Source organism: Pempheris klunzingeri, chromosome 3 (assembly GCF_042242105.1).
Source record: "Pempheris klunzingeri isolate RE-2024b chromosome 3, fPemKlu1.hap1, whole genome shotgun sequence".
Lineage (NCBI taxonomy): Eukaryota > Metazoa > Chordata > Actinopteri > Acropomatiformes > Pempheridae > Pempheris > Pempheris klunzingeri.
This window is the reverse complement of record NC_092014.1, coordinates 5,962,545-6,106,723: the sequence shown is the minus strand read 5'-3', so window position 1 is coordinate 6,106,723 and position 144,179 is coordinate 5,962,545. Positions and strand designations below refer to the sequence as shown.

The 144,179-nt window shown below is 40.3% G+C and overlaps 1 protein-coding gene across 3 annotated transcripts; it reads left to right on the top strand.

Annotated features, from left to right (window-relative positions):
- The first annotated feature begins 75,645 nt into the window (after positions 1–75,645).
- On the top strand, positions 75,646–130,392 carry mad1l1 (mitotic arrest deficient 1 like 1). Of its 3 annotated transcripts, none has more exons than XM_070828419.1 (18): positions 75,646–75,734; positions 76,401–76,555; positions 76,644–76,784; positions 77,087–77,266; positions 77,363–77,487; positions 77,610–77,691; positions 77,795–77,925; positions 79,116–79,230; positions 79,350–79,411; positions 83,144–83,230; positions 84,019–84,163; positions 87,843–87,983; positions 88,468–88,524; positions 89,670–89,761; positions 89,988–90,078; positions 104,755–104,986; positions 109,274–109,467; positions 128,452–130,392. In XM_070828419.1, exons 2-18 carry the CDS (start codon positions 76,412–76,414, stop codon positions 128,599–128,601), a joined length of 2,169 nt encoding a protein of 722 aa, XP_070684520.1. In that variant the 5' UTR covers positions 75,646–75,734; positions 76,401–76,411; the 3' UTR covers positions 128,602–130,392. The 3 variants fall into 3 exon arrangements, with proteins under 3 accessions (XP_070684520.1, XP_070684523.1, XP_070684521.1); XM_070828422.1 differs by having other exon boundaries at positions 76,340–76,555; XM_070828420.1 differs by having other exon boundaries at positions 75,652–75,734; positions 76,307–76,555.
- Positions 130,393–144,179: the final 13,787 nt, after the last annotated feature.

Below are 144,179 nucleotides of genomic sequence, written 5' to 3'. Positions count from 1 at the left end.
TGGTAGGAATTATATCATAACAGCTACTGAGCTGAGTGAGCAAACTGCATGAACCAATTACCATATGAAAAAGGCCAGTAAGTGAACTTTGAGTTTGCAAGAATTTCTTAAAAATGTTATCAGTATCTCCCATGTATGCATCTATGCATGCGAATGTACTGCGACATACCTAAGAATGAGATATACAATCATCATGACATACCGATTGCTTCACATCCTGTGGCTTAATACCATGAAGATAAGCAAATGTTACCAGGAAACTGATGGTAAAGTTTATTAGGAAACACGGCTTATTAGCACATGTTCCGTTTTGTATCACAAGACACTAAAATGTTAAAGCTTCTTGATGCTCATCACTTCCCAATATGACCTCAAGGAAACAGATTCATAAAGATGAAATGGCCTTGTATTTGTGCAATATATAGGAAAATCAAGTGTTTGGTGTCAGTCTCACAGTGTGATCATTAATTGATTCCTTCAGGAAACACAAAATACATAGATGTAAATCAGTTAAGTGCCTTCCCATACAGACTATGGAAATGTTGGTGCCTAAGGCTGTGCCGCTAGCACGACTAAACATGAGAAGTTACAGCTTATATGTAACGGGAGTGTTTAGGACCCAAATGCAACACATGGTACAGCAGGAGCAGAGCTCGGTGAAGCAGCAGGTTTGGAACCAGGTGGGTGCTGGGCGAGACAGACGAATTGGGAGGGAGCAGGCAGAGGATCAGGGGAGCCACGAGCAGACAGGATCCAGGAAGGGCAGAGACAAAACTCATGATCGGAGACAGAAGGCTGAGGTGATCACTGGGACAGAGACAGGCTGGGTTGGCAACAGGTGAGCAGTCCAGGAACGAGTGCAGAGTCTGGGGAGCAGTGAAGGCTTAAATACTGGTCTAATGAGTGATGAGGAGCAGGTGAGTGGATCAGGTGGTGGGAGTTGGCTGATTGGTGGGAGTGGCTGGCAGGTGAGTGGAAAACTACTGAGAGGAAGGTTAACATGAAGACTGACTGTGACACAGCTGTTTAGGACAAAACTCTTCAATTAAGATCCGCTGGCCTCGGTGTCACCAGTAGAGGTAATTCAGCATTTCAGAAACACAATGAGCACCTATGATTTTTAATGCTCTCACAAAACACATCATCATAAATAATTTCAAAATGTTACATCACAACATGTATTTTGCTTTTGCTAACTGTGGTTCTTACACTTCTACTTTATCATAACCAGTATAAAGAGAGGTAAATGTAGGATGTTAAGGTTTTGCTTCTGTGCTTCTTATCACAGAGGCAGATTTCCTGCTTTGCACGGCATGCAGAGGAAACGGTGCTGTTAACTTAAAGAAACAGACACATGTTGAGAGAATCAGCAGGCTAAGAGCGAAGCCAGGCCTCTCATTATTTCTCCCTTCTGTCTGTCCTCTGCTGTCTGTCTTTGTCATTCATTTCTCTTCAAAGATAAGAGCGGCTTACTGTCTTCACTTTCATCCTACTGGAGATCATGTAGAGCACAACAGCTGAACTGCGCACGTACTTACACACACGTCCGGCTCTCTGTGATGGCTTTAATTTCCTCTCAAACCATATCAGTGCAGCCACAGTGTGAGATGAGGCTGCGCTAGTGTGTGTGAGTGTGTATCAGGAGAATGTTGTGGTTGTTGAAAACATGTGGATTGAAGAATCTCTATTTATAGTCTTGTCTGAAGCTGTGTGTATTGCTTTCCTCTCCTTTTGTCTGTGTTAGGAGCAACATGACGGTTGTGTTTGGCTCTGTGTGTGTGATATGTGCAACAGTAACATACAAGGACAGTCGAACTGCATACTGTCCCTCCCTCTCTTTCATCTGAAGAAATCCCCCTGGTTTTTCCGTAGCTTAATCCCTCTCTCTTTGATTTCTGCTTTTCAGACCTCTCTCTTCTCTCCCCTGCTCTCTTTGTTTTCCCTCCCTTGCTTTTTCCCCCCGTCTTGTTACGTTTTGTCGTCAATGTGTTGCAGGATTCGGAGTGCAAGGTCACAGTTTTCCAAGCCTCGAGTTGGGACTTTTCCCCCGCTTCCTCTCACTCTCTGAGCTGCATGAACAGACAGGGAAAGAAAAAAAAAAAAACATCAACTGCACATTCTTTAGTTTTCAAATTCCCTTTCATCTCCACGTTTAAAATAATCGAAGATCAACTGCTGCTTTAATGTGGTTATTCCTGCAAGAGAAGAAACCGTAGAGCTGTGTGATTGCAAGCGGGAAGGAGAACAAACAGCGAGGATGTTTTCTTCCTTTCTTCTTGCCAGAGCGAGGGATCGCTCTCAGACCACATCTAGAGGAGAGGAGGATGTAGTGGCGAAGGGGTGGAGGGGGTAGCAAATGATCAGGCTTCTGGGGAGAGGGGGAGTTAGATATGTCACAGGTTACAGTCTGGGACACAGCTTTGTGGCTATCGTGGCGTCAGTCACTATTTCAGAGGATTCTGGTGCACAATGTGATACTGATTAAAGCTTTACTCTCAAGATCAGCAAACAATTCATCTGATTGTGTATTTGTGCATGTGTGTGTGTTTTAAAGGAATCCTTAACTGAAAATCTGTCTTTTTAGTCGGCTTGAAAGGTGGCTTTGTAGCTTGTTTGCTTTGTGGAGGACAGAAGCTGTAGTCAGCCTGGATTCACAGCAACTACAAATGAAGAGGAGAAAAACTTCTCAAAACCTCTATAGAAACGTCTCTCTGCTCATGATCTATAGGTTCAATACGCAGAGCTGAATTATCAATCAAGTAAAGCTGGCAACTGCCTTGGAGCCCCTGTTCTTCTATCTTCACAATAAGGATCCAACAGCAAATGTCTCTCCCTGGGGTCACATAACAGGTCAGACTCCTTTCAGGCCTCCATCCAAATCCACTCGCCCACAACACAGGAACGCACACTGCCAGACTACTACAAATCCACAACAGTGATGGCTGCTGCACAGTGTTGCCAGGTGGGAAATGTAGAATTATCGTATTTTGGGGTAAATTATCGTTCCCCCGTCATAACCAAAATAACAAGCTTACTGTTGCGCGATAGTCAAATATAGTCGTTCTATATGTGTTTAAAAGCGTCCTCATCCACTGCTGTGTGCTCCAACTTAGTTGTGTTACACTAATGTGTCCCCCATAAACAAATGACAGGTGAGAACTAATGAGCTAAATCATGAGGCCACCCACCGTTAGGGAACTGACACAGCAGGTTAACTTTTTTGAGCCCATCATGCTCGTTATTCCGAGACCAACATCACTTGTATCCAGGTCCTCGTATCTCACGCTAAACCAATTACGATTGGTTGGAAATGTCACATGATAAGAGACGCCTTCAGAGTTCACAAAAACTGTATGGCAGATTTGAGCAAGGCTGATTGGAACCACACATTCACGGAAACTGTCAAATTATTGTACTATTGGCCTTTTTTTGGATTATTGATCGTACATCGTACAGAGGGCAAAATTATCGTACAAATACGATAATTATCGTACACCTGGCAACACTGCTGCTGCAGCTCGTGCTCCATAGCCGGGTCTCTCATTTGTTCTGTACACAAGCGCTGACTGACAGCTTTTCAGTCCAACACATAAACAACTCTGTTAAACTGCACAATCAAAATACGTAGCATTACCATTAACTCATAGTTGCTGGTCACTTGGCTCAGAGGCCGAGCTTTGGGATGACGGTTTAGCTCACTAAATGACACGAATCACGGCCCTCTCACATTCTTTGGCTCGGTGAGCGTGTGCTTCGTGCTCGGTAACTACGGCTCAAGTTTTTGCAAGACTTTCTTTGCAATTTATTGTGTGACTTATTCGCTAGCTTTAGCACTATTCTGCCAAGCCTTATGGAAGGAAAGTAGGTGAGTAGACAGGAAGTTAAACTGTCCAGTTGTTTCATCAGCCTGTGACAGCCACAAACACCTGATTGTTTTTCTTCTGTTTTTTGTTAATTAATTTGATTTACTAATTGTTGTTGGGTTCTTATGAGAATTTCAATAAATATAGCAAAAACAGTCTAAAGTTAATTGCATTTCTTGTCATTAATTGGTCCATGTCAGTTCCAAATTGCTTTGCCATTGAGTTGCCAAATACGCTGGTTTCAAATGAACCTCTGTGCTACATCAAGGTAATTGTGTGACGAGGAAGAGAAGCATTTAAACATATTTTTGATAAACAATGATGGTTTGGGGCTTAATTAGATAGACTTCTCTGTTCTTGGTCAGTATATTATCTGCAGGAGCGGTTTACAAAGTTTCTTTTGAACATTTTTCTTTTCATTATGCTTTTTTTTTTTTTGCGATGGCTGTTGGTCATCATGAGAATTAATTGTAGCTGCAGAGCTAAAAACTTTTCCAAGCCAGCCTTCAGCTTAAAGTATCAGCCTAATTAAAGGATGGATTCTTGTTGGAGATTTGCTTTACAATGTGAATGTTTTATTGATTATGGAAAAGCCTACATAGCTTTTGTGTACTGTGTGTGTATGTGTGAGAGGGAGAGATAGAGAGACAGATTGAGAGAATAAGATTAACATGGCCTCAAGGACAGCCAATGAGAAACAGAGATCTTTTACAGAGAACAATCTGGATGGAGCCATTTTTTCATTATTTCATTCCTGTATTTTTTATCCATCCTGCTTTTTTTTCTTGAATCTTTCCATCCACTCACTTTTGTTCAGTGCATTCATTATCTCACCCTGTGTCTGTGCTGCACCACCTCTCTGATTCTGTGCCATGGTACTTTCCACTGTGAACCACTGAACAGAGGGGGGATGCAGACTGTGTGATCATGCCAAACGTTCCCTGCTCACTGTTGTGTTTTACATCATTCGCCTGTTTTCATACTCTAATGCAATTAAAACCACATTAGCAGTGAAACATGTTTGTGTTTTTAATCTATCTGAGACCTTCAGTTTCTTCTCTGGAATAAATAAACCCACAGACAAGAGAAATTTCCTTTCACTGAACTGGATGTTTCTAGCGTGTGTGGGGGTGTCTGTGCATGCTGTGTGTGTGTGTGTGTGTGTGTGTGTGTGTGTGTGTGTGTGTGTGTGTGTGTGTGTGTGTGTGTGTGTGTGTGTGTGTGTGTGCAGCTACAACAAGAGGTCTTGTCATCTTAACTGGGATTGTACAGTCATGTGTTTCTCATTAAAATACTTCCCTCCGTTTTGGATAAAAGGACTGATACTGCAGTCAATATGTTAATGAAAAGTAGTGCTGTGTGTGTGTGTGTGCGTGTGTGTGTGTGTGTGTGTGTGTGTGGTCTTTGTATTATCTTACTGTTGGTTTAGGTCCTAATGAAGACTGTCTAATATTTCAGCTCAGCTGGAATAATGAACTGTGTCAATAATGCTTAAGCCTGACGTAGTGTTATGTGGTGAAGCTAATGCTGATGATGATGATGATGATGATGATGATAACAACAAAATGCTGAGAGAGTTTCCAGGCTAAAAAAAAGCGAGTCATAATCATATGATTAATCTAAAACAGGAATAAATCTTCATGGATGACCTAGCAGCTACTTACGCAAAGCTGATTAACTTGGACCATGTGAGTCCATTAAATGATATCGCAACTGCACATACCACCCAGTGTGTGTGTGTTTCTGTGTGTGTGTGTGTGTGTGTGTGTGTGTGTGTGTGTGTGAGTGTGTTTCTGTGTGTGTGGGGGGGTTAAAGGCACCTCCCAGGAGCAGTTGGAGACAGTGTATGATCCTCAGGCAATTGAAGCACAGAATCTCTGATCACAAGATTTCACAACAGCTACTTTAATGAGTCTGTTTTGTACATTGTGTATGTTACATAGTGTGTGTCTGTGAGTGTGTGTCTGTGTGTGTCTGTTTGAGGAGACAGGCTGATGATGAGAAAGATTGGCAGATGTGATTTTAACAGGTTTGCAGATGTGTTAAAAAGTCCGTTCAACTTTGATTGATAAAGGCAGAGTGTGAGATCTGACGATAGACTGGGATGAGGAGAGAGGAGCTGCTTTAAGGCAGAATTAGGTCTCTTATCAGGAACAGTGAGTGTGTTTACATGCATGATACTGTCCTTATGATGGGATATTTTTAAGCATCCATGTTATGTTCAGTTCATATAAACATCATGTCATGGTTTCAAAGGCCTGGATAAGCCCTTAACCCAGATCTAAGCCTTCAATTATTGATTTTTTTGGCCACTCAGAGGCAGTGAAAAACAAGCTGTCAACACAACATATAACCTTCATATGACAAACATGTTAGGAAACACTTGCCTACTGATACCCTCAGCCGATACAAAGCAACGTTAGCATTCATCTGGGGTCATGCTTCTGGCCAACTGGTGAATGTAAATCCAGTATTCACTCTCCTTTTTAACTCTGTTTTAACTGTTTTGGTCTCCACCCACTCAAGGGAACTATCTGGCTCTTCAGCTGTTAAAGACCAGCAGGTCGCTAATTGTGTGACCGCCTGCAGGTTGGCGATGGGCAGGTCGTCTGCATTGGGCGTTTTAGAGCTTTTTCACAGAAACGGAACATAATGAACATAAACAGCAAAGCTGTGAGCCACATAGCTAAATAATAAGCCGGAAAGCCGAGGGGAGCTGCAGATTTGTCTGATAACATCATCGCTACAAGTGACCCCTTTCATATTGTCACATTGTTTTCACATTGATCTGTTTGCTTGACTGACATGTGTGTTGAGTCGATATAGAGCAACTCAATCCACTCTCAGTAAACTGGGCTTCTCTCGCATCAGTACGCAAAATCCAAGTTTCTTGGGTGATGGCAGAAACATTACATCTGCACTATGTTTGGTGTCTTATCAAGCAGGTTTATACCTCTAAAGGTGTGTGTGTGTGTGTGAATGTGCATATGAGACACTTAGGATCATGAACAGTGTGTGTGATCTAATAAAACAAGCTATTGTGAGAGACTCGGGACCCATGAAAATGGAATCAGTGACTGGGAAATGAAGTCGAGGAGTTGTAAAAGATGACAGGACTGTTATGAAAATAAGTTTGATTTATTCAGGGGTGCAGTAATAGTTAGTTAGACTGATGCCTGTGCAATACAACACACGACTCCAGAGAGAGTCAAATACGATTCTGTTTTCTCTCATCACCTTTTTCACTTCCTGCTATCACCTCTCCCACGGTCGTACCACAGGCTGCAGTGAACTCCCACTGCATATCAACTATGCGTTATCACTCACATCAAAGGCAGCAAAATGATGAAGCCTAGTGTGTGTTGTGCGTTTGACAGTGAGGGTGAGGGACACAAGCAGGGCTGGAGAAGACAAATAGTGTAGGGAAGAACAGGGGGGAAACTAACCGCTGTTTCATTTGGGCCCGAGCCAAATGACATCTAATCAGTCTGGATTAATATCACCACACACACATGTGTATAGACAGACAAACTCTATCACACACACAAACACACACACTCACAGGGGGGAAAGGGTGAAGGGAAAATAACAAATGAACGAAAGGAAATCAGATGGATATGCAGGCGAGAGGTTCATGTGTGTGTGGAGGGGAACACAAACACTTTCCCAGGACTCAGATAGATAGATGGATAGATACTGTTGGTCCAAATGAAGTGTCTGTCTAGTGGTGTTTTAGTGGTGAGTGTGAGTGTGCAGAGCGACATTTAAGCTACACTCAAAGTCAGCACTCAGAGGCAATACCAGCTTCATGATATCCATAAAAAAAAAAAGAAAATTATATTACACATTACAGCAGAAATCTTTTTTCTTTGGCATTTTTACACTGTTTCATAACATAAAGACTATAAATCTACTATGTGGTTGAACTTAAGTCATCTGTTTTCAATTCAACTCTTTAATTTTATGCTTCAGCACTTTGGCTTTTTCCTTCTCAAAACAGCTTTACAACATAAAAAATACACCTGTTTACCACAACTTGGTGTTGTCTGTTAATATAATATCAGTGAGTAAAAACGCATTAAAGCTGGAATAGAACTGGAAACCTTCAGGTTACGGTTGCTGTTTTATCTCCTGAGCCAGACACTCAGACTCGCCGCTCCATCAGAAACGTGGCCACGGTAACAGTGCTAACGGTGTTAACAGGAGTTAGTGGCTTACTCACCGGGGTGACCTGTCGTGACCCGGAGGGTGGGCACCATGCTCCTCCATCACTGTTACAAGCAATAACTGCAGAAGGAGCGGCACCGCTTGCCAGCTCACGCCTGGCCGTGGTTGTACGCTGTGCAGAGCAGCAGTGGTCTGAATAACTTCTGTTTCTCCTGCACATCTCTACGATGTATAATGTTGGACAGCCAATCACCAGCATTGATAGATATTCATACAAGCATGCTGCATACTTATTGGCTCACAGATGCTTGTGAGATTTCCTCCTTAGGAATCAAAATTTGCTTCCAAATGACAAGGCATTTTTTCATCTCCCTCTAGTATCAAAGCAATCAGGTCGGTGCCATTAAATTATTGAAGTTCTGTACCCAGTGCTCTGCATAACTCACCCAAAAACATGTAACTGACCTGACATCTCCAGAGAGAGTTTATTTGTACATAAGATGTGTGATCATAGCAGCTTTGACTGTGTGAACTAATGACCATTTAGCTGCAGTTTGAGTGTATTAGATATGATATCTATCCCTTTAACAGCCATTTCCCTTTAAATAGCTTCATGATTGGTAAAATCATCTTATTCCACACTGTGACAGCGTTACATTTATATTCTATATTAGCTTCTTCGAACCATACATTAAGTCTACGTGATATTAACATTGAGTGGAATATTTATACCGAAGACATAATGTTTTTATGGCTGTTCCATCAAATGTAGATATTTTGTGCATGATGTTATGGACATTTTCACAAATTTCAGACTCACACATTGGCATCTTTGAAAGCTTTGACATCTCCCTGAGAATTAGAAAGTTCTTTGAGTTTGAACAATGTTTTGCTGCACACATGACCCGCCAGCTGGTAAGTGGTTTAAGAGGTTAAACTTGTTTTCATCACCTCCAACTAAAAACTTCGACCTTGTTGACTTTACCTCGGCCAGCCGCTGCCCCCTCAGTGTTCTCCCTGCAACCCTTGAAATATAATGGCTGATCTGTTTTCCCTCCCTTGGTGATTCACCCTTAACCCCTGCTTTCCTGGTCCCTGAAATCCATACCATCTGCCCTGACCTCATTCAACACATACACCCATTTTCACACACACACGTTCAGCAACTAAAACCCCATCCTCAGGCTCTGTGAAATCTAGCCAACCAGCTCTGAGCCATGACAAATGCAGAGGAGCCTCTGGTCTGTGTGTGGAGCCTTGGCATGGTCACGGTGTCACGGTCATCATCTGAAACTGGAAAGTGAATACGCTGAACTGATGTGAAGTTGAAACAGGTAAAAGCCCCATGTAAATGCGTATCGTCTCTGTTTATCTGACTGATTGAAACAAAGTCTTTTTAAAGTAAGTTTTTCTATCACTTCAGATGGGAGTGAGCCTTAAATGCTTTGATGTAACTGAATGTTGAACTGAGTGAGAGGACGAGACGATGATTGGGGGGGGTGTAAAGGGAAAATTAAGCAGAAGATCAGGTTTTGTTTGCCTCCACAGAGTGATAAATGTACAGCTGTTATTCCATCTTAAACATATGTATCTGTCCGAAGTGCCTGCTGGCCCCCAGTGTGTGAGAAATGAATTTTACTTGCTAAAAGAGACTTTCTATTTTACAACACATGACACTTAAAGCAACTGGTGACCTCCCTGTGAGTGTGTTTGTATGTTGTAAATATGGCTGCATGGGAATGTGGGTTCGTATTCATCTATAGTAAGTCATGCTATAAAAATGTATGTAAAAATATGACAAAAACTCCCCCCACAAATCAACCAGCTCAGTATGTAAAAACACAGACAACAAATGAAACAAAACTATGCATCTGCAAATAGACAATAATTCAAGCTCATAGCAGCTGGAGCCTCAAGTCAAATCCTCCTGACATCTCTGTTCTGCCAAGAAGCCTAAAAAATAATCAGTTATATTGCATAATTATTCAATGCTGAGATTTATCACAGTGAGACACTGTGACAGACACTGAGACAGATTTATTACTGACAGACTCAGCCAGTCAGTAATAAATCTTATCACTTACATTATGATTAAATGAGCTTTAGGGTAAGATTCAATGTTAAAGTTTATACTTGGTCTGGTGAAAATTTTGATTAAAAAAAGTTAATTTAGTTTAGTGAATGTTTTAGGTTCTTCAGTTGAGGTCTCAAAATTCTTCAGCATCGAAAGAAGGCGCAGCCTCGCTGATGAGAGTGGACGATGAGTCAGAGCGGCAGACTTGAGACTTGGACGTGTCGCACTTGAAGGTGCCCTGTGGACGAAACAGGTGATGCAATACACATTCCTGCTAATAGTTTCACTTTATTCCACTTACCTAAAGAGCTAAGAAATTAAGCAATGTGCCAACAAATGCAGAGGAGAAGAAGACTGCCAACGAGTGAACACAGATGTAAATGCCTCATGCTTCCTCGCCTCCTCTCTCCTGCTGTAACCTGGAAATCGTTTTCCCTCCTCCATCATGGAGGATCTTCCAACAACCCAGGTGCATCCTTCGGCTCCACCATCCTCACTTCCTTGCTGGGAGGAGCTAAGATGCAAGAAAAGAGAGCGGGTGAGGGAGGAGACATGTTAGCACAATGGACTTTCAAACAAGATTGACTTTGCAGATATAATAGAATATGTCCATTTAGCATGTTTGCTAGATCTCAAGGATCCACACTTGAGGTATAATTTGAAATTTTTCTTAAGGACTTGGAACTTGAGAGCAGCGATATTCAGTATCACTACTAATATTTTTTTAGTGTCTACAAATCACAAAAAAGACCAAATCAACACAACACAAGTACTGTCTGTGTAGCCAGAACTAGTTCCTAACAATTGCAGTATTTACTCCTCTTTCACTAAAGTTAGCTCAAAAACTACAGTGCTAAGTTGTTTTAGGTAATTATTTAGTCATTTTAAAATGATATGACATTGAAATGGTATCATCTTTGGTAGGAGTGAATGAGCTTGAGGCTGACGGGGTGGAGGGATATTGAAATACTGGCGCACCTTTTATTAGGCCAATGCACCGTCTCCACTGAGTCCTCACATCACCCTGATGCAGCCGCCCGATATGAGGAAGAAAATTAATGCAATGTCCTTACAAGCATAGCCAAATGTGACTAAGTTTGGTTCGTATGAGGTGTGTGAGTGATAATGACGCTTCAAATATGGCAACGCATTAATCTGTCCGGATGAAAGGAGCTGACACCTTTCATGCGATAGTGACAGCCACAAAGTCTTATCTTATCAACGAGGCACCAACAGGCCTGCGGCAGAGATGTGGTGCATCGGTCTGACACCTGCAAATCTCCACTCAGACACTGCCAATTACATCCTCGTTATGGACTGATCTGTCAACACACTGATTACCACATAGAACACACACACACACACTAGACGGCACTTCATTGTCCCGCTTTTTATTTCAAGTTTATCTAACACACAAGCTTATATCAACCATTTATCTATATGTTCCATTTATATTGATCTGTATACCACTGTTTTAGTAGTTCACAATAGTAGAAACACAGTACAGAACAATTTTACCGCCTCCATGAAGTGATGCTACATGGATTCTTGTGAATATCAAATGTTTGCGTCAGTTCATCTTTTGCTTTCTTACAGAGACTTGTAGCTGTTGTGGAAAAATTTCAAAGGTCTTTAGAATTGAGAAGAGCTACGAGTACTTTGTGCTGTGCAGGGATGTAGTGATGTTTTCATGGTGTAAAATAATCAACACAGCAGTTGAAATGTCTGAAAGGAATAGTTTTTTTGTGGAAAAAATGCTCTTGCTTTTTCGCTGATAGTTATATGCGAAGATCAATATCATTCTAATGTCTTTTATGGTGGACAGTTAACTTAGCTTAGCATAAAGTCTAGAAACAGGGAACAGCCATCCTGACCAAAACATCAGTGGGGTTTTTGCAGGGCTTCACGAGCTGGATTTTCATGTTGTTTTTTGAAAACAGTCTAACCAACTCAAGAGTGATAATAATAATCTTCTCATCTAAGTATTGGCAAGAAAACAAGTAAACACATGATAATTCTCCAGTATTTGCTCAGTATGTGTCAAATAGTCAAAATATTGCTAAATACGTGGCTTCTATGTCCCTACATATCATGCTATCAGACTACTTGAAGCTCTGAAGTCTGGTAACTGTTTTCAGTCCAGTTAAAAACTGCTACTACAGTGTTGTGGGTAAAAAAGAAACTGAGGGTTATTTACGGTGAAATTCTAAGTGAAACATTAAGTGTCCTCTTATGCACGTGGGAGTGACTGTGTGTGTGTGTGCGTAATCTAGAAAGACGAAATAAAATCAAGGATAAGTGATACCAAAATAAGACAGAGCAGTGTCTGTTGTCACCAATGAGTAATTATAGTGTGAGAAGAACTGCTCTTTCTCTCTCTCACACACACAAACGCACACACGCACAAAATCAGCTGCCCTCATAGTGCAACACTTTCCACTGACACTGATAAGCAAACAACCCTTGGGACACACAGAATCATTTTTAGAACTGCTTTAGTATTCTGTGAACGTTTGCATGTTTGATTGATTATTTGTGGGTTTGCACATTTACGCGTTTTCAGGCTTGTGTGAATAATAAACCCTAAAATTCTTCATAGTAAGAAAGCAAAGTTTCTCCCTTAAACCTCCTTGTCTAAGACCTAGAGCCCTCCAAATGTTGCCATCTATGGGTTTAATTTCCCTCAAACATGACATTAAGAGTCAGTGGAAACCAATCAAAGGATGACTTTGAGCTTCAAACCAGATCTAGGCAAACCTCTGGTCAGATTAAACTAATCCATGCTGACCCTGAGACCATATCTGGAGTTTGTTCCAGGCACTTTACAGTCCTGCAGACAAAAGCTGCTCTAATCCTCTGAAATACTTTGAGTGTTTTTATTTGAGGTGGCCCTACATGGTTTTCCCAGTTGACTTCTCCAAGCTGGAGGACAAGACAAGCTCAATTTATCGACCTCCTGTACAAAACAAGCGGTGTTATTTCAACAATTTTTCTGTTGAATTGACCAAAATTCATCTGACTGACTCAATTGATCAGAAGTAGTGAAGCTCTCACTTTTTAAAGGACAACTCCAGAATGAATAAATTGAGCCCTATTTATACGGATTTGGGGTTTGAAATGACTGGTAGGTACAAAAACTTTTGGTTGGAATTGGTCAAATAGATTGTCTCTGTTGGCAGCTGAGAACAGACAGTTAACAGGCTGTAATGGCTGCAATGTGATCCTTCAGGGCAATTACGCCTGATCTGAAAGAGCTAGTTTTTGCCGCTAACAGGCTAAGTTTGTTATTTGAAGTGTCTGACGACATTACAGAAAGGATCCCTATAAAAATAGAGCAGTAAGATCCTTTTGTTTATCTAGAAACTGCGTTTGTATCGCTCCATTCAAACCCGCCAGACTCCATTCACAGAACATGACAGTGGCTGCTCTACTCTTGTCTTGATCGGTTGGTTTGTGTGTGTTCACAAGTATTGTTGGATCTGAACTGACTCTAACATCAAGTCACACAATAACACAAACAAACTCACTTATTGAGACAGCAGCAAATGCCATGTAAAATGACTATTTTTCTCAAGGGAATCTGGTGGCTTTGTACTGATTGATATAGCTGCAGTTTCTGGTTAAATGAAAAGGATCTTATGGGTCTTTCTCTGAAAGGATCCTTTCAGTAATGTTGTCAGACACTTTGAATAACAATTTGAGTCTGTCAGTGGCAAAAACAAGCACTTTCAGGTACAATTGTACCAAAAGATTTCATTGCAACCATCACACTCTGTTCTCCAACAGCTCTCTGGTGCTGGCAGAGGAGATCTATTGGATCAATTCCAAAAAATAGGGTCCGCGTTTAAAAATACTCTCGTTATCTTTTGAGTCAAGTGTCAGCTAATCTGTTGGCCATTACATGATGTAATTGTGGCCTTAAGTGGCCGCTCGCTACAGAAAGTGACACAGTATAATTTATTTTGTGCAGTCTTTCAAAATACATGGTGCTGGAAGTTCAGTAACATAATGACAGCTAGAGTTCTTGGTTTGCTAATAATTTAAGATAATTTAAAGGATTATATTAGCACTATTAACTCCTGTCTCATAAGTCACTGCAAAATATGCTACATGTCTTTTGTAAAGCAATTAATCCTCCAGTAGAGGAGGGTTATGTTAAAGTGGATGATGCACACAGCTAATTGCATGCCCCATTTTGGACTGGCTTTTCTCTTCCTTCAAAGGTCAGCACTGTCTAGACATGCTGCAGCTTGTTAAGGTTCTCCAACTTTTTACCGTGAACGGTCCAATTAATTTTATATATCTCTATCTGAATTTTGGCTGTTGAATGCATGTTAGCCGGGGCCCTGTAGGCCTCCGTGTGCTTCAAACAAAGATTACCTAACAGTGTCTGTAACCTCTTCATTGAAATCGAAGTGGCTACTAATTTTTAACTTTATGAATAAGCCTATCCAACAATCATGCTCTCGTCATGCAGCATTTGGCCAGGTGTGCAGGTTCTGAGCTTCTCATTCTTCATCAACGCTTCATTTGATTCCCATGATTTGTGTGATTTATCTCACTTCTCTCAATGACAGCAACCTTTTCACCCTCCAAGGAACGTGTCCGTTGAGAACATCTATAAACACTTGGCTGGATGGATGGCAAGTCATGCCCATTTGAAGCATACTTTAGTGTTGGATTTTATCGCCTCTAACATAATTCAGAATTGAGTCTATACTTCTACCACCTGCCGCTGTATTAATGAGCTGACACAATGACTGCCTATGTGCATATAACGTCAAACCAGACAGCAACAGAAACAACAGATGATTTAGATGTTCTCTTTGCTGGGCTGGTAGTGTGATGCATCAGCCAAAAACATGAAATGCACATATACAGTACCATAGTTTTCATATTGTATTGTATTGGTGTATGAACTCATGTCTTTCTGCAGCAAGTGTTTTTTATGCTGATTTACTTGCAGACAAATCAAACTTAATACAACTCTTGTATTTATTTCTATAACTTGTTGTTCCACTAATTCATGTAAAAAAAAAAAAAAAAAAAAAAAATGTTGGTGTGTTTTGGAGTTTGCGCCACATGCTGCACATGTGGCAGAACTTTCCTCCTCACTAGATGGTGCTGTAGCTTCTTTCTGTGGCATGTCTCATTCATGTACACAAATCCTCAAGGGCATGTTTAGTTGTTTTTAGTTTCCAGACTTATGGTGCAAATATACACAATCATGCACAGACAAATTAGTGTATGGAAGAGCATTTGTCGATCCATCATTATTACTCTGAAAATCCAGTGGAAAGATAGGCGATGGTTCACACAGGATGGGAGGGGGGAGGGATGCAGCTGATGTGATTTACTCATCACGCAGCTCATACATCTTTCCCATGAAATGGACAGGGACTCATCGATGTGTCAATGTGTAACAGAAACTCTCAAGTGAAAAAAATCATCTTGTGGTGCCACAGGGAATTACACTGGCACAGTTAGTCTATTCTGCCTCCTCTTCCACAGAGGATGTGCATGCATGCACATCTATCTCCCCCCCCGCATCCCCTCCTTCCCTCCATCCTGCCTCGATCCTTTCTCTTGTAACTACGCCCCCTGGCTGTTTGTGTCAGCGTTCTTCCAGAAACTGCCTGGTGAAGGGTGGAAAAACCTATAGCCTGTGGCAAACAGATAAAAGAGGCCTGTGCTTCTCTTATGACGTCGTAGGTAACTTGTCTTATGTGTTGTGGAGCAGGGTGAGCTTTAGAGTGCAGAGATGACTAAGAGCAGAGGACGAGGCTCCGTGTATTTCCATACCACCCTCATTATTGCACAGCAAGTGTCAGCATAGAGTGAAAAAGGACAGCAATGTGCACGGAGGGATCACCTCGCTTAATGATGTGAGATTGCTGGTTAAGTCCAATTTACAGTAGCTGTGGTTCAATTTTTAGAAACTGCAAATTTATGTATTTATACATTATATTCACTCTAACACCAAGTCAAGATGTAGAACCCATTTTGCTTGAAAACGTGTTTATATCCCACCAGTGTTACCTTATGTATATTACAGAGATTTTTTCTGAAGGAAGTGTGCACATACAGCAGATTCAGCCCCTTCCCACCTCCTCTGTCCCTCTCTTGCCCTCCTGCAGTAACTGGTAGTGGATTTAATGTATTTCTTATACATTTAAATTCAAACTGAGGAATCTTCATGAACATCTCTAATTATAATCAATTTCACACAGGCTAAATTTTATTTCTGCTTTTTGTACAGTGAGTTAATCCTCAGTGAGACCACTCTGGCTAAATATATGGTGTTTAAAGCTGCAGTTGGTGATATTGTTTCATTCTAACTTTGGTTGAAATAACTAATTTAGATTCATTCAGATTCATTGCATGTCATTAATTATATCTAATTGAAGGTTTCCTTTGAAAAAAGTGTGTGTCTTCGAGCGCTCGTTCCCTTGTACAATTTTCTTTTATAAAACAGGACCAATCAGGGCTAATCAGCACATAATTGGCCAATCACAGTGACTCCGTAGAAACAAGGGCCTCTGTGGCTTACCTGCTGCCATGCAGTATTGTTAGTGACCTTCAATGATCAAAATAAGTTATTTCATCAAAATTATGATGAAATGATATTGCAGACTGCTGCAACAATTTTTTGTCATACACTTACTCATGATGAGCTTAGTGTTGATTTTTAGTCATGAAAGTATAAACATGTGAAGTTAAAATGAAATGGCTTAACTGTCCCACTTTACCTGTATTCACTATATGACAGAAACACAGTACGTGTCGAAATTGAAATGGTACATGGATAACAATACAACAATAAGATAAACCTAAGAAATGCAGTGGGTGTAACAAAAGACAGAAATCGCTCGGTGTTTGGAAAGCAGTGGGTGACACAATGATGAGGAGAACAAAAAAACGATGGCAGACACTGAGTCCACTGGGACTCACTGACATCACAGATCTGGAATCAGATTTGTTTCGAGACCCAGCCTAAATCTATACGCACACAGGATGACTGATCACCAAAACTTTGTCCAACAAACAGACTGGCTGTGGCTTACTTTGCATATGATGAACCGAGGTGCAGGAGTAGACATTTCCCATTAGAAAGCAGTGAAAACATCCTGCAAGACACGTCTGCATCCTGCAGGTGTTGTCAGTGATGGTTCTTCTCGTACCTTCTAACTACTACTGAAACCAGTGTGAATGAGCTCAACAAGTTAAAGCTCCTGCAGGTCAGAGTTCACAATTGTTCAGCTCTGAGTTGGAAATCACATTCAACTTGTCTATGCATTTGCACTGTATCTACCTAATATTGTCATTCTGTTCATTTCATTATTGCTATATTTATCTACTCTGTGTATATATAACATCTAAGATGCATGAATGACATCCATCTTCAGCTTTTTCTGTGGTTTCTTCCTCGATTTTCCTGTCAAATATTTTTGGGAGCTTTTTTTTTTTTAACCTGAATCGAGCATCAAAGTGTTCACACACAAACTGCATAAGGGTCAGCATTAGTTAGGTTAGGTGTATTATTTTAGTACGCTGTGAGACATTGAAATATGAGCCAGGAAGTCCAGTTTAAGTAACAGACCTTGAATGTGAAGGCCAGACAATGGTTTTTAATGCTGTCACACAACATTTTACAACTCTGTGAAGTTATCATGATGGCAATTATTTTACCCTCTATTGCAGCAATTACAAGGTAAACAGCAGAAAAATGGCATTGATGTTGCATAGTAATCTACCAGGAATGTGCGCTTGCATTTATTTGTATTTACCAGCTGGACTGCCCTCATTCAAATGAATGATTTTATATGCAGAGCTGCTGCTGGTCTGAATGAGGATTTTCGAGGGTGTTGTTGCTGTGCTGACTCTAAAGCTCTTTGAGGCAAATTTGTAATTTGTGATTTTGACCTAAAACTAAAATTGACTTGACTTGGCAACCACATTTTCACCCGCAGTAGTATCCAAATCACTTAATCTGCATGACTTTGAACTGTGGGAGGAAATTGGAGAACCAGAGGGAAGGCACAAACTACGCCCCAAAGAACAGGAACTTTAAACTTTAATCAGAAATTATTATTTGCATTATTGGCCCAGAGGAACATGAAGAGAAACCAAAAGTTTGGATCGACCAAGTCCCAATATAAATGAAAAAGTTGCCAAAAAGTTCGTGCCACTCAGGTGTGCAGTGGAGGTCGGCCAGTTCTGCCAGAGAGGAGCTCTTCGACCCATGTGCTGTGGGCCAAATCCAGTCAATTTAATTCACACAATACAAAATCACATACTTGTCGCATTCATGCAGAGCCCTGAACTTTTCCACCTTACAATCAGTGAGCAATTATTGGAATCAAAGGGGGCACCGTGCATTCATTTCAAGGGGATAACATAGACTCAGAAAGACCCCATGGATCCCTCTGAGACCACAGTTATTGTTACAATCTTGTTAAAAATGAAAGTTATTGATTCCGTCAGTCAATCATGATATTTTTACGTTACGCTGTGCTAACAGACTTAAAACTGCAGCATGAGGCAGCCTGGCTCACAGTCACTTGCAGTGCAGAAATTCCACATCACTGTTCCCTGCTCAATATCTGCTTTTCCTCAAGTGACATCACTGCTGTGCTTCACTTGATATTTCCCGTTGACTTGCATCACAAACTTCAGACCGCATCCCATTTCTGTGGCTTGAAATGATCTCAAATATGACCGCAAGTGGTGATAGTTAGAGGAAGGCGATAGTGGACTATAAATCATGGGGAGAGGAGGATGTGAAAAGTTGCTTGGGGAGATGAGTTTTATAGCTACAGATACATAGTGAGCGACTCTGGTGGAGCGAGCGGGATGAAGGCCAAATCGAGGGATGACTAGGTTACAACTTGCAACAGTGAAGACACAACGAAGCGTGCATGTCTGGCATACGGCTATGCTGAACTATGGACCTGATGAATGAGAATCATTTCGTAGCCTAGTATGCACTGCCGCAGGGTTTTGAATCTGATATGAGCAGCTCTGCCTTCTCATGTTTGCTGTTTTTTCTGTTCTTGTAGCGCTGAGTGCACAAACTGTCAGTTCAGTACTCCTTCATATCAATTACAGGGAAAACATGGTTTAAATATGAATATTTCTAAACTCTAGCCCAATTAGAGCAAGCAAAATGTAATCCAAGAGTCACAGGGTCTCAGACTCGCTCCCAGAAACACACACCCAAGCAGATGGGGGCAAGAACAAAGGTGACTTAAGAAAAAATGAAATATTTATGACACAAAGCAGAAGGTTGGAATTGCCCCGGGCTCACTGAGGTGCTTCATTTCAAAAGCATCCGTCTTCTCTGTAACACACACGCACACACTCGTGTACATGTGGACATACTTGGACTAACACCTCCAACAGTCAACGGAGAAGATGACTGACAAGGTGTCTCTGCAGGAAATTGGATTCAGGATGAGGACGGGTCACTTTGCTTGTTCATAACGTAGAAAATGAGACTAAAATTACACATACTAATAACAGGGGATGGAAGTGTGAAACATCAACTACAAAATGCAAAACCTAGCAAAATATACCATATAGCCTGCACTGATATTATTCTATAAATATTATATGATTTATATGTACTTGAAGTGTTGCACAAGGCCATTTGCACACCATTAGTGGCAGAATCTCTGAGCTGGAGTGAGCCATGTTTTTCACATGAAGGAAGCTAAGATGCCGAGACTTGTGGCAGGAATATCTTGCATGTTGCATACTTCTCAGATTTCAGTCTCAGCGATGACCTTTCAATAAACAACCAATGAGGCTGCAGCCATCTGTGACGAATCAGAAATGGCTTGTGATAATGCCCAAACCATTTGATCGTTCCTAAGCAGCTTCAATCTGGTTTGGCGTTTTTTAGGTCTGTAGAATAATTGAAGAATTGTAAAGTAAACTAAATTAGCAGTCAGACAGGAGTAAATAGCACAGGGAACATAGATAGTATAGGGAACATCTTGATGTTAATAACAACCACAGAGCCTACCTACCTCAACGGCTGTCTGGGAAAATGAGATAAACGAGTAAATGAAGAAAATGTAAGAAAAAACCACGTTATGCCTTTATCTTTGTTGACACTGTAGAGATGTTCAGTACATGTTCAAACCAAACGATAAACTGAAATAACTTTACTGAATCACCATTCTGTCACTGACAGAATCCACTTGACGCTGTCGCCGGCTCAGCTGTGATTGTTCAAGGCGCATCAAAACGCCATGAATGCCACAGAAGCAGACAACTCGGTCACAAATAATAGACTGCTGAGCTATTAACCTTGGGCGCTGTGCTTGGATACTCAAAGTGTTACCTGACTTGTAATTCTCGGCATGGGTGATGGACGGTCCTCTGGCTTTGCAACATTTATCAGTACGTCCCCTCTCTAAATCTGACCTCTAACTTTATAAATTCGATTTGATGCCTGCTCCATGGAGCTCCTTCTTTTGTGTTAAACCAAAACATACAATTCACTGCTTGCACGCTCTTTGCTAGATGTGTTTGTGACCTGATGTGATCTGTTTTTCAAACTTCTTGGCTCTTTCCTGCCACCTGCCACTCTCTGGTGATGTAAACCTGTACTACACTTTGCCTCTGCACTTTGCTCTGTGCGCCACAGTGTATGCTGATTATATCACTGATCATGTGTAGGCAGCAAAACTTTCATAAAAATAGTAAAAAGCGATTATAATAATAACAATGATGATAATGATAACAACAACAATAATGGTGCTGTGGTTAGTACTTTTGTTGCGTGTTCTCCCTGTGGTTCTCTCTGGGTGCTCCGGCTTCCTCCCACAGTCCAAACACATGCAGGTTAGGTTAATTGGTGACTCTAAATTGCCCGTAGGTGTGACTGTGAGCAGGAACGATTGTTTGTCTCTGTATGACGGCCCTGTGATTGGCTGGCGACCAGTCCAGTGTGTACCCTGCCTCTCACCCACTGTCAGCTGGTATTGGCTCCAGCACCCCCCCGACCCTTTCAGATAAGCAACTTAGACAATAATAGTAATAATACTTATTATTCAAAGGTATATTTCATGGCACCCAAGGTCACCTCATATCATAAAAGAACAGTGATAAAAGCACCAGTGATATGCATCAGTGCAGTGTGACATGCAATAAGCAGCAGGGCATAACTCAGCAATGAGTTAAAACATACATTATATATAAAGTAAGAAGCATTAGATGCAGTTTCAGTGAGTAGACAAATGTGATAAGATGAGTTTGAAGAGCACTTTTGAATTCTGTTATGGAGTCCGGCATGTGAAAAGAAATACAAAGACCCTTATATGAGACCTCGGGGAACAATGCGGTCAGACAAAAGTAATCTAGATCACAAGTTCATTATTGTCCTCAACAACAGTTTTGATTGTGGTTTATTTATTCATCCTGTCACGCAAATACAAGTACCAAGTCCACATGGACCTGTTTGGTTTCTGTCTCAGGCTCTACAGGCTTTTAAATCGTTAAATAATGTGCAATAAAACATAAAATGGGCTTCATCTTGAAACTCACCTAAATCAACCATCACTGACCATTCAAGTTTCTACATTTAACGCTAATGTTTGTATTCACTGTAGTGTTAAGAGTGTTGGAGAAGTCAGGGAAGGTGAGAAACAGATAGGTGTTCAGAGGCGGCTATGAAAGGTCATTATGAGGCAGGCAGAAAAGGGAAATATACTGTGCACGGAGAGAGAAAGAGAGAGAAAGGGGGGGGGGGGGGGGGCATGTGCACTTAATATGTGTGTGGATGTGGAAGGAGGGGGGTGAGTAATGCTTTGGGAAATTGACTGCACACATGCACGCATCCTGATGGCTGAGATGGTTCGTTAAATGCTTCCAGAGATTCAATTAATAGCAGAAATGAGTTCATTCGGCGTACATGTGCATATACATATGTTGTGTGTGTGTGTGTGTGTGTGTGTGTAGAACATGATTCATGTCCCTTCAGCAGGGATCCCAGCATTACCAGAGAGAGAGAGAGAAGTTCTAAAGATTTATTATAATCACTTCCTGCCGCCAAAGGAAGAACGACATGAAATATGATGTCAAAAAGAGAAAATAAGAAAACAACAGAGAGAGAGAGAGAGAGAGAGAGAGAGAGAGAGTCTACTGAGCTCAGGTTGTGCCACTGGTTCAGGTCAAGCTTTGTTTCAGGGACATATCAACCTGTCACAGCTGCAGAGACCAAGAACAAGACAAACCCGTTTTCATAATTACAATACAGCGACGCTCAGCCTCTGTCTGAGGGCAGAGTTGCAAAGTGATGACATGTTATCTTTTATTTTCTTCCATTGTTTATCTCAGTGTTTCTCAAACCAGGTCCTGGGGACCGACTGCCCTGCAGGTTTTAGATGTTTCCTTCTTCCAGCACACCTGATTCAAATGAATGGGTCATTATCAGGCTTCTGCAGAGCTTAATGGCGACCCATTCATTTGAGAATGATGTGTTGGAAGAGGGAAACATCTAAGGCCCTGTCCACAAATATATAGATACTTTTGAAACCCTCTGCGTTTTGGCATCCTGAGCACATGAAAACAGTGAAATACGGAGTTGTGGCTCACTGGAAATGGATCTTTCAAAACTCTGTTTTGCCTGTATTCATACAGGTGAAACAGAGCTTTTGGGAAATGTTGACCTCAACATGCACATGGCAATTGTTGTTTATATGTATTGAACATGCACCCAAGATGGCAGGCTACCTGTTTGTTTATGTGTGTTTGGTACTGCTAAGTCTAATAGCACGCTTACAAGGCAACGCTGCTTATCTTAGCTACTGGAATACTGCATGAATCCTAGTTGACATTTTCGTGGCACTTGTTGACTTTGTATTCAAGTGTAATCCTCAACAGCAACTCCACTAAACATAAGAATCAGCTTTGTGTTTGGTGCTCTCGCTCCAGAGGACGCTCAATATGCATGCCCACAATGTTCTTCTATGGTATTTAACATACCATCGCCACCTACTGGTCTGGTGTGCTTCAGTGGGTGTTTTACACTGTTTTTGCATTGTCTTGTGGATAGAGAGATATTCTAAAACACTGCTGTTGTGGACAGGATTTTTGTTTTGCAGACAGAGGAGGGTTATAGAAATATCCCTGTACGTCTGGACATGACTTAAAACATGCAGGGCATTTGGTCCCCTGGACCAGCGCTGAGTATCTCTGAAGTATTTTAAGGCTTGTCCTCTGTTTTACTTTTTCACACTCTTTTGGTACATTTGGTTCTTATGTTCAAGTTGCTGACTTTGTTGTACTGACTTTCAATACAAATTTTCAAAATGAACAGTGGCCATAAAAAAAAAACCTACACATAATCCACTTTTTCACATATTCACCAAGAAAACTCACTGATTCACACCAACAAGGGTTTGCTTTAGCTTCCCTTTCTTCTTCCCTTCTTAGGAAACACTCACACAGCACAAGGACATCCAAAAATTAATTTGGTGCAATCAGTGGATTCACTGTCAGGGCCAAAGAAAACAGTCGATAGTACAAATATGACTTTTCATCAAATTGTGTGAGCTTTTTGTCCCAATATTGACTAAGCTGCAGTAATATGGTTGACTAATTGTCCACAATGTGGGAAATTGTATACACCCTCACAGGTTGGTTAAAACACACCTTAATGAATCACAATACAATAAAATAGATAATTTAAAATACACAATACAGACAACAATAACAAACATGGTTCCAGTGTTCATGATTTGCTGGGCTTACAACATCTGCATCTTATATGTACGTCCCAATTATTTCTGCTCTTTCCCAATAATTTGGCCATGTTTGTAATTCTTGTAAAACCATGTACACATATTAAGAGTTGAAACACTTTCAACAAGAAAACAGTCTCTAGAATGTTATTACTTTTATCGTATGAATCCAATTTCCTAATCAGATACAAGTGCGACATTCATTAAAAAAAAAAAAGATGTCTTCTGTGTTGGCTGTAAAACTTCAACCTAATTATTTAAACGCCTCTACTGCTTTTACAAGCTGATCATTAATCAAAACAGGTGGGAAAAAATGACAGGCATTGTGGTGACTCATGAATGACTCATGAATCTGTGTGGCCCTTTTATTGTCCATATTTCATACATAATCTTCTGCCGATTGATGTCTTTGACAGGAGCACACGTCTGCATGCTCTTATCATTGTATGTCCCTCAATGGACACTGCTGCCTCTGGCTTCAGCCATGTTTCTGTTAGACAGATGAGATTACTCAGTTTGAAGTCTGTTCTGTGGGTCAGCCTTGCTTTTAACCCATCAATTTTATTGTTGGGAGATGGCACATTTGACAGTGTGATGGCAGGGAGAAGAGCTGCGTCTTCTCAATCTCTCGCGCACAACTCCCTTTTGAGCCTCTTTATTTTTGTCATTATACTCCTCCATTTATGTCTCAATATCTGTATACAGTTTCTGGTGTCTGATGTCTACATGCCGAGACTCTACTCATCAAAAGCAGCAGCAGTGTGATGTCAATCCCATCCAAGCGTTGTGAAGTTCCATACTACAGTAGTTCATCATCTGGAAATGCTGTTTGCTTACTAAGATTTAGTTTAGAAATGTTCAGTTAAGGTTTGGGCGGAGTAGTCGTGAAGGTCCTCAGGATATAAAAGTATAGAGATGTGCATGTAAAGAACAGCTACTAAATGGACCTTGGTTGTTTTGTTAACTGCTGTTCCCTTGACCAAGAATGAACTTTGAGGATAAATCTTAAAAATCTAAAAAAAAGAAGTCCTTAAAGTGATCAGGAAAAACAAATTCCTGACAAGTGGGCAAACTCCATCAGCTGATGAAGCCCATGCAATATGACAGAAGGTCTCAGAACAGCTAGTGAATGGATCTCGGAGTAAGATTGGTTTGTAGAATGTGCATGTGTACGTAACAGCATGCTGCAGACACGATTTTGAGGAAAAAAAAGGAAATGAGCTGCTGTTTTAATAAGTGTTTCGATTATTTTTAAATGTTGACCCCATCTGCCCGGATTTTGTTGTGTTGCCTCAGAGTGATGGTGTGCAGTGGAGGGTTCACTGTGTATGTTGCATCAAACAGTAAGAGTTCAGAGATCTCCGTGTGATACGTTTCCTCCGAGACATCATGTCAATAACTCAGTGTTTGTGTCTGAGGAAGCTTTCTGCCAACATGTTTGCTATCTGCAGATGAAAATAAATCTATAATCTTTTGTCCTAAATCAATAAAGCAGTCTTTAGTCTGCGCTGTGTGAAAGTGGTTTACACCAGATTATAAATTCACCGGAGTGAAGGACTTAATGAATAAACCAACACAAGGAAGAAACGTTTGTTTACTCACTTCCTTATCAACTCCAACAGGTTATGTATTTCCAAACACCTGACACACTGAATTTCTATTTTGCATGTTAGTGCGCACGGATATTTACAACCTTCAACACAACTTCAACTCTTGTGTTCGTCGGTACACAAACGCACACTTGAAATTCAACCTTTGCCGTCACTTTTGCTCTCTGATGGTAGAAAATTCTTAAATAAAAAAATAGACTGTCAAGCTGGCCAGAGTCTGACCAACTCATGCCAGTTTCTGTCTGTGAATATATTTTTAAGTAACACACACACACGCACACACACACACGCACACGCACACGCACACGCACACGCACACGCACACACACACACACACACGCACACACGCACACGCACACAGACATAGAGTTAGTTTTTTTGAAGTGACCCCAGGAGAAAGTAAAGCTCCACTCAGAATGAAAATGTTCCATTTAGAGGACAATACCAGCATTTTATTTTGATTATCTTACCTCATTTTTGTTTCAATAAATCCGTGAGCCGCATGAGTAAATCTCTTAAAAACCCATTAAACACCATGTTGTAACAGCACACTTGCTGTTCGGGTGAAAGTCATTGACTGAAGCAATCAAGACAGCTCGGTTTTAACGCTTCTTTATTCTCAGGGATGGATTATTCGTTCAGACTGATGAGGAGTTCTATCAGCAGGATTTTAACTTTCAAACCGACAGGACATTTATCTGTGTTACAATTACTGTTAAGAACTCCTTCAAGGCACTGTACACAGCAGACACAGCCTGATATGGTTCACAACACATTATACTGTGCTCCTATGAACATATTACATGGTTGTGGCTCAGGTCTGTGCTCTTCTCTTTTCTGACCATATCAGCTTCACAGTATTGTGCTACCTATCTGGAGGCACACAGACAACATTGTGTCAGGCCACTTCTATGCTACAGTTGTCTAGTGTTGCTGTGGTGATATCAACATGTGAAATTTGACGCCATCAAGCATGAATCTGTTTGAAATGAGTTCCTAAACTGTGCAGCTAAAATCACTGGTTACCTCCTACCGTCTCTCTCTTCAGTTTAGAAAGGTTGGCTTCACTGACTCTCTCTCTTCTCACCATTAGACCTGTAAAAGACCATCTATCTATCTATCTATCTATCTATCTATCTATCTATCTATCTATCTATCTATCTATCTATCTATCTATCTATCTATCTATCTATCTATCTATCTATCTATCTATCTATCTATCTATCTATCTATCTATCTATCTATCTATCTATCTATCTATCCTGTTGGATGGGAGGCGAAACGTCAAGTGCCTTCAACAAGTCCAGTTGACTCTTGCTCACCTCCTCAGGACTAACTATGACCTGGATGACTCTTCACAGATATACGGTATGTTTTGTTTTCACCTCATCTGTTTCTCTTTAAATATTTATTTATTTGTAAATGTGTTGAACTCTTGAAACTTACAGTATACGATGGTGTTATCATTATGCAGTGTTTTATCAACTTGTTACTGAATGTCAAATCGTTCATTCTTATGGCGTTTGACAGTAACAGGTTATTTTTTCTATTCCAAGGATTCTATGAAATATATTTGTGTAAGGAGAACACGCTTGGTAAATGACTCATGTTAATACAATTCAATTGAAAAGCAGAGAAATCCTTTTTTAAAACCAAGGCTTACTCAGAGCATCACTGAGCACAGTGAAGATAATGGTACATTCAAAAATCTGTGGGAAAGCAGTGAATGAACACGCATTCGATGTTGTGTGACTATTTGCTTCAAAGATGGATTTTCAGAGTGACTCAAATTTTTCTTCAGCAGTGCCACTGACAACCGCTCCGTGAGGACAGTGTTTATTTAAAGAATGATTAACTGCTCAGTGTAATTTCTCATTTTTATGAGCAACACTATCACTTACTGACCTGAGAGCAGAAATCTCAAAAGACATAATAAGTATGTCTAGATTAGAGGTAATAAAGATAATCATTAAAAAATCTGTTATTATAATTGGGTGAAAAAAACTATTAAAACCTCTATTTGTAGAATGACTTTATAGATGAAATCACCCTTTTCTACATAGTGACTTTAAGAATAGGTTTATTACAACTAGAATGATGTTATATATAAAATGAGTAACAAAAACAAGCCCATGCTGCCTTGCTCGTGTTGGGATTTGACTGTGAATAGTTCTGTGTGAAGGCGTGTCTCATGACAAACCATAAGTGAAGTCACAGGTGTGTGTGAGGAGGCGGGTGAATGCTGCTGCCCTTTTGTTTTGCTGCCCTTTTCAGACTGAAGCACAAAGACGGAGTTTCTAACAAGGTGCTGTTGACACTCCGCACCAGAGGAGCTACAAATGGTCCAAAATGGCATTCACTCTGTAGCACTTTACTATTACGTGAAGTGTATTAAATCCTGCCATACTTTTCTCGTCTGCGACATACATTAATCAGCAATTCAAGGTCACAGGAATGTTTTCACCCTTTTAATTCAAGTACACACTCCTGCTTGTATATTTGCTTTTATATATATTATCCACAGCTTGTTTAAATTGGAGAACGCTCCACAGAGAGGCCTCAGAACAGTTTGAACCCACAGCACTGAATTGAACTCACACTAATTTTGTGCGTCACTAACTGTATGTTTGCTGTGCATCGTTTTTAAATGGCTGATTTGATATTTTAGCCCGAGCGGAGGCGGAAAGAAGACATTATTCTTGAAGTCTTTGAGTAACTTGACATCGTGTATGCTTCAGGAAAATCAAAGCGGAGGTGAGAAGGCGGACAGACGGGGGGATGGTGTGAGATCTGCAGAGATACGACCACTTTTCTATGCAGTAGAGCGACGACGCTGCTGAAATTAAAGTCAATGACATGATGTGCATTGTCGTCATAACGCATGATATCAAATTGCAATACTTAAAAACTGCAATACATTTTGAAATGACACCCATAGAATTGAGCTTGGAGATAAATGCCGTATTTACACCATTTCTCATCTTATAATATCAGAATAAATTCTCATCAAAGTGAATTTAAAAAGTATTCAGGGAGGAGAAATCTGGAAGCCCCTGAAAAAGCTGAGTATTGACTCTTACCGGCAGCTTCTAACTTGATCCTGTGGATAAATGTGGATGCTAAAAATAGTATTTAAACCATGTGGGGGAAAAAAACCCTGAAACAAAAGGGTTTAATTACATAGTGTTGTACAGGCCTGTCTGTGCTGGATACAGACCTGAGATTCACCAGGGGAGTATGGGGAAGAAAAACATGAATGATTCAGTCTTTAAAATGAAACTAAATAATAAATACCTTCAGCTGACTCATAACTTCAACACCAACTTTCACGCCAGCAGTCAATATTGTCGGGTGGGTGTTTCTTTTTTTTTATTTATAGTGGGAAATGTGGGAGCTAAACTCATTGCTTTCTTACACTGAATGTGAAGAAAACTTTTATATATATTTTACTTTATATATATATATTTTTTAAATCTAATATTTCCATCTAATTTTAAACCTACGGCTGTAATTTTTTAGGAGATTGTCTCGTATATCACTCGATATAACAAAGGTGGTTAAAAATACTATTAGGTTGCATTTAAAGTTTAATTTACCATCGACGTTGCTCAGGCAGCCAAAATAAATGTGCTGCTTGGTTTGGCCCACATTAAAAAGGTGAGAACTGGTTGTTTTGCCATCAGCCATGAACTCATTGTTTATAAATGGACAATGGACACACCCTGTCAAGCTGAACCAAAATAGATTAGCCCACTGCGGAGAGCATGACAGCAGGTATGCATAAATTGAAGCTCAAGTGATTTGATCTGAGCTCTGTATGACAGGGAATTATTAATTCACTGATACTTGGCTGAGGCCCACTGAATCAGGTTCATGACATTTTAGTTTAACCTTCAAAGTAAATTCGGTGAAAAGGCATTTTTTCTCTATATGATACAGTCTCACATTTAGCAGGTGGAAAGCTTTTGTTCTGAGGTCTGTGCGGTTGGTGCCGCAGTTGTCAGCGAGATCTGTGAGCTCGCTGCTTATCAATATTAACAGAACGATGGTGCGTTAGGATCAATACTGGTGCCCTGTTCAATTGTTGCAGCTCATGAGATTCATTTCAATACATTTTCAACAGTTACAGTAAAAGCACTGAACTGGCTTCACAGTCTGACTTGGTAGCTGCACAGTAACAGGTTATAAGAACGACTAATTTTTGATGATGATATATGATGAAGATTCGTGTGGTTTTCTATGAACATAATTAATGTTGTGTTTTTTTACCTTCCATTGTTATTATTGTGTTTTTTTTGTGTATAACTCAAATTATATAAAAAACACACAGTACATCTGAACAAAGTGTGCGGACATGTTGTATGAATTTTGTATGAAAACTGTAAGGGTCCAGTCACATCCAGTGTCCAATGAATATTCACTTCATCTCCCATTCACTTTTATTGAAGCGTGATAGAGGAATTCAAACGTGCAATTCCTCTTACGGTGCGATTTCTATCCAACTCCTGCAGATCTTCAGGTGAGAGTTAACCTTTGATCTCTTCTGACTGAGCGGCTGTGCTCACTCAGCCAATAGAAACGCTGCTGCATGGTGATTGGAAATGGAAAAGGTGTCATTCTAATATGTGTCCTATTGATTCTTCATACATTATCACACTACCAGACTATAAACTGTAGTGTCACTCATACATGACACATTTGTCACTCATATGGTCAAGGTGGGGCAGATTTAATTTTGATAGATTTCATCTATTAAACAAATGCATGATATTTTATAAGATGATCATATGTTTGGTATGTAAAATCATAACTAACTAACTAACTAACTAACTAACTAACTAACTAACTAACTAACAGCATCAAGTGACTGAAGTAGAGTGAAAAGTGCAATATTTCCCCCCGGCAATGCAGGGCTGGATGAACTGTGGCATCATTTCACAATTTTAACAATCACAAACTCTCAAAATACCAACGTTTGTGTCACTTAAGGCTGCTCAAACAGAAAAATGACAAGCAGCTTTTGTTGTTACTAAAGGTCGTTCACAACAGGGGGGAAAAAAATGCAAGACATCAATCAAAAAATGCTTTCATAATGGCTTGTGAACCTTCGTCTGTGCCCTGGAGGAGCAGAATTAGATAATGCTTGCGTTTGTAGTGGCAACTTGGTCAAAGTTAATGTAACTTGCGGCTATATTTATGTGTCTTACAGTTTCCTTACTTTGTAATGTTATGGTTATTGCTTTTTCTTTTACAGTTTGTTCCCCAGTAATTGAACAACAATATGTGGTATGTCCCGCAGGGTGGAACCTGATTGGCACAAACATTTAATTATGGCTTTGTTGTTCTCTTAAGGGCTACCCGAGTGCTTTAAACGATGTTGAGTCTGTTCTGAGCTCCTACAATTAATGACAACAAGACAGGCGAACATAAATAAATGGCCTTGCTGTGCATTGGCAATGATCTCCATTGACTTTCTGTCGTGTTTCTCGACAGTCTAGGTCTTCAGTTGCATTTCATCTGCCCTTTGAGGGCGTTTCACTCAGTAACATTAAGTAACATTAAACAGTGGTAACATTAATGTCGAGAAGCGCCATGGCATTGAATGTTTATTGGACAATAAACTAAAGAGCCACTCGCTCTGGCGAAAATCAAATGAAAGTCATTATAGAGCACGTTGGTAGCAGAGGACAAGGTAGCTGCTATATCTACTGCTTCAATAGCAGGCAAGTCTTTCAGTTCGATTGGAAAACCGTTCCTCTTCATAACATAAGAACAGAGATAAAGTCAAACATGTGCAGTTTTCTGTTCATAGCTTTCTCTTGTAACGTCTAAACTGGCACCAAATAGTGTTTCCTCTATCTCGTCCACTCGGCTTTTCATTTTCTGCATCGCTATCAGTCCGGCCATGCTGAAATGATGTAGAGAGAGTAAGAAAAAAAAGCACACATTCAAGGTAAGTACTGGCAGAATATCACTGTCGATACTTAACATGAAAATGTGCGTTCTCTGGTTTTCATGTCGTCTCAAGGTAAATACTGTTAGTTAGTTAGTTGGCTCTGCCATATCTGTCTTTCCTGCACTGCTTTCCATAAGTTCATTTATCATTAAATCATTTGCTTTTGAGAGGAGTGTGTTTACAGAAGCCAGAAAAAGATCAGCTTAATATGAATTTAATAATTTATATGTTTGGTTGATCTTATCCCGGATAGTCGCTGCTGTGAAGTCAATGGGCTGTTTGGCTCTCAGTATCAATCAGAGGAGAGAGTATCGAGGATTTGTGCGCCAAGAAAAGAGGCACCCATGAATTTTTATCTGGGCAGTGACGGAAACATTAAGTGAGGGAGAAGCCTACAGAGTGCACTGACGGTCACTTTTTGATTGAGCCAATGGCTTAAGAGGTGCTATAGGCGCGGTTAAGTACATGTGCGTCCCCCCCCCCCCTCTCTCTCTATCTGTGTGTGTGTGTGTGTGTGTGTGTCGGGCAGCAGCTGCTCCCTCCCTGACTTTGCTCCTCTCTCTCTCTTTCTCTCCCTCCCTCCCTCCCTCCCTCCTCCTCAGTCCTGCAGAGGCGCACGGGCTCGGTGCTCCCGCCGGCAGGAGCGCAGACATGTGAGGAGCCTGTTAGTGTCAAGGAAAAGCTGACAGAAACACAAAGAGCACAAATCCCTCCGTAGCTTTCACACTCAAACACGGATTATTTACCGGCTGAAAGCGATTCAGGAGCAACTTTACCACTGTCGTCATTTTTAATTTATTTATTTTTTGGTGGCTTTTTAAAAAATTTTTTGATTCCTTGTTTGGTGCAGATCTCCAGGCAGCACCTGGCTGCCTCTTCAACATCTCCTGGCTGTCAGCATCAGAGATGGTCCGCACACGGTCAGTACATAATAACTAACATGTAGCCGGATTTCCTTTTCTCTAAGGGTGAGATCTTTAAGCCACTCATCTTTACCTTTTACTCACTCAGGGTTCAGATAGACACAATATTTTGTAGGATGTGATGGATGGAAATCTTTAAGTTTCTATATTGCAGCGTTTGACCCCTGCCTTCCTGTTTTAATGGCAGTAATTTGATTATTGCAAATGATCCTCTTTGTTTAGAAGTACAAAAAAAAATATAATATATACATCTGCAAGATTAGAATCATGTGTCCAGACTGACATCTTGCTATCTGTTCTTGAAGGAATCATTGATAATTAACATCAAAGCTACACAACAAACATATATTTCTACCTTCTTAAAATTATAGTTAATATCCAACAATCTTCTGGACAGAAACCCTCCTCACTTTATTCTTTGCTGAATGTTTCTACGACATAACTGGGAGAAGCTGTGATCCAACCATGAGATGTTAAAAGCTTTTCAGTGTTTTTTCTATTCAGGAATGTGTTATTTGCTGTTGTTTGGTCTGTGACAGAGCTATTAATACAGCGCAGGTAGAAGCAGCAACTGATATCTGTGATGTTTCTCTAAACAGATCTGATTGCATCTCTTTGACGGGATAAAGGTGTGAGGAGGAGGGAGGTCTGCATGAGGTTTGCCTTCCTTGAAGGTGAGAAAGTCTATTAACAGTTGGTGACGGATTATCAGCTTCAGACACCAACTCCTTGGGGGAAATGATCATACATGTTACATAAGGACTGCACTGGGACCCGTGCTGAATAGTATCATGACGCCAGCTGACTCATAGGATGTGGCATGAGATGGGAGACCATGATTTACAATTGTCTCCAAAGATTTTTATCCCCACAGAGCACAAGGAGCTGCCGATTGCAAGACTGGAATTTTGGAACCTGATGTGACATTTTTGGTAAGGATTTCCTGCCTTTTTGGATGCTGATTTTGGTGTTTTGCTTTGTCTCTGCTGAGCATGTGAATGGATTTTAATGAGGACCAAGGGAAGAAGGTACAGTAAGCCTCACAGTCGAGAGATTTTCATACTTTTCTGCTGTGGTTTTGCTCCCGCTGGGAAAACATCATGGATCTGTCCCAGGACCAGCTGCCGGACTGGAGCTCAATCCAGCCCAGCTTCTCTCCACTGCTGCAATACGAAGACTCTCAAGAGCGACTAAACCACTCCTACAGCTTCCACAGCTCTATAATGCTGCCCTCCACCCTCAGCTCACCCACTACCTCCCTCCAGCAACCTCTGCCCTCTCTGCTGCCCTCTTCCCTCCTCTCCTCCCCTTTATTCCCCACCATTTTGACCTCAACCTTTCAGCAACCACCCACCTATGTCTACCAACCCTCTTCCTCCCCCTTTCCCTCGTCCTTATCCACCTTTTCCTCTAATGACATGGCAGACCTGGAGAGCATGCTGCTCTGGACTTTCCACGAGCCCAGCACAATCGCTCTGACCATCATGTACTGTCTGTCTTTCATTCTGGGATTTGTCGGGAATTTAATGTCCCTGCGCGTCCTCACCAACAGGCGGAGCCGACGGCTAGCTGGTGTCAGCGCCACACGCAGTCTCTTGGTGAACCTGGCGGTGTGTGACCTGGCTGTGGTGTGTGTGTGCATGCCAATCACCCTGGGAAACCAGATCTACAAAGCATGGGTCTACGGTGACCTCCTGTGTCGAGCCGTGCCCTTCACACAGGCTGTTTCAGTGTCAGCCAGTGTGTTAACGCTGACTGTGATCAGTGTGAATCGTTACTACAGTGTCAGATCACCACTGCGAGCTCGCTCCATGTTTACCCGCCGTCGAATCTTGGCGACCGTCGCCGTGGTGTGGACAGTGTCTTCAATCATATGCGCTCCAATTGCAGTGATGAACCGACGACGGGAGGTCAGCTTTGGGACATTTGCCATCTTGGTTTGTCAGGAGGAGTGGCCTCAGCACCGCCTTAAACAGGGGTAGGTACTGTGACAGACTGCAGGATGAACCAGGGTTGTGTGATCTGGTGTATGATCTGCGCAGGTCAGCTGCTCTTTAATTCATTTTCAGATTTCTTACAAACCAAGATCCAGCCTGAGGGTCCTGACATACCAAGCTGACAGATGGGCGAGGGTTAAGTTTTATGGCCATCCATCATCAGTAGTTTTTTGGATTGGATTGTGGATTTCACCTCTTGTATGTGTTCTCTCCCTCTCTGATTGTCTTAAAAACAGTTCTTGCAGCTTTTTGCAAAGCATATTTGCAATTGATATTTTGAGGATATATAAGACTTTTTACCAGTATTCCAGAGCAGCATGAAGATGTAGACCTTCTTTCTGTGATGTTTTTTTTGGATCACGAACGGGTGCATAACTTACATGCAGGTCAGCTGCCTGGTTGTCTGCACTCTTTGCAGCTTGTTTGTGAGAAACGTGAGGTGAAACACAACATGGAATCTCTTGTCGTTTGCCTGTATTCGTTCTTGAAGTTTGGTTTGGTGCATCAGAGGCCTTTAGGTTATTATACAGGGATGTACTGACCATTTAAACCTGTGAGGTTCTTAAATGCTGAGCTTGGATTATTAAATTCAACACTATTTTGTACTAACTGTAAAACACAGATTTAGAGACAGACTTTGTTCCTTTTTTATCCCACGCAGAAACCATGATGAATCACAAGTTGTCAGGACATTCAGAATCACTTCTATTGTGTACCCTTTACTATCTTTTTTTGGCTGATATGCCATTGTGGCTTCATCGTCTGTTCAGTCACTTTCCAACAGTGTACAGCAAAGTGTTAGGAATTGTGTTGATTATCCAGAGATACCTGAATTCTCTTGGGAGTTCTGATACAGTGCTGCTGGTTACAGTGCTGTCACATTGATCCTTGTATCTTGTTGATGAAAACAGGAGCAAACTAAGGATCCTATTGTGCTCCTGATACTGTAACTATTCTTAGGCTGCAATCCAAACCTTAAAGAAAACAGAGCATGTTGGAATAAAAATGCCCTTCACTTACCATTTCTAAATGGCAGAATACAGCAAGCATCTCAAGCAACATAAAATGTCACTTAGTTAGTTCACAAATACAGGTGGACATAATGAATATATTTTAATTTAGAATATTATAGATTGAAGCTTTTAGTAATTAATATAGTTTCAGAAGGGAATTAAATCAGAATCTCATTTTTAATTGCTTCGCTTCTCTTCTACAGCTACAATGTGCTGCTGTTCGTGATGCTCTACTGCCTGCCAGTGACTTTTAACCTCACCATAGGCTTCCTAACCGGCAGGCGGCTTTGGGGAGGGAAGAAATCCACTTTCGCTGAACTCGATCCCCGCAGCCAAGCTCTGCACATCTCGCGCCTGAAGACACGTCAGAAGATCGCCAAGATGGTGGTGTGTCTGGTGCTGCTGTTCGCAGTGTCCTGGCTTCCACTCTACTTGGCTGACTTTTGGATCGACTGCGAGCAAAGGCCACCATCTTGGCTCTTACAGGCACGAGCATTTGCCCAGTGGCTGGGCCTGACAAACTCCAGCCTAAACCCCATCTGTTACTGTTTCATAGGGGATCTGTACCGCTCAGCAAAGGTGATACGGACACGATACTACCAGAAAGTCGCAGCTCTCTTCGGCTCTTCGTCGTTCTCCAGCTCAGCTGCGGTGGCATCTCCTGTTGCAGTGATTACAGACACCAAAGCGACTGCTGCTGAGCGCCACCATATTGCTGCTTCTGCTCTGGCAGCATCTGCATCCATTGTCACAATCCCCAGGCTGTTGAGCTTGGCAAGAGGCCAGGGACTGGGGCAGAAGGTCGGAGACAGTTCAGACAGCCGAGCAGGATCCGACCACAGTATCTCAGACTGGTGTCGGTCCAGTCCCAGTGTGTGTGACAGCTCCCTGTTCCCCTGCCAGCTCCACACGCTCCAGCAGGCCATACAAAGAGCAGAATTCCTGCCCACAAGAAGACACTCTGTGAATGAGAAAGCTGGACCATTACCTTTAAGAATCGAGTCTGTGGAAATAGACATGCTGCCTTTGAGGAGGCATTCAGGGGACAGAATATATGGTCTGTCAGCTGATAAGAGAGATATCATTACCATGGGCAGAGACAGGCTCTGTTACACCGGACAGCACAGAGGCAAATCACCACAAACCTACTGTCTGGTAGGAGACAGGGAGGACGAAACAACCGATACGACCAGCCTGTGAAAGTCGTACATTATCTGATATATGAGCAGGGCGCAGTTTTGTCTTTTTTGTCACATACACGCCTGATTCACAGTTTGCAGTTGAAAATGTGAGTTAATCCCTTGCAAAAGCCATTGTTTGTCTTGAGGCTAAACTGACCTGGTCTTCACTTTCCTTCTTTCTCTGGGTAGTATTCTCTTTGTACCACTGAAAACACGGGGGATCCAGGACCGATGTTTGCACTGATGAGATCGGGAGTTTTTGAAGGCAGGTGGAGGGAGCAGTGATAGATTGAACCCTACAGGGGAAGAGTCGGAGTGTTATTTAGCCTCGGGCTAGAAAGCCAGTTATCAGTAAGAATGATGGATTGCAGCGGTGCCCCATCACATGAAAGTGATTCAGCTGCAAGTCACAGTCGTGTCTAACATCTGCTTTAGACAATAACCCAGCAGGACGTAACTTGCTTTGATTTTCCTCTTTCTCTCTTATTGCTTTGCTGATGGTTTCAGTTGTGTTTGTTGCTCACAGAAAAGGTCAAACCCTGTGTGATGGTGCAATGTAGGAATGTACAGTGTCACACACAGATACAGTACGTGTAAAGAGTTTGTCACAGGTCTTTACAGGGTAACGCCGCCATCATTGTTTGCAGTCTGTGAAAAATAGCCGCAGTCGGTCGAGTGTGCAGTCATAGGGGTCATTTGCAGGGAATATGAGACATCGGCCTATTGTATGTGAAGCAGAAAATCAAAAACTCAGAATGTGTTGAATGGTTTTGTTTTTGCACACAAGTCTTGCTATGAAGTATGAAATAACATTTCAGGTTCATCTGATTTTTTTGAAAGCTAGACCAGACCATCTGAAATAAGATCAAAACAAAGAGGGTTTCTTCATTCAGAGGAAATTCAAAAGTTCAGTTCACCCAAAAAACAAAAAAACATGAATGCATTTCCTTCCACAGAACTCACCTGCAAAGCCGATTCATTTGACCATCTTTAATCCTGCATTTTTTACATCCGTGTTTACTTGTTAGCAGTATTCTTAATCCCTGCATTTACCCGCCCCAATTCTGTGTATTTAGGTGCATCGCAGCCTCTTTTAGATCAGCCAAATCCTGTGAAACCATCTCCAGGAATGTGTGCGCTGTCGCCCACATTCTCATGGGAGTGCATGAGACATAAACAAAACGGGGACCCGTTCTTAAAAAACGTTGCTCCACAGTGCTGCTAGTGGTCAAAAACTCTACAGGGTACCTTTAAAGAGTTGTTATGTATGCAAGTCAGCTGCCATAATTTCATCCACAGTCGTCAACATTTTTCTGGCTCTGAAATAGGAGGATGACATTCCCATTCTTCATCTCTTGTCAAAGCCCCGACTGGTTTTTCTAAGCAGGGAAACAACTGTCAGTGAGCGCATCAACAAACTCACTTGAACTGCTAAAAAGATCAGAGATCCATGACATGGATATCAATGTCTATGCTACTCTGGATAATGCCCTGTCAACAGTTCGGAGAGGTGTGGGGGCTGCAGATATCTCCAATGAAACCAAAACTGCATGTCTAGATAATAGGTCAGAGAAAAGGCTGTTTGTGACTTATTTGTGTAGTATTTGGTCCAACCAGAGACACTGCCTGTTATACCAGCACATGCCTTGTTGAGTAAAGGACTGAAACAGGGTACCGAAATAGCTTTAAAGGTTAAAGAAATAAAACACACACACATAATCACACTCTGACACATACGCAGATGCATGCACACGGACAACAAAATGTAATCTACCCTCAGGCTGCTTCTAGTTGTGTCCAAGACAGAGGTGGTGAATAGCATGAACTGCTGTGACATCACGCTGCTAATCACACCCTTGTCCTAGCAGCAAAAGTGAAGTGGTGCAACACTCAAGGCATCACATTGTGTTGAATCTGTCCTATTTGTGTCATTGGATAAGGTTGCTTTGTACCTTAGAAAAACTAAATGCCATTAAGCTGTGATTGTGTCATTCATCTCTCTCTCTCTCTTTACTTTCATCTACCTCTCTCTCTCTTTCTCAGTTTTGCGCTGTGTTAATGGAGGACGTGTACTAAATAATGTGCATTTGGTGTTTCATTAAAAAAAAGCAAAGATTTTGTCTGTGGTCACCTGTAGCTGCGACTGAAACGTCACAGGATTTGCATGCATTTTTATAGAACCTGCTGTTCTTCAAGAACTTCAGCTCAAGGATTTTACAAGTTGTCTTTAACTAATAGGGACAAAATAAATGATGGGTGGCCTGAAATAGACAGATAAAAGGTTTTCAGATCCTTTGTCCAAGCTTCTCTTGTCCCCTCAAGCTTGATTAAATCTTAATAGGATCTGAATTTAGTTATGAGTAGCTCTCATTCCTTTATCAAATGAGTCACAAAGAAGTTGAAGAGCGACTCAAAGAACCAAAGTCTCATCAAACATTGCTCCACCACAAATTGGATTAGTGATTGCAGAACAAGTTGTGCATGCTAATTTTACTTGTTCACCATGAAGATTAGTTAGCTAACAGATTTCAGAAAATGAACTAGTGAAGGGTTTGGTTATGTTCAGGCTTCTATGCAGGCAATGTGGTCACGTTTTTTCAGCTGCTACTATTCTATTAAGTTTCAGGTAAGGTTTTTTTAACAGGTGCTACACAAAATATTTGATTCTGATTCTTTTTAAAAAAGTAATTTAGTCATCTATATATGTTGTTAAATAAACAGTGAATGCTTCATTGTTCATTATCCCAGTAAAACATGTTTTTTTTTTTTCACAGGAAACATGTAATGCAACTCAACACCAAGAGTGCAACAGAGCAGTAATGGTCACACCAAACAAAGTCATTATCAACATAAAGACAGGTTACAAAAGTAAAGGAAATGGATAAATGTACCAAATACCATACAGCTGTGTTGCATGAAACAGTAAAGATGTTGTGGAGATTAAATATAAAGGTGGACAATGTGTCCTCCCACTGTACAAAAATGACGGGGAAATATCTCAGATACGGGTGCCGCCATCTTTCCATTGTCATTTGGAGCCAAACGTCTGCACAGTAATGAATGGGGTTTTGGTTTTACCTTTGGGAAGCTGTCATGTTGTCCATCTTTATGTACAGTCTATAGTTGTGGATACGTACAAAAAGTCTGTGTATGCCCAGTTAAGCTTGGTTTTGTCTCAATGCGGTTGGAGGAAAAGATTGAAGTGACTCAGGAAGGAGATTTATAATTAAGGCACAGATGGCAGGGGCTTCAGTCACAAAGAAAAAAGTCCCATCGTCAGCTGAGTCATCAGCTACCATAATCTTAGGAAGAGAGTGAGTACATGTGTGTCCCCCAGATTAAACAATAACATACAATCACATCCGAAATCCAGAATGATACAAAAGTGAATAATGCAGATAATCATTTTGACACAGTCATGTTCAGACACAGAAACGTTAGGGCGAGGGAACGTCATGCTTTGAGTTAACATGAGTGCTTGTGCTTCTGTCCCCGTAATCTTAATTGCACATTTGTCTTATTATCCATAAAATGTATTTCCAATACTATAGGACAAAACACTCAATGAAATTTCAGGATGCCAGGTGTTTGTCATATAATGTACCAAAGCGACCTAAATTTACTGCAGACAGACTGTCATCTAGCTCTTGAAGCACTCACAGGGATGTTGTGAGCGCACACACACACACACACACACACACACGCACACACACACTCTGACAAACACACAAAGTCATTCCACAATTTCTGATATCCCCAGGACTCATGATGAGGCACTTCAACTCATGATTGCGTTAATTTCTTCAAACATCCAGCCATTTTGATTCCCTCAGATCTTTTCAGCACGTCCTCTCATCACTCTGTGTTCTTCTTCTTTGTGCTCCCTCTCTCTCCTTTTTGCTTCTCTCCTCTCTGCTTCCTCTTCCTTTCCTGGTCCTTTCCATTGTGGTCATCTCCGTTCTCCTTGCGTCATTGCTGTACCTGTGTCAGAAACTTGTTCTAACAATAGCCTGTTTTTCTTTCTCTTCCTCTTCCTTCATTACCATCTTCATATTTCCTTTTTTTTGGCATCAGGACAAGGGCCATTTAACACAAGCGAGCATACCCAAAGGGTGCAGTGCACACTAACGGCAGCGAATCAAATCTGCTGTCAAATAATAAAACAACTCTGCCTACTAGAAATTCCGTTTATATACAACTAATTTGCAACAAGAAATACATTTTGAGGGAAATGTCAAGCTGACTGAAATAACATTTTCTATTAACAGAATAAGGAAATGTTAATTGAAATGTGGAAAGTCACAAATATGTTAAAATAAAATGTTCACTGACGTTTGTTTTCCTCCCAACTACACAATCACAATACACTGTCCGTTTGCAGTGGCTACAGCATTGTCCAGCATTTTAATGGTTATGTTTAGGCAACGGTAGCACTTGGTAAAGGTTAGGGAAAGATCATGGTCTGTTTTAACACAGGAAAAAAATCAGCAGTGACTTGACATGTAAGATTTTTCAAACCTACCCACAGACACGTGTCCGGATGAACCTTGGATTCTGCTGTCCTGCACTTTGCATGTCTGTCGTCCACCCCGGCCGCCTGCCTGTGAGTCCAGCTTGGTACGTTGTGTTTCATTCACTCAAACAAACATTGTTTCTGAACATAATTTAGGCAGCGATTGCGCTTCCCCCTCAAAAACGAATTTGCTCGCTAATGAGTTGTATATAAATATAATTTCTAGGAGACAGGGTGGAGTAATATACACGATGCCTCATGAGGCCTCTTTTGCAAAGGCAAAAACACCACTCATATTTTAATGAGGTTGATTACAGAAGGGAAATGGATTTTTGTACAGAAACTATATTCTGCTGTTGATATAATGTCAAATTGCTTTTACTGAAAAGATTAAACATTGATAACAGACTGAAATGATGTCTCACTACAGCATCTCACATCTTTCTTTAAATATATATATTTTTAAATTCAAAGCAAAAGTTTTATTTGAACCAAACTTTACCAAAGTCTACTCCTGCTCATTTTAGCAACACAACTGTACCAGAGGGATATTCTCCACACATAAGCTATGTAACTCATTTTACCAAGCCTGAACCTGCCGTCCTGCAATCTGTAATACAGGCCCACTCGCTGTTCGCCCTGATTACACTTTTGAGCCCTGATCACCACATACCACATAGGAAAACATTCACATGAAAGCTGATTCAGTTCATTTCAAAGACATTAGCTTTGTTTTATAAACTGGTGCAGTTTGAAACAAGTTTATTAGTTTGGTAGGTTAGAGTCTAAGGAAGACACAGGTATTACTATTAATGGTTCTGTTCTGTTCAAATGTTCCAGTAGGGAAGTAGTGAGCAGCATGTATGTTACATGTTACCAAGACACTAAAACTGAAGCAGCTAAATGGAATTCAGCTATCACAAATTGTATTATTTAGTTATCCTACTGTGATGTGAGAAAATGTGTCAAATGGCCTATTGGATGGTCGCATGTGGGTGTGACCTGTTAACAGCAACTGATGTGATATTGAAAGGGTGAGTTGTCTGATTAGTTTTTTTCAATTTTGGAGTGATTTGTAAGTTTGCAAGCCAGTCAGATAAAAGTTGAGCCATATTTTAGAATTGACAGATGCTATTTGCACAAGGATGTCTGCAATCAACAAAACTGTTGGCACCTGGTGTTTAATGTACTGTGCCTTTTATATTTGTGTTCGACTTATTATTTTAACCCCAACCATGATCTTTTCCTAAACCTTACCATGTAGGTTTGGTGCCTAAACCTAACCAAACTGCGACTCAGAATTGATAATAATAAAAGAATTATATAAGTTAACTTAATGTATTTAGGACTGGGTGTAAATAGCTGAAAAGTGGCCGTCTGGCTATTTGCACCCAGGGACAAATAAACGCACTGTTTAAAAGCTTCCAAAGTAATCTATTATTGCGCATTCAAACTATAGGCTGCCGAGCCCACACTATGATGATACATTGCAACATCACCACTCATGCACTTACTGTCCTGGAAAAAATCCTGCACCATTACAGTATCTGCTTGTAGGACCTGCAGGTTGCCTCTCCTAAAGCAGACTACTTGTTTCCAAAATATTCACGCTCTAGATTTTGCTGTAGTGCACTCAAATTGCACTCATTTTCTCTCCACTTAGTGTTTTGTTTCATGTTTCAGGCTTCTATTAACCAGGGGAGAGAGATGGGGAATGTGGCACATCAAATTGGGGGTGTTGCGGCTCATGGTGTTGCCAGCAGGGCATCACTCTCCACTCATTGTTGATGGTTTAAAGGAAATTATAGTTTCTTCTTCAATTCCTCTGCTTAAGCATTCACTTAAAGTGAAATTTGCACGGTCCCTAGAGCTCCAAATGACATTTTCAAATAGCTTTTTTAGTCTTACCAACAGTATGAAACACAAGTTTAGCTGCTGATTATTTTTCTGTCAATCAACTCATTGGTGGTGTTATTTTTTTCAGTTCTGTAGTGTATTAGTTTCAAAATATCGACATTTTCTAAGAAAGCCAGATTTGTAAAAATAAGACCAACAGCACAAGTGACTGTTCCCGTCAAACATATCACGTATATCTCAACAGTAATCTGTTCTCAGTGTCCCTGTGCAGTTACTTACGGACTACTGTCAATCATTTGTTTGGTTTCGGTGTCCCTGTTGGTTTAAGTTGTTTGCACTCTTACATCTAGCCAAATGCTGCTGTGATATTGATTTACTCCATCAGATAAAAGCAAAACCAAAACAGCAAAAGCAGATATTGAGTGAAGCAGCGGAGGCACCACATTTAAAGAGCAGTTCTACAAACCATGATTTGCTCACAAGCTGATAGACCTGGCAGGATGGGGCAAAATGTCTCAGGGGGTCTGAGCAGAGCAGATGCTGGAAAAACTTTATATTTTCTCAAAATGAAAGAATCCCATTCTGTCTTCACTCAATCATCTCCAGGAACCAGATCAGTCACGACTGGGACCCAAGAGATCTGACCAGAGGAACAGGAGGGCATTGTTCTACGAAATGTAATTTAGTGGAATAAACACACAACATTATCCTGCTAAATTTAGGATGCAAACATAAGTCTGGCACACTTTAATTATTTATTTTGTCTGAAACCATTTTATTTGCCTAATTCTTGAATCTGTGTCAATTCTGAAATCCCTTTTCTGTGTTTGTGTGTGTTTGTGCAGAGTGAGGGAAGCCAAATGTGTTTAACCATATTGATATCACTTTTTCATTACTGAAGAATGGGCTATAATTACACGGGACTATTATCACAGTAATTATAAACAACTGAAATATGGAAAACATTCTGTCAGCTTTGGATGGATGTCAGCTGTGCTGCCAGTTCTTAAAATGCTGGAATCTGTTGCAGCTTGAGATAATGGCTTCAGTTGGCAGCTTTGCATGTAATCTGTCATCCTAAAAAAAACAAACATTGAATTTAAAGCAATGGTAAACTCAGGATCTTGAATTTATAGAAATATTCACCATCACAATACGAATATTATTTGCCAAATTTAAAAAGTTTTAGAGCTAATTACCTGCAGTGGTATTAAACCTAATACACTTGGCTGAGAGATGCTATGTTTACACGGATTCTTACAGACAGTGTACAGCAATTGAATATCATTTTAGTGCAGAAGAGCAGGATGGTAAAATCAGATGAGGCCAGCAGAGAATACTGGAAATGATAAGAGCAGACATCATTTCTGTCCACAGTTAAAATATCTTCTATCTTCTATCTTCTTCTACTATCTTGATCACAGTCAAAAGTAGCTCCCACACACGAGGAGAAAAGAAAATGCAGTAGTGAATGATATACTGTATAATGCTATATCATATTTTAACAATGCAATGCGTACAATTATTTTATTCAATATGTTTTACTCTAGTTTTTGTAAATAGTACGACATCACCATATCATCATGCGTGTTTTGTTTTGCCGTCCTGTCATTCTGTTGGACTGTTTGGGTGTTTTTCCCGTCTGCCTGGATGCATTTGAATGCAGCACGAGATACAAATTCAGTTGAACTTCTTAACTGTTATGAAGTCAGTGGTCGGCACCTCAAGGTCAGCAGCAGCTGATACTAATCCAGTGACAAACCACCTCAGCGAATCCCTCTTCTGTGTAACTAGCTGATAAACATGACAAATGAGGATCCATCTACATTAAGCTCACAGCCATGCTTGCGGCCCTGTGAGGCTGTCCTGAGGCACAGCGGTGAGTTATTGTTCATCTTATTTTAGCATGTTAGCATGGTAACATTTGCTGATATGGTATAGCAGTATAGAGAATGGGAAAGTATTGCAGGTATTTAGTCATAAACCTAGGTATTGGAAATATTTCATGGCAAGTCGCACAGTAGTTGTTTCCAAATCCAAATGTCAGACCCATGGTGGCGCTATAAGAAATGTCAGGTGTTCACAAAAGCTATTAGGATTCATCCTCTTGGCACCATGAATATCTGTATCTGTTGACATGGCAATCTGCCCAACAGTTGTTTCATGTTTCAGTCTGTAGCAAAATGGTAGACAGCAAACTACAGATCGCCATCCCTGGAGCCACCCAGCCAGCACAGCTAAAACGCCATCAGCCCTCCATGACCATGTTTTATAAAATTCCTCCTCTGATAGTTGTGCAATCCAGACTTTGTATTTCTAGTTCAGTTGTTTTACTTTTAATCCCTGAGGAAACAGGGTGACAAGAAAACCATTTGAGAGCCGCTACCAAATGTCCTGGATGGATGTGTCTTCGGCTAAATGAAGTTTATTGTCCCATCTAAACATTTTATGGGTTGGTCTGGCTTTAGAGCCAGGAGGGAAGCTTTTCTAATTCTCCTTTAAGAGAAGAGAGTGATCCACAAGCTGCTTTAAGTTTGCTGAGTCTTAAACTTTTCTGCTCTTGTTTTGCAAACACGCTGTAACTGAGGAATTAACTAGAGCTGTATACGTTTTACAAACACATGCACTCACTCACCTCTTCATCCTCTTCTTCTACGTAATAATATGATGACGTGTATATATATATATATATATATATGAATGTATGACTGGATATGTGTCATCTTGACTACAATATTTTGGTTTGAGAAAAATTGTGGTTTTGCTTAAATACTGGAAAACTAAACGCATTTATCACATGTTGACTTTTTCAATATTTCACCAAGATGACGATCATGTCCCCACATTAATACAAGAAATGAAATACATTTTCATTTATTCACTCATGAATACTTTTCTTATTATGTTAATAACATATTTACTGTTGCAAGCTAGTAATACATAAATATATATTTTCAGGAGACACTGTTGCTCTGCATACATCAGTCTGCTTATTTCTCACTTCCACTGAACAGACAAATTCACCACTGCACTATTAATTGCACCATCGCTCTGCTCAGTCTCTCCTGATTAGTAATGATTACCTGTGTCAGACCTATGAAATTACATTCTGTTTGAGTTAGAAGTGCTGGGAAATTTCATTAGGCTGTAGGCAGATCTCCCCTCTTGCAGAATTTTGTGCTACTTCTCACACCAAACAGGTCCAGGGTGGTTTGAACCTCCCCAAGCAACCAACGCACTGACTGACTGGCACTGCTTTGCTTACGTCCCACACTCTGGAGGCCCAGAAAATACACTTTGAAGGCGCAGTCTGTAGGATTTAGAAGCATCTGCAGGGAAGGTTGCAGATTACAACCAGCTGGACATCCCTCAGCTCACCCCTCCTCTCCCAACCATGTAGGCCCAGCTACAGGGATTCATGCTCCCTTGATTTTTCTTGTGCTAAATTATAAATATGATTCTTCTTTAGTTGGAATTTTTGTTCTTAAAGTTCTCGCAACACAATCATCACACCTTAAAATTTGTCATCGTCTTCCTACTGGTGCTTCAGAAAAATTTAAATGTAAAAATGCGAAAGGCCTTTCTTGTCCACTCTGGGCTACTGTAGAAACATTGAGGTGCAATGTGGCGAAGAGGACCCACTGCACAACACTTAGTTTCAGATGATTTTCCAGTACTGAAAACATTATTATGATAATAATATTTAATTTCTTTCAGTGGATCCCCCTATATCCTACACACACACACACACACACACACGTCTATTTTTTCTTCTTCTACTGTTCAAATGACTAGATGGAGACTGGTCCTCTGAAGTGAAAGCTGTGATAGTTGAAGTTGACCTTGAGCTTTAAAGACACACAAAACACTTTGTAGATTTCTTCTTTGCACTGTAGTTGTCATCTCTGTTTAACACGCACACACACACACACACACACACACACACACACACACACACACACATACACTCACTCGCAGTTTGGTGTTTTGTCACAGGCACGCACTCACACATATTTTACCTCAGATGTTATGCAAATCTGCATTCTCACATTCTCTTTTTCAATTTTCATTAATTTCATGTCTCCCTTCGTCTCCCACACACTGGTCAGTCTCCATTCACTTCATCCAAGGCCGATCTCTGAATCAGTCCGTAACAGAGCCAACAGTCACTTTAAGCCTTTATTCACTATTCTCTCTAATTTATAGTCTGAATAAACATACACGAGCCCTGAGTGGACTTGAGAGCGTACTAAACAAGCGTGTACAAGGAGGACATAAGTGCCCTTAACACTGCCAATGTGTGCATTGGGACACACACACACACACACACACACACACACACACATACACAGACAAATGAACCTTAGAATTAAGTTCTGCAGGGCACTGAGAGTGTTATTCTGAGAGTAGCAGATAAGCTTTTCTTATTTTCCCAAATGCAACAACCAAGATGGAAACTGTGCATTTGTCAATGTGTGTGTGTGTGTGTGAGAGTGTGTGTGCGTGTGTGTGTGTGTGTGTGTGTGAGTGAGTGCGCGCGTGCTTGTGTATGTGTGTATCAGCATATGTTTGTACTTTTATCTGGAGGTACTGTAAGTGATAAAAATCTGTATTTCTTTTTTGAAACATTCCACAGTTTTCCCCTGTTGATGGACTCACTGTTGCCTGAAGTGAAGGGCATTGCTTCCCAGATGGTGGAGGCTCTGTGAGTACGCTGGTATGTGTCGCCTCCATCACCGATTTCCAATACTAAATATCTAAATCAAGTGAAGGAGAAACCACACGATACTCTGACTTGGCGCCAAAAGAAAGAGACAACCTGGTGAAATTAGGAGATGCAGTCAATCCCCATAATACAGTAATGGAGACTAATGAGCTCCAGAAATAGCTGTTTTCTGTTTTTCAGCTAAAGAAAAAAACGAGTGAAGCATATTTTCCTGCAGCAGTAATTCAGTAACACTGGCTTTATTGGAAAAATCCTCCAAAATGTGATGGTGGTTTAAATTAGCACATTTTAAGCTCCAGGAGATTTTGTGATTTGGAAATGTGGAGATTCAAAAAATAAGTGTACTTATATTGTCCCTTTATTGGAGTCACACATGCAACACATTAATAAATGTGATATGATGATAATATGATAAAGCACCAACACCACACGTTAAACAACAATGAATCCTGACCACGTCCTTAAAAGTGTTTGACCAGAGCTGATATGAAATGAGGAAAAGATCAAAATTAAGGCACAGTTAGAAATTAAGTCCTTCATTTTTCAGCTCATCATCAAATATTTTGCAGTCTTGTGAATGTCTCCTGAAGTTTATTGGTTTGTGATCTGTAAGAACTGTTTGTACTAAAAAGTACTTGCTTTGAACATTGCAGAGGGTTTAGTGAAGTCTGCAGCAGTGCTGTTGTTTCTATACAGAATGACTCTCTGGGGCTCAAGTCGTGTTTCCGAGGGAGTCAGCTCAAAGAGCAGGTAGAGAAACAATGTTTCACTGCCCTCTCTGGCAGAAAGTTTAAAGTCTGTTCCATCTCTGTTGGATGTGGTCATAAGTGTGCTTTGTTACACCTGTAAGCACGTCACAAGGTCATGAAGTGCACCTGTACATCACTGCAGCAAGGTGAGAAGTTAAACTAGTGGAAGTAGAAAATATTAGTTTGGTCAAGTGATTTTCATTGTGTTTCATTTTGTGACTTTTTTTTTTTTTAGGAATTTTTCGTTAACGATTCCCTAATTTTTAACTAATTTTAGAGCTTTTTTTTAAGGTCCCGCCATGATACCTTTTTTTCATTTTATGAGACACTGTATAGGGGATAATAAAAGAAGAGTACTTCAATTCACCATGTATTGTTGCACTTTAATATATTTTGATTAGAAGTATTTTTTTATCGGGTATATTATATTGGGTCAAATATAGCTTACTGTTCTAGGGTTAAGCAGCTATAATGCGTCAAATGGCAATATGAGAATGTGAAATCAGCAGCTGCCCTTGGCTCAGCGGAGATGCATAGTGAGTTTCAGCTCATTGTTTAGCTGGCTGCCCACTCCGTCTCTCTGTTGTCATAGCATCATTTTCAGCAGCAGACAGCTGTTTTCAGTGAAAAAGGACTTAAGAACCCCACTTTACACTACTTTGTTCAGCACCAAACAGCAGACAGACAGACTCAGTTATCAGCTGGTGAACACAGTGGAGTATTTGGCAGCTAGAACCACAACAACAGAGGGAATAGAAAGTGCGCATATGACTAGAGGTGGCCAGAAACAATACTCTGAATAAATTGTACTGTTATTCCATAACTTCTGTTTGTGTAAACAGGAAACTGTTTGTTCGCTATATCATTTTAGGAGGTGATGATGTGTCAGTGTTGTGTTCACAACTGTTCCTCCCATGTGATTAAAAAAAAAAAAACTTGCGACAACATCAACAACATGATGATATAGTGAACATGCAGAACCCCCATGTGGCCTTTAAAGCTGTTACTCTGAGTATAATGGACATTATTGTCCAATGCTGTTCTCAGCAATACTTCAGTCACCATAACGACGTTAACATATCACTGAGTTTAGTGTATAAGCAGTCAAGACATTTGACAGACACACGTTGCATCATTGGTTCAAGTTTACTACAAAGACTGAACACACACACACACACACACACACACACACACACACACTGGTAATTTGAAAGCTTACACAGTGATTAAACATGAATCTCTGAGTGACCATTAAAGCGTGCATTTGTTTGTCGGCGTGCATGTGTCTGTGTTCAGCGTCCTGTGCAGTGCTGCTGTTTGAACTCATCACTGACTCACAGAATGATGAGACTACTTCACCAGTGTGTGACAGTCTGTCTTTCTGTATGTGAGCGTTAGTCACAGAGAAGGAGTGAAAAACACGCTGTCACATTTTAGGAAATCCCTAATCATGTCCTCACAAGTCACCAAAACAAATGTGTGTGAATGTGCATAATGTCTGTTGCCATTCTCTTTATACTCCACACAATACAATTTTATATCATTTATCGTTTCTTAAATGCAAACGATTAAATGGACAGCTATTTTTATTTGTGTTGTGGACTATATACTATGGAGGTTTAATGATTCCAGAAAAGGTTATTGTCTGTATGTGATCTCAGATCTCTGTGCACAACCAGTGTAAGGATGTTATACTTCTGCCATGGGAAAAGCAACTCTACATTGCCATGAGCGCTGAAAGTGAGAGTAAATGTGTTTATCTACATGCGTGCTCGCCCTGCGATCCGGTGGTGACAGGTCTCGCCTGTTGCCCAGTGTATTCTGGAATTAGCCCAAGCCCCCTGTGAGTCTGAACAGCACAAGCAGTTTAAAAGATGGATGAATGGATGTAAAAGGATGGAATAAGGGGTTTGGATGGCTCTGAAGTCGCTATTTACATTGTCACTTGTCAAAAAACTAGTGTGCAAGTGTCTGCAATTATAGAACAAAGTTTCTGTTTTGTTAAATCACTGTGCCCTTGCTTACATACGGAAGACCTAAATTATCATGAAAATGCAGTAATTGCATGCAGTGAATAATACTCTCCTGAAGAAGTATCTGCACTTACAGAGAATAGACATTTATTTTTCAGCCTTTTGTCCTCTTTGAAAAAGCCAAAGTGGCCATTTCTGGGAAAGCACAGCTTGCATCCCACTGTTTACAGACATCCTTCACACTTTATGTAATATTTTTCAGTCTCTGCTGGTAGAAGACGATCAGCATGAACAGAAACTAAAACTGCCCAAAATCTAGCTGTAAGAGGAAGTTGGCAGCGGCCTCTATGAGCAGCTCTTTATTCCTTTGGACTGTAGCTGTAGTCGGCTTCTGAAAATTGCGAGGAGATCCTTGAAAAGGTGGCTTAGAATAATTTTGGCCCCAGTTCAGAGCTCCCAGCCCTGCTTGGCTCCAGCAATGACCTATCAGAGAGTTATCCATCCTAACAACACACTGCTGTTCAAAAAAGCGATGACAGCTTCCTGTTTCTCTCTCTCCCTCTTCAGTCCAGCACTCCTGCTCCTTGAGGCTGCCTTCAAGCCAAAAAAAGCACTATTAAAATCACACAATACAGCTGCAACAGCCTGTGCAGGTGTGGGTGTGTTGCTATTAAGGGTGAGAAAATGAAATACAAACTAGGAGGTCCAGTTTGAAGGGTTATCAGATGCTGATGCTCATAACAATTTGTATTACTTTGTGTCCGGATATTACAAATCTGGAGAATTATTGTGGCAGCAATAACTTGGTCCTTCATCATGACGGTTGCAAGGAAAACAACATAAGAAATGCAGAGCCGAAATCTTAGCGAAATGTGTTGAAATTTGTTTTTTTGAATTTGTTTGCCGTTTTGCCAGACAAACTGTGTTGCCGGAGCCTTCTATGTCAGCACTCCTGCCAAAACAGTGGGTTTTGTTGGCTGTATTTTTTGAAGCAGTGCAAATATTTGTTTGAACACAGCCTTAATTCCTGTCTTAATTCTTCCTCTTGTTTCACTCCACACTGGCAATGCAAAAGCCTGGAAAGGAGAGCTGGCAAAGCAGCCAGCTTAGCCAACAGATGTCTCTTGATGGACGCAGGCAGGTTGTTCGGGTGGCCAGTATATCAGCACTTACTCCCAGTGTAGCTTATCCATTGTGTATTCACGAACTACACTCCTATTTGTGGAAGATTCAGACTCTCATTTTACCCCGAGTTCAATGTTCCTGGATCTCAAAGACATTTTATTCCCCTCATAATGCTTCCTGTGCCAGTTACATTTTCATTCATCACATCCCGTCTTGCAATTTAACTTGATATTGTAAAAAATCCTTCATTATAAAAGTGTTATTAGCTTCTTATTACAAGCTCACAAAACTGCACAATGATCCTCTCATTCATTCTGCTCTGTGTTACTGCCACTGGGCATGTACAGTGCTTGTGTGTGCATATCTGAAGGTGTAAACACCCTTATTGTGAGAGATATTGGACAATATCTCCACATTAATGAACTCAACACAGTAAAAAAAAAACCTTAATACACACAGATCACTATCAACAGGATGTTGTCGATATTGTGTAGTTTTGTCTGAGCTCTTTTCTGTGTTTTTTCCCCTCAAGCTAAACCTCTCTTCATGCAGGTTATAAAGAAGACATGGTGATGGAGTGATGAACTCAGCAGAGTATATTGAAGTAAACACAGGCATTGAATAACAAACACAGTTGTATCAAAAAAAGAATACCACCGCCTTCTGAGCATAGAAAGATAGATACTATTTATCCCAGAGGGAGACATTTGCAAAGATGTGTTTGTATTTTGATTTTCTTTGGAACTTTTAAAAACAAACAACATCTTTTCTTGGAAATAGAAAAGCTGAAATCATATGCAATAAGATGCACATTTTCTTTATTTAATACACTCAGGGATTCTTCTGCTACATCCTTAGATGGTCTGGTATGACCAGTAACTTATGGTGGCTAATGTGACCTCAGGCTTCAGGCAACACACAACATATGCAAGGAATATGGAAAATGTACAAACCAAATGCCAGCATTCCCATGACAATGGACAATGCCAAGAATTTTTGTGAATACAGTTTTCACCAACCATTTTATGTTTAGCCCAAGCAGTTAACCTGGCAGCAAAGCGAGGGATATATGTTGAAAAGATGTCCCTGCTTTTAGGCAGAGTGATAAAGTAGTCACTTTTTTCCTTCATAGCACTACTGCTGCAGCAGTGTTACCAGTAAAAACAAGAAATGTTCCAGCTTCCCCCACGCAAGCTAATTCAGGGTGTCCCCACTGGGTGGAACTGCAGCCACGACATGCATGAGTGCTACCTTGAACAGCAGGCTGCTGTTGTCTCTGCACATACAGACAGGAGTGTTAAGAGGAACATTAAGTACATTTTTACTCTGTGTGATGAGGATATATTAATAGCTGAGAATGGATATCAGACTTTCAAACCACTGAAAACAGTAACAGCTCTGTAGAGCACTGAACCGCTGCCAACAGTTCCAATGATAATTGGAACTGAAACACACAATCCTGGCACCCACAAAACAGAGTGACTCAGATTCAGCAGAAAGATGTGAAGTCTGCCATTTCCTCTGACATCAATGATAGAAACCCCGACTCTGACTCAACACTCCCTCACTTTCTTCATGTGAGCACTTCACTTGACCCACATTTTAAATCTCTGCCCTTTCTGGATGAGACCACTCTTGGCAAAATCTTTAACACCCTGACTGAGAATATTCAGGACTACCACCCCCTACGGATATTTGTTAAATAGTTTCCATCTAAACAGAATCAATTTCAAAAACTGTTTAATCAGTACGGTCTAGTTTCAAAACCCTGATACCTGTAAAGCCAGTTTTTATTTTAATTGAATTCCAGCGCTTAACTATAGCTAAACAGATGATAAAAGCCTAAACCATCAGAGATGTACATCACACTGTTTTTGGTAGTTTTATTAATTTCTTGATTTGTATATTTGTTAGATATTTTAACTGTAATAATATCTAATGGTAGCATTATATTGCAGCTGTTTTGTAGACCTGACCTTGTTAGATCCAGGTCTCACAGGATGAGTCAGAAATGTCATCCAGCAGTGGTGATCCTGCAGCCAAAAGAGCACCAATCACTGAACTGTTTCAAGCAGAAAAGACGTCATCACCCCAACCTTGGTCTCAAGGGATGGAAGAGGAGGTGCAGCGGTACAAGGCAGTGCGGGGCTTCCCTGTGGAGTCAAATCCGGTTAAATGGTAGAAGGACAATGGGAGCCAATTTCCCCACTTAGCTGAGTTGGCTAAACGCTGTCCTGGAGTCCCTCCAATATCTGTCCCTGGTGAGAAGGTTTCATATACTGCAGGAGATTGTTACAGCACAGAGAGAGAGCCTCTCACCTAAAAATGAAGACATGGTTATGCTCTTGAAGAGGAACTTAATTGAAGCATTTCAGGATGCCCGGACAGATCCGCAGAAAATCGCCAAAGACGGATCAAACATCAGAAAGATCCTTTCCCAGGTGGACAGCAAAAGAGGACAGAAGGTTTAATGAGGATGAGAACTTGTGGCCAAATGCAGAGGACAGGGATCACGGCCACTGCTATACTTGTATATCCATTTGTTAGTGAAGAAGGTGTGTTTTTTTTTCTTGCATTACTGGAATGACTTCACGATTTCTTTTGTATACTTTGGATCATTTACTGCAAAAAGTGTCTGATTAATCTCAGATCTCTGTGATTTACTGTGAGGACACAGTCAGTGCAAGAAGTGACCTTAATACGACAGGTTGAACGTTTCTGAAATATAGATACGGATACAGATGTCAGATTAACTTCTGTACTGAACTGCTGAAACAAGCTGAGTTTTAAGAAAGTGAACCACACATAAATGAGGCTTAGCAATTGCAAAAACTCTAAGTCTTTCTGCTAAGCTAAACTAATTGATTCCTGGTTCCAGTTCCGCACTTATGGTGACAACATGAGAGTGATATTAATCCTCTCATCTAACTCACGGCAGGAAAAAGAATACGCACATTTCCCCAAATGTCGCCTCTGTCAAACTAGTGGTTAGTGTTGTTTAAGTTAATCAGTTAATCGTAAGCATACATTCACATCTATATAAGGTCAATGAGGAAGCATCAAAGTAAAAAACACCGAGCTGTGGTTGGACTGGGAGTCACACCTTTTTGTGAATTTGCTCGAACCTTCTTTAAGTGTTACATGAAGTTTTAATTAAAGGGCCTTGTGCCAGTTTGCCTTGTTACACAGAGCTTCAAAGCTCCTGGTAGCTCCACAGCATAGGCCAGATAAGACAGACTAGTGTTAGAGACGGCCACTTGTAAACCCTAGAAATCAGAAGTACATGGTGAATATCTTGGAGCACTGATCCAGCAGGATGTGCAACAAAAGTGAGATAAAAAGGCCTTTTCAATTGTGGAATCTAAGGGAAGTCTCACAGAAAGGAATGAGATCATAGTTTTTAAGGTGAAAATAACCAAGCCTCCTTTACATTTTTAGTTAATAGCATTGAGCTAATTTCACACTTCAGTGGGCTGCTGCATTAATCGCCCCATGTGTTTGCTGTTGTTATAAGAGAAATTGAGATTTCTTATAATCCTGTATTAGAATATTTAGCATCCTTTGAAGTCAGAGGAGTACACAATAATTAGTATGAGAAGGAAGGACAATAGAAACAGTTGGTAATAAGCAGATCACATCTTCTGGTAAAATTGAAAACCAATTTAGACAATGACCATTTGAACAGGAATTTTCTAAGAGGTTGGTTTGCAGTGAATTGGCTTTCATTCAAACCAATCTTCTAAAGCGTTTCCTCATTGGCAACATGCTCGTAGCTTTGTCATCTCTTAATTCTTTATTTAGAAATAAACATTTGTGTTATTTGTCAATGATAAAATAATATTGCAAAAGATCACTCACTCATAAAATAGTGAGTCTAATAAACACTGTTGAGATATCTAGTGGCTAATAAATCATTAATTTATAATCAAAATGTTTATGTACAACATTAACACAACATATGACATACGGTCATCTTAAAAACTTGATATGGATAACGTGTAGCAAACAGTTAGTTATTAAAACATCTAGCATGAAGCAACATTAGCATTAATTTTGAGGCATGTTTCTGACCCTCTAATGAATGTAAATGCATATATATATATATATACATATATAATGCAATATTCACTCTTCTTTTAGCTCTTTTTTTGTTCTCCACCAACTCCTGAGGGAAATATTATGTCTCGTCGTGTTTGTTAAGTTGTGTTCACTTGCGTTCAGTCTCGTCTCTCACTTCCTGTTTTATTGTGAAAATTAAACTCTCCTCTCGTTTCAGGTTAGTGACTTCCTGCCCTTGTGTGTCTCCCACCTTTGTGATTGTCCACCCCGCCCTGATTGTTTCCCATTACCTTGTGTATAAATTGGCTGCGTCTCCCTGTGTCCCGTGCCAGATCGTCTTGTCCCGTCATACGTTCATGTGCCGCTTGTATCTTGCCAAGCCATCAGAAAACCTTTGTATCAAGTCATTGGAAAGTATTTTGTCATTGTCTTTGTTGTCCGTGAGTATTGTTTGCCTGACAGCCGAATTAAACGTGTTCATCTGTCTGAGTGAGTCTGGTGTCCTGCTTTTGGGTCCAGTGCATATTTGTGATAGTGGCCAGATTGTGCTATCACAAATATGCACTGGACCAGGAAGAACCCAAAAGCAGGACACCAGACTCACTCAGACAGATGAACACGTTTAATTCGGCTGTCAGGCAAACAATACTTATGGACAACAATGACAAAATACTTTCCAATGACTCGATACAAAGGTTTTCTGATGGCTTGGCAAGATCCAAGCGGCACATGAACGTATGACGGGACAAGACACAGCCAATTTATACACAAGGTAATGGGGAACAATCAGGGCGGGGTGGACAATCACAAAGGTGGGAGACACACAAGGACAGGAAGTCACTAACCTGAAACGAGAGGAGAGTTTAATTTTCACAATAAAACAGGAAGTGAGAGACGAGACTAAACGCAAGTGAACACAGACAACTTAACAAACACGACGAGACATAACAAATATGTGACTCTTGGTGCTAAATTCTCCATCATGTTCACAAGTAGCACGCAGTTGGTTTATCAAAGTGATTCTTTTGCCCATTTCCTTTTGAAACAGACTTGAAAAGTAGTTTTGTTATTACTACAGACCCCTTTCACATCATTCACAGTCATTTGATTTACAAAAGCTGATAAGGGCAACTTTAATTTTTACAGTTCAGTTTAAAGAAGTCTGATAATTCTACCTATTAAACAAACAAACAAAGACAATAATCGGAGGGCAGTTCATACACTGAATGTGTTTTTTTATGGCTGGTCACTTTTCCCAAAAAAAGAAATAGGCATAAATGTTGGTCATTTAAGGAGTTATAGAGGTAACCTTTACGTAACACCATGAGGATTATGAAGACTATAAAGATCACTGGGTTTCAGCTGCCTGCTGATATGGCTTTTCTGTCTGTTTCCATCTAAATTAAGCAAGCCCACTCTGCCTCAACATTTCACCAGCCGAGACACATCTGCCTTACCAGGCTTGAGACTGCTGTGACCACTTACTGTCGGGGAAATAACACTGTGTTCCTCGCTGCAGGCTTGCTCTAGTGGCTGAATTCATAAATCCCCAAATTTACCACTGGAAACTGTCATCAGCATGCCATTTCTGTCCACAGCTGTACCTGGGAAATCAGATTTGTTTCATGGACTTGTGAAGGCCTGACTTTATGTGGTTCATTATACAAGATTGTAGAGCTGTAAGTCAGCATCATGTTCAATAACTTCTGGCTGGTAGTTTGGTGAAAAGTGACATATGGGCAAGTTCTCACATTCTGACTGAATTTTAAGCCGTTTCCCAAACCTACATGTCAATTCTAACCAGGGTTTGTGTATGTATACCTTCCACGCTGGAAAAATGGCAAAATTAATTATAGTCCAACATCGATTCACTCTATTACCTCTTCATGCAGTGCTCGAGGGAAACAGAGAAGCTTAACTTTCTTAATGTTGTCTGCATTGACATGGAACTCCACAGGCATCAAAAACATGTAGCAGCCAGTCACAGTTGTTGAAGTACCCATGTCTCCAGTCTGTTGGCTATAATTACTGTAATTAAAGTCTGCATTCATTTCTCCCTGGCCTATACAAAATTGCTATTGAACAGACTATGTGATTGTTCTGTGTTTAATTTGAAGGTTAAATTGCTCTGGTCTGTTTTGCTCAAGCTATAGCAAGCTGAATGGCTGAGAGAACACACGATACAGAAAGTTGTTTGGCACAAATGTCACAAAAAGTCCATGCAGCCAGTCTCCTCTGAGGCCTTGCACACTGGGAGCAATCACACAGTGATAGGGAAGGCTGAAGAGACGTGCTGATGTTCTTTAGGACCTTGAGCTCTGGGGAAAGTGATGGAGTCAAGTCAAGACTAGCAGGAGGTGGAAGGACAAATGGAACAGCTGACTCTCTGTAAAAGGGACTCTGAACCCTTCTATAACAAGGACTGTCTCTATTAACTGTGAGTGGAGCAGACCTTATTCCTCAAAAACCCCCGGTGCAGCCCTCATTTCCTTATCCAGCCTGTCCCTCATAAGCTTCTAAAGCTCCAAAACTCCAGACCTCTGGAGTTCATTTATTCATTTATTTTTAGTGATTTGATGAAATGCAAATATGTTAGCCATTTTGCACCATACAGTATTAACTAATGCGAGTCCTGTATTATTTTTTCATCTTTAAATCCTATAAATAAATCCTGTTTTGTAGATGACTGCACAAATTGTTTGGCCAATTTTGGCAGCAGAAACAAAACTACTGACATTATTCTCACTTTTTCAGTTGATATAATACAGATGGTAGCAGCCAGTGGTTTATTTACCTGTCCAGCAAAAATGGAGCGACATTACCATTCATTTGGAGGTACAAGATGATTGGTGTCTAATATTAACTCCCCTGTTTGCTCAGTTTTGGTTTCCATCATCGTCTGAGGCCAAATACCCCATTACTGTCTACTCTTTGGCCATTTTCAACTGAAAACAACTGACTGGGTGTGAAAACAATGCTGGTGAGAGTAGTGCATGGGCCAAAACAGTAAATTTGCCAAAACAAAAATAAGTATCTCTGAGGGCAACTATTGAGTCTGGGGATGCTTCACTGCAGCCTGAGTCATCCGTGAAATATCTTCTGTTAAACTCTTCAAGGCCGCTGTCTAGCAGACCTGTTTACTTCGATTTCATGAAGTTCTGAGAGAGACCCTACATTTCTGCACTTCGGTTTATACCCTAACTTTAACAAATGTAAACACATGCAAGTCAGCTGATTTGTTTTACCTTCACTCTGAGTTTTCTATTTAAGTCTCTCGAGTGTAACTACAATGCACGATTGCCTTGCTGACTGTGCATTGACTTGTTCATCTACAGCCCCATTTTACAGCACAGCTAGAGTAAAGACAACAAAAAGCATATGTTTATACAGTAGCTGAAACAACACTAGTCACTGCTGGTATGTCCATACTGTAGCAGTGACTGAGACAAGGACCTGTTGTTATTTTTGCGAGTTATGTCACTGACTGACTAAGATGATTCTGCAATTAAACAGAACACAGAACACAGCTTGAAATAAGGGCATGAAACAAATGTTTACACTGTGGTTATCCTACTATGGAGCCATTGTTGAAACTGTCTTTTGAATAGGGGTGAATGTGATAAAAGGCACCAGGGAATGATTAGGACAACTGCATGGTTTCTGCCTTTCTGTCTCTCAAAATGGATTTCCTGGTGTAACCAGACATGCTCAGTGCTGTCCATGACCTTTCAGTCTGCCAGCGAAATGCATCATACGGCATAATCATATATATAGTGTATCTCCATGTTGCTTTCACACCCACATTATTGTCTGTGAGCCAAGAAAGCATAAAGTAACACACAAGAACTACCCTGTACATGCACAAATGCATAGTACATATACACAGTAGGAGGGGGACATGGTAATATCCTGTATTTAACCATTACATTGTAAAGTAAAGCATTGTGTAATCACAGCTGCTATGATCAATATTTTTATGTTACCTACTGGATCAGATATCAGGTTTCTCATAGTGAACCAACATAAAATCATCATTCAAGCCTTCAGCTCCCCTCAGCTTAGCAGAACTTTTAGTGGCTTTCAGCTTGTTTTGGTTTTGGTTTGACCTGCAACGTCAGGGTCACTGTCACCACTCTCCTCAAACTAGTCTCCAGCCCCCCAAAATAAGTTCTGATCTGTGCAGTACATGCAATGTTTCTCTGCCTCCAAGTGGCCTAAAAGTCAATTAATGCTGAATATTAAGATTTAATGGAAATGATTGGTCATGTGATAAATGTCTTAGCCATTAGTTAACGATGAACCAATTATTTAGTATGATTTACAACGGGTGCATGATATACCTGCTGTTTTATAGCATTTTACTGTTGGAGCTGTTTAAAATGGAACTGATTTTCTAAACTGTGGGGCAGTTAAGCAGTATAGTAGCAATATATACCTCATGATGTCATCATATGTTTTGTACCTAAAATCTTTATTTGTAAAGTAACTAGTAACTATAGCTGCCTATTTTTCTTTGAAATGTAGTGGACTCGAAGTTTATACTGGCATGAAATTGAAATTCTTAAAGTTACCTCAGCACCTTAGTTTTGTGGGAATGTACTTTGTTTGCTTACAACAGTGCACAAACACATGGACAACGGCAGACACACAAACACAAACATCCAGCAGAACAAATCTAGAATACACATTACGGCAAAGGTTATTCACTTTGTAGAAAAGTTTGTGCAAAGTTATGCTCAACTCATACAGTGCATCGCATACATCTATGTTGCAGGTTTCCATACTATTGAAGTAAGTTAAGATTTAAGTTCAACATAATACAAAAATACTGTAAATTAGATTACTACATGCAGACACTGAAAAAGCAAACCTCCTAACTGGCAGCATGTATTTTCTCCACCTTGATGACCTCTAAAAAAGGCTGGTGCCAGGTGGCTCACGCTCCCTATCACCTCAGCAGTGGAATTCTTTTCTTCCAGGAGGTGGAAAGTTTATGACCACCAGCTACATGATTCGATGTCCCTTGAGGACACGATTAACGCTGGTTGCCTGGGCAGAAGATTGCCAGGGATGGATCCAGCATACAAAGATCCTTTTGCAGGTGTGTTACTAATGATATGAGGTGCGAGCTGGAGAAGACAGTATATTTATCACATTACTAGAAATACTTTTCTACATTTCTGATTCTGTTCTGTGACATACAGTGCTGTGAAAAAGTATTTGCCCCCTTACAGATTTCTTCTGTTTTTGCTTTTTTGTCACACTTACATGTTTCAGATCATCAAACCAATTTTGCTTTGGATCATTGTCCTGCTGCATAACCCAAGTGCGCTTGAGCTTAAGGTCACGAACTGATGGCCGGACATTCTCCTTCAGGATTTTCTGGTAGAGAGCAGAATTCATGGTTCCATCATTTACGGCAAGTCCTGAAGCAGCAAAGCAGCCCCAGACCATCACACTACCACCACCATGTTTGACTGTCGGTATGATGTTCTTTCTCCGAAATGCTGTGTTAGTTTTACGCCAGATGAAACGGGATGCACACTTTCCAAAAAGTTCCACTCTTGTCTCGTCAGTCCACAGAATATTTTCCCAAAAGTGTGGGGGATCATCAAGATGTTTTTTAGCAAGTGTGAGATGTGCCTTTGTGTTCTTTTTGGACAGCAGTGGTTTTCACCCTGGAACTCTCCCATGGAGGCCATTTTTGCCCAGTCTCTTTCTTATTGTTGAATCATGGACACTGACCTTAACTGAGGCAAGTGAGGCCTGCAGTGCTTTAGATGTTGTTCGGGGTTCTTTTGTGACCTCCTGCATGAGTCGTCGATGCACTCTTGGAGTAATTTTGGTCGGCCGGCCACCCCTGGGAAGGTTCACCACTGCTCCATGTTTTCTCCATTCGGGGATAATGGCTCTCACTGTTGTTCGCTGGAGTCCCAAAGCCTTAGAAATGGCTTTGTAACCCTTTCCAGACTGATAGATGTCAATGACTTTGTTTCTTGTCTGTTCTTGAATTGCTTTAGATCGGGGCATGATGTGTTGCATTTTGAGATCTTTTAGCCTACTTCATGTTGTCTATTCTACAGCTCTGGCAGTAATCAGGCCTGGGTGTGGCAAGTGAAATTGAACTCAGCTTTCAAAAATGTGGTTAATCACAGTTAATTCATGATTTAACAAGGAGGGGGCAATTACTTTTTCACAGAGGGCCAGGTTGGTTTGGATAGCTTTTTTCCCTTAATAAATGAAATCATCATTCAAAAACTGCTTTTTGTGTTTACTCAGGTCATCTATGTCTGATATTAAAATTTGTTTGATGATCTGAAACATGTAAGTGTGACAATAAAGCAAAAACAGAAGAAATCTGTAAGGGGGCAAATACTTTTTCACAGCACTGTATACTGTGGGTGGGACAGCCATGCAATAAAGACGTGAGCAGACAAATGCTGCCAAGAAGCGCACCAGTGATCTGTATGAAGTGTTTTGATTATATTAGTGGATCTTGGATGTGAGAGTAACTGTTATGCTGAGCTGCATGTCAATAAAGAGAACTGTCTAAACTGGACTCAGTATGGCGAAACGTGTATCGCCAATTCTAACAGAAAGTTTAATACATTTTCACCTCATCTATCAACAGCTCCCTTTGAGTATTTATTTTTTGAAGTACAGAGGGGTGGCTCCTGACAGGACCATTAGATGACAGATTTCAAAAGCGGGCTGCCAGAAATAATCAGTGAGGAAATGATGAGCTGAACCTTTTGGCTAAAGAGAACAGAAGCGGGATGTGGGATCATGTGTGTATCAGTGCACGTTTGATAACGAGAGAGAATAATCGAAACGGAAAGAACATTAATGATGAAAAAAGGGGGGAAAAGAGAACTGTCACAACATTTTGTGGGAGACATTTGCATTAGATAAAATCCACATTTAGACAGGGAACTCGTGAAACTCGCTCTCGTTCACTCACACACACACTCACTCACACGCCTCTGTTAATGTTAGAGGCTTTTTATGTGAGATAGGTCAATCTATCAGACAGGGCTTCTTATATTTCTCTGATTTATTTCTCTCTTTTCTCTTTTTCATACTCAAAGACATGGTGGAGTATTTAAAGCTATGAAACCAGCAAACTGACTGCTGTTTTGTACTTGAAGTCTTTTTAACATAGGCCGAAAATATAGCAATATCATAAAAATATCAGCTGTAAATATAGAAGAAAATAAATCAGTTAATTGCTTTCTAGATTAGTCTGTGAATTGTGTCCTATAATATCAAATAGTGACAATTTTGCACTATTTATAGGCTTCAGCACCTCCTACAATCTATTAAATATGCATTATGACTGAAATTGACATTATAAGCGCCTAATTAGAAAACAGTGAAGCAAAAAGCACTCTAGATTGTACCTTGATGAATAACCACAGGTTACCGGCTCCCACAATGTATAGTCACACTGAGATTCTTTGATAGGCATTAATTAATTCTCAACAGGCATGTCTGCTCTGTGTGGGTTCATGGTGCTGGAGATGGAGTGAGAAGGTGAAAATGCACCTAAGCGGATGAACAAACAAATCAGTGTTAGACATGAAACACAACGAAATGCTAAAACATTAATAAATCCTTTTGTTTTTTAACATCTTACAAGCTTTTAGTGTCATGATTCAGAAGGCTCAAAATTCAGCCAAAATAGGAAACATTGTACTTATTTATTTAATGGAGATCAATATCAGGAAATGTAGTTCATAGCATGCAATGTTACATTTAAAAAAAAGGCTAAATAATTTATCACATACTATTGGGCATATATTTTTTTCTTTTTGATGAAAAATTAGGGAAATTTAAGTTATTACATTTCACCAAATGTTGTGTATATCTGTACCAAATTTTAGGGCAATTCATTTAATAATTGTTGAGACATTTAACTCCACCCTCGCGGTGAAGCTAGAGAAAAACAGGGGATCACCAAGTCTTGAATGCTTGTGTACATTTTCTGGAAATCCATCTTTTAGATTTCAAGATATTTCACAGGATCACCAAACACTTTGACCCTGGTGTGAGGTGATGACTAAAATCAGTAGGATTCTTCCTGTGGAGACCTTAAATGTACATTCAAAACTTCACGGCAATCTGTTCAATATTTGTTGAGTGCACAGTGCACAGACTGACTATGCCATCCCAACAGTCATGCTGCCAGCAACCCACTGAAACTCTGAGCTGACCCATATTTGATTTCGCAAAAAAGATTAATTTAAGAGCACACGCTTATGTCATGCTTGAAAGTCTGACCCATATTTCACAAAATGATTACGAGCCCTCAGATAATGCAGAACTATCACCACTTATCATTGCTTCCAGTCTCTCTCTTCTCTCTGACAAGGAAGGTAATGAGAAAAGTTGGAAATTATTATCAGTTCATCGAGAGAGAAAAAGGAGGAGGAGGATACAAAAAGGACATATTTCATTCATGGACGTTTCAGATAACCCACGACTGGTTCTCTCAGCTTGGTGTGTGTGAATGAATCTAAAGAGAACCAGTCATCCACTAAAGCTCTCAACACTCCTCTGTGTTGGCGTGGGCTGATGATAAATGAACCCATTGTGTGTTTTTGTGCTGTGTGTATGAGTGTGGGTATGCCGTGGGTGTATACTGTGTATAAGTGCTCTTGTGAGGCTCCGTACAGACTGTGGCAACAAAGTTCCTCAGAGGGGCTATAAAGGATCTGTCTATCAGCACTGTAAAATGACTAAAAGCAATAAAAGACAAAGTGCAGACACCTTTGTAGAGTTTACTTTGTGGCTTTTTAAAGCTGCAATAATCAGTGTTGTTAGATTAACAATAGGTCAGATCCCCATGTAATGTAAAAGGTGTCTATGGGGCGCAGAATGTAAAATTTGGTAATGATTTTCTAGCTGATATATTTTGAATATCAAGCTAATTTTCCATTACATTTGAGACATTTTGAGACAGTTATATGTAATTGTTAACAATATGATTCCATGTATAAAGTAACGTTAAATGTTACATTTAAATGTTAAATCTAGATTAAATCTAAATGTGTTGGGTGAATTTTTAACTTCAGTGGCCCAGAGGTGTTACTCATAGCGAATTATAATCCAAGTCTGCACGTTCCCTCAGCACTGTGGTGCATTTTAGCATCTTTCTGCTCATTGTTTTGGTTTTACTGCCCACAACTTTATTGTTTTGGTCCAGTCTGTATCCAGCAGCACTGCAGTGGGCACCTGTTTTGAAGCTCTAATAATCCACTGTACACTAAGCACCAAATGGCAGACAGATTAAATTAGCGACTAGCCGGTGAACTGCTCTAATACGATATATGTAACAATGATTTTCTTGTGACCCCATCACTTCACCCCATATCTTTTGCTCTGATTGGTCCCCACCCCTCAAAACCAGGAAGCCCTTTTCCTCCAGCCCTCACTCTCAGACGTGTCTTCACAGGTGATGCAAAAAGTGGAATAATAGTTTTTTTTACTTGTTTAGCCATATGTTACATGGCTCACAATTCATGGATCGATTAATTTGCCTAGTACCCTGCCTTCTGACATGTAAGTCAGCACAGAAAACTGATCAATATATTAAAGGCAACAATATCGATGTAATCTGGAAAACAATCATGACAGTAATTTCTGTATTTGATGTATCCTTCGATTTTCTATTCGTTATATATATTTTTTCTTTCCCGGATGAAAACATCCATCCACATATTGATTCATTTCAAACAGCTGCTGGACCCCTGTGCTTTAATGTCTTTTCAGCTCCAGATGTTCTATGCACCATCATTATTCTTTCATTAAGGCCTTTTCATTACCATTGTGAGGTGTGTAACCACCGCAGCTGTCTCTGCTGCATACAAGCAAAGCTGCGCTCACTCTTGTGAAGTCTCAACAGAAAGACAACTGTTGTGCTGAAGGTCTTCATCATGGATGAAGGAGGAGTGGGAAAGAGAAAATCAATAAAGCACAAGTGTTGATTGATGAACTGACGGCCCAACATACAAGAAGCCTCATTTCTATTAGAAGCTGGCCCCTCCCACGTTAAACCACTCCTCTTCTCTGTGTCTCTGTGAGACACTGAGACATGTCAACCTCTATTTGACTTCCAACTAATCCAGCCAAAGTTATCAGATCTGCAAAGGTCATGGAGGAAAGAGTCATTTTCTCCGTAGTGGCACACTGATCACAGAGCACAGCAGAGGCAATTTTTGATTCTTCCCTGATTACGAAGGATAGTCCTTGAAAGTCTGTGTTTTAAGAGCAGTAACATCAGTATTCAGGGAAGAGCTGCATGCTGCAAGACAGAAAAAGTCTAAATTGGAGGAAGAAAAGATGCACATGATGCTGTATCAGTACATACCGTGGCAAAATTGCTCATCAGATGCCTCACATGGTCTTACTGACTGCGAGGATTGGACTGAAATTTTTGTTTTGCCTGCATGTCTGGCAATAATCACCATAGATGAATGTTGCATATCATACTGAAGGCTCCTCAGAAGCAGCCTCTCAAATTGCTGCTAGCTCCACTGTTGTAAATAAGCCAGGGTTAAATTAGGCCAACTATTCAAATGGCTAAAACATATTTCCTTCATTGCTGCTGACAACATAAATTAGGTGATTTAGGTGATCACTTGGTTTCCCTATCTTCTGTCGATGGGTTTCCTTAAAAGCTACTGAGGAAGATTTATTTCATTTTCCTTATAGATTTCATTTAGTCTTTTCTGTTTCCTGATTAACATCAGGCCTTTCTGTGTGACATTAAGCTCTGTGCTGACAAACTACTTTACCTCAATTAATTGATCTCTGTGTGTAAACCCCTTGAACTACTCTTCCAGCAAGATAGCCTTGACTCACTGACTGATTGAATCAGTCTGTATTACTAAATAACCAGTTCTATTCACCTTTTGTTGTTATTCAGATGTCTTGATTGGTCCAGCCCATGATCTGTTGTTTTAGCCTACCTTTGTTGTAGTGGTAAAAAACCTTGCTCTAAATCAAATCATAAAGGTGACAGCTGTGAACTCTCTCTCCACCGTGCGGTGAAATACTCCTCATAATCAGCTGTATTCTTCTGAACTTAAGTAAAGATCCCTTTGCTCAATCTGGAAGCTGAGGGAAATTTTCTTTGCTAAAAGTTTCCAGCCTACCTGGCAGATCAGCGACCTCAATCACTTGTCAGTCAGACGGCACAGGTGTGATAGGTGTGAGTGATAGGTGGATGACAAGCTAGGGAGAAAAACAGGCCAGAAATGGACTGGTTTAATAATAGAATGCAAATAGCTCTGATATTCTGTTAAACATATTGAAATCTCTCAGTGTTGTTGGGACAATCGTGGTTTGAGCAGAATATCAGAGCAACTCAAATGACACCATGGCTAAATGATACCGCCTAGTTTGACCTTTTCCGAGCTATAAGATTAGCTAATGAAAAGGAAGTCTCATAGGAACACAGCTTCACTTATTTGTAGTTTATTCACTCTTTTTACTCATTAAAATCAGTTGTCGCATAATAGTATTTCCTTTAAAATTCCAATTTCCCTGTAGAAAGCAAAGAGGAGGAAGCACACAGACCTCTTTCACAAGGGTATGTCAGACATCACTACTGATTTAGCTTAGCTAAGCTCGTACTGAAGCCATTTGTATCTTTTGTAATGTACTCCCCTGTTAATCCAACCCTTGATAAAAAAAAAAGTACTGAATTCCCAATCTAGCTCAAGTTTATTGTTCCATGGATCTTCGTTAATCTGTTGTCAGATTTGTCATCATCGCGTAATGCCATCGTTGCTTTCACTTGATATTAAGACTTCCATTTTCCTTTGTCAATTCTTCTCATTTTCTGGAAATGCAGAGCTGAGCAGAACAGGACAGGTGATGGGGAACGCGCAGGAAGAGGGAGCAGCAAGTGAGAACGTACCTGACTACTGGAATAGAGATCAATGTGAATATTTTTCCAAGACATACCTATTTTGTGTGGTCAAAAATAAAAAATTGGGGGTGCCCCAGTTGCGAGAATCAGTTCCTATCACAGTGGGCCCTTTGCTGCATGTCATCCTCTGTCTCCCCCACCTGCCTTTCCTGTCTACCTCTACTGTCAAAAAAAAAAGCCCCAAAATAATCCAAATAAATAAATAAATAAATTGGGATGCAAATCATGCAGGGAAACAGGGTCACTTTGGGCGATGAGAACAGTGAAACTGAGACGCATATTCTCCGGTGAATGGCAGAGTTGTAGCTTAGGTGCGTGCTGCAACAACCAGAGGCAAATTAAGTCTTTGAGACAGAAAGTAAATAAACACAGTGGTGGCACATAATCACAAATTAGCCGAGGACATACTGAAAAGCCATGTTGAAAAGGCTCCAGGATCGATGAGCTGTACTATATTGCAAAAACGAACAAGCCTTAGAGCTCCAAAATGATAAATGGATTAAATGTTCTTCACTTAAATGTTACATGATTGTAGATTTTATACTGAAAGAGATGAGGCAAGCATTATTTGCAAGTATCAGAGTGACCCGGCCAAAGCTCACTGTAATTGTGGATGAAAGCACCTCATTAAGCAAAAAGTCCTGTCTTGCTGTGTTCTCTTGGTTGTCAGCTCATAGCTAAGAGCTGCTGACCTTATTTTAAAAGCTTCTTGAACTACAGAATGCAAGCGTAAATGGAATCACTGGTGAACTTCTGAACTGTCTGCTGAAACATGGCCACGATGCTTTTCTTGAACAATGTGTGATGGGATTCTGCTCAGATGGAGCCTCCGTAAAATTAGGCAAAAATTGGAGTGCACTCAAAACTCAGAAGTAAGTTCTCAGGCCTCATTGGCTGGTATTGTCTGGCCCATCTGTTGGAGTGGTCTGTATCAGACGCAGTCAAGCACTTTTATATGTTATACAGTCAGTCACCAAAGAACTTACGAGATGTTGATGCTGTAAGCTCTTAAATAGGTGTGTGTTTACGAAGGATTGATCCAGTCTTAGGGAAAAGGTGGGTGGCTTCCGGATCAGTAAACGTTATTGTGTTTGGGCGAGGTTTGCTGCACTCTCCAGTCACCTCATGGCTCTAAGTAAAGATGAACCCAGATTCAAGTGAAAGATGTATGCATCAGGGACTAACAGCAAATTTGAGATAAATTGCTTTGGTTAAAAACTTTGTGCTGATGATGGATGCATTTGAGGAGCTTAAAGCTCTGTCTGAGACTGTGTAGTCCAGAGTCGTTATGCAGTCTGAGTCAGTCAATCTGATAAAAGAGCAGCTAGATGTTTTCAATACCACGAGCAGGAACCCAGACACTAATCCATTCTATAGAACCGCATGCGAAGCTGCGCAGCAAGGTGCTTTTAAAAAACCAGCAGATAGTCGGCAGAGGCTAATAGATCCTACAAAGTTCAATGAAACACTAGTACATTAGATAAGAGCAGATGGCCAAGCATTCTATTATAACGTATAGAGAAAATGTATTGAGAGAGCTATGCAATCTTTTGAAAATAGGATTCCCTCCTGAACCTTGCAGTGGAAACCATTACTGTGAACAGTGCAGAGTGTGAGAGAGGTCTCTCAGAAATGAATGCATTTGTGACACTGTTGCACCCACAAGAGAAAATAGAAAATGAATTTGCTCTAATGTTCAATAAAATGGTTGGACCTCCTCTTATCTCCTGGAACGCCACAGAATATGTCAGGAAGCATTGTACTACCTCGTAGCCTTTCTGGGATCTGATGAACTAACTGGTCTTTCTGATATTACAGTAAGATGCTGTGCACAATTTTTTTTTAGAAAGACCTGGAATTTGATTGTGTTCTCTTTAATGGAATTGACTGTAATGTTTGCCGACTGTCTCCACTGTGTGTATTGATGTGGAGTTAAAATTATTCTCTAGCTCTTCTATTTAGTTGGGGCAATGTGTCCTTGGTGTGCCCACATGCAGTTGCTTCTCTGTCATCAATTCACTTTCTTTCTTTAGTGTGAGGAAATGGTGATAGAAATTGATAGAAGTCTTGAAAAATGTTGGAAATTTGAAAGGACTTTGGCAGCCTGTGTATGCAACAGTGTCAAATGTAAATTCCAGTTTATGTAACCATTAACTAGACTATTCATTACACACATTACAGTATATTATTACTCTCTCCTTTAGTGGCAAGGTATGGTATTTGATACAGCTACACAGCAGAGAACACTTACAGAAAGATTTCATTGTCATCAGCTGTAGTTTTGCTCACTGCCAGGAGATCTAGAATTACTTTGATAAACTTTTTAGTGTTCTGAGCAGAGAGTTGTCTCACCTTGTTTGATTTTATTTGGTTTGTCACATAATATCAGATGTGAAATCCTGTAGATAAGCATTGATGTATCTTTGCATTTGATACCACTACCCTCATCATCACTGTTTGAACAAACATACCACCAGATTGATTCTGCAGTAAATGCACAGACCTCTCCCACCAGGAGACAAAAAAGCATTTTTTGGAAAATGTAAAGGTATTTTATAGTCAACAAACAGCCATCTGTAAGTACGGCCTGAAATTGAGTTCCCTGACATGCATGTATATACATATAGAAAGCTCGACATCCAGGAAACTGTGTTATACCAAACAAAGCCTTAAGCCATGTGGATGTGTGGTGTTTTAAAGCAGGATTTATCAGTCTGATTACATTCAAAAACATTCCAAATCAAGAGGACTTTGGGTTGTCAGTGGACAGGCTCATAACAGCATTTTGATTTCATTAAATCAGAAATTTGTGTGTGCATCGTTCTACAGCCCCTTAGAAAGCATTACCTCATAACGCTTCCCTTCAGCCTTCGGCATTCAGTAAAGACTTCTTCCTGAGGCCTTTCTTCTAAATCTGTCTCAACACTTGATTACACAACAACTCTTTATTTATCATTGTCGCACTTCTTTTTTTAATTGTTTTTTTTTTTTGCCAGTGCACAATGGCAGATGCTGACTGTTGCCTGTTCACCACTGCGAGGGAGCCTTAGCTTACACTACATGCTTAAAGCTAAAGTGTGCTCTCCATAAATAGTAGTGAAAACTATCGTTTGAAGCCTGAGGAGATTGTGCTTGAGTTCTTGCTTTCTTGATTGATTACTTCTCCACCATGTTGCCTGAAATTAGCTTTTCTCTAACCCCCACAACGCTATAGTTCCGGGGGTGTCCTAGCTGAATGATTATGCTGCATACCATATGACCACAGTGTCCCCTGTTTGATCCCAGTCGAGGCTCGTTGCTGCATGTCATAACACTTGCATGAAGTGGCTAAGCCTGCACGCTCTGCATGTACCTTGACTGTGTTTGAAATTGTTTTTATAGATGGCCCTACTGATGACTCAATACAGTTTAGTCACATGAAAATCACTTTACATCAGGGCCAGAACATAGCAGATCATGCTCCCTGCAGAGCTTTATTGATGATATCCATGTTTGTCTTCAGTTTTTGGCAACAATTCCTCTTTCTGTTTTTACTTGAGGTGAAGCAACAGCAACAATTTACTCCATGCTGATATGACACACTGAGGTGACCGTAGTGTCTGCTGATATTGGATTCTGGCTTGTCACTATGACTTTGTTGTATATTTAATTGGTTTTATCGTTTAAATGGAGGGTATTATGGGAGATAAAACAAAACAAAACAAACTAAATATGGCATTTACACATGGTATGTCAAACTTATGAGCTAGACACAGAGGTGGTTTCTGATTATTGTTATAAATATGTAACCCAAACCTATTTCAGGGGACAGGAACATTTAACTCAAGAGACCATATGACTTTGTTGAAACGGAACATATTTTGGCTAAAAAAAAAGTCACTAACATGCTTCATAGACACTACTTATACAAATTCCACATTTAATTATTTTCCTGTGGAATAGGCAGGGAAACAGAGTTATAGCTATACATAAAACATAAGAATAAGTGAGGTGGACCACATTACCACACAATAAACACCCGCAAACCTTAAAGAATTTTGTTGCCCCAGGGTTATTCATGGTGCTATCATCTATATTGAATTTGGAGATATTGGCATTCGTGTCAGCCTCCAATATGAGTGGAACTGCAGTATCAGCATACTACATTCGAGACACACATCACTACATATGGAATGAATTCTTGTATGCTGCTTATCTGACTGCTGGTTGCAGCTCCACATCATGCTCTCAGTATGTGCTTTCTTAACGCCATTTCTTTTTTGGAGACCCATGTATCTCTTTTACCTCTTCTGCCCTCTCCTACCCCTCCTGTCTCTTCACTCCATGTTTTAGGTATCACAATCATGCTCCTACCTTCTCCTCCTGTGTGTGTGTATGTTTTTTTTATTGTCATTTTCCTTCAATTCACCAGACTCACCTACAGCAACGCCTTGATGCGCCTTCTTTTTATGTGTCAATCAAGCCACCCCAGGGATAAAACGCATCTGTGCAATTGGTCGTATTCCAGCTGATGGGTCACATAAGCGGAGACACAACTGCACACACCAACACAAATGCATAGTCTTATTTTTCACAACACAGTGAGTGACTCCCATCGGAATGCCGTTGCAAAGATTATCGATCAAACGCATCAAACGTGAGTGACAGAAGTTCATGGAAAATTTAATGTAGAGCAGACATGAAAAAACACAAATACGTGTATTACATATACATTATTAACATAAACACTAATAGTTTTGTGATGTTTTCTGCTCTGATGTTGTTGCTGCAGGGCTGCCCTGCAGACTGCAGAGATGTTGCGGACTTTGGAGAACCCTTGGGCAAAGACTTCAGAAAATCATGTGAAAAGACACATCTCCTCCCCATCTTCACTGCTTCAGAGACCGCCCTTATTTTATTAATTAGCAGGAGTGATTTATTTTTAATTTCCCCTCTGATTATGGTTTCTTAATGCATCATCGTGTGCCTATGCGTCCGTCTTGCTGTGTGTGTGTGTGTGTGTGTGTGCATGAGCCACACGTCACCCATAAACTAATATTGTTAAAGTATTCCCTGGGGCTGGAGAGCACAGGAAGCCTGAATCAGCTATTGACTCTGTCCTCCTTCGTTAGAAGAGTATAAAATCACTACTTTATTGATTCTTCTCTTTAACCTTTGCTTCACTTGATCTCTAACATTGTTTTCTGTCCCTCTCTCAGCTTTTTCTAACATTTCCTTCTCTTTGTCGCTTATTTCTTTCATTGTTTTTTCCCCCCTCCCTTCCTTCCACTGTATGGACCCATCATGACTGCAAACTTCCATTTCTCAGTCCTCACTTTCTGTTTCCTAATAAATATCCTTTCTACGTCCTATTTGTCCCCCTTATAGATTCACAGTTGCAATAGTTACTGAGGCAACGCATTGTGTCTGGGTGACCTTGAAGTGACCTCTCTCTCTGACTACTCTGAGTGAAACATGATTTGACTGACTTCATTTCTATTTCGGGTCCTCACACAGCAGTTCCTGTGAAGGATATTTTCTGCATCACAAAGACGTCTTTACTCAAATATTAAGAGTCATTTTAATAAATGCGAAGCTTCGCAATTTACAACTGTGAGGCACGGATATGAGCGTAGTCTGGCAATAAAAAAACTATTCAAACTCACTGAAGCAATGACAAAAATTGGTAAAACGAGTAATAGTCTGTAGTAATTATGCATTAAGTGAGTTTAATAGCTTTACTACACTGCCTCAGATAACTGGTGATGCTAAAAGCCTTTTGATTGCTATTTGAATCACATGATTTTCAGGTCTTAATATCTTGCAGTGAACTGACAAGATGTAAAAGTCAGCATTGTTGTCATCAAGACAATTTCACAATAGACAGTATGGATCTTTCTAGATGTCAGCTGCCTAACACTTTGTAATTTATATAAAACTGTAGTATTCATGTTAGTGGTGATGTTTACATGTTGTGGGTGGAAAAGCCACAGAATGTCAGATGGCTTTTGTGAGCTGCTTTCACATTTTTCACAACAGATGGTAATGAAGGGCACATCTGCAGGCACTTCTGCTGATTTACTTCTTATGGTGTGTGTGTGTGTGTGTGTACATGTGTGTGAATGTGCTCTTTTTTTTTTTCTTTTGCGTATTTGAGTTATCTCACAGAGATCAGTGCATTCAAGCCAGGCTCACGAACGGTGAGGGCAGGTGGAGACGGTGAGAAGGGCGACAGATTACCCGAGAGAGAGAGAGAGAGAGAGAGAGAGAGGGAGGGACTGAGTCAGAATGTGACAGAAAAGGGAAGACAGTAAAAAAAAAGTGTTATTGGCCAGTAAGCGAGGGAGATACAGCGTCGAAGAAAAGGAGCCAAGAGAGGCGGGAGGGGCAAGGGGTGTGAGGACAGACGACAGCGGACTGAAACAGGCTGAGTACTCTTGGGGGTGAGAGGATGAGAAAGAAAGAGACAGTGACAAAGAGAACTGGAGCCCTTGTGTCACTCTGAAGAGGACACGTCTTCTGTCTGACCTTTTCATATGAGTTCACACCCCTCCACCCTCTCCCTCTTGGATCTCACCCACTCTTTAAAAAAAAATGTCTTCTGAGGCTCCCCCTAGCTTTTATTTTACAGTTCCAGCTCTTTTCTCACATAAATATTGGTGAGCAAGGGCAATGGCTTTGACCTCTTGAGCTGCTGCTCTCCACTGGGAACTTGATGTGGCAATTTAATAATTAAAGCTTACTCTGTGTGTGTGAAAGTGTTGCCCATCCCTGCATCTACCCCTCCCCTGGATGTCTTTTGAACTACATTTGAATTATTTCAGACTTTCTGAGCCTTTTCTCTGTTGTTTACATAAATTCCAGTTTCGTCTCACATCAGAAGACATGAATGTATGCCAGGTGTAAGGAATACTCTGGTGATTGCCTCAGACCATGGCACTTGTCACAGAAGTAGAGTTGGCTCTTGGGCGCTAAGCTGTGGCTGTCAAAAGCTGAGGACAAACTTCCCCGTGGGAATCAATGAAGTATTTATGTCGAAGCAACGGGATGCATAAGAATTAGAGCCATTGTTATCACAGCGTTTGGGAACATTGGCTGTTTATAGCTAAATCAAGGTCAGCCCAAGAACATCATTCGTGGTAGTGTATGGTAGGCAGTTAAACACTGAGTTTAATCCTGACCTGTGGCCCCAATGATCTTCTAACATGTTAACAACCAGCTCGCTTGCTTTCCATCTTTAAAACTGTGAGCGCCACACCTGGGCCCAGACGCCTTATGCCTGTGCCAAATGAATACCAAAACTGCCAGAACAGTCTGTGGATACTATTTGTATTTTATTACTGGAGAGTCAATCACAGTTTGGTGTAGATCGGTTCGCTGTGAGAGGGAGGCTGAGAGAGCGGCTGTGGGCTGTGGCTCACAGGTAGAATGGGTCGTCCCTCAATCGGAAGGTCAGTGGTTTGATCCCCGACTCCTATGAATCAGCATGTCGAAGTGTCCTTGGGCAAGACATTGAACCCCAACTTGCTTCAGTGTGTGAATGTGTGAGAAAGAATTGTCTCCTCCAACTTAGATTCCTCCTGTATGAATGATGTGGGAATGAGCGAATGAGGATGTAACGTAAAAGCGCTTTGAGTAGTCGACATGACAAGAAAGGCGCTATTCAAATAGAGACCATTTACCATTTACCGCTTCCCTCATCATATAGTGTAAAATGCAGAAATATTAATATGGCAGTGCTGCTCTCTGTGGGACAAACTGTGAAACTACATAGTTTGGTGTTAATAAACTCACTTCTGTATTTGTGTGTTCTGTTTTTATTTTCTTAATTTTATCGGGATTACATGAAAAGCTGAGAGCTGTGATGATGATGATGATGATGATGATGATAATGTTATAGGTGATCTTCATTGCTTTAGTGAACTGCCAGTCATCACAATAGTTGTTTATTACTAATAAAAACAGCCCGAACAGTTCCTCATCTAAGATCCGAGGTCTAAAAACTTTACAGACTTCTATCTGGATGAATTCTACTCATCCACTAGTGGAGAAACATCTAATCAGTGGAGTAAAACAACGGAACAGTGCTGCTGTTTAGGATGAACATGTGCAAGGGAAGTCTCGCGTTACTTTAAGACCTCGCGATAATTTGCGTTTCTCATTCGAGCTAAACTGGAGGGATTCGTGAGTGCGCTGTGTGTGTGTGCAGCTAACACGCTAGCAGAGCAAAGATAACTTATCTACAACTAACCAGCTCCTCTTCACAAACAAATTAGCTCTGAGGTGAGGATATGTGCTTCCAAGCGAGGCTGTAACAACACGAGAGCTAGCTGATCATTTTAAGATAGCTAGCTTGCTAGCACAGTCTGAGTAGCTGTAGAAACTAAACCTAGTCAGTGTTCACAGTTCCACTTTGAGTTGAATTGGGAGGCTTGCTTAGTTTGTAATGACACAGGAGCGAAAACAACCGTTTAAACAGCTAACTAAATACATAGACGGTGCCAGAGTAATTTTACAGAACGCCAATGAAACTAAATATTAGCTTTTATTTTTAACTGCGAGGTTAACTTGAAAAACTTCTTTTGTTGTGTCCGTTAGTGAGCAAGGAAGCTAATGTCAGTTACATATTGCTAGCTATGTTTTACCCAACATAAAGTACTAACTTTGCCTTTGTCGTTTCTAACGTTGAGCCTGTGAATCGAACCTGAGACAAGTAACCAAGTTATAGAGTGTTAACATAATGCTGTAACGTTATATCTATCTATCTATCTATCTATCTATCTATCTATCTATCTATCTATCTATGTATCTATCTATCTATGTATCTATCTATCTATGTATCTATCTATCATTAGCCACTGAATGTTGTGTTGTCTCTAATGCTGCAGAATAACTGTGCTGGCTTTTCCTCCTTATCCTGAACCCTCTGTTTGCACCTTGCAACACCAGTGACCCCGAAAATGGATTTAGAAGATGACACCACTGTGTTAACAACATTGAAGTCCTTCAATTCCTTCATCAGCTGCACTGAACCTCCGCAGCGGCTGTCAGAGCACTCAGCAGGGAGTGGAAACCTGCAGAGTCAGTACAAACGCAGCATGGAGGTATACAAAAAAAAAAAAGCATCCGAGCTGTTAAGAGGCAGTATTAACATGCAACCTCTGCTCTGACTGACTTGTCTTTCCTTTTTAGTTGTTGGATGCAGCAGAGAGGGTTCACTCTAAGAATCGCTACCTTCAGTTGGACCAGGAGAAGAAGCAGATGGAGTTAAGCCACAAGCGAGCTCGATTTGAACTAGAGAAGGCTGCTTCTGACAGTGCACGAGACTTGGAGGTACAGATCTCACATCTGTACACATGCAAATGAGTTTATGGTGATTGTAATATCCATGGATCACATCATGCAAGGTTACATTGTTGAAATATAACTGTTTTACAGCACACGTTGATAACACCTATGTTGTTACATTAAGAGCTGTACTGCTTTTCTTTCTTTACCATAACCGTGGTGATGAGTTCTAATATTAGGTGACTGCACTAACTTTTTTCCCCTCACCACTCTCTCACTCCTGGAAACTCACATGAACCATTAAGCGTCAGAAAAGACACCCTCTTTCTCAACCTTTTATGTTAAAGCATGAAGTTGACCGGAACCAGGATCTTTTGGGACGAATAAAAAAGTTGGAGGATAGAGAGACTGAGTCCGCTAAGAACCTGTCAGAGCAGGTGGAGGCAAATCGTGCTCTCCGTAAGAACCTGGATGGACTGAACAAGAAACTGGAGGAGCGAGATACTAGACTGAACACTGCTGACCAGGTACACACTCGCGGCCAATGTGCTTACATTCACTGCATTTGTAGTCTGGTCATGTCTCTTATCTTATGTTGGCTTACTTCTCTAATCTGTTCCCAGACCATTAGTTCTTTGAAGGATGAGATCAGAGAGCTAAAGCAGAAGATTCAAAACCAAGACTCGACAATTTCTACTCAAACCCTGGAGAACCAAGAACTGCAGGAACAGTTAGATTTACAACGCAGGTACAGATACAGAGACAGAGACTACTGTTTACCAGGCTGTGTTTCATACTAATGAACTGTGAGCTGTACTGCAGAAGATAAACGCTGACCACACACTTCTATCTAATTGGTATTATAATCAGGAAGTATCAGGAAGTCTCTCAGCTTTGCCAAAGTCTCCAAGCTGCCCAGTCCTCCTGCTCAGAGCACATTATCAAGATTAAGGTATGTCACCCACAGTAGACATTACTTTTGGCCACTCTGTGCGCTGAATACATATATACTGCTCATATTTTTTTGGCTGATTTCTCTCTCTATGTTTTGGCAGGAGCTGGAGAGGCGTCTTGCCCTCCAAGAACAAGACATCGCCATTGTGAAGACTGTTAAGTCAGAGGTGGCCAAGGTGCCAGACTTGGAAAAGGAGTTGAAGCGCCTCAGAGATGATAATGCCTTTCTCAGGTAAATTACATTTTACATTTTCTAATGGCTTCTGAAATGTTTCACTTTTAAATGGAATAGATAGGCTGTCATTTTTTTTAACTGTGAACACATAGTGCTTTAAGTTTTTGCTTCAAACTTGACATTTCAGAGTGACTTTGGGTCATTATACCACAGGAGATGCAGGATTTACGTCAGCTGCCTCTGCTTATATTGTTTTTGGGTCCTCCAAATCAGAAAAATGTGTTTTTAGATTACTACTGTGTATTCTACATCATCTAGATGCTATCAGGCCACATTATGCATACATAATAGTGGCCATAGTGAAAAGACGAGGAGGGAAGGTGGGAGAAAAGTAGTTCCCCTTGAGGAAGAGAAATTTTCATTTCAACTTAAAAACTCAATGCTTAGTCATGTCAACCCTTTGCCAGTTTGACATTGTTTTTATTAGGCAAACAACTGTGGAAAAGAAACAATGGGAAGAGTTACATCATGTTGGCAAGTTTTGTGTCTGACAACATCTGTCATCATTGATGACATCTATTGGCCATCCTCTGCAGTGCTAAGAGCTTGTAGTTTGCAGCTGAAATAGTGGTGTGAAAACATTGAACACTCATTTCTTCTGTGCTTTGTTATTATGGTCGATTTGATCAGACACCACACGTAAGCTATTAGAATCCTTAACCTGCTAATTCATATGTATCTTTTTTATATACGTGGATCATAGAGCTGCAAAGATGAATTGATTATTTTTCAGTTAAATTAATCGCCAGCTATTTTGATGACTGATGAATCATTTTGATTCATTTTTCAGGAAAATATCCAAATTAGCTTCTCAAATGTGAATATTTTCTGGGTTTTTGCTCCTCTATGATGGTAAACTGAATATCTTCGGGTTGTGGACAAAACAAGACATTTGAGGACATCACCTTGGGCTTTTGAAAACAGTGTTCAACATTTTACACCATTTTCTGACATTTTATGGACCAAACAACTAATCGATTAATTGAGAAAATGATCAACAGACCGATAATGAAAATAATGGTTAGTCGCAGCCATAGTGCAAAGATATACTTACTGTGATGCTGCTACATGAGAAATGTGAATGTAGTCGGCAATCAAAAATATGCCATTGTAGGCACTAAGTCCAAGGCCTTGAAGTTATTTTTGTGTGTTTTTTGGTCTTTATCTGTTCACTCTGCTTTGTCCAGGGAGAGCAGAGAGAATTGCAGCCTGTTGAAAGAGGAGGTGGAGGGGCTGAGGAAGAAGTTGGAGAGGACGGAGAAAACAAAAGAGGAGCTGGTCAATATGGAACTGGAGAAGGAGGTAAACACTGTGTATCTGTATGATTTGTATTCTGTCTTTCATTCTCTAGCATAATGATATTCACATTCTCATTCACATAGATGGACAAACATGTGACCAATTGTTTCTTGAATCCTCAGAGGTTGGCCGAGAAGCTCCAGGCTTGGGAAAACCTGGGACAGTCTACTGGACTCAACATAAGGTCAGACGCTGTGTCAAAGTGTGCCTGTGTGTGACTATGAGGGTAAAAACAGAGGTAGCCAAGTGTTTGTTTTCAAAAGTTTTGTCATTACATGCGAAATATGACTGAGTACCACTAGGTGGAGCTGTGGTCACGCCAAATAAATGTGCCTCATCACTGCAGATTGGTCCCACCAGCATGTATAGGTGTGTGTGTTGGTTTTATACCTGTTTGTGTGTGTGTGTGTGTGTGCTGAGTGTCTCAATACATCCAGTCAAAACTGGTAATGAGAGGATGATTGCATGCTTCCCTCTGAGCAGTGAAGCAGGTCTGACAGATTAAAAACACTGCAGCCTTGTCCATTGCATGCATGCGTGCATACACACGTGTGCATGCATGTACACCACACATTTTCTCGATGATTAACTCTGACTGTGATGTAAAGAGTGTTAAATGGAACATATCCACACAACATATCCGGTTTGTCTTATAGTGTGTGTGTAAAATATGTGTTACACCTTCCTACAGGGCAAGAAGAAAAAGGTAGAAATAGTGTAAAACAGTGAAATGGAATGAAATCAATCCTCATGTAAGATTTCATTTTAGTCTTATGTAACGTGTTATGGGACCTGATATCGTTACATTTACAGGTATTAAGACCTTGGAGGATCACAGGAATGTAACAACAACCTTGGTGTAACATACACATACACAATTCGGATGGGCTGTCCATCATATTTTTTTTATTTTTTCTAATTTAAGACTAAGCTGTCACCATGGATAGTTGAAAATTGAACCCTCCTCAAATTTCAGGTGCTCAGACTGCAATGCCATTGTCTGTCTGAGTTATATCACATTGGCTGAGTGTTGTTGCTGGGAAAAAAAAAACAAACCACAAAAAAACCCCTGCGTTGCACATACGGCCTCTAAAGGGCAGCCATATGTGTGAGGCTCATACTGATCAAAAGTAAAGGTTAATGCAGCTTGCAAATCAACAGTTAGGATCTCCTTCAAGCTGTTTTTACTGTTTACTAAATGGCCAAGTTAATTGTCAGTATGTTGTTTTCCCGACACAGTCCTGTGATGTGGTGCAAATGGGAAGCAAGAGTGTTTCGTTCAGCAGTCTGTTCACCTTTATTTCAGTCAGTACAATGCAGAGTGAAAATCAGCCCAGTACTGACCGGTTTTGTACATTAGTAGTGTATCATGAGTGCCTTATAGGCTGTTAGGCGGTCATTATTCCATAATATGTATGTTTTTTTTTTTTCAGGTATGTAAATTTTATATTTACGGTGTAGAATGATAATTTGTGCCATTATATTTTTTGTAGTTAAAAATTATCAACACGTTTCAATAGAAAAGCAAATGATTATGCAGAGACAGACTGATAATATCACAGTGCCATCAGTAATGTAACAGTGTCTGAATTAATGTTGACAGCAAAACAATGCTTCTTCTCAGAGCTCATGTTTTGGCTGCTTTTTATTCTGTCATTGAATGTGAAATATCCCATAAAAGGCTGTGGTGTTTCGGCACATTAGCTGGTATTTGTATCAATTATTTTGACAATTCTGCCGGTCTGATAGTCATTTCTCATAAATGAAAGATAGTAGTACTTTTTACATTGTTTTGCTTTAGTTAGACGTTGTTACTCTCTCTGTCACTAGACATTTTATGGAGGTCATTAGTGTGGTGAAAAGAATATGTTCTGGAGCAGTTGTTAATGAGGAGTGAACACACTGGTGCTGTAGTTGAGTTGTCGGTTTCTTCCAACCCAGAATTTGGATTCTTACCAGATATTGGTGCTAATTTCCCAGATGAAAATAACTTTTGGACAAAAGTTAACCCACCCCAACAACGATCAGTGTGACTGCCTGGTGAAGTAGACAAGGCTCAGAGCTGCAGCTTGAATTTGCCAGCAGTTGGCTGGTTGCTTGTGCTTATTTCCTTTCCTTCTGTTACACAGTCTGATAACATTGTGCTTCCTAATGTGTGTACCCATGTGGCTGACAATTGAAAATAAGATTGACAGAAAGGGAATGAAAATATTTTCTTAAAATTAGGCTGTTATAGTGAACAATATTATTGGAAGAAGGAATGAAAATATATGGCAAGTTTTCTGGGAATTGCTTTTCTTTTCAGTAATGTTTTTTTACTGAAACAGTGAATTGCGAAATTTGGTGTGTGTTTCAAGAAGAAAGAAGTCAGTCAGAAATACAGTTTGTAGTGTTTGTTTGCGTGTACTATATGTGTGTGTTGATCCTGTTCACTACAATAATGCATTCTGTCTTCTGTTTTTGTATCTCCTAACCTGCTCCCAAGGCCCCCCAAGTTAAAAAGTTTGGTCTTACATTATACAGAAACTACTGCATTTTGGTCTTAGAGTTTACACAATTTGTTCTACTACCATCATAAAATGCTGCCAGTCGAACTTTCTGTCTGAGCTCTATATGTTGCTACATAAACAGTAAAAGCAGTAAGAATATCAATTACCAGCAATTTTGATAATCAGTTACAGTTCAAGCAAAATGCCAAACAATGATTCATTCCAATCTTTTAAATGTGTGACTGTTAAATGAATATCTTGGGTTTTACACTGCCCACTGCCTTTTCCCCAATAAAGATGATGCCAGTGTCATCTGAACGGATTGTAGAGCAGCGGGTGCATAAATCGTTTAGCTAACCTAAAGATAAACTCTGGTGTTAATCACTTTCCTCTTCTCATTTAAGTGTGTGTTAAAAAGTGGAGTCACATTAGACTTGCACTGCCCTGACAGTGCACTTAGTCATAGATACCTTGTAGTAATTCACAACATCTCGCCCTATAATATCCAACCAACTTGTTATTTGCAACATCAACAGAGATGGTTTGCTGAGGACCTGCAACCTTCCAAAAAAGGAAAAAAATGCAGGAGCGGATGTCGAAGTGGTGATACATTCATGCCACCCGAACTTTCACCTGAAATGCGTTGGCTCTCCAGCCTGGATGTTCAGCTCGGCCAATGAGCCTTTTCCTTCAACATGTCTAATTTGCCACATGACTCAGGATTGCTATATTACAACAACAGCACATGGGCCTTTTTTTGTTATGGAAGGAAAGCAACATTACCCGGACCCTCCTATGGGTTAGAAGTTTCAAGTCTTCTGCCTTTATGACCACACCTAATCTCACGATGCTGAGCTGCACTAGAGGACGCTGCATCACTTTTCAGGTGTAATTCAAGCTGCTGGGGAGCAGCAGAAGTGAGACTGTGAGTTAAGCTCCCTTAATGTATGCCCATTTCAGAAGAGATAAAGAGATAATGGCATTCATTTTTGGGCAGATCTATAGTTACACACAGGATTTAGAGTTTTGGTGGTCATGTGGTGCATCTCTGTTAGAGTAGGTGACCTTCTGCATTGTTGCCTTTCCATTGTATGTTTTAAGTGTGTGTGTGTGTGTGTGTGTTATGTTATCTGTCAATCTCTCCCACGGAGTGAGTTTGTTTTGTAGAACTGTGACCAGTATTTAGCCCACTATCCTCCTCTCATCTCTCCCTCTGCTGCTCATGTCATTTTATTTCCCAGCTCCCCACTGGCCGACTAACAAAAGAGTATGGAAAAGCCGTCGTTTTCATCTATTCTGTCCTTTTTGCTCTCTCAGTCATATTGATTTTTCATTGTATGTGAGCGTGAGGACGTGTGCGTGTGTGTGTGTGTGTGTGTGTGTGTATGCATGTGTATGCTAACTGCTCTATGTCTGTCTGTCTGTAGGAAACCAGAGGATCTGTCCAGGGAGGTGATTCAGATCCAGCAGAGAGAAATTGCTCTGAAAGAGCAGAACTACACACTCAACAGCCGGTAACACACACTCCTTCACACATACACAAAATCCCTCTCTCTGCCTTCAGACCTTTTTCTCTCATTCTGTCTGCCTGCATGCTTCTCTCCCCCCCATGTATCTATTAGAGCGTATCTTTGAGAAGTCCTTAATTGTCACAAAGTTAATTAAACTGGTCCTGATTCTGATAGCACTCCTGACAGTAACCACTGGTGTGTGAGTGAGTGTGTGTGTGTGTCTGTCTGTGTGTGTCTGTGTGTAAGAGATTGCGATTGAGAGAGAGGGAATTCACTAATTAAACTTGTCCTGTTTAGGCAGAGGTGATGTCTGTAGGGAGGGCTATGCGCATGCTCTGGTATACTCGCGCTGCAGCTCAGTCCAGCTAAGAAAGCTTTCATTAGCTAACAAGCATCTCTCCTCTGCTGAGCATATTGGGCTCATTATGAAATATTAGAAACAGCAGAATGGGAAAGGGGGGGGTTGGTGTTGGAGGGGATGGTGAAGGGAGCGTGTGGTCTAATTATTGTCTTCTGGTATAATTATTGTCCTATTGATCGGACTTGGCACAAATCCTCCTACAAGTATTTTCTGGACAGTTGTCAAGGGATTATTTGATGTCAGTCAGGTAAATTAGGGAATATTATTCTAAATTGACTATGAGGTTTTTGTTTTTTTTCTCCGATTGTCCGAACATTCAGCACTAATCAACCTTTATCCCTCTTTCTCTGCCCTCTCCTCTCCTCTGTTATTAACCAATCACACACACACACTTTTGCTTTCCACCTATTCATTTATCCTGGTCTGTCAGTGTGAGGAGTGTGGAGCGTTCACAGTCTGAGCTCCGTGCAGAGCTGTCCCAGCAGCGCAGCAGGACTCTGGAAGAGCAGAAGAAGAGGGAGACACAGGACGCTCTTGTCCGTCGACTACAGAAGAGAGTACTGTTACTGACCAAGGTACCCCGACATTCAGTGACATACACAAAAACAAACCCATAAATACAGACAAGCCCTCCTGGCACTCTTTCCACCATCACCCAAGTCCAGAGTTTTACTTAAGACAACAAAGTAGACACTTGAATCTCGAAGCCAGCGCAGAATACCTAATCACCCTTTACCCTTCTCTCCCTCTGATTGGTTGATGAGTGTCATATGACTCCCCAGTCTGCCCGGCTTGCTTCCCCCAGGTTTGCAGTTCCTGACTAGACCTCCCTGTGATATTGATTTCTCAGTGTGTGTAATTCCCTAGGTCAACATGCTCAGTCTCTTAGTACACAAATCACACACACACACTCTCACCCACTGCTATAACTAAGCAGGGCTACGGGCAAGCTGAAAATATGGCTTGGCCCAGGAGTGTTTTTGGCAGAGAATGCATTCAACCATTTGCACTTTACCAAGCATTCAGAGTGTGTGAATAATTGTTGTTTATCATCCAGTCGCACCCATCATAAAAACATCCATTGCAGATGTTGCTGATCACTGGGCTTTTAAAAACTTTAACCCTTTTTATTTATTCAGAGATGGTTTGCTGAACATTTCGCTTCTAACCAACCGTATCTACAACTGTCCAAGTCTATTTAGTCTTTTATTCATCTTTTTTTAATACATTTTGTATAATCCTAGAAACACTGTAATATGCCAGTGTAGCAGTTATAGCAGGACTGCAACCAATCCTTATCTTTATTATTTAGTATTATGATTTAAGGCACGTATTAGAACGCTATTATTATTTTCATTCTGACTATAACTAATTACCTGAGTTTCAAAACAGAGACATTTTTAACACAGTGCAACAACAAAAAATGTAATTAATTCGATTGATCACACAGTCCAGCGAAATAAAACGGAGGAAAGCAGCATATCCTTAATTTAAAAAAAGCTAAAACTAAGGAAGCGTGGCTTTTTTCTTTTTTTGTTGTTGTTGGGAAATCACTCAAACTATCAATCAGTTGCCAAAATTGTTGCCCATTAACTTTGTAACAATCAACTATTCGATTAATCAACTAATTGTTTGGGCTTTAAGATATACACATCTCCAGTTCCAGTTTCCACCTGTGGAAATGACTGTAGGCAAACACTGGCTCACAAATAAATGATGATTAAGTGTCTTGCTCAGCTGTGCCTTGACAGCAGTGGAGGGGAGAACAAGATTCACCCCTGAAACTCATGTCTCCTTTATGTTACTGTTGGCCTGCTCAGATGTTTTGGTTCTCGTATGCTTTTGTGGGACAGACTCTCTGACCCATCAGAGGCGCAGTCACATCTTCGCACACTAGATAAAACACTTGACATAAAAGCAATTTTTGAAAAATAGATGATGAAAACAGTAATGATGGGTTTTATCACTCTGTCCTCCTGCTCCCAGATTGTTTGTCCATTTTTTAAAATGAGAATTTTTATCAGAGAAGCACTGACTGATTTTTGATTTAGATTGAGTGAATTTCATTGCACGTTAATAGACAGTAAATAGCCCAAGGGCCTTCTGGTTAGGATTGGCAGCAAACACTACACACATACACACTGACCTCTAAATGGGTTTTGTATTTACTTCTGTTCGGTCTTTCTTCTGTTGAGCTTCCCCTTCTCTCCTTTCCAAGTTCCTCACAGGATCTATTAGGCAACTGTGTAACATTGCATGACAAATGACGCTGCTTCAGTGCCAAAACAAATAAAGTTGAATTAAGGATAATTTCACATATAGTGTCTTTAAATGAACCAGAATCAGTCATCTTTAAATGGATTATGTTGGTCTGATCTGGCTAATCACAGGCTGAATCTGATTAGGGTTAATCATGGTTTGTTTTCAGATACTAGCTGCTAAACTAATCTGACAGAGCAATTGCAGCCCATTATTCAGAGATTTTTTTTTTCTAAATTCAGGAATTACAAGGTGCCTTTTGAGCCACTCTAAAAAGACTGCACTACCGAGTAATCAACATATATTGCATGCAGTTATCTGAAGTGGTATACCCTGGTATTTAATACCTGACTTGCATACACTTCCCTAAATGAACCCTGTTAATAATAGATTATTAAGCTGTCAATGACCCTCAAAATTCAAGAATGGTCCTAAACAGTCCGCCTGTTTGAGATTTTTATTAAATGCCTAATTGCTACAAAATTACGTCTGCCTAGCTTCATAATGCAGAGTGGACCAGCACGGTGAAGGGAGGGGAGGAGACACATTATGTAAACAGTCTTGACTGACAGTGAATTTGCATTAATAAGCAGGCTGTTTGCCAGTTTTTAAACAGACTAGATTGTTCACTCAACATGTTGCTTGGCAACCAATCCAGATTTACGATGTAACGCGTGAATTAAGTCTAGTAATCAGTCATTACTGTCGCAAGCTAAAATGTTCAGTATCAATGAAAACGTTCATCTATCAGGTAAAACCTTCAAAGTTGTTATGGATTTTGCAGTTTTCAAATGATTGTTTATTACTGAAAGGTATTTTCTAGTGTCGCAAATACTTAACTAGTGGCTGACTTTTCTGCTTTGTGAAATATTCTAAACACTTACTTTTTTTATTCACTTGTAGCAGTTTAGGTAACATCTTTGCACAACTGAACATACATTGAAAAGCAGCAATACAATAACTTTGTACTGACGTGAAAGTTTTTCGGACGTGTAACATTGACAGTGATTTAGATGAGATATTCAAAGCTAAGTGGTTGAAGTGGACCATTGGTCCAATCATAACACTTTCTTAATGATTTTGAGGCAGTGTGAGGGCTCTCATCTCCATCAGTCAGCTACCATTTACTTTCATCTTGCCCCATCACCCTCACTCTTACACACTCTCTTTAGTTGGCAGTCTTTAATTTCTACTACTCCTGTAGATGTATCACTTCTTTCCATAACAAGACATTCATGTTTTTGTGTGTGAGAACGGACATACACACTCAAACATCAAGCATTCAGACGCACACTGACAGAGACTGGTGAGCTATTTGGAGACGGCGCGTCAGTCTGAGTGACACTTGAGAAGACGTTGACTTGAAGAGGTTTTTATCCTCTCTTCTCTAAGAGAAGCAACTGCTTGGTGTGTTGATTCACTGGACAGAGAACAGTGTTGAGGTCACGTCTTTCATTCCAGTATTATAGAGGAGAAAAAAATTCATTTGAATTTTTAAATTATCTCATCACATTTCAGATAAGAGAGATGAAGCAGCATAATATTATATGCTTCATTTGCAAAGACATTTCTCTGTCATAACTCTCTGATTTAATTTTTTGATTTATTCTTTATCCTTTGTCTACAAAGACATTTCTCTTTGATTTGATTATTACATGAGGAGAAATGCAGATGAGCATGACCATAACCCTAAGCTTCTCTTGTCATAGCTCAGATGAGAAAGGCTCAGCTACCTCATACTTTGTTCCTCATTTACAAAGGCATTTGCCTGTCGTATTATCACACCAAACAGTCATACAAGAGTAACATGGACAAATCAGAAAAAAATCACAGAGCTTTGATAATCTTACTTTATTCACTCTCATGCACACAGATGTTACAAAATTCTATACTATCGGATATGTAATGTCATGACTTTCTTACATGGACATTTGAACTAAACAGCAGGATGTTTTATTTTGTAATGTTGTGTTTATGTATATGTGTGTATTACAGGAGCGTGATGGGATGCGTGCCATACTAGAGTCTTATGACAGCGAGCTGGCGCCTACCGAGTACTCTCCTCAACTCTGCAAACGGCTCAGAGAGGCAGAGGGCGTACTGCAGAGGACGCAGAGCCACAATGTAGAGATGGAGGTGTGTGTGCCCGTGTGTGTGTGTGCACACACACAGATTCAACTCTTGCATTTATAGTATCCTACTTGAGCTTCCATGGAGTGAAGTTTATTGTTTTCAAAATGAATTTGAATGTAAAGTACTTGCTTTCACTCATCCTAGCTGCCAGCCAGTTTAGTATGCATGGTGTTGAGTGACGCGTTGCTCATAGCTGAAGGCGCTGTAAATGCTTGCTGCTCAGCTGCTCCTTTTCTACACACTGAATGCTCTTGCTTAGTGGACAAATCGACAGATCTCAATTGAAAACGGATAAAAATGCACTTTTGGTACACAGGACATTGTGAGCAACGCTGAAATGCAATGGAGAAGGCCCAGTGAATGAACTGCTCCTGCCTCTGTTTCTGTCAGTGCTGTGTATTAGTAGGATGAGGACATGGAGTCATTTTTTAGTTTTCGTATTTTGTATCTAACTTTTTTTCCCCTTTGTTCTGTCATTTTGTTTCAGGCCCAGCTGACTAAAGCACAGGAAGAGACGGGAACTCTGAAACTGCAGCTACAAGCAGTAAGTAGACATGTACACACACACTCCCACACACATTATTTTTACTGTTTTTATCTGTGGCAAACAGGCAAACCACATTCACATTTTTTTGACCCTAATTAACTTCTGTTCATATGTCACTAGTAACAAAAACCAACCACTAAGAAGGATACTTCTTAAAGCTTTAGATATCTTAATTACTGCTTAATGGTTAGTCAAATGATCACAAGCATTTTGACCTCAGCCATTAGCACTTAAGCTGTCTCAGGTACCTTTTTAGTCACGACTGTTATCCTGGCAGATGTACGCTGACTTTCTGTGAGTCAAAGATGCTTTAATGCCTCTGTGACTAACATGCTGACTAAAATCATTTTTTTCCCAGAGTGCTGAACATTGAAGTTGGTCTTGTAGGCACAGTCTTATTTAGCAGCTGGACTGGTATTTATGGTACAAGTACAGATACAGTCTAATCTGTGAATTTTGCCAGATTAAATGGGCTTGTTCACCTGTTAAGTTTTTGCTATATGTATTTTTCTGAATTGAGAGTTGTGGAAATTACAGACAAGTTAGAGAAAAGCAGATTTCTTTAAGATATGGTATCAAACCTGGATAAAGTAGTAAGCTGGCAGGTGTGACCTAAGACTCTCTAACGCACCTGTGCATCTCTGTCTTTGTGTCTTCACTTGTTCTCTGATCTCACTTCTTTTCATCGCTCCTTGTTGCCGAGGAGACATCAACATAGCCATGGCAATGAGTATCGACGCGTGAAATCCACCTGTCTGGTATAGCAGTAATTACTTATCCATCGTGGGAAGACAGAGGATGAGTTGAGAGACAGACAAATGCTGTCAAGAAAAGAGGAAAATGGCTGTGCAAATGGAAATGAAGAATAATTGCAGAGAGATCAGAGAGAAACTAACTAAGACACAGCCAGACTAAAAACAAGTACTAGGGGAAAAAATTGGGACATTGTGAAATGGAAAATGAGTCTGTGGACTAATGGTGTATAAAAGATATTTGTCTGGATGTCTGTCTCGAAAAGATAGCAGCACACTGGAATAGAGTCCTCAGGATTTATCTGCAGCCTAAAGGTTTCTGCCAGGCTCATGGCCAAAGGTAGTCTAATGTTTGCACACCAGGCCCATTTTCTCCTCCGTCTGTCTCAGGTGGAGCTGGAGCTGGAGTCTCTGAAGAAGGAGCAGGCCTCTGCTGCTGACAGCAGTTCTTTAGTGACCAAAGAGGAGGTCGGCATACTCAGGTAGTTAGCACACACACACACAGCCTGTTGCAAAGACAACCAATTCAAAGCCTGGGACATGAAAAATTCATGCATATACTAGGGGTGGATTAATTCAGACAGACCTCACATGCCTTGTCTGTGAGCAGAGCTGTACCTCTAGGATTAACCTACTCAACAAAATTATTATTCTACATGGTAGACATTAATAAACAAGTAAGCAAGGGCATGTGCATGCATTTTTCAGACAGAAGATTGAAGATTTAGAGGCAGAGCGGCAGCGTTTGGAGGAGCAGAACAACATTCTGGAAATGAGACTGGAGAGACACAACCTACAGGTAGGCACAGACACTTCCCTCTAACTGCTGTCTGTGATGGATTTACTCGTCTGGCACAAAGGAACCAATTTAATAACCCCAATGGCAGCAGCCTAGCCTGTATGACATTGCAGATTGATTCACACAAACGCTTCCCATATCTGACAGTTTTTCAAGTAGAATTGGACCCAGGTGTGATTCCAGCACCATCCAATGGAAAAGTTGCAGAACCCGTGGCTGATTTAAAGTCCCGCTTTATTGGTTGAAGGGATTAGAATGAGCAGAGTGGTCGGGGTGAGATATCTTCAAAATAAATGTAAACCTTCCCTAGTGTCAGCTGGGAATGAAACTGGCTGAAATGAAATGAATCCTGGTTGGTAGCCACCTTAACATTACTCTCACACACAAACACGCGCATGCATGACTATGTGCATCTAATCCAGCTACTTTCATCTTGCAAAGTTACCTAACTAACTCCCTCTGTTGTACCTGAGCCCCTCTCCTTTTTAAATTGGCTCTATGCATGTGTGTGTGTGAGTTTGTGTGTGTGTTTCATCTAAGTCAGGTCCTCTTACTCCCCTGACTCATACTGTGCCAAACTAAGCCTACCAGGGCACTTTAATGAAACGTGTGTGGGCAAGCGTGTTGGTTCCATTTAGCCGTGGGGTGAATGAAATCCATGTGTTCTCAAGCATGACCGCTACTTTTAAGGCAATTGACAGCTGAGTGTGCGTAGGAGAGTGTGTGCACTGGTTTCAAGGTTGCACGGTCAATGGATCAGTTCTCAGGAGTTAATTCTTATGACTCCGCCATGGTCTAATGCACACCAAAAGACCTCTACATCAGACCGAGCGTAGAGATGAGTGACTGAATGGAGTAGCATTTGAAAAGAGAAATGAATGGCTGAATGAGTAGACATGAATGACCTGAAGAATTGAACGCTCGAATAAATTGACAATGGGTCTCTTTTTTTTTTTTTCATTATTGAATCAACGTGCAAGTCAGATTCTTGTGGCCTTAACCATTATTTCAACCCTGTCTTTAAATTCAGATCATACTGACTAGTGCGACTGTCAACCACTTATTACTGGTGTAATGAGACGGCTTTTCATGGACTCAATCATCTCTACCAGTTATCTGGTCTGTGAGGAGGCAGATTTTCTGTATTTTTCTGTATTCCAGGTATATATGTACTTACAATGGACATTTTTAAAGACCAGCATACCTTTTTATTGTCTATTAAGATAAGTGCAGCTGATTCAGTCTGCATCATGCAGTTTAAAAGTACCCACTAGGTATGTGATGGTATAACGGTTTCATGCTGCAAACAATATCATGGTAAATGGTACTATTGCATCCTGCAATTTTACTGTTAGATACACTTTCTTGTTCTTTTTCTCCTTCTTTGCACAGTATTGGATTTTTTGCCGATATGACTGATTTTGCAACTGTTGTGGAATTAAATACATTAATTTGCATATTCTTATTGTGTTTGCCCACCGGCAAAAGCAGTCATAAGATAAAAAAGCTTTGTAATTATGTAATATTCATTCCTTGTACAAAATAAGAAAAATACTTCAACCTCATGTAAAACATGCCACATATATTTAAGACAATTGCTTTTAAACAAAACAAGTAAGATGCATCCCATCCTACTTATAACAGCCTTGGATGATGCTCTCCCTGTGACGGTCATTGCAATACTCAGAACCAGGGCAAACTTGGGGCAAATAAACACAATCTTGTCCAAATGTCTGTGGTAAAACTCACCCAAGGGACATCGATAATGAGCTTCTCAATGTTTTTGGAAATGGCAGCTTGCAGCTCGGGTAAGGCCACATCACAAAAATACCTCTGACTGGGGACCGTGTATGCGATTCTTAACGTACTCCAAAAATCTTCGTAATTCAGCGTCTTCCACAAATGAAAACAAGTGATTGCTGAGAACAATACACATCATTGGGTTGAGTGATGCCTTTCACCCTTGGATGTTTGTGCTGTATTTTTTGGCTTTATCCAAGGACAGGATAAGTGACAGCGGGTGAGTTTTTTTTTTTTTTTCTCACCATCCGTTACCTTTTCCTCCTTTGCTGCCACAAACTCATTGTAACTTTCGGGATGACGGATCTTTAGATGGTTGATTAAATTTGTAGTGTTGAAAGATTTAGTCTGGGCTCCTCCTCGCAACACCAATGAGCTCTCACCGCAAATAGCAGTGTTGATGTCCGTTTGTTCTCTGTCTTGGTTATCAGCACTACAACCTTTTTTCATTTCAGTAGGTTAACTAGCTAATGTTGACATTATCAAGGAAGATAAAGCGAGTTGTGAGCTTGGGGCCAGATTGGCAACATGCAATGTGCAACGTGAAATGAGTTTACATTTTTCACTAAGTTAAACAAATGCTATACTTGTGACCCCTGCATGAGCAAGTAAGAATTCTGTAGGACTCACAAATGTTGCTGCAATGTGAGGGACGACTGTTTGTGAAACAGGACTCTACAACCATTTGTGATCTGTTTATAAGCAGCACTCGCAAATTACTTTGTGAAGTAAGCCTCTGTTTCATCTGCTTCAGTTGCTCTGCCACTGCTTCATTGGTACAAAGGCGCTCCCATGTGGCTAATCAAAATAAATCTGCTAAGCACTGTGCTGTGTTCACTGTGCCCTCCAAAAACTACACTAGTCAATGACAGTCATAGATAGATTCTTGGCAGTATAAACACTATCAGTATGTTTCACCACGATATACCAGAGCACTGCCCAGTCATGCATAATAACAAAACGTATAACTATTGGTTCATAACAATATTTTTAGCTTATTGTAAAAAAAAAAAAAATTACTTGAGCCATTTTTAGTGCAGATTTACTTTATTCATCCCCCCTGTTTTGAGTTTGTGACACTTAGAAAAATGTGTTATTAACTACCCAGCCCAATATGAATGATACAAATAATGCATAGTTTATAAAATGAGGTCTCAAAACCCTGAAAATATAACCAGTATTCTCTGCTCTGAAATGCTGGGGGTGTGTCTGCTGCAGGCACTTAAACCAGGAAGCATGTCTTGAAACCAGGCCCACCGCGATCTCTGTGAGATTGATAGCCGCTGTTTACTCTGTCTCCCTCCTCGTTTGTCTGTTATAATATGTCAATCCTATCATTTCTTAGTCTTTCACGGCTCCATTGTCACTTTTAGCTGTTCAGTCTATATCACTTTACACCGCTTTACAAAGCTGCCATCTATAATACACTAACTTTAGTACTATAATAAATCAATACATCAAAGTGGATGAATACATTTAAAATTTGAAATGTTTTGGAAAAAATCAATCAATGACATCCCATAGCAGTCACACTTCTACATTTTCCAGTTGCCCGTCAGTCACTTCACAGTCGTCCGAGGTCTCATTAGTTTTGTTTTATTTATTTCATTTTTCATGTGCACTTTTAAGCAGCATTGTCTCGTCTCGTCGTGGTTGTTGTTGTTGGTCATGCTAAGTACTGAGCTCTGTCCATGACAAGGGAGCAAGCTGAAATGTCATTTTTAAGTTTATATATGGGAACGAGCAGTACTGCAAAGCTTTCATCTCTCTATTTTCAGAACTACTGGCTTCTCTATTTATTCCAAACATCCATTATTGATGATGACAGAAATGTAAACACGTTACGTCCTGTGCATCAGATTTTTTTTCCACCATCTACTGGGTCAGAATAGTAAATGTAGAGGCTTTATGCATTGGTTCGAGGTGTTACCAGTAATCACATGGTGACACAGAAAAACTCAATACAACAATCACCCAGCACATCCTCTTCAAATCTTCCTTATTACAGTTTCAGCCTAAATGGAAATAATTTCTCAAATTTATGTTTTACTTATAAGAGTGGTTTTAAGGATATATGCTCCAAATCTGCTTGAAAAGGCCGTCTCAAGGGATTGTCCGTATTAAAATCTTAATTTGAAGAAGAATAATGTTATTTGCAGACAGGCTTTCAGAACCTGTCAAGAGCTGTTACCTCTGGTCTAATGTTGCCTCTTTGTGGTTTGGATCCCGTTTTTTCTTTTTTTTTTTTTTCTGGTGAGAAATCATGTTCATTAGCAAACGAAGGCAAATGACATCACCATCATGGCTTCAACTAGTACATCAGAATTACAGCTATTTTGAACTTATCTGATAACCGTAACAACAACAACCACAAAAAGATCTGTAGTCTAATATCAGTCCATTCCTGACAGTTTCTCTTTCTTGTTTTGTTCACTCGTTTTTTTTTGCAGTACAGACTGAAGCAGCTATAATGATAGACTTAACACTTCTTTACTTTGTCTTTTTACTCTCGCTGTCATGCCAGCGTCTAGACGGGGATAATTGTTGCCATTGCAAGAGGTTGCATCAACAAAGTTTCTCTGTTGTACATGTGCTTACATGGACAGGCCCAATTGTATATTACTCGGCCACGACAACATGATATTTAGAGATTTTTTCAGATAGAAAGAGACATGTTACTAGATGGAAAAGCTATTGGAATTTTGTCTTGACAATGGCATGCTTGTATCCCAGGTAAGGTGTTAATGTGTCTTAATGTGGGTCTAGAAGCTGTGCCCCTGCTGTTGTAGTGATTTCATTTGAAGGTTTGCATGTTCATTTCAGTTTACCCATTTAAAGGTTTCATTAAGTTTTCACGTCCTTTCTTATGTATCAACATTCCTGAAATTGTGACAACAATTTAAGCAACAAATGTCTGTGGAAATATGACTGAATATTTAAGGCCTGCAAGTCCCTTAAGGCTGCAATGCTGACACTTACTTTTGCTTTTGCCTTTCCTGCAGTGGGGCTAAAAATATAGTTCATCCTTAATATGTGTTTTTTGTTGCAATGTGTCAAGTAGTTGTTGAGATGTTTATCCCTCTTGTCAGATATTTTGTTCTTCATAAAGATGGACAGTCCAGGTAATTGCCAGCAGTTGACACTTCTGCTAGCAGGGAAAATAAAATCGGTGCCTACTTAAACAACGAACCATTGTGACAGGAACACTTACTAGTTTCATAATCGGTTTCCCTGTGGGAACCCTCTCCATACTGTTTTTCCCTGAGAAAATTGAGTAGTGTTAAAGATGCTCAAATATTTAATGATAATTTCAAAGTGGTATTAACCAATGTCCTCTTATGATAACAAAACCTTTTGAAATTAGAATAATTTGACAGTGTTTCAGTTCCCCTTCTAGTTTTAATCACATTATTTAGATACATTGTGAAATACCTCGTCTTAGTGATTTCATTGTTTTGAAACGTTATATGCCCAAATAGTGTAAATCTAAATTGAAACTCCACCAAATCCTAAACTAAAGGAGGCTGTTGCATACTGAGGGTGTGTGTTTTCCAGAAAAGACAACAGCTACGCTCAGATTGATGATGATATTGGTGGCTGAAGGATGGCAGCAGGAAATGAGGGCAAGAGGGAACTGTCTCTTCAATCAGGTTTGGTGTATTTGGAAGTGCCCCACATAGCATCAGCCTTCCACATGCCAACCTTAGTTCTGAATTTGTCATAACTTATGAGATTGCTATGAAGCGTGTCTTCCAGTGCTCTTGCTACGTGCCGATGACTGAGATTCTTTCCAACCAAACATCAGACTCTTGGTTTGACAAGTAGGGAGTTGTGTGCATTGGTAGGAAGAAAAAAATCATCTGAATGAAATTGATAACAGCCTTCAGACTTTTGAGCATAAGAGATGATGACAGTGCCGCTCCGTTCTTATCCAGTAAATCAGTGAAATGATTCAAGACGTCAGTAAAAAGTGCCTCATGCCCCTTCAGCCTACTCGGTGTAAGATGCAATTTGAGAGAGAAATGTCAGTAATGACAGTTATGGTGAAATACATTTTATTGAACATACGAGTACTTTTTTTGCTTCTATATCAAGACTTCCAAAGGGGAAAAACTGTTTGATAAGTCTCTTAATACTAACAGTGCTCTGATCAGGATTTTTGGGGCCAATCATCAATCGCAGGAAGCTGTATTGGCAGATCCTGATCATAGGACTTATTTGAAGCCTTTTTTTTTTAAATTGCACAGCATTATTTATTTAACAACTCAGCCTAGACTTAGTTATTGGTTGCAGCTTCAAGCTTAACAAATGCAGCTCTACTGTAAAAATCAGAATAAAAGCTAAATGTGCACAACACACCAAGTTAGAACAATAGCTTTTATATATGAGACAACAGAAATCAGTTCCAGGTATATGGACAATCAGCTGTGTAACATCTCTCAGCACACCATTTGATTGTTGTAGGTTCCCATGACAACTCGATGCATACAGTTTGCACCATTGTAACTGCACAGCTTTGTTCTGTAGCATGACTAAGGAACGGCTCAAAAAGTTTGCATATGTAACATATTCCCTTAGCTGAGAATCTGTATTGCTAATAGAGAATATCATCAGGAATGAGAGGGCTGTGTTTTTTATAGATGAATTAAGCCAAAACTCTGAACATAAACTCCTTTGGACCAAGTTAAGTTTGCAGCATACGTAATGATGATCTAGCCAGCATACATGGTTAACCTACTAGTCCCGCTTCATAGACCACCCGTCTGGGTAAGCATCTGTTGTGTGTACACAATGTGTAAAGACTAGCCCGTTGGCAATGGAGGAATTTACATTACAAAACCTCAGTCTCTCTGATTTATCTCCTTGTATGTTTTATGCTTTATCCACTAAAATCCTTTGTTTTTACTGGACTGGACTGAAGATGCTGTGTACACACAACAGATGCAGTTTGATTTTAGCCTGCAAGGCCAACTGAGTTCACCATCAGTCAACCTGTAATCAATAAATCAATCTTTATTTATATAGTGCCAATTCATTACAAACATTATCTCAAGAGACTTTTCACAGAAGTGCAGGTGTAGACCAGACTCTTTGATTAAGAGACACCCAAAGATTCAAGAACAGACAACAATACTAACTATGCTACTGATAATAGGAATATGACTAATAATGACCAATATGACAACAGAGAATAAGATAATAACAACGAATAAATGAATAATAGATCAGTAATGGACAGTGGATGTTATTTGTAAAAAGTGGCGACAGTGGGCAATCCACAGAAGCGATCCATCAAAGACCGAGAACCACAGTCAGGCGTACCATGACCACGATTCACAGAATCCTCATGAGAAAGATGTGAAAGCACAAGAGGCTCCAGGGAAGATACCAAGTGAGTAACATACATTAAGGGACATGAAGCATGCAGATGGAGAGGGAGAGGAGGAGAGAGATGCTCAGTGCAACATGGGAAATCCCCGGTAGTCTAAGCCTATAGCAGCATAGCTAGGAGCTGATCCAAGGCCTGAGCCAGCCCTAACTATAAACTTTACCTTTAAGAATAGGCTTAAAATTTTCCTTTTTGATAGAGAGGGCGTCTGCCTCCCAGACCCAAACTGGAAGAGGATTCCGCAGGAGAGGAGCCTGATAGTTGAAAGCCCTGTCTGTCTCCCACGCTACTTTTGAAGACTTTAGGAACCACAAGTAGGCCTGCATTCTGCGAGCGCAGTGCTCTAGTGGGGTAGTATGGTACTATGAGCTTCTTAATATATGATGGAGCCTGACCATTAAGAGCCTTGTAGGTGAGGGGAACTATTTATAACAAATATCACCTGATAATGATCAGTGGCTGATTGATGGGAGCACCCTAACTAAGTACTCAACAAAATATTTCCTTTACAAATCAGTTCTTTGACTTTGTATTTTGTTCCACAGGTGTAAATATTTCAGGGATAAAATAGAGATAACCCACCCATCCAGTGACTTGCACACAGCAGCAAGCAATTGGAAGCCCAATTATCAGCCCAAAGACAAAAGAAAGGTCACTTCAGCAGTTTGTTCATACAGGTGAAATGTTTCAACGTGACCAAGTTATCTGATGAGGATGAGGATGACATGTTGCACATTCCAGTTGTTCCTGGGGGAATCTCCAGCATTGTATTTGTCTCCGTGTTGAAAAGGAACTAAACTAAGAAGGAAGAGGAGAGAACTAGAAGCTCAGTCTTCCATGGAAGATGCTGCTGCCCTGCAGACCTTATTCTTCATGCTTTCTTGGCACAACGTCAACCTACTCTTGCTCATCCATAAACTCGGGTACCTGTGACAGAGCCTACCAGAGATACTAAGGCTGATACTAGATGGTCTAAAAAAAGATGATGAGAAAGTAATTCTAGCAGACCAAAATTGGTACTCTTCTTCTTGCCATCTTGATTTTGGAGGGAAGGCTAGCATCCACTTGTCTGTTGTTTTATAAATGACATGGAGACTATTGCCTGTCTCCGGCTATTTTTCCATTTCTTGGGATTCAGTGTTTACTCTGTAGGCCCTCACAAAATCAACTGAAGACATAGAGGGTGCTGACTTTTCAGATCTCTTTTCTGTTGGCTCTGACCATAGAGAGTTTGTGACATTGATCCCCTACCTATGCAACTTGCCCGTATGCAGCTTACACCAGGGAGTCTAAAAGTAACCTTACCATCTTGTTCTGCTTTTATTCCAAAAAGGACCATATTGTGCTGACCTGAGGATCTTGGAGTCCCTCAGCTGCTGTCCAACTGCTTTTCAGAACAGCATATATTGTTCCTAGTTTCTTCTGTATGTATGTATCTGCATGTGTCTGGTCTAAAACTCCACAGGGAACCTTTAGGTTCAGAGTTGGTGAGTTTTTGTATGAGTGGGTCAATGTGCATATGGCTAACTCAATATACAGTAGTTTCAATGGTGTCAACGGGTGGTGGAAACATGCCAAGATAGGCTACAATGCACCAACAAAGACGAGCACCACAAGTTATTAAGCAATGGATGCAGGATTTAGAATACCTTTTTTTTTTTTTTGGATTGCTTTGCAAATGCTTCATGAGGAAGGACATGCTTTCAACACATTTGTTGGACCTTGAGGATGCACACAATGCACTTTGTTGAGTGAAACTGAATGTAAAATAACTTTTATTTACAACTTCTCAATGCCCCTGTAGCTTAGGGTTTTATCAAAGGATACCAGATATATGTATCCTGGACTAAGTTTTACAGGGATAAACCCATTACCAAATAAATCTTTCTCAGTGCATAGTGGACTCTGTTGCACGTGTACTACTACTGCTCCACCCTGAGGTTTCAAGTGCTTCAATTGCTTCATGTCTACCTTCCACTAGGGATCGGACCTGGTGACCTCCCTAAGTCCTGTTTAAAAGACTCTGTGCTGCTGCTAGCTGGTCATCCTCAAAATTTACCCACACCAGAAAAACCGCTGAAGTGTAACCTCCACCTACATTCATCCATGGCTGTGTCATTGCCTTAGGGATTGAGGTCCAGTCCCTGCTCACCAACTGCTCTGCATTCATTATAGCCAGCTCATATCACAAAAAGACAGTTTTTTTTGCTTTTTAAAAAAATTTACGTTACACTGTTGTCAAGTAGCAGACATCAGTAGCATACTTCTCAAGGTACACTGCTTCATGTGGTTGCCACAGATAATGTGGACCACATTTGGGGACATTTCTGGATGCGTTAGTGCCATTAGTTTTCAGTACACCATTTATACATACGTTTTTTACTTAGTGGTTGGTTATATCTATATCTAAGCTTTCTCTCACCATCTAAATACAGTTGATGTAAAAATGTTTATTGTGCTTACAAAATTAAATTTCTTTAGATTTATGTTTCGAGAGCGCTGAGGTCAAGCTTATATCCATCTATCATCATCTGTAGGTTTGATAACAGAAGTAGAAGTTGTAGTAATAGGAGGCAATCTGTGTCTGTGTAAAATTTACTGCTTGCCTTCAACAACAAAAAGAATGGCATGAAAAAGAATAAGGGCCGGGGGCCGTTCTCTAGAAAATGGAGGAAATAGATCATTTTTACTGCAAACTGGCACTATCGTATCTAGATCTGGTTATATCTTAGGACATTATGGACATTACAACAGTCGAGTAAGAAATGTACCACTTGGTTCATGCACCTTTTGATGTCCATTTTCTTTTGTAATATATCTTTAGATTGTAGTAGCCCAATAGCCATGTTTCTACCAGAAACAGTCCCCGGATACCAGGCAGTTACTCTGGATGGTCCGCACACTTTGCTGCCAACAGTTTTCATTGAACCAAAAAAATCAAAAGTAGTTTCAGTGAAAAATGTTGACAATGACGTCAGTGCATTTATTAATTTTACATGGTATTTCCCAGGGGTTAATGCTAAAAAAGAGATTCCAGTAACTTTATTGGGGTAGCATCACAAATGTAAGTGAACACCTAAATCTGTAGGCCAGTATCCGTAGGTGTAATTGAGTTTTGCTTTTTTCTTCTTATTCTTTTCGATATTTTGGATGAACTAATCCTTTAGATGCTTCTTAAATTTTCTTAGGACACATCTTGTCTATGTACTTTATAGACAATAGAGGTTAAAAAAGCCAATATCAAGACAGTTTTTGATAATGGTGCCTTTCCAGTGTCTCATCTGCCTTTGTTTAACCCCACTTTTTCAGTCCAGCTGGTTTAAGGATGTGTGTGTGCACTTTTTTTCGTCATTATTTTTTGATAGTACCCCTCCGCTCTCACACACTCTCACTCAACATGAGTGTGTCACCTGTTCCATCAGTGACTCATGTGTCCCCTGTGGTCGTTGCTGTATTTAGTATATAAGTGGATGTTTCAGAGCGATTAGTCCGGCTGTGTTAAAAACAGACATTGTTCCCTGGACTTCGATGCCCCCCTCCCCCTTACTCACTCTCGCTGCCCCCACTCTCGCTCTCTTTCTCATGCTCTTGATCTCCTGCTCTGTTGCTCTCTCTCCCTGCCTCTTGCTTTTTTTTTAAAACAGACTCTGCTCCCCGGTATTAGATGTGTTGTTATTGTTGTTCTATGAATAAGAGATATGTAGCCTCGGGCACTTAGAATGGCACTCCACCTTGCTGCACTGTAAACACTGTGCGGAAGAGTAGGTTGTATATATGCATGTAGGGACACACACACAAACACACACAAACACACAAACAAAATAGGCCAACTGAAATACTGTAATATTAAGCAGTTTGCTAACATCCACTTTGAAACTCAGGCAATTTAGCGTTTTTTGTTGTTGTTGCAGCAGTGAAATAAATTATAATTTCTAAATACGTAGTGCACCACTTTCCCTTTCCCTCTTGTCTGAAATTCAGACATGCATGTGCAGTCAAATGTAATTATACCTTTCTGCATTTATAGATGACCATGAATCATACTTACTTATCATACTTTTATAACTGTTATACCCTCTTTATCTGCACATTATGTAAAATGGATGTAGACAAGAAGATGGCCTTTTTACATCTTCTCACCAAAGTTTGTTATATGAAGAGTGTTCAACCAATTAAAACACGATTATGCTAATTCCTGGCTTACTTTAAAGGTGATGTGCTGCAATGCCAAAGAGAAATTAATTTTCTTTGTTTTTGCTGTTTAGCAGTGAATTAAAACTTTGCCCCACGGCTCAGTCCAGGCATCCAAAAAGCAAAGTATGAATTCCATGGCCAAATCATTCTAATTTTCTTTAGCTTGACCTAATTTTAAGCAAGTATGTTTGAAAGAGTTTTCACTTTCTGACAGCATGTAGCTGTTGGCTGTGTTTTGAGGAGTTTACTCTTCTTTTTGTGCTGTGTTTACAGCTCTAATCTACATATCTGTCTCACACTATCTAGCTCTCCCTTCCATTTTCTCTTTTCGCTGTTTATCACAACACACATACAAATGCATCCTTGAATAAACCCTCCATATACAGATGTAGAACTTCAAAAGATTTACGCAGGAAGAAAATAAACCGGGACTTTATTTGGCTGTGACGTGTGTGCAGTCCAGTTGAAAATGTTTGATATAAATACACGCATTCTCTGCTCCTCAATTTGGAAAGCTCAATGCGTCTCTTCCTTTTAAATTATACAAAGCGTTATTTATAAGTGTGTGAGACATTTTCCCCTCCGTCCATGCTACTTCTCCCTTGCGCTGAAGGCAGTGATACCCCCAACCCTCTTTGTTTTCACCATGTTCTTTTCTATGTCCTTCACCATTTCCCATCTTCATATCCCCTCTCTCTTTTGGCTGCCTCTTGCTCTTCCCCACGCCTTTAGTTTATTTGGCACTCGTCGCTTGGGGGCATATGGAATCTAATTTAGCCAGTAATCAAGAGCTTGAATTGGTGTGTGTTCATGATGCGTGCTCCTGTGTTCCTGTGTGTGTGTGTGTGTCTCCTTATGTTGGCATTAAGCTCAGATAGACTCTTCTCATTTACCCAAACCTCATAGAGCCAGACAACAAATTAAGAAAAGAGGGAAATCATGTTTTCAAGAAACATTCCCATTTTTGCTTCAGCATCATCTTGTTCTGTGTGTTTTCTCCTGTCGCTAACAACCATCTGTATTTACCACTTACTATATGTTATGTACGTTTGTGTTTGATATATACGTTACTGCTGCTAAATCCTGTTGAACTGAAGTAAGGTATGACAATGGCACCAAGATACATAATAATGATATAATGCAGAGTCTTGAAATAGAGTAAAACTATTTCATTGCCTACATATTTATTGTTGCACTTTATATAGAATTTGTTGAACTTAACATGTGTTTCTAAGGTTAAAACACAACAGTACATTAAGAAATCCAAATAATACTAAATAATTTCAGCTAGCTGCTAAACTGTCATTAGTGTGACTGACCATTTTGTTCATATTTGAGAGCAAGAAACTTTGTTCTCGAACATCACTTGTATTATTTGCTGCATACAGTCAGTCTAGGGTATTCTGCTTCTGTGGTACATAATACTCTGTGCTGAGGGCAAAAAGTAGCACACTGGGAAATAAAGCAGGTAGGCAAACTGATGCTCATAACTCCACTATATGCTCCTGTAGCCCCTGTAGAGAAGATTTTGGCAGATAAGGTAAACAGAGTGGTCACAGGTTCCACAAAATACAGATATTTCTATACTGAAAGATGGAATTAAAGTTACTTGTTTGAATTCCAACTTCCCTGTCTTCTGCACAAGCATTTAGTAGCCAACTTGCTTCATCCATGCAGTGTCAGAGTCAGCATTTATTGTACTGAATGAATGTCAACATAATCTATGAACTGGTATATTAAATTGCTCAAATATCAATATTAAAGCTAGTGTATCGGTAAAAATAGCATGTGATAAAGTGTAATGGAAACAGACTTGGCAAAACAATCATGACCATCATTAAGCATGTGACTTGCAGTTTATCTTCCACTCTACTGAAGAGACCAGACATCAGATCTGTGTATTCTGATGAGATGACGGTAGCCTTCCTCAAATTAATGCATGAAACAAACAAACTAATTGCAATATTTCCTTTGTTTTTTTTCTAAATGTTTGGCTGGCGCTTCCTCAACTGCATCATCTTGTTGAACCCTCTTCTTCTGCAAGCTCAATATCAGATGTTCACATAACAGTATTGGATGGATATACAAAAATCCACTATGTCTTCTTGCTGATTCTCCGGAAATGTGTTAAGATTTGCACTACATTTATATGGTAACCTGACTTGTGCCATCTAGTTTAGTACAAGGCGTAACCACTCTGCTTAAACGCCTACGATAACCTTTGCACACTGTGCAAGATGTACGTTATATTGTGCATTTACCTTTTTAGGTGCTTTTAAGTTGCAAAAGCAAGAAAGGTCAGACTTTTTCAGCTGCCTTCACCAGCCAACTCAGTTGCTGTTAGAATAAAGTAACCGGAGGGACGACACGCAGTCACAGAAAATAATGCTTTAAAACCTCACAAAAATCACTAAAATCAAAAAACATTCTGTTTGTATTTCATCATCAAATGTCTAAAAGCACTAAGCAAAGAGATTTGGAGGCTATTTATTAGTCTACATGCAAGCTCTTTTCAGCAGCACTTGAGCAGACAAAATAATAAAAGAAATGTACATTTTAAATATTACATAATTTAGCTGCATACGTTTTCTCGATTCATTGTGACTGAAAGCATGGATTGATTTCTTGGAAAGCACTTTTGTGCACTTCACCTCATCTCCTCCTCATGTATTCCTCTGAATCATAGTTGGCGCACAATCTCTGATGGTTTCCATAAAACCCTTCCAGGCTTTTTGATTAAGAAAGTCTCTGCAAGCTTTTCTGCTAAGTCCATGTTGTTCCATAAGTACAGCAAATCAACAAATACATTATATTAAAAAATGAAGGTGACAGATGTTCATTGACAGCTGAACAAACCTGAATCTTGTCATTTACTGTTGATACAACTGATTAATCAATGAATCTATCAGCAGAAAATTGAACTATTTTATGAACTGGTTAATTGTTTAAATCATATTTCCAAGCAAATGTGTCAGTGTTTTGTTTCCAGCGTTTCCAGATTGGCTGATTTCTTTTTATATCATTGTAAACTGATTATATACTTTGAGTTTCGGACTGTTGGTCACACACATTTGAAGACGTCGCCTTGGACTTTGGTAAATCAGGACATTTTTGTGACGTTTTATAGATAAAGTATTGCTCAACTAATTCTTAATGAATATAAGTTGTGGCATGTTAAACATAGTAAGCACACAGTGGTTCAGAAAGGAAGCATGCTCTTGCTTTTTGAAAGCAAAATACAATTTTAAGAGTTTCAATTGATGGATGTCTGATCTTTGGTCTTTCTGTCTCAGGGCGACTACGATCCAGTCAAAACCCGAGTTCTCCACCTCAAAATGAACCCCACCACTGTTGCCAAGCAACAGCGCCAGCAGGAAGTTGAGGCTCTTCGGGAAGAAGTGACACATCTCAGGGAACTTGTGCGCTCGCTGCAAGATGGAGGCGCTCTGGTCCATTCACATGACGACTCCAGTATACACAGTTCCAGCCTCGGCCTCAGTTTACCGCCATCGAAGGAGGTGCTGGGTAAGATCCACAACACAGACTCTCATTTCCAGACTCCCTTCTACTAAATTGGCTCATTAGCTTGTAGCAGCCTTGTGATAAATAAAACCTGGTTGGTTAGTTGCATTGACGTTTTCATTGTCCAGCACTTTGTCATTTCCATAAACTTTTATTGAACTTAATGTAGATACCACAGCAGAGATTAGGTCCAGAGCAAACAATCAAGAAATCAATCTTCACCAACACAGACTAGATCAATGTAGAGCACAATGAGCACATGCACATAAAGAGCTCAAGTTAAGCTGCTGTTAGTTATAGCCGGTTGTTATTGAATAGTGTAGCACTTAAATGGTTTGTATATTCCACCTTATTGTACCATAGAGACCCCTTGTTCAATATGATTGGGTAAATATTTGATTACTGATACTGTTAGTTATCAAAATATTTAGGCAAATGCAAGGACGCTTTCATTGCTAACATAATTGTTAAAGTAAGGAATTTGATATTTTACTACTTTATACTCAGCACACTTTTGACAGGTTTGTCAGGTCCCGTTCCCTTTTAGAGCAATGAAAAAAATGAAATGAGAGAAAGTGGTAATCTGTGCCCTCTAGTGGCTGCATCCTAAACCGAAGTAAGGAGGGAATTGCTTCATTGATATTTATATTTGAGGCCACTGGGGCTTTTGTCCTCTCTCTGTGAGTATATGACAGACAGTTAGAGGGGGACAGTGTAGTTATGACAGGGTTAAATATTTAATCAGAGTTCAGGGCAGTTCAGCGCTGGAAGTCTGTTGGCTAATTTGTCTTCTGAGTGCCATTTCTCGCTCTCTCGCTCGCTCTCTTTCGCTTTCACGCTCTCTCTCTCTCTCACACACTCTCAGGCTCTCTCTCTCGCTCTTTGTGTCTCTCGTTCACTAACTAAGTCGTCTCTCATCTCTTTTTCCATCTTCTTTTCCTGTTCCTTTCACTTTTTTATCTGTCATTTTCCCGTCTTTAGATTTGCCTGTCTGTTCCTCACCCTTTCGTCTCTCTTTTTTATTTTTTTTTCATTTGAAGTGATAATTGAGTTTCTTACCGGTGCTCAATTTAAATTCTAGGAGCTAATACAAACCTAAAATGTGATATCTGTTCTTATCTTCAGGCCAGGGTCAATGCAATGGCATGTCTGGAACAACATCAAAGATCAACTGAATATATTTCATGTCTTTGACATCGGCACAGGTTTATATAAAACGTATTACTTCATAAAGTCCATATGACGCCGCATTAGTTATTGACCCCACTGACAATGGTTAAACCTCACCATGAAATAAGAAATTATAGATCTAAAGTAGACCTTTAGAAAGTTATATCTGGCAAAAAGAAGTGTTTAATATTGCAACGAATGGAGTGTCAGACATTCCCAACTGTCCCATAAGGTGGGATTTTGAGTCTTTGTTGTTAGAACAATAGTATCATGATTGTAATCATCTGGAACATTTTCCTGCAAAGAGAACAATGGATATCTTACTATTTTCTATATTTTGTCCACATACGGTATTTCTTAGCTTAGTTAATTCACTGACATTTCCATTTTTATTCTTTAACTGTGGTTCATGAAGATTTTTGATGACACCCAAAAATTTAGAATAGGCAGCCTGTTGTTAGTGCGGCGTGTGTGTGTGTGTGTATGGGTGAGCAGGTCTACCAGTGACTTGAGAGCTAATTATCCTCCACACTTACATTTAAATGAGATTTGAAACAATTATGAAAAACATGTAAAATGAAGCCTAGGATTAAAGTGACACGAATTCTTTTTTATTTTGCCCTTTTCCTTTGAACTAGGTTAGAAACCTTTCTTTTACATTGATCAAAAATTCTTTTTTAAATCAAATTGAATAGAGCTGTTGCGTAAGCTGTATGTATTACTCCTAGTTTTTCACATGACTGCATTTTGTGAATGAAGGATTTTTTTTCTCTTCTTGGAAGCGTCCTGAAGGTTACTTTGCAGTGGAAAATGAAAATATTAGCGAACAAATGGAGTTTGAACACACAGTTCACCTGTTTTCCTACTGTAGCTGCCCCCACCCCCACATTTACTGCCATACAACCCATCTCTACTTTATCATCTGTTTTATTAACGCTTACTTATTCATTCAGATTTGATTTTATTTTTCATACAACCTCTACATAGTGTCTTACTGTATAATAGTTGTTGTTTCTCTCTTTCAGCTCAAGTAGTCTGCAGAAGTCAGGGAAATATTACACCTTTTGTGTTAAGTTACCTGGGTAGATAGGTCACATATATTAACAACAAATTATGTGTGTCATTTCCCCATTTTTCTTCATTTACTTAATTTCAAGAGATACAAATACTTTGGGTGTACTTCAGATTGAGAAATGAGTAGGCAAAAATATATAAATAAGAGACTCCCTCAGCAGTGGAATTTTCTTGACAGCTGTTAAGAGACCGCGCGCCCAGACCCGTAGAGACCAATTAAGGGCAAAAGTCAGAAGTCACTAACTTTCGCAAAACTTGACAGTTGGTGTAAAATATCTCCCAACCCAAATATTTTGATGTAGCAGCTAAACACACACATTGGCACATTCGTGTGCGCGCTCACACACATTCGTCTTTGCGATTACACAGGAAATAACATGTCCATGTCCCCGCGTACGTGTCCATTTGTCTGCATGTTACAATAAATTTAAGCAGCGTCTACTTCATGCTGTCACTTGAGAATTAACAGCGATTTTCAGAGCCGTTTGATAGCTGTCACATGGTGACAGTTTTGTCACAATGCTGAAGTCCTGAAACAGTATTTATCAGCACTGACTGACACTCAAGATGGGCCCAGTCACCCAGGAGACAGACAGACGAGCCCACAGACAGACACTCACAGACTCTTAAGTTTATTTTTTGTCGCCAATAACTTGTTTAATAATGAAGGATAAGAATGTAATAGGCTAAGATGTATGATGAGAAGAATGACTGGTAGAAATCATTATTAATCATAGCAGGGTTAGGCTATGAAAATGCGCCATTGTCACAATTAACTAATCTTGCAACATAATGGAATATATATGTGTGTGTGTGATGTCTCCACAAGAGAATTACGAATTTGTGACTATAAAATGAATAGAACTAGTTCAGTACAGTTCCTGTAAAAGTAGATAAACAGTAGATAAACTAAAATGCTTTTGACCTTGAAAAAAATAGTGTTCTGCTTGCACAAAATTAGTGCAAGCAGAGCTTTATAGGAGTGTTTCATCTGCATGGACAAATTGTTTTTCTCCCTTTTTTCCCTTACCAGTGTTCTTGCCATGTTTTTAATACTCATTTTATGTTTGACAGAAATGAGAAACAACCAAGATGGACATTTTGTGTGATGTAGATGGTAGAAACAAGATGGGGACAATTGTGTGATTTAGAAGAAAACTTGTCCAAATTTACAGCACGATTGTCATTGCTGTATAATTACAGCAATTTGCCCACTTTTCACCACATTCTGACTTTTTCCGAATGCCTGGGTTCAGATAAAAGCTTCCAAATCAACCTCAATTTATTTTTTTTGGCTGAAATCCTTGAAATAGTTATCAAATTATGTTGATGGCTTTGCCAATATCAATGCAGAGTACCTTTCTGTGTGTGGATGAAAATTACCCCCCCAACTGTCTTGCGCTTTTCTCCGATCCTTCAGTGGCACAAAACCTTTTCAGAATGTTTTCAGGGAATTTGAACAGTAACGTGGAAAAGTTTGCCATTTCTATTGTTATATTAAATTCATGCACACGCTCACATGCATGTATCACTTTTTCTGCAGTGATAACATTGTTACTAATTTTCCCCATAATGACTTATTTTTGCTCAGACTAACTAATTTCTCTGTCTCCTCAAATGGAGTCTTTAAAGTAATTATGGCAAATTGATTTTCAACAAATTAAAGTCTAGCCCCATCCTCCTTCTCCTCTCCATGATTCCCTCTGCTTCCAGCTAGGAGACGCAGCTGACAGCTTTAGTCACCAATACACTCTGTACATTACAGTTTTTCTAGACCCTAAGTAAGCAGATGGAGTGCCTCAGGGAGTGTATATTTGATATGGAGCCATCCATCTATGTTGCATTAGCTAAGTGAGTTGAGCATGTAGTTGTAGAGCACTATGGAGAAAAAATCTTGCACATGTAGCTTAGTCTTACATTGGAATGCATTGACTGTTACTTTACGTATAGAGTGATGTTGAAAATGTAAATTGTACATACTTAAATTCCAGGCCAGTATCAGAATATCTGACGAGTGTATTCTCCCAATGTTTGTGTGTGTTGCAGATTTACGTAAGCAGATGGAGAGCTCCGAGCTCAGGAACCAGAGGCTGAAGGAGGTTTTTCAAAGGAAAATTCAGGAGTTCCGCACAGTCTGCTACGTCCTGACCGGCTACCAGATCGATATCACCACTGAGAACCAGTACAGGCTCACCTCAGTCTATGCAGAGCACATGGACGACTCTTTGCTCTTCAAAAAGGTACACATACTTCATATTTAGGGCTGAGCAATTTGGGCACAATCAAACAGAAAACTTTATTGTTGATATAATGTGACATAACTATGGTGCTTACAAACACACAAGAAAGAGATGAAAGTTATGCATAAGCTCAGAATTGTAAACTATAATACAACTTTTATGACCAAAAAACACACATTAAAGCTACATTACAGGGTTATCTGAAACAAGTAGGAAAATGGTAAATAGACTGGACTTGTATAGTGCCTTTCTAGCCTTTACAACCACTCAACGTGCTGTAGCACTGCATTCACATGTCATTCATTCACTGATAGGAATGGTGTGACAGACAAACCTGTCATCAGGAGGATCATTCACACGCAGTCACACACACCAAGGAGCAATTGTGCTTCAGGTTCAGTGTCTCGCCCAAGGACGCTACGTCTTCTAATTGGGGGACAACCCTCTACCACCTAAGCCACAGCTGCCCCAATATTTACATGTGCATACGTCTATATTTACACACTTGCTGAGATCAGATATGGTTGCAGGTAGCTATGAGCCACTGGCAGTGTGTTCTGTAAGCATATGCACCGTGATCATTAATATAGAAGTGTGAAATTAAAAGGGAAACGCTGTCAACAACAAAATTCCTACAGGCTGTAGCATCTGAGCGAGTGCTGATATCTGTCTTGGTGAAATCATTTATAAATGCCTCAGGAAGTGCAAATTTGACCTTGCAGGGTGGTTTTTTTTTCTTTGCTTTTCTACTGTATCTCCATATCCACGTTTATGCACCATTACGCCAGTTATAGCTTTGTGCCCAACTTGGCCACGCAGGGAGAGGAATACTACGCCAACAGAGACTCATCTGCTGTGTGCATTGAATGTGTGTGTACCTCATGAGTGGAATTGTGGTGTGTGTGTGTGTGTGTGTGTGAGGGAGAGAGTGATGATTGGGCAATGTCACGGGGCTGGGCTGCATTAATCGATCACCACTCCCCACACACACACATTGAGTGGGCTAAATAAAAACTGTATGCGTGCTTGTCCCTTAGCTGTTGAGCAAATCTTTTTGTTAAGTAGCTTTACAGTGAAAACATCCTGTTGTGCTCCCTCTGCACTTACCTCTTTGTCTCAGTTCCTCCCCATCTCTCCTCTCTCCATACTGCTGCTACACTTTTTCTCACTTTATCTCTCTGTTGTTGTTTATCTCTCCCCCACTCTCTGTTACTCTCTAATCTGAGTGTGTAGCAGCAGCTAATCACAGTGTTGTTGCTGTGTTCTGCTATGATATGGAGCCTCTAGCTAGAAGAGAAACTGTGGAGAATCCATACTGGCAAGGTGGAAGGCAGCTTTATTATCTTGGCAAGCTAATTATTGTGGTCAAGTAAAAGACGATTGTCTCTGGTCGTTAGTGCCTTGCTCAAGGACTCGCTTGAATGCTTGTGGAGAGAATAACATGGGAATAAGAAATGGGTGGGGGATTTGAAAGTGCATGTGCGCGTTCATTTTTTTTTTTCTTGCTGGTGTGTCCAATCTGCTCCATCGAACCCACCTGCGACCCTGCCAGAAGAGATAATTCACTGTCAATATTTATTAACCTCAGACTGCATACATAGACCACACACTCACACACGCAAACACACACGCATACAGTCGTAATGCCCTCATAGTGCACACTGTCACACTCAAATGCACACATACTCACTCCAATCTCAACACTCCCCGTCACACCACACTTCACCACACAGCACCTCCCACAACCCCCTCTCTGTTGGGTGCACATGCATATAGATGTACAGAGACAAGTGCGCGCACACACACACACATACACATACACACACAAAACAGATGCTAACAGCTCCTGTATTAGTATTCAGCATGTTTTCCACTGTGAGTGTGTATGACACACACGTCTGGTGGCCTATGGGAGCAGAGAGGCCTGTACTACTAATGGAATACGACACTCACACCGTGCACACACACACACACACATATAAAGGAACACCCACACTTAAAGGAACAAACACACAAATACACATGAATACAATATACATAACATGCTCTTTGTGTGTGTGTGTGTGTGTGTGTGTGTGTGTGTGTGTGTGTGTGTGTGTGTGTGTGTGTGTGTGTGTGTGTGTGAGGGTGTGTATGTGTGAGTGTAATCTGGGTTATGAGAATATAAAGTGGACTAATTGTAGGATAAGGCAGGAGTAAGTGGAGAGAAAATGGAGGATTTTTGGACAGGAGGCACAGAAGTCTTTACAAATAGGATTCTAATGGTATTCGCCTCAGCAACAGGGTTGCCAGATAATCCTGCTAATATTCCCCTCTAGCAGAGGCACCCAAATCCCCCCCACCCCATGGTGTAAGCTGTTTAACCTGCAACTGTCACGTTCCCCCTCTCTCTCTTTTCTCACGCGTTCATTATGCCGCATCGCACTCTCGTTCAAATTATTTCTTCACCCTTTATTCAAGTTTACTTTTCAGCCTTGCAACACTGATTTTATTCCGTAATTGAAACGTTTCAACTTGTATTGTCAAGTGATATGCTTTTGTCTCTCACTCATTTTGTCCTCAAGACTCAACAGGGATGGTAGAGACATGTAATGGTAGTAACTTTGGTCACGTGTGAAAAGCGTCAGTAAAATCAAATGTTAATTGAGGACTTTTGCTGTGCTGCCCCAGCAAACAGCTAACGTCAGATTTTTACTGCAGTTAAAGAACAACACAGCACTTCTTCAAACTTGGCTACATTTTTGTTTTTATTCTTGAAACAATCATTGCCTGCAGTAGCTAGTTGGACCAAACGCTGCAGTGGGCAGTGTGTCAGAAGTACTCTCATAGGCAAAGTAAATGAAGCGACTGCTCTGGATTAAGAGCAGCACACAAGGCAGTCGCTGCCCATGGCATCTGACGACCACCAGCTAGACCAAGTCGATGTAGGCGGTGCAGCCTCCCCAGTAGAGACGTCAGAGAGCCAATGATTTATCGGGATAAGAGCGAAGCTAACCCAGCTTGAACCAGCTGCTTCTGGGTAATGTCTGCTTGCGGCAAGGTGGAATGGATGAAATGGGACTCAGGCTGGCCAAGCAACAGGAAATCAGAGACTGTCAGTGCCCACATCTTTACAGAGACCTGGCTCCATCTCAGCGCCATGGATCAAGCTACTGCTCCTGACAGGTGGACCGTGGTCCGAGCAGGCAGAGCAAGGGACTGAGTATGTGTGTACCATGAAGGGGCTACAGCTTTTATTTTAAGATTTTGTTCAACCCTGTGTTGTAAAATGACAAATAAATAAACATAAGAGGCAATGACTCAATGTTTTTGAGGACATTGTAAGGTTTATTAGAGGAAGAAAGCGGTGGGAGGAGGAGGTGACATGCTGCCCCCTATTTCTCTGAGGCAGGTAGCAGGTTAGAGCTGATGCTAAATGTTTGCATGTCATTATGATGATGATGGTTAGTCTTCTTCACTTTATCAACCTTTTTCATTTGGTAAATTCTGTCGCACACTGTGAAAGGATTTACCATAACATGTTTTTTTAATTTTACGTACACTTCAAAGTCAATACTGTTGTTATCAATCAGTTTTACAGAATAAAGTCAGAAGTTAGAATGTGTGTTAAAGTGGGGGTACGTGGTTCTTCTCATATTATTGCAAACAAGAACCAGTATGGTGCAAAAGCTACCCAGTCAGCTAGTTTAGAGAAATTTGGAGAAATGCTGTTTGTCCTTTAATAATGGATTAATGCTATGTTATGTTAAAATGGCTGTGATTGTCAGAATTCTTTTGATAGGGAAAGTGTGCAGAAAATGTATGAGCCTAACTTGAGCATGTGTGTAATTTGTATTTTTAGCTCACCCCTAGGTGAGAGGGCTGATTAGCATCAGTGATTAGGTATTTATGAGGCTCTGCTAATCAGCGAGATAAACACCTTAGCTGTGCGAGCAAGTCAGTTATTTGAAATTTTTTTTCTTCCAGAAGTTTCAAGAAGAGGGAGGCACTGCTTGCATTTTACAACATTAGCATTTGCCCGATTAAAAGTTCAGATCAACACAAAGTCTAAAAGGTCAGTAGAGACATTACAGGACAGAGAGTTTATTGATGGGTAGGTTTTATGCACCCAAGAAACAGCAATTCTCCCCTTATAATTTCCTCTAAGGTTTTAGAAAAATAGACTTTATTTTCATCATAGGATCACACTGGCTAGAGACAATTTGGAGCAGTGCCCTTGTCAGATCAAGACTTTAAATTGATCTGTGATGTTCGTGCTCTAATTTGCACCTGAGAAACTTAACTTTAGCAACTTGAGTTGGAGAAAAAAAAAGACAAAACAGGTCTTACAAGTTGTGCGTCTCTAAGTAATCTTCCAAAGCAGACCCACTGCTGAGCTTACACACCTCTGCTATTGATTAGCTGATTAACAAATAAACAAACGCACAGAGCTGTGCTCTCCACAGTAGTGACTAAAAACTTCAAGATGTTCTCTATCGACTGACTTTTCTTTTTCTCTCTTTCTCTCCTTTCCTCCCTTGCTCTCTCTCTCACTCCTCCCTCCCTTGCTTGACGCGCTCTCCCGTCTTCCCTTCCTAATGAAAGGAGAAGATAGAATCTCACGGCTAGCTCATTAAAACGTACTCCCAATTAACTGTCAACCCTCTCACCAGTGAGAGATGGAGGGAAAGAAAAGAATGTATGGAGGAATGGTAGAAGATAGGTGATGCGTTGACGGAGCAGAACCTATAAAAATGACAGTGGCTTCAAGAAGCAATGAAATAGCACCTTTTGAAAAACAAACTAACACGCTTCTGTGTCTGAGTGTGAGAGCAGGAGAAAGAAGAGGACAGTTAATAAAGTACAGTTTATGAACACTGTGGAGTCTTAATGACCTGTCTTTGTTATATCAGCCACTTGGGAATGATTAACGCCACACAAATGCGTTTGCCTGTGAGTGTGTGTGTGTGTGTGTGTGTAAGACAGAGTGTAAGCATCTCTGCTTGAATGGGTTAGTCATTTGTATGTTATAGCTTAATTTTGAAATAACTTTGAAGCACAGCTTAACTGTCAGGGTTTCCTCTGGCTACCGGGCCAAAAGGATTTGAGCCATGGGAGTGGTCAGGAGCCGGTGGAGTGTGGCCCAGCTGGGCCAGTGGCCACAAAGGTGTCACTCTTTCTCACCTAGTGATAAGCCTGTTATCTTTGCCTCTCTCTCTTTCGAAGCGATCAGATGTAATGCCATGAGGGTGTTAGAGTGTTATGTGTAGCAGGCAATGTGGCAGATACTTAAAATGATTGGGACAGATAATGGTGTTGTATCTATCTTTTTAACCTTTTTTATTGAACAGAGAGTAAAGTGGAATGGGCAAGCTCATTTAAAGGGGATGGCACTAACAGCACATTCATTGCCCACAACACTATTGACAGCAGCCAGCAGGGTGTAAAGATACCAATATAGCCGATTGTACAGAGGAGGACAGTTAGAGAACCATCCTAATTATAATCTGGGGTATGCTAACATTTTCCTTATCATATCTCATGTTACTTAAAATATCTCGTCGCTAAAACAACTGTGCTGCCTGTACCACACGTGCACATGAACAGTAGCTACACGAACCATATCAGATCCTATGGATAAATAATGAGCATTTGTCTTATTCAAATGACTACACAATGAACACGCCAGCAAACATACACAGACATGAACAGTCTTTAACTTCCTGAAAAAAATGCTGCCACACAAATTTGAATTTCACATTGTTTTATGCACTCATGCAAAATGACAATTGAATTATAACTCGAAAATGTAACTTTGTATGATATTTGGCTTTGGGCTGATACATATTCAGCTTAAACACCATTAAGAATCATTTTGGCATGTTGAATGAATGAGGAGATTTACAGTATTACTTCAACGAATGCTCTTCACAATTTCAATTTAACCCTTCAGAGTCTGGGGTAAAACGGCGTTTTTTACTACTTTTCATTTTACCTTTGTGTTTCCCATTAAAACTGCTTAGCTTGCCTTTCTTTGTGTCTTTCTTTTCAGCACAACCTCACCTATGTGATTCTACAAGTATTTATTTATTTTGACATAATATATGGACACACTGTATGTAAAAGTGCAAAAGAAACACAAAATCCGAGTAGGAACTAGTTGGATCTTTGGAGGAGCGGGGGTCTGCGCGGACACCTCCTCTCGTTCGTCTTCACGCGCAGCATCCACTTCATCCTCTGAAAGGAGTCTTCCTCAGAATCAGAACGTTCTTCCCCAGATTCAGCATCTTCTAACTTGTAGAAGAGCTGTAGTGCGCGACTTCGGCTCTTCATAACTTTAGTCTTAATAGGCCGATCGACAAAATTCAAACACTTGTAAAAAGTTTGAAGTGTCTGCTTTCCAACAGTCTTTGAATTGAGCACCTGCGTGCTTGTGTCACAGCTTTACGTTTTCAAACGTGCGACATGTGACTTTGACGCCGTGTGGTGGTCCTAGACTCCGAAGGGTTAATGTATGCAGCTTATTACTGGCTTTATGCAACATATTTAGGCCTGTCAATGAATACTTGTCCAAGTGTACTCATCTTTGGAAGATGATTCAACTCTTGATGTTACAGTTAAGCATTCATGTTTGAATGGACACTGGTACTGGTGATCAAAGATATCTTTTTTTCTGTAATTCTGTAATATCAAAAGTTTCAGTTTCAACACTGTTATATATTTAGAACGGTTTTGTTATTTCTTGAGAATATTTAACACCACTCAAAATAAAACCCCCCTCCTGCCTCCCTCGCCCTCCTAAACCCATCCCTACTATCTCTACCCTGTCACAGTCTGTTACCAAAGTGTGAAAACGCTGCTGTGTGTATCTCGGAGGAAGCCTATGTGATATCCTCCTTATCACAGTTAGCCGCAGGCGTGCTAACGTTAGCTGCAGCTGCAGCGGAGTGGAAGTGGCTTTCAGGTTATAAAAAGCCATATTCAGACTGGGCATTGAAATGCATCTTTGGTGATCCACTTATGAGTGGACGGCTCTAACTACGCCTGTTTACACCTGCCATTAGAATGCATCTCTGCGTTCGTCTCCAGTGACCACTTGTGAGCGGATGTCACTTCCCTGCTTTGTATCCAGATAAATACATGCATCATTTGTGCAAACATTTGTAAGATTGTAAAGATTTTATTCAAATATTTAAAAACTTAAAAAATCCATTTAATAGCACTGTCTTTCCTACTCAATGGCTCCCTTTTCAAAGTCTGCGTGTCTGTGCTTGGTGCGATAGTATCACAGCATCATGTTCTGTTCAAGATTATTATCTCATCTTTAACATCATTATCCAAATCATATCCATAACGTATAATTACGGAGCGCAGAGCAAAGTTTTGGTGAGCAGGCATAGGGAGAACGGAGATGCAGTGCGTCGGATCCTTGAAAAAGTGACTAAGGATTAATGGGCTTCAGCGGGTGAACATGCTGCTCCACCAGAAACATTCCTAAATGCACAGTAGGGTGCAGATGCTGCAGATTATTTTCATGACATCTGTTAGTTGCGATAGTGAGTTAAAATCCCCTTAATATTGGCGTTCCTTCTGCTCAGAAAGTCAATTAAGAGGCTATAGGACAGCGCACATCCGCATACACACTGTTACATACACAGACATATGTGGCCCAGCCCTACTCTGAATGTTGCCTGACTGATTGGATCTCAATGCATCTTGGGAGCATTCACATCTGTACTTACAGCTGCCCACTTTTTGGTCAGATAAGAAAAAAGCATGCCAGGTCTGCAGGTCTGAACAGGGCACACACCTCCCAGTATACTGAGAAGAGCATTGCATTTCGGCTCGCCATTCCCCCGACTATGTTGGACTTGAACGAGCTGCAACGATGATGTAGTCTTGCTCTCTCTCTTTCTCTCACATATACTGTAGCCTACCCTCTCACTCGGATGCAGTCTCGGGTACCAAAATGTGGCACCAACAGATTAAATGTGAATCAGTACACTGTAATCCTGACGTAATTTGATCCTTGAAAGTTCAGTACCCAACCCTACTTGCTGTAGTTCTGTAGTGTACCTATTTTTAGCTTAATGTGATCAAACAAGGTCACAATGCAGATTAAAGACCAGTGCAGTTGTAAACAGCATTCTCTCCTTTGCTGAGCCATTGTTTGTGAACTTTTGGATGAAATGGGTGTTATTATTACTGAAATAATAAGAAACAGAAAGCGAAACACAAGACATAAAAGATCTTACTATCACACGTTGGCTCTAGTCATCTAAAGTGTGTGCGTACACATGCCTGAACTCCTGTTAATGCGCATGAGACAGAGTTGAGAGCAATAAAATGAATCTGAAACTAAAACGGATAGATGAGTGGGTGTTTGGGAAAAGAAAGAAGGCTTGCTGGGACCGAATTTCACTTTGCTCACTGACTGTAACAAAACACTCACTGATGTATCGCTGATAGCTATGAAGATAAACATGAGCAAAGCACTAATAAACAGTAAACACAAAGGCTGATGGGAATACAAGAGTGAATAAATTAACTGAATTTTCAGTGGATATGACTCTATGTACTTAAACCTTCAGAGAGAAATCTTGGAGTTAGAATCCCAGAGAATGAGGAGAGTGTTGACTCTGATTTCTCCTGACAGTTTCCTGTCCTGCTTGCCCTCGGGGTGTGTGCGCATATATACATATGTGTGTGTGTGTGTGTCTGTGCTTGCACGTTTGTGTGCGCCCGCTTGTTGGCGTCACTAGCTCCTCTGTTCGATGTTCGGAACATATGTCTGCTGTCTCCATGGTAACGTGATACATCAGAACCACACTGGAGTCCACCTGAGGTCATGAATATTCCTGAGCAGGAGAAGCTCACTCTCCAGCTCTGACTCGCAGCGGTTCACACATTTATATTGTCTGGGTTACTCGGTGTTAACCACTTTACCCAGTCAGTCTTATGATTTTATCGGTGCTTTGAGTTTAGAATTTAGAAAAAAAGATACGGTTGTGTATCAAGATCCCATTGTATCTCATGGCTGTGTCCTGAAGAGTAAATTGAGTTTATTGATGAATATTTTTCAAAGGTTTCGAGGAGTACTGTTGCATAATTGAAAAAGCTGTAAAAAGCAGTGGAAAAAAAATAGTGGATGTGTGGAGTGAGAAAAGATGTGAGCTTTAACAGGCCTCTTGTCGGCCATTCGTCTTAGCTGCTTGAGGCTAGCAGCTGAAAGCTACATTAGCTTCTACTAGCATAACATACTCAAATCTCTGACCCACCAAGTCACGTATTGTAAAGTAGGCAGCATGTTTTGACAAGGAGGAATAGAGTAGAGGTGGTATAAAGTTCTGGAAAAAATGAATGTGTGATCTTCATGTCACCAGCTATCATGAAAACTGTCCCTCTGAATGCAATAGCTGTTTGACTTAAATTCTGTGGACTGGCCATACTACTAAATGATGTATTTAATCATTTATTTTTTCAATGTTGTCTATTCAGTATTCTGCCACTTATGTAGTCTTAGTAAGACATTGTTAATATAAGTCGTAATTAAAATTGTGGTTCTTGCGATTTGTACGTTTCACTCAAATTGCGGTGTTTATATAAACATGATTAATTTGAGCCCTAACCTGCATCTCAGATTACACAGTTAATAACCAAAAACACTAGAGTTACTACTTCCAACTCATCACATAACCAGGCGGAGAGTTCCTCTAAACTCAAGAACTAAAATAGTTCCTTATAACTAAAGTACCAGTCCATCTGAGAAATAAGACAGATTTATGCGTCCCAGACACTAAATCAATAAATAACAAACTGCAAAAAACAAACAAGGTCTGGACAGTACTTCACTGTGTCTGTATGACAAAGAGAGGGATGCAGTAGCTTAGCGATGCAGACAAGCTGCATTACTGTATCTGCCTACAACTACATCTGTAACAGTAAATGTGTTCAAGTAACAAACAGAATTGCTGCAACTTCACAGTTCATTTAGAAAAGCCAACCTGATGCTCAGCTAACACCTGAATCTTGTTTAGCCCACTTTGGTTTGTTCTATCTGAAACGCATACTGCATATAATATTTTATATTGAGTTCTGGCTGACACTGCATTTAAAAACCCTTTTTTTTTCTCTTTGTTTTGAACGTTGCTTGGAAATTTAATGGTGAAAAGTCCAGCCCAATGGACATGTTTCTTCCGTAATAGTCCCAGCTTTGTTTAATACTACACAAAGGTCAGCACACTCTCATTCTCTCAACTCTAACTAGCTGATTAATGACCTGTCAATCATGCTTCAAAGGTGACACCCAGGGCAGAGCAGTATTGTATAGTTTTCTTCTCTGTGACTACATGATTCACAACTGTTCAAAGCCAAACATTTGAACTAGGACAAAAATCTGATATAATTGCGGCTAAAAGCCAGCAGGGAAGAAGTTATTGATGGTATTTTTGGAAGCTCACCACCACAACACCTCTTTAAGTTCCAAATGAACAAATTCTGAATTTCCTGTAGATTTGAAATGCTCAAAAAATGCTTAAGTCACGGTGAAGACTTAAAGATAAAAATCCAGAATAAACAAAACAACAAAGAGTTGTTTAAACATCTCGGCACATGTTAAGTTAAAAAGTGTCTTGTATTGACAGCTGCAACTAATGCCATGTTTTATGCATGTATGCTAGTGGGGATCCGGCTGATCAGCCTTTCAGTTAGGATGTTTATCATGCCACTCACTAAATAGCCTTCTGTTAGACGTATGTAGTCATTAGCTATTTATTGCTCAGACACATGAACAACACTTTAAAAACATTAAACAAAAAGCTGATTAGAACATAAATATGGATAGAATTGCTGCTGATTTAATTATTTTTGGTGGGAGCTTTACTCCATCTCTCTCCATTTCTCTATCTTTCTCTCACTGACATCCTCCTCCTGAATGCAGAAAAATGCCAAAATCTGCATTTAAATTGAAAGCTATTCATCTGCATATATTTGATTATTCAATTAATTTGCCTTCTGTATTTTCACCCCCACCAATCAGCAGCAATGCTATGCAGTGGAGTTGTTTATTGTTGATGATACTGCTGTTAGTGGGACAGGTGTGTGTGTGTGTGTGTGTGTGAATACTTTATGTGAAGGTGAAGTCTGAAAAGAGGCAAAGGTGTAAATGAGGGTTGAATAAAACTGAATTTGAGAGAGATCTATGCAGCAGAGGGAAGAGAGATTTATTCAGCATGAGGAAAACAGAGCAAGACGCAAAGGGTAAGAGCGAAGAAAAGTCCCCTCGTTAGCGGTGGAGAGCGGAGAGCGGAGGTCAACTGATCTGTGAACTGTATGTCACCACCTCGATATAGAGCCATCTTTCACTTCCACGCATGCACACACAGTCTGAGGCCTCTCTTTTACCAGTACAGTCTCAAAGATCAGCACAAAGCAGTATATCATGTCTGTAAGGGCAGTGAAGCTGTCTTTAAGCTTTTCATCAAGGTGTAAAAGTCTGGGAGAATTGTGATAGAAAGGGGAGTGGTGATTAATCATTATCTTTTGAGCCAGTCATATTACTTGTCTTGCCAATCAGTTACACCTAATAGAAACTGCTCATCAAGTGAAACTGAGAATGCAGAGAGTAGGAAAAAAAAATAACAGTTGTTGTCTGGGACATTCAGAGTGAAAGAGTATAATAAAAAAAAGCAGACAGTTTTACTTTTAAAGTTGTATTTATCTTGGAGGAGGTGTCATATTTTCTGTAGGTGACACTGTGAGCAGTAAAAGTTTGTTCAGTTTGTTATACTGAAGTGATGAGTGCAGTTGCATTCAATCAGATTTAATCAGTAACCAAAATTGTGAATGAAGCAATAGTTGATTAAAATCATTAACATGATGGAATCAGTTGACAACATTTCACCTGTGGTGATTTGGTGAGAATTATGGATTTAAGAAAAAAAAACAAAAAACCTGTTAACTCACTGCTGATAAAAGAAATTCAATTAAATGAAAACAATTATAGCTACAATTATGTATCACAATTAAAAATGTATATTAAGAATTAAGAATTAAACACCACTTTAGCCAGACAAATTTGACAGAGGGCCACTGGTGCTGCTGCTAACCGTGTGATTTGGGATGAGCAGAGGGCGGCAGACTGGGGTGAGAGAGAGAGAGAGAGAGAGAGCTTGGACTGATGGAAAAGGAAGGAGAGTCAGTTTTTAATTGAATTGAGAGTTGAGAAATAACCAGCCAGTCCGATTTGTGCTGAAGTGTGTGTGGTTGTTTTGCATCAGTCTGGTGTTTTTTGTGATGTAATCAATGTAAACTCATTGGACCATGCACATAAAGGCACTGTGCTTCGACGTGCCACTTTTCAAACTGGACGGTAAAGACATATCACATCTGCCCTGCTCTTAGTTTAAAACCAGTGTAACAAAAAGTAAGCATGACAGATTCTGGTAAGAATCACTTGTTGATCTTCAGCTTAGTACAGACTACTTTATTGGCTTGTCTGTGGCGTTCAGCCTCAAACCCATTGGTAGATACTGAAATCATAAATCTTAAAAGAAAAGACTCACAAATATATTCTGTCATTTTTTAAGACAGGCTAAATGATTTCCCGAAACTGCTGCATATGTAAGGGCCTATTTTCAGCAGCAGATTTGGTGCATGTATTTAAAACAGCAGGATGGTGTTATGTGGAACTGACTCAAAATAAACCGCAATGCCCATGTTAATGGTAATGAAATAACAAGATACGAGGCTCATTTATTTGTCATTCTACAACACAGGGTTGCACAATGAAATGCAATTTGTAGTCCCATTATGCCACACAAGAAAAACTATTAACTTGTCACCCATTTCAGCGATATGGCTCACTGATGTGTTTTTAACCCATTTGTCCCCAGACACTGTATTTAGTATGATAAGGAGAAGTGCCACAACATTTGTTCTGATTGGTCTACAGTCTGTCTAGTATCTATCAGTATATTTTTGACATGTTTAGATCACATGGAAAATCACATAAAAAACAAGCTAATAAAAAAAGAAGAATTTTATTATTATTTTAAGTGCACACATGTTATTCCTGAGGAGTTGAGCAAAAGTCAACTGGACTTTTTGAAGGTACTTGAAGACGTTTCGCCTGCCATCCAAGAGGCCTCTTCAGTTCTGAAGCCCATCCAAGAAGCTTCAGAACTTGGATGAAACGAAACGTCTTCAAGTACCTTCAACAAGTCCAGTTGACTTTTGCTCAGCTCCTCAGGAATAACTATGACCTGGATGACTGAGAATCTTCACAGACAAGTGCACACACGGTTCAGCTCCTGTCTATACAATACATATAAATAAAAGTTGCAAAGAACTAGTTGTAGCCATTTAGCAGGGGTAAACATTTGTTTGAAGAGTGGTTCTCCATTAGTTTCAATGGGTTCCAATGCTTTTTCAGGAGGTATATTGGTTTGCTTCTGTTAAATCTCATATCTAGCTTTTTTGAGATAACAACTGACTCTCAAATACATCCAGGAATCTCTCTCTCTCTCACACACACAGACACAGGCCCAGAGAACTCTTCACCAAAGGAAATTACACTTTCAGTCACAGGCACAAATAGATTAATAGTTTTTGGAGAAAGATATAGGTCAATAACACAGAGGAATAAGCTGTATTAGACACTGGCATGGAGGTAATACACGTTACTGATTCATTGTTAATTTTGGTCATTCATTGACAGTGACAAACCAGATTTATCCTTAATTTGAGTTTGCACCTGTTAACAGAATCACCCAATAGTCAGCCAATCGTCTGTTTCAAACTTCCAACTTTATTTATTCATTCATTTATTTTGGGAGTGGGGTCTTTCATGTGTTTCTATTTAACTGTTAAAGGGCGTGGGTGTGCACCTTCACTCTGACCCTGTCTGATTTGGGAGAGGATCATGATTGTCATTCAGGCAGCATGCAGCTCCTCGGTTGGATGAGGTCACTATAAAGACCCGCCCTGCATCTCAAGCCAGGAAGTATTGATTTCCTTTAATTGGATAGACAAATGAAAAGAGGGGATGAATGGGATAGCACTCCTCCTCTCCATTATTGAGGTCTGTCCTTCTTAGACTGTTCGTGCAAGTTTGTTGTTAGACTCCTACCCCTGATCTTGTGGAAACAAATAGAAGTTTTCTTCCGTCTCTGTCTGTTTTTATGTTGGATGAAGTCAGCCTCACCCTGTAGAGGGGACCTGTGGTACTGATATTTATCTGAAGCTCACATTGAATTTTTTTCTCCTCCTCCTGAATGAGGGTTGTTTTCAAACAAAAAAGAATCTTGTTTTCATAAAGGTCAGATATTGTTTAAAACACTTTTTAGGGAAGTGTGAATATGCAAATTAGCATTGATAAGGTCAGTATTTGAATAAAGCTGATTTAAAGACAAAAAAAATACTCTCCAGACCTTTTGTTTACTTCTTTTGAAATGCTCTCTGCATAAGGAAAGAGAAACGTGAGAATGAATCTAAAAAAAAGTGCTGCTGAATGTGTGGCCCTCTGGGTTGCATTTGTTAAAAATCTGCATCTAACCATCAAAAGACTCTTTTCATGTGACTGCACTTTTTGGAAGAACCCTCATATAATACAGGATGTTTAATTTTAATCGAAAATTATTAATGGGTTAGTAAGTCTGGCCTTCACGGTGGTAACAAACAAATGACTCAACTGCTCCATTTGTACTCAAGTGCAAGATGTTTCACCATACGTGAACAGAATCACATAAAATTTGTGCCAGCTACTTCATTAGGCAGATAAGCCAAGTACAGCTAAATTTGCAGTAATTTGGGCAGCCAGGTACGGGCCCTGTATGAAACATTACCAGACCGAGCATGCTAATTTCATTAATTCATTCATTAAATCAGGTAAGCACTTCTTCCAGAGGAACAGGTTGTTTTCAGCACAATCAACTCTGATTTATGAAAGATTATCCAAAAATAAATTAGCACATTAGAGAACAGAAACACAGCACATTTACCTGTGATGTATTGGCTTAGAAAATAAGCTGGTGGTGAGGAATGTAGTATTTCTAGGTCCACTTTGTTGTTCTTCAGAGGTGTAGTTGTATTTTCTTCCTATGGGTGAGGGGGGAGAAACATTTGTACCTGGCACGACAATTGTCTTTGTTGGATACTTAACCCTGCAATGTAAAACTATCAGCAGCTGTTTTTATTATTTACATACTATACAACAATATGTTAATATACAGTATGTTAAAGTGGAATTTTCCTTCTATACAAGAAGCTGAGATAGCCAGTTAGTTAACGAGCCAATAACTCTTATATAAACAGTTATGGTGCCTCTGAATGTGATGAATAGCGGCTTTCCAGCATTTTCACATCAGGACATAGTTTTCCTCTCGCTAGAAACTTGTCATTCCAGTAAAAAGGTTGTGATAATTAATTTTTGATGCAGTCATTAGAACTTGAGCTGGACTGCAGCTTTCCTTGTATAGTATTGATGTACTTCAATATTATGAGTGGAACTGAGGGGAATTGTGTGAAGCCTTTGCCCATCAAGTGTCACCAAATGATTAAGCGGTTATGCTGTTGTTGTGTATACTGATAATACTGTATGTTGCCCTCACCCACTTTCACTTGACGAAGACTAGCCTTGGTTAAAAGAAAGCTGTGTTTCCAGTGTGAGGGTGTTTGTGCACACAGCTACCTTTTTGCTGTTTTTGTAACACTTAATGCGTGTTGGTGGCCACACTGGTGTCATTGCTCCAGGGACAGCAGTGTCTGTCAGTCAGCACACCACTTTCATCCAGGTTAAAAGGTGAAGTGCTGGACAGATTGTCAGGACACTCAGTACAAACACCCGTGATTCGCAGAAGGTGAATCCTAATAACTGTGACCTCGGCCAAACGTTGTATTAAGTTCTATCAAGCAAATAGTATCACGGTCACAGCAATAGTGCCATGGCGTAGTCAGTGTGAGCATGTTAGCTTGCTGATGTTAGCATTTAGCTCAAAGCACCACTGTGCACAAGTCCAGCTTTGCTAGCTTGGCTGTAGACCCCGAGAGGAAAGGAACAGAAAAATGTAACCTAAAGCTGCCTAACTTTCCTCAAACTTTGACAAAGCTTGCAGCCCTGCAGCAATAGTTTCATATATGAACGGCCCCAGTCAGGTTACTTGCTTTTGATGCACCAACAACTAATTAAGTGCAGATAAATAATTTTGAGGCACTGACTCCTCATTTTAATTTACCTGGAATGCCTTCAGTGATTTTAATTGTGAAGTTGAGCTGAGTTGGCAGTATGAACTGATGAGTCTGCTGGCATTAATGGATTCCCCCTCTTCTGCTTACACCCTAGTGTTACACTAACACTGTTTCTACATCTCACACCTACAGCACAGCCACTTCAGATTTGTGTCTGTAACATGTATAGATCTGTACTGTACCATGTATAGATCTGTACTGTACCTTTGCTCATCCATCTGTGTGTCTGGGTTTATGTGAGAACACCAGTGTTTCTCTTAGTGTGACTCACTGTGGGAGTCCTTAGCATCCTGAGCTCCCATAGGCCACCATGCACTTGTCCACTGTGTCTCACACACACCCACCCACTCATACACAAAGTCTGTTCTTACAACAAACTTCCGCAGAAGGTGTTTTAGACACTGAGATCTCCATGGTAACTGCTCGCAGTGTTTTTCTTTGATGTATGTGTTCCATGTTCCCAGAGCCCCAGCAGTTTCTAGGGCCGTGTGCACACACGTGTTTGTGTGTGCCCCTGTGATGAGAGTAGCAGCCTGAGGATATAGCATAGCTTTCAGACAGCCGCACAGGGAAAGAAAACACCAGGGACTGTCAGGAAAATAAAGCCATAGAGCGAAGGACAGCAGTCATGAGAAAGCTGTTGTGATCAGAAAAGCCTTCTGTTTGCCTCACTGCAGTGCCCAGACCTGTGTGAAATGAAATCACCACATGTACAGAGAAATGCTTGTAGAGGCGACTAGAACCGTATTGTTGTGAGATGCCCTCATATAGAATGTTTTACACCTGCTTGCTAATTGGAAACAAGTGTTTTTTGTGGGCAGGATGTAAATCAACATAATGTGTCTGCGTGAGATGGTTGCGTGTGTTGAATGTGTTATGTTAGCCTCCATTTAAGACATACGCATATTTTTTTGAGATATGTCAAGAGATGTATTAAAAAAGTCAATAGTCATACTTAAACTTAGGAAGCACATTATTGAATCATGGGACTTGGAGTGAATTTCAGCACCTCACTATCTATCCACACATAGCACGTAACCCAGAGGAAGCAACCCCATTTTTTAAGTAAAGACATTTTTTTATGTTTGATAACTTTTTGATAATGTCCCAATTAAAGACAGGAGTACACATTTAATCTTGAAAATACCACTATGGTCTGGTGTCACGCTAGCCCGGTAATCTAAGACGCTTACTGCATAGCCGCAACAAATCCGGCTGGAGACCGTTGTTGCATGTCATCCTCCCTCTCTCCCTAATTTCCTGTCTCCAGCCTTTTGACTGTGTGCTATCAAAAAAGCCAATTGCCAAGTTTGAAGAAAATGAATGTTATTAAAAAGGAACTTCTATTCAACCCTGCAGCTCCCCAGACAAAGTCTCTACACCTCTGAAAGTCGATGTATAGTGGTGGCGGTGAATGTGATGCTGCCATATTCTTTGGAAATGGGGAAAAAAAGCCGGCATCACAGATCTGTCTTGAAATCTATATTGCAGAAAAAGGCAAAGAAGGAAGGACGAACTGCTGTTGCAATAAACCTGGAAGTATAATCAATTGATACAAATTATAAAGTGGCTGTACATATAATTTTTTAAAGTGGATTCAGTGTTGAATTACTCTGTAAAAAGACTTTACTCGACTAAGCTGTTATTTAATAGAAATTCTACCAGATGAATCAGATAAAGCCTTTTGAAGAGAAGATGAGCACAACACTTTCTTTGCTAAAAATCAATCAACCATTAAAACTCAGCTTAGCAGCTTTCCAGCTTGTCATCATCTGCTTTGGCTATAAGCTAATGTCTGTGTGACTTGTTCATTCTGCCAACGACCAACATCAGAAAAGCAAGTCATTCTGTCAGTGTCTCTCAAGCTTTCTCCATACTGCATTCAGCATTTTGCAGTCAGCTAGCAAATGTCATTAGTTCAGTTATCCTCTCCTCTCACCCATCAGAGATTTGTGGCTCTTCACACAAAAGTGAACAGCTAAGTTCACCTCAGCCTGTTGCACAGCACACTAATTGGTCTTTCTCCTATTGCTCCTTTGCATCAGCTACACTACTTTTCAATGTCCTGTTGCCAAAGTCTGTTCAGTTTTCAGTAATGCTGAGTTCAGCAGGGATCTTTTCTTGAAATCATGTATTTTCAAAGATGGTTAGCTGCAAACCACACCTGGTGGAGGAACACTTACTGAGTTGGAATTGCAGTGAAAAGTATCCATGTGGGAAATAATGTTGTGCCGTATTAAAACCTTTTTCTGTTAAGCTTCTCCCATTCATTCATTTTGTCTTATATAATTTTCTCTGTGCCATTCGCTTTATAAGTCCTCTCATGATACCTCATAAAGATCTGTGTCACTTACACACATCGACACAGGACATGTCTTAGACGTCTCGATATCTTCCCAGCATGTCATGGGACTCTGCTCCTTGATACCTTCCTCCCTCCCTGCAATGCTTTAATTACTTTATCCCTCGTTTCTCTCCTCATCCCTTTCTCCTTCACTCCATCGCCCCAAGCTGCTCCTCATTCCTTTTAATTAATCCACACAGATTTAGACACCTTCACCCTGCTGTGAATGCATACATACACACTCATATACACACTTGACAATCCCCTGTAGACAATAACAACTTGAAGTGTTCTTGCTTCACTTTGAAAGTTTTTCTCTTGAGATGGATGCAGTGAAAAACACAGGTCTTATTGTTTGATATTGTTTATTGTCTTTTGATGTACCTATGCGTTTCTCTGTGTGTGTGTGTTTCCAGGGGTCCAATGGAAGCATGCAGCTCATGGAGACAGAGTTCTCCAAAACTCTGGGAGAGATGGTGTCCCTTCATCTGCATCACCAGAAGAGCATCCCAGCATTCCTCTCTGCTGTGACCCTCGACCTCTTCAGCCGCCAAACAACAATCTGAAGTAATCTGACACCATCTCAAACACAGGGCTGTAAACATCTAATATTAGGCATTAGTTTTAATTTTAATTTCTTCTTTTCTACGATATTCACAGTGTTTCAAATGTGCCTGCAGCTGTATATTGCAATAAGTGCTGTGTTGTGGAGGATGAACACCTTGTTTGATGGGAATCTTCTGACTTGCATTCAACCGGCTAGGAAAGCAACTTGGTATTGTATTTGTAAGCTGAATATTTCATCAATGAAATTTTGAGAAGTACATTTTTCTTAACAGAACAAGTTTTCATGACAGTGACGCACAAAAAAACCACTGATAGTTTTGTGCGTTTTTCTCATAGTAGGAGTAGGGACTACACTTCACATCCAATGTACCACACACTGTGTGGAACAAAAGAAACATTTGTGTGGTTGTCTGGATCCACAATAGATGTGCTTTGCATGGTCTTTACCTTAATAACCAAAGACTTAACTTAGTCTTTGTTGACTCTTTTTATTCTGCCTTTTGTGCCATCTCTTTTGGGGCATTATAACCAAGGTTTTAGACAGACATTGTGTGTGTATAACAGGCCCAAGCCAATCAAAACAGTGTTAAATGAATTAATTCCCATACAGGATCTGTGGATTCTATGATTTATTTCCCTTTTCTCATTCATATCTGCAAATATATTAAAATTTGTGCCATGCATGTTTTTTATTAATCGTGAACTTGAATTGAAGATAAACTCTAAATTAAAGTTTCTGGCACTTGTCTCTTTTGGTCCTTTCCTTTAGCAGAGGCGACAAGGGAGGAGGTGAAATTTTTTTGTGGAAAATACAGAGATGAAAGCGAACCCTCACAAGTCAAACAATGGTTTGACTGTGATCTGTAATCTCACCAAATTCTGAGTTCACAATCTGTGCAACATGCATAACAGCTTACTCAGACGGGTAGAGTTGGCAAACGTTCACCTAGATCTATTGCATGCCTTGTTGCCCCCTTTAAGCCACTCAATTGTTTTCTTCATTTCCACAAAATGGAGAAAACTGAACAAACAATTGTCACACCAAACCATGTGAGAAGGAAATGTGCTGTCATTTTTTTGAATTATAAATAGGGAAAACTCATGAATAAGAAAAAGGATGTTTGCTATCTTTTCAAAAGGCAACTCCTGTACAGTCGCAAATCAAACAGTAAACAAAAAATCACAGATCCCTAGGGATGTTTGTTGAAACTCACAAAAATTGCATTTTTGCTGCCTTTTGTAACCTTTGTGACACAAGAAACAGTCTTTGGATATGAATTTGATTTTGATGAACTATGATTTCTTCCTTTTACGAGTTTAGTTAACTATTGTGCCTCCGTTTGTTGGCAAGGGTACGGGCACGAGATAAGACGAGGGGAAAATGTCTTGGCAGCAATAAAGAGAAATGGCAGAAACATGCACGGGGTGAAGAGGAAGCAAGGGAGCAATCCAATAAAGCTGAGAAACAAAAGGAAGTGAACTGAGAGTAAAGCCACTTATCATAGCAACAATATAAGAGCTCCAGCTGGTGCGGCCATATGTCTCATGAGAAAAACATATTCCCCTGCACGGTACAAACCACATACTGTCCGTGTTTTTTTCACACTCATCCATTTTCACAACACAGCACATCTTCTGCACACCCGATAGCTCTCACCTAGAGGTAATATTTTAGACGGTTACATATAAGCTATGCCATGAATTCAGTAGCAAACAATATTCTATAGCACTGTGTATACTGTGTGTACTGTGTGTCATATTGTGGCTTTATCATGAAAATTCACATCCAATAAAATTACTGTACCCTCTTATTGTTTTAAGTTTGAAATGTAATTAATAAACTAATGTGACTGCTGAAAATTCAACTTGACTTGAAAGACTCTTAACTTTGCAGCAACATTTAATTAATATCTCATCTACACAAGACCATATCCAAAGGCTGTGACAAACTGGAAGTTCTCACCGCTTTGTTGTTGCGAGCCCCTTTGACTATGGGTGCTGTGCTGTTTGGTGTAACTGCTCTAGTAAGCTCTCCAAAGGCCATTAGTCGCAGTGAGCAGCTGAACCAAGTGTGATTCAAACATCTCTATGGAAAGAAAGAGCAACGTCAACAGGGACTCCTAGGATGAGAATCCTGGAAGGGGAGCTTGCAGCAGGGACCATCTGGTTGCCTGGCCTGTACCAGTGGGCCTCATTCAGACAGTCTTCATCCTGACCGTAGCGCAGTGCAAAATAGCTCGGCCCCTTGTTCATTTAAACGATGCAGAGAGCTTCTGCAAAAAAGAAAATGTAGGGTTTCCAGGGAAAAGAGTTAAAACTTATCAAACTTCTTCTCAACTTTTGCAATGCTGCTTTGGTCAATCAGACACAAGCAAGTTTACATTCCTTCTAGATGAATTTGTAATCAGAATGCTGTTTCTAATGTTTACCGCATCATTGTGACAAAATGATTGCAGCTGCAAAAGCTTTCCATAGTAGTCAAATCATCATATTATAAACCACTGCTTAGTGGTTTAGCATCTCATAAATCTTCAGATTTATGGCTCTATTACTCCAACTGGACCACCAGTGTCATATTTCATTGTCTCACCAGAGCATGCCTCCTGTAAATGCAGCATTTTATTAATGCAGGGCTATTTTCTGTCTAAACGCCCACTCGGTGTGATTCCAGACTCGTTCACGGGGAGCTGAGCTTGTAAGCAGGTGTCAAGTGGCTTGACTCGTACCCACTGGCTTGTTCATCCTCAACCTGAACAAGTAACATGGGGCAGCTACACACAAGGCTGTACAAGTGTTTGAGTCCAATCGGGTGGCAGGCACCTTCCTATGCTGACTCGTATCAACAAAAACAGCTTCTTGGAAAGTGAAATATCAGTCTCTGTGACCACTGTGGAAGCTTGTGGAACATAGAGCATTACCAACTAGACATAATAAAGATCGCCTCTATGCATAGCACCTGTTCTAGATAGGGGCTGAACTCTTCTTTTTTTTCTGGATTTGGCCAGTGTGAAAGTTGCTTGCAGGTTAAGCTCAGGCCACAATAATGGTGGCAACTCGATAACACACTGCTAGACACCAGAGGCGAACGAAGTTATCATACAAGTATCAGGAGGCCAGAAAAACAGAGGCCGCTGTGGTTGCAGAGGCAATAACTCACACGTGGGAAGAGTTTGAGGAGGTCATGAGATGGGACTTATCTGACAAACTGTCAGTCTGCACAGGCAGGAGAGACATTGTCTCGCCCAGGCAGCTCTCAGCAGAGAAGACTGCCTGGCTGACCTCCTCGAGAGATATTGTTGGATGGTGGAAGGAACGCTTTAAGGAACTCCTGAACCCGTCCAGTGTCTCTGTGGGGGAAGCAGTCTGAATTCTTCTCTTTATTTTTATTCATCTGTCCCCCCAGTCAGACCTATAGGACTCCTCCATGCTTTCCTGTGCTTACACAATAGCCACTCGCTACAGGCGAAAGAAGAAGCGGTGTGTAAACTGTCGTTCAATTTTTAAAGGCTTTGCTTGCAGTTATGTAACCCATAGTTGGCTCCGTTTCACCAGTGAGACTTAACTGACACAAGTAATACAATAAAAGGAGAAAAAACAGGTGTTTTCTATACTTAATGAAGATAAATGTTAGTTTCACAATGGCTTGGAAGTAAATGCCATGTCTTTAGTGTGATCTTACAATCCTGAAACACGTATAGACAACAGCAGGAGAAGCAACTGTCTGTCAATCCTCCTGATATATTTCTATGGCTGTAATGTGTGAGCTCTGCCTGCAGAGATAGAATAGACCGTCTGCACTCAGCTTTCATCCACGTTATTTCCATTTCTGTCTTTCACAACCTGTTCAACCTCGATTTCCTTCCTGCCCCTCATCTTCTCTGCTATTCCCGCTTCTTTCCACTCTTTTATTCATTCCTTTATCTTTATTTCATCAGCCCATCATCTCTCAGTCGAAAACAATTAGCACACCCCCTGATATCTCATTAACTATAAATGAAGTGGTAGAGCGGAGTTGAAAATGCCAAATCTGACTTTATAACTCAGCAGCACGCATCAGATTTCACATACAAAGGCACACCATTCCTTATTAAGCAATAAACAGATTTGAAATAGACGGCAGAAATCATTTCAAGGCAGCACTAAATCTTTAAAAGCAATTTTCATGCATGTTCGATTTATTAAAAAGTATAGGAATGGCATTTCAACTTCTTCCTCCAGCTTTTTTTTTTGTTTTCACCACAGAGAAATATTGATAAGGGAGACCTGCTGAGAAGAGACATCCCTACTACAGAGGCGAGTCTCAGCAGGAAACCAGAGAGGCTTATGGGACAGAAAGAGAGGAGAGGGAGGACCTGTCACTACTTTCTTTCATCTCTCATCCCTTTTGTCTTGTCTATACCTTCTTCACTAAACTCTCCCTCTGCCTGCTTCCACTCTCACAGGAAGCTCAGTACCGTTTCCTCTGAAGAGTCTTTCTCCCACCTCTTCCTCCAGTCTCCCGCTCACTCCCTCGCTAAAATCCCGACAGAGAGAGATGGAGCAGCTGTCATGCTTTAGTTCAGATCTGAGTTTCTTTTCCTTGGGTTCCCCCTAGGGTAGGCATTGCATGGTACTGTGTTCACTGAGAAAGGTGTGTGTGTGTGTGTATGAGAGAGAGTGTGACAAAGCATTCATGTGTACATACAGTAATGTGTGGTGGGGCAGCAGTCAAACCTTTCTTCACACCTGAGTTCAGTCCAACACTTGACATTTACCTGGAATTGTATTGGGGATTGAAGCTGACGCTCATCTTTTAATTGGGTTATACCTATTTATGGCGACCTGGCTCCGGGTTTTGCTTTTGGTCATCATTTCTCGCTTGTATTAATAACTTTGTACACGGCAAGTAAATAGCTGTGATCTAGATATGCACCCAGACTGCTGAAAAGAAGATTCTACATAACTGATCAAACTTATTTAGAGAAGAGACCAAAGTGAACCATAGAATTAAACACTGACTGCCCAGATACTGAAATCAGCTTTCAGTTTGACCTCCATATCAAGCAGTTTACTTGATCTGATGTAACTGTTGCCTTCTATTGACTGCTTGGGTTTCCTGCCCCATCGGTCTTCGTTAAAGCATCGTAGCCATGTTCCCGTTTCTCAGCAGTTATGTTAATGAGTGCAACATTATCATAATTGATAACAGGTTTGTTTTAGATTCTCAAACTTGTAGCCTACAGACTGAGTCTCATCAAATAAAACCACTCTAGGCAATTTATCAGACGTTGTGCACACACAAACACAGCAGTGCTTCCAAGGGCCTTGATGTTTAAAGGTCCCTTTAAAGCTTGTGCTTGTCATTGGAGGTCCTACTAGAACAGGTTTACATGGCAAAAAACACGTCTCTCCTGCCAGACGTGGCTGTTGTAGTTGTATTTAGCCTCTTACAGCATGTTCCGTTTTAGAAAAACAGAACAGTTTGTAAGCTTTGCTTTGGCCCTCAACATCTTCATGTTACCGGCAGCTGGTGTTACACAGAAAAAATGAATAGCGGACAGTAAGGTGGATTCAGAAGGTATTCAGTGAGCGGGGACTTCAGCCTGCTGAAGAACCAGAGGGGGGTCACAGGATCAACAGATCCCCTTGTGACATAATAAAGGAAGCCAAATCTAAATACCATATGCACACCGGAAACACATATTTATGTTGAGAAGAAATCAAAAAGTGCATTTTGCATAATGTGGGACCTTAAAGGCATTGGAATAACTGGAATTATCCTTTAAATGTAGGTGTTACCCTTCCTTATTCTTGTGTATGGCCTAACTCAGTGATTCCTGATCTTTTTGGATTGGGACCCCTCTAAATGACGTTTTGTCTACTTTGTGTGAACAAACAATAAAAGTTATTTTTCCCCCTAAAGTGTTTCATTTTAAGTCTTTTTTTAGGCTCCCTGAAGATGAGAATGTCCATTTTGTCAATCAGAAATCAGCAGTTGTCTGTCTGTCTGTCTGTCTGTCTATCTGTCAGTCATTCTCTATCATCTCGTGTCGCCACTGATTTCTCATGGGAATCACTTGGGCTCAGCTCATTCACTAAGTTCCATGCAATATGTAATAGAGCAAACCTTTTTTTTTTTGAAGATTGATTTCCTTCGTTGCACACATCCAGTGTTTTCTAGCAGCCCTCAATTTGCAATACAGTAAGTTCACAGAGATGTAAACTTGAAATTAGTGACCTATTACATTGAGCACCTTTTGTTTTTATCGTGGCTGTGACTTTAAGATTTAATAGTCGACTGATGAAAAGTATTATGTTGACAGGCAACAGTATGTTGTCAGAAAATTACAACAAGACAATGTGGAAAGCATAATGCAAATACGTTTTTTTGTTTCATGCACGAACTAAGTTGACGATTGACATTTCCAAGTCGATTACAGAACAGCAGTGTGCACTTGAAAGCTCCCAACAGGGAGAGTTTTCAAAACACTCAGTGCTCCCTTCCTCACGCCAATAACATCATTTTGACAAAACCTAAAGGTTAGGAACTGTTCGTTGTGATGGATTACCCAACTCAACCACATTTCAAGTCTCTGCAAGTTGAATTTCATTCTTTTGTGAAATTGTACCAAAGGTTACCAGGAAAGTAGGAAATCAATCTAAAAAGTTGAAGATTTTGGAAAATGTTTAGCAGCAATATGGATCAGTATCTGATGAACCTGCATAGTAGAATCGAAACACGGCAGTGCGCAGTGAAACGCCAGAAAGCAATGCAACTTTTCATTTCCATTTCCCATAAATAATACACTTACACAAAAGTGAATTGTAAAAAGATACTTTAATGATAATCTATACATATTGACTTTAAACACCATACATTCATCTTAATATAGGTTGGTTGTTCATGACTCATATCATCCAGAAGCCCTGCTATGTTCTAAAAAAATAAATAAAAGCGCTCTTAATCTCATTAATGAAATGACGCCTCATCTGAAATTTTGTGTAATTTCAGCCATTACCATTGGCTACCTCATGATCATCCTCTGGCATAACAATTAGCCAAGGCTAATGGTGCAATAATGCACTCAGAAGTGTTTCCAGACCACGAGAACAAATTTGGAAGGACTAACAGGGCAAAGTTTCCACCTCTGATGATGGACCTCCACAGAGCAGCTTCATTAACACATCTCTCTCCATTCATTATAACATTTTGGAACTGTTGCAGTGCTTAACGTCTGGCAAGTCTAACACTAAACAGCTGCTGCCTCTAATCCTCACTCCCATACAGTATATATGGCTCTTCAGACGGCCAGTGGAAATGTGCAGGCAGGCAGGTTTCCAGGCAGACTCCAGTATGGCTGCCAGAGCAGGAGACTGACAGTTTGGCTAATTAGAGCACTTTTAATTTGCACTGCCTTGATCTCTCGTCTTTGCCTCCTTCAATCTGGGAGCGTGTGTGCGTGCGCGGGAATGCATATGGGTGTGGGTTTGTATATTTCGAGCTAGTTCAGTGTCACCTTGTGTGGTAATTTAGGAAGGTGAGATAGTTTGACGAGGGCTAAATGACAAAAAAAAAAACCAACTCATCCTCGGCTTGTCTTTCTCTCCTAAATCGTTTGTCTCTCTTAGCATAATTTTCTTCATGACTCATATCCCCTCCTTTGTTTTCCTGCATCTGGCTCCAAATTTCTTCACACATACACACTCTTCACACTGTCAATTAAAGCAGGGGAGTTTTAGGGCAGCAATCTCCAGTATTCCAGCACTATTTGTCCTTGTTTTGACACTGAATTCAATTAGTCGTGTTTTTCTAACGAGTTTAGACTACAATTGTTGCCGCTCCGCTACGAGAGTTTGTCTCCTGGATCACCGGCCTCATGAGATATTTAAACAGGAGAAGGTTAGATATGTTCACCAGTCAAAGAGAAGGTAACCAATGTAACCGCTGACCTAATAACTCATAAGTCGTGTTGTTCGCCTCATAGCCAGCCTCGACCTTTCCACAGTGTTCTCTCACTTACACTGTAAATTATTAATGCTTGTCTTGCTGGTTGTGTGTGTGTCTGTGTGTGTGTGTGTGTGTGTGTGTGTGTGTGTTGTAGTGAGACATAAGGCCCAGCTTGTAGAAGGTTGATTTTAATATGTATTAATACAGTGGTGAGAATGTTTCCTGTTATCACTCTTAACATCATACACTCAGAGAGCCGCCTCCTTCTACAGGCTGGCCCACATTAGGCCGCGATCTTTGATAGAGACAGCGAGTCTAATTCCTATTTTTAAAAGAAGGTTATTTCACAAAGACACCCCCCAGGGCTCGAAGAGAAATCAAAACTCTGAAAATGAGCAAAGAACCTTGTCGTTCTGTCCTCTTTTATCTTCCTTAGCCCCTTATTCTTAATTCCATTCCCTGCTTCCTTCTGGTTTTTTTTCTTCTCCTCCTCCTGTCCTCATATCTCTTCTCCCCTCCATCCCTGCCGGAGGTGTCACTGTAAATGCCATGTGGAGAATGAAGGAGGAGGGTTATTGTTTGTGCCTGGGGAGGCCTCTTTTTGTACTCTGGCAGGCATCAGCGTGGACAGCTATGGAGACGTGCAGCACACACACACATAAAAAGACAGATATTTTGGTCACTGCAGCTCCGGCTGTGACGAGCCTGACAACTCCTCGCGTTCCAAACTCTGACACCAGGGCAGGCTGGAGGCTACTTCTCCGCTCTGCGTCAGACTGCTTTGATAAGACCACATCTAGAAAGGGCAGCTCTCAACTACTGCGCTTCAGAACTAGACTTAATGTAGGTTCTCTTCCACCGTGACCAGCAGTAATACCACGAGTTGTTTGGCTGCCCTTTTCAACTGCCCCACCGGGTACAGGACTGAAATCTTTCATTCTGCTGGCCGGGAGTGCTCTTTAATACGACGCCTCGTATCATGACTGCGTTTTGTGCATTTCTGTAAATATCACATGTAATCTTAAAAGTTCAACAACAGAATCAAATCTCAAAGTTTTAAAATGAAACAATTGTAATATCTGAAGTGTGCCTCACTCTCCCGGCATCTGTTAATGCTTAAACTCTCAGCACAGCATGACCACTTGCAACTACACAGAGTACCTCTGTCTGTCTGTGTGAGTTTAAGAGTGAGCAAGAGATCTGAGGTGACACAAAGAGAGGAAAATTAGGTTGTGGAGACAGATGATGTAACTGTGGAGACATACGAAAAACTCACCTGCCCTGGTTTAAAATCACACAGGACAGATAAGAGATGGAAGGATAATGAACAGACCCTGTTAGGACATGTTCTCTTCACACCGTCCTGATAGAAGCCACCCACCGTCAGGCCCCTAAGCCACTTGTACCGCCGCAGTTTAAAGATAAGGCGTAATGAACCTTGCTGGTATGTACTGAAGTTGCAATTTTCAGTCCGTCAGTTCATGATGGAATAGGATTGTGCACCTGCACATGAATTACACCACCTTTTTGAATCCAACGGGTTATTTCACCTGGAAAGATAAGCCCGTGTTCCAGGCTTATGGTATTGCAGGTCTGTGTCGTTGCCTCTGAGACAGTGGATGAGTGGGTGTACAAAATCTCTTCTCCAAAAATGTATAGAAAATCAGAATTACAATTTTATTTTTCTCTTAAATTTAATTTTAGTTGAGTTCAACAGAAATAGCTCCTCTCCTGTTTGAGAATATTTTTTAATTGAACAAAATGCTTATTTGCTTTGACTCTGATAAAGGTACCTTGAATCCTTGTAGCACTATGGACAAGTGTTTTTACAAGTGGATCCCCATTTTGTTTGTACCGTGCGTGCACACGAGGAGGCATATACAGTCAACGCACTGTTCCTGGCTGCCTCCTTTTACAAAGGCAGTGACGAAGACTGCTAGGAAATAAGACATGGTTGTAATTAAATCAGGATTTAAAATGTGAGAAATGTTGTTTTTGAGGAAGAAAATGCATTCTGCACGTTTGTTAGACCTTAAAGGTCAGAATCTGCTCGAGCCCTCTTTCCCAGTGTGTCACACAAATGCAACAGAGTGAGGCAGCAGTGCCTGTCGGAGATGTGGCCTCATGTGTGACACAATAGGTCAGGGGACACGTAGGAGACCGACTGACCACCTCTCGGTAATCATAGCCGGAGCTAACCAGCCATGAGAAGCTTCTGTCAGACGCTTTGTTTCTCTGCTGGGCAGACGAGGGAGTCTGGTGGAGTGCTGACAATCAGTAGAAGCACATTGGTATCCCTTTGAGAGACTATGTGGGTGCATGTGTTGGAGTTTGGCTTTTACAAGAGGCTCTCTTGTGTGTGTGTGTGTGTGTGTGTGTGTGTGTGTGTGTGTCTGTAGGGGAATGTCAGAACATAACTCTAGCCCTGCAGTTTCTTGTTACCAGCCATACTGTCAGCTCTTACTATCTCATTAAGCTCTGAATATAGCACAGTTATCGGCAGGTTCATGTGGTGCCGCTGAAGAGGAATTACTCGTGTGTGTGTGTGTGTGTGTGTGTGTCTCTCATGTACGACAAATGTTTCCACTGATGCTACTCTGTGACAGGCACAAACTGAGGCCACATTTCTGATGTTTATGTATTTATTTCATCACTGTTGGAGAGGAGCCAGAGAATTTGGCTGAACTGAACTCTCAAATCCAAACAGACACAAAGATGCTAATTTGGACTAGAACAAGCAGGTATGTGTTGTTGGAAAAATCACCTGCATTAACATCAAATGCCTGGAAGAATGAAACATAAACTAATTAGTGTGAAGTTGCTCTTTAAGGATACACACAGTGGGTTTGGTGAGAAACTTTTCTTTGTTTAGCAGAAGGCTCCACGGGGCACCTTTTTAAGTATAAACCTTGAGTTGAGAGACAGTTAACTCAGCTTAGCGTAACCTTGGTTTAGCTGTTTGGGGAAACAGCTGGCCTGGCTCTGTCCGACGGTAAAAAGTCTAATTAACACTTTACATCTTGGTTGTTTAACCTGCACACTAACTGAAGTTTAAGACAAGCAGTTTGCGGCATACCGCGGAGTAACATGCTGCAACCCTTTCTTGCAGAGACTCCAGGGCGATCTACCGTGCTGAGCTGTTGCTCGCCCTGGAGTCTCTGCTGGTTGCCTGGCAACCTCATGGTGACAGGACCAGCTGTTACCCCTGCTTCCAGTCTTTACGCTCAGCTAAACTAATCATCTCCCACCTCCAGCTCCTTACTACACTGAGATATTAGAGTGGCGCTATCTTCTCTTATAACTGTTGTGAACAAGAGAGCAAGCATATTTTCCAAGATGTTACTTGTTATTTAAAGCTTTAAACCCTTTTAGATAATGTCTAAACAAGTTCCATGACAGTTGACAACAGCAATATGTTATCACAAACTTAACCGTATTTAAAAATTCAACTAAAGTGCCAGTCCATTAACGCTAATCATCAGAGGCTGAGTAAGAGCTGAGTGTGGGTGAAGCTCCTGCTTTCTTAAAATGCAGCTTGTTGCCGTTAGATCTTACCTGCCATGTGGACACACACATCTTTCAAACAACGCTCCCCCGGCCTGTGACCCAGGCTTTGTGTTCACAGTGTGTAGTCCCTAGGCCCAAGCAAGATACCCAGTCGATGTCACTTCAGCGATTTTGTTGGACTTGACAAAGCTCCTCCAGAGCCACAGAAGACATTTTACTGCTGTTTTCAGTGGTAATACTCTTCACAACCAATAAACTCATCTCGATGTGTGAAATCAGTGGAGTTCAGCACTGGAGTACACGTACTTACCCACCAATGGGTGTGACATAACCATCCATGTTGTATAAAACAGCCAGCAGTTGGATACGCTGTACGACAGTATTATGATAAAAGGTGAAAAGTAAAGCTGCTGCCTTGTGTTGCATTGGTGATGTCTCTCAGAGCAATGCACTCACCTGCTTCATGCTCAGTAAAGCTTCTCATTAAAAGCTTCTGAGTGAAATTGGATGGTGTAACTATGTCGAAAATGGCTCTGTGTGTGTGTGTGTGTGTGTGTGTGTGGGGGGGGAGCAAGTTAACATCCTTTTTGTAAGTAAAGGTAGCCTAGAATTCAGATGATGGTGTTTAAGCTGCTCACAGTTACCACATCAGACCTTTCATTCGGCACAAAACATCCTGAAATTGCCGGAGAAGTAGGTTACATCACCAACGTTGTATCGACAAAAAACGTGCACTTCCTCGCGCAAAAAGACAGTCACTAATTTTCTAAATTATTTTAAGTGCTGCATTTTCTTGGCGAATTAAATACCAAATTGCCGAATATGTTTTGACTTGCTTAATGCAGACACGCTCACTCTCATGACACTCCTCATTAGATGGTTCACTTGGTCCATTCACTCGCTGCTGTCAAATTAAAATTCAGCAAAGTAAGCATCCTAATTCATCTCACCAAGGACACGCTCCAAATAGGCCCTTTCATCCACAGTGCCTATCCGACATGACATTACTTTTTCCCCCTTTTGAAGTCTTTCTTGAAGACTTCCATGTTTCGACTCAGGGTGTCTTGGGTTTGTCAGTATCCATGTTCATCCAAGTTGTCCTACAGATGATTCGGCCCATATTTACATTTACCCATTTTGTTTGATCTGAGATATAAAAAAAAAACTGTAGGTTTACCAAAATGCTTTTACATGTGGGTTATGCAATTTATTTTAACAGGATTATATTGAACTACAAGCCAACAATTGTTCAGAAATATCAGTCTGTCATGGATTAACCAATATAGATTATTAATTGTGATGTGATTGTGAATATTGTGATGTCTTTATGTTGTTGAGTAGAGCATCACAGAGCTGCTAGCAATGCTATAGTCTCTGTCTCTCTGTCCCTGTCAAATTCTCAATGATGTGAGCAACATGTATGCAATTTCATTCACTTTATTTGTGTTGGTTAGAGGCAGATTAAAGGCTGAAGCAGTGAAACCACATCTGTATCTGTATGGCCAGATTCCACTTGAGGTAAAGTCAGAGAATGTTGTTTTTGTTATCTGTAATCATCGTGTTATTGTTATCATTTTATCTGTGTTGCCGGTGTTGTGATCTGCATTGTGTTCTCATTTCCATATCGTGGTACAATTGGTCAATATTACTGAATGCCATTCACCCGTGCCTGGTGTTGTATACATGGTTATTTGGATTCTCACCCTGGACACTGATCTGGTGACTCAATGCAACATGTATAATTAATTTAGTTCCACCAACTGTAGTGGGAAAGACAATAGATGTATGATCATTAATTTCTATGATTTATACATTACTGGCAAACCCTTCCTGGCAGGCTCTGGACTTGTGGCATTGCATTAATTGTCAGCAGGTGTCTTTGGGCATCAAAAATGAATTGAGGAAGAAGTGACACCTTTAATTCCACAATTGTTATTCCACAATTATAGAAGTTTGTCACTGGATTACAGCGTTGCTTTCAAAAGAACATACATGGTAAAATATTTGTACTTTTAGGGATTAAAGTGATCTGAACTGTATAAATCTGTCCTGATACTGAACCTTATGACCTTAAACCTCAGATACTGTGACCTCTCCAGGGGTTTAGGTGATTTCAGGACACAGCAACCAGGCTCAGACTTAACCAGCTGTCTGAGGACACAGAAATAGGGTTCAAGTGGTCATATGTCTTTGATTCAGGCAACAAAGGTTTAAACCCATCATAATCCTCAGCTAAACTATTTACAGCCCCCGCATGTCTTGGCTTTAGTCCAAATTTTTGGCATCTCCCAAAATGGCGGCGTATTTCTCCCAAAATGGCGGCACGCAGTGGTGCAGTGGCTTCTCAAGCTCCTGGGACTAAGCCCACTTTGAGTGATTTGAGGGCCAATTTTAGGGCCAGTCCACATGCTTATCACTGTTAAATGCTTGTTTTATTAGTGTTTTTATAGTGCTCTTGTTTATCCAGTTTATTTATTCTCGCTGGCTTATAACTGGGACCCGGGTACTTAATTTCATGCCATCTCATGTGAAAATGTGTGCTGGTATGACAAAAATCCTTCGAATCCTGTCATTGTTTGGCAGTTTTTCATTCTAGAAACAATGTCCCTATTATTCTGGAAAAGAATCCAGAATAATAGACACTCAACGCCAACAGTTTTCACTGGAACTACTTTATTGAAAACTTTTGACAGTGTGTTCTGTGGTTTGTCCAGAGTACATGGGACAGCGCTTTGGAAAGAGATGTTTCTGTTGATTATGAAAATATGTTATTTCACAATGTGGGTAAACCGAGACTTGAAGCATTCGCTCAAGCAAAAGTAATTTAACGTCGTTGAAATGAGAAATGAAAGACCTGAGTGCGTCTGAAAACTTCCGGCATACGTATGGTTTCTCCAGGAAAGGAGACAGTGAAAGAAAGGCTATTTTATTGTGCTCATTTTAATTTTTTGACAAGAAAATAAAGAAAGAAAGCCTCTGAGAGATCCTATGGCAGAGCGTTCTCTCTTTCTCACTCTCTCTCGCTCCTGAGTCATTCACTGAAAGTATATAACACAAGCTTCCACTGAGGTTTTCCTTGCAGCATGCTCCATTGTTGGTTCTGTCTGTTGTCAGTAGGACCTCTATTTATTTCCACTTTCTAGGCAATGTTGCTTTAAAAACACAGTTTCTCTTCATCGTGCTTCAAAGAATAGCAGCGCTGATTAGGGTCACTGTCGACTGGTCACCTCAAGCGTCAGCTTGTTGCTTTCTGATTCTAGACAAGCTCTGCTACTCTCTGACACATGATGAATTCAGGCCATTATTGTTCATAAACAGAACGGAAAAAAACAAACAAAAACAGTAGTTTAATACATCGCTACATTGATATTACTGTTACTCAAAGAATGCTCAAGTGAGGCTTAAGAATCAAGCAATTATAAAATTGCGGTCAGTAAAGTATAAGTTAAGAAAACCAGGAAATTTTTCGATTTTCAAAGCAATGTTAAAGTTAAAAAGATTAAAGAAAATCAAATGTTTTAAGGCTGTTGTTTAGTTAAAGCCACAATCTGGGATGTGTAATGCAGAATCAACCACGGCTATGACAACATCACGTCATAGCTGCTGCCGTGCGAGGGGAGAAAAACTGCTTCTTTTTTTTTAATCACACAAATGAAAATGCTTTTGCAGTGCTACAAACAGCTGTGGTGAGTTCACTATCCCACGATTATGGCTTTAACTGGGCTTAATGACTTGAGCATTCTGAACTCATTATAGCTGAGAAAAAAAAGATTTTATACAGTGTTTCCATTCATCAATAAACTCCATTGTTTGCAAGCTCTTGTATTGAGAAGTTTTTAGTGTTTCAGGTTCAAGGTTGGAGTCAATTCTGTTTCAATTAAAAAAAAAAAGAGAGAATTGGATACGATTCAGTCAGTATAAGCGTTTATAATTACAAATTGTTTGTTAATACTGTGAATCCTATGAGCTTGTTAAGTTCAGAATCCACTGAATTGAAAAGTTCTTGACTCCATCCCTGGTCTACGGTCTTCTTACATGAGTTGTTGTAGCACAGTTCTGTATAAAATGAACAGCAGTATTTTTGTTATCACATTTTTCTCCTCTTGTCGGCCTCCGTTACATAGATCCCGCAGATATTGCAGA

What these genes read in the sequence shown, in the direction of transcription:
- mad1l1 (XM_070828419.1), top strand. Translation starts at nt 76,412, where the DNA reads ATGGATTTAGAAGATGACACCACTGTGTTAACAACATTGAAGTCCTTC. An exon ending in AGTACAAACGCAGCATGGAG is followed by an intron (nt 76,556 to 76,643) that starts GTATACAAAAAA and finishes TTTCCTTTTTAG; the next exon opens with TTGTTGGATGCAGCAGAGAG. An exon ending in ACAGTGCACGAGACTTGGAG is followed by an intron (nt 76,785 to 77,086) that starts GTACAGATCTCA and finishes TTTATGTTAAAG; the next exon opens with CATGAAGTTGACCGGAACCA.